The 122,868-nt window shown below is 37.5% G+C and overlaps 14 protein-coding genes and 1 non-coding gene across 19 annotated transcripts; 6 read left to right on the top strand and 9 right to left on the bottom strand.

Moving 5' to 3' along the window:
* Positions 1-2,785: 2,785 nt before the first annotated feature.
* On the bottom strand, positions 2,786-6,508 carry LOC103967379 (E3 ubiquitin-protein ligase MIEL1). Its single transcript, XM_009380629.3, has 12 exons — positions 6,347-6,508; positions 6,149-6,236; positions 5,921-5,977; positions 5,769-5,801; positions 5,602-5,679; positions 5,443-5,486; positions 5,302-5,342; positions 4,812-4,894; positions 4,637-4,728; positions 4,465-4,534; positions 3,634-3,672; positions 2,786-3,295 (listed from the first exon to the last, which is right to left on the bottom strand). Exons 1-12 carry the CDS (start codon positions 6,412-6,414, stop codon positions 3,170-3,172), a joined length of 819 nt encoding a protein of 272 aa, XP_009378904.1. The 5' UTR covers positions 6,415-6,508; the 3' UTR covers positions 2,786-3,169.
* A 494-nt stretch (positions 6,509-7,002) lies between these two features.
* On the bottom strand, positions 7,003-9,257 carry LOC103967381 (membrane-anchored ubiquitin-fold protein 3-like). The gene is made up of 5 exons (XM_048585793.1): positions 9,101-9,257; positions 8,599-8,743; positions 7,798-8,025; positions 7,471-7,644; positions 7,003-7,294 (listed from the first exon to the last, which is right to left on the bottom strand). Exons 3-5 carry the CDS (start codon positions 7,928-7,930, stop codon positions 7,239-7,241), a joined length of 363 nt encoding a protein of 120 aa, XP_048441750.1. The 5' UTR covers positions 7,931-8,025; positions 8,599-8,743; positions 9,101-9,257; the 3' UTR covers positions 7,003-7,238.
* Positions 9,258-14,661: 5,404 nt separating this feature from the next.
* Positions 14,662-15,446, bottom strand: LOC103967382 (monothiol glutaredoxin-S9). The gene has a single exon (XM_009380631.3). The coding sequence runs from the start codon at positions 15,191-15,193 to the stop codon at positions 14,897-14,899; it is 297 nt and encodes a 98-aa protein (XP_009378906.1). The 5' UTR covers positions 15,194-15,446; the 3' UTR covers positions 14,662-14,896.
* A 1,941-nt stretch (positions 15,447-17,387) lies between these two features.
* Positions 17,388-18,252, bottom strand: LOC125478069 (glutaredoxin-C11-like). The gene has a single exon (XM_048585825.1). It carries the CDS (start codon positions 18,100-18,102, stop codon positions 17,794-17,796), a length of 309 nt encoding a protein of 102 aa, XP_048441782.1. The 5' UTR covers positions 18,103-18,252; the 3' UTR covers positions 17,388-17,793.
* Positions 18,253-20,397: 2,145 nt separating this feature from the next.
* Positions 20,398-21,221, bottom strand: LOC103967384 (glutaredoxin-C11). The gene has a single exon (XM_009380633.3). The coding sequence runs from the start codon at positions 20,998-21,000 to the stop codon at positions 20,692-20,694; it is 309 nt and encodes a 102-aa protein (XP_009378908.1). The 5' UTR covers positions 21,001-21,221; the 3' UTR covers positions 20,398-20,691.
* A 5,133-nt stretch (positions 21,222-26,354) lies between these two features.
* LOC125467909 (OVARIAN TUMOR DOMAIN-containing deubiquitinating enzyme 5-like) lies at positions 26,355-28,437 on the top strand. 2 transcript variants are annotated; one of them, XM_048585867.1, is made up of 3 exons: positions 26,355-26,508; positions 26,921-27,022; positions 27,402-28,437. In XM_048585867.1, the coding sequence occupies exons 2-3, from the start codon at positions 26,931-26,933 to the stop codon at positions 28,267-28,269; spliced, it is 960 nt and encodes a 319-aa protein (XP_048441824.1). In that variant the 5' UTR covers positions 26,355-26,508; positions 26,921-26,930; the 3' UTR covers positions 28,270-28,437. The 2 variants fall into 2 exon arrangements, with proteins under 2 accessions (XP_048441824.1, XP_048441825.1); XM_048585868.1 differs by having other exon boundaries at positions 26,376-26,504.
* Positions 28,438-35,672: 7,235 nt separating this feature from the next.
* LOC125477936 (monothiol glutaredoxin-S6-like) lies at positions 35,673-36,227 on the top strand. The gene has a single exon (XM_048585454.1). The coding sequence runs from the start codon at positions 35,741-35,743 to the stop codon at positions 36,059-36,061; it is 321 nt and encodes a 106-aa protein (XP_048441411.1). The 5' UTR covers positions 35,673-35,740; the 3' UTR covers positions 36,062-36,227.
* Positions 36,228-42,672: 6,445 nt separating this feature from the next.
* On the top strand, positions 42,673-43,660 carry LOC103967388 (monothiol glutaredoxin-S6). Its single transcript, XM_009380639.3, has one exon. It carries the CDS (start codon positions 43,004-43,006, stop codon positions 43,325-43,327), a length of 324 nt encoding a protein of 107 aa, XP_009378914.1. The 5' UTR covers positions 42,673-43,003; the 3' UTR covers positions 43,328-43,660.
* Positions 43,661-45,659: 1,999 nt separating this feature from the next.
* TRNAR-ACG lies at positions 45,660-45,732 on the bottom strand. Its single transcript has one exon. It is a non-coding gene; the product is annotated as a tRNA-Arg (tRNA).
* Positions 45,733-46,151: 419 nt separating this feature from the next.
* On the bottom strand, positions 46,152-50,198 carry LOC103967390 (BTB/POZ domain-containing protein At1g03010). Of its 2 annotated transcripts, none has more exons than XM_009380641.3 (4): positions 49,718-50,198; positions 48,569-48,635; positions 47,223-48,422; positions 46,152-46,906 (listed from the first exon to the last, which is right to left on the bottom strand). In XM_009380641.3, the coding sequence occupies exons 1-4, from the start codon at positions 49,807-49,809 to the stop codon at positions 46,364-46,366; spliced, it is 1,902 nt and encodes a 633-aa protein (XP_009378916.1). In that variant the 5' UTR covers positions 49,810-50,198; the 3' UTR covers positions 46,152-46,363. The 2 variants fall into 2 exon arrangements, with proteins under 2 accessions (XP_009378916.1, XP_018507920.1); XM_018652404.2 differs by lacking the exon at positions 49,718-50,198 and adding an exon at positions 48,726-48,957.
* A 6,770-nt stretch (positions 50,199-56,968) lies between these two features.
* LOC108868722 (BTB/POZ domain-containing protein At1g03010-like) lies at positions 56,969-57,796 on the bottom strand. The gene is given in 2 exon segments (XM_048585894.1): positions 56,969-57,652; positions 57,655-57,796. Coding segments are annotated over 2 exon segments (570 nt in total). The 3' UTR covers positions 56,969-57,224.
* A 19,623-nt stretch (positions 57,797-77,419) lies between these two features.
* Positions 77,420-81,748, bottom strand: LOC103967392 (zinc finger CCCH domain-containing protein 32). Of its 2 annotated transcripts, none has more exons than XM_009380642.3 (7): positions 81,299-81,748; positions 81,006-81,148; positions 80,494-80,556; positions 80,213-80,332; positions 79,780-80,067; positions 79,386-79,703; positions 77,420-78,023 (listed from the first exon to the last, which is right to left on the bottom strand). In XM_009380642.3, exons 1-7 carry the CDS (start codon positions 81,714-81,716, stop codon positions 77,658-77,660), a joined length of 1,716 nt encoding a protein of 571 aa, XP_009378917.2. In that variant the 5' UTR covers positions 81,717-81,748; the 3' UTR covers positions 77,420-77,657. The 2 variants fall into 2 exon arrangements, with proteins under 2 accessions (XP_009378917.2, XP_048441668.1); XM_048585711.1 differs by having other exon boundaries at positions 81,006-81,218; positions 81,299-81,435.
* A 6,229-nt stretch (positions 81,749-87,977) lies between these two features.
* On the top strand, positions 87,978-92,154 carry LOC103967393 (peptide chain release factor APG3, chloroplastic). The gene is given in 16 exon segments (XM_009380643.3): positions 87,978-88,202; positions 88,383-88,439; positions 89,054-89,134; positions 89,254-89,311; positions 89,418-89,521; positions 89,657-89,708; positions 89,883-89,932; positions 90,263-90,328; positions 90,403-90,439; positions 90,442-90,566; positions 90,667-90,739; positions 90,851-90,983; positions 91,188-91,245; positions 91,421-91,468; positions 91,676-91,759; positions 91,863-92,154. Coding segments are annotated over 16 exon segments (1,248 nt in total). The 5' UTR covers positions 87,978-88,052; the 3' UTR covers positions 91,935-92,154.
* A 744-nt stretch (positions 92,155-92,898) lies between these two features.
* On the top strand, positions 92,899-97,963 carry LOC103967394 (spermatogenesis-associated protein 20). Its single transcript, XM_009380645.3, has 15 exons — positions 92,899-93,301; positions 93,394-93,466; positions 93,578-93,599; positions 93,689-93,767; positions 93,898-93,930; positions 94,360-94,508; positions 94,721-94,877; positions 95,127-95,367; positions 95,573-95,814; positions 95,966-96,229; positions 96,331-96,441; positions 96,640-96,864; positions 96,947-97,150; positions 97,243-97,419; positions 97,508-97,963. The coding sequence occupies exons 1-15, from the start codon at positions 92,975-92,977 to the stop codon at positions 97,715-97,717; spliced, it is 2,514 nt and encodes an 837-aa protein (XP_009378920.2). The 5' UTR covers positions 92,899-92,974; the 3' UTR covers positions 97,718-97,963.
* Positions 97,964-107,605: 9,642 nt separating this feature from the next.
* On the top strand, positions 107,606-117,615 carry LOC125478067 (peroxisome biogenesis protein 6-like). Of its 2 annotated transcripts, XR_007258891.1 has the most exons (6): positions 107,606-107,985; positions 110,077-110,259; positions 110,524-110,808; positions 110,956-111,028; positions 116,943-117,024; positions 117,149-117,615. XR_007258891.1 is itself a non-coding variant. In XM_048585823.1 (5 exons), the coding sequence occupies exons 1-4, from the start codon at positions 107,737-107,739 to the stop codon at positions 111,001-111,003; spliced, it is 765 nt and encodes a 254-aa protein (XP_048441780.1). In that variant the 5' UTR covers positions 107,606-107,736; the 3' UTR covers positions 111,004-111,028; positions 111,154-111,465. The 2 variants fall into 2 exon arrangements, 1 of the variants encoding a protein (XP_048441780.1); XM_048585823.1 differs by lacking the exons at positions 116,943-117,024; positions 117,149-117,615 and adding an exon at positions 111,154-111,465.
* Positions 117,616-122,868: the final 5,253 nt, after the last annotated feature.

The following is a 122,868-nucleotide window of genomic DNA, read 5'->3' as shown; positions in this document are numbered from 1 at the left end:
TTATTGTGAGAAGCACTAAAAGCACTTTTGAATCATTTTAAAAACACGGATTCAAAAGTAGTTCTCAAGGAAAGTGAGATTTTTAACCTTTGGGTTAGCAGTTGCAGTAATTATGACTGGTTTTTTGCTCAGAGAAAAGGTGGGATTTGGAAGTTGCTAGTTGATACTTGACAGCAGAGGATGAAGGTAAAGGTTAAACAGTTGGGGGTGACGTCTCTCCTATTTGTGTGGACTGTGAATAAAAGGGAATAAAATAAATAAAAAATCAGAAGAAGTTTCAAGTTTTGGGACCTTCGAGCTTCGATGTTTCATATGGCGGCTGACCTTCCATGTCGATGGAATTGGATTCATCCGGATTAGTTTTGTGGGCTTTTTAAGAATTTTCATATTTTGGCTATTTATTGTTTATCGTGTGATTAGAAATTATTTAATTTTTTATTTAAATTAAACATAAATAGTATTTGAAAAAAATTAATCACACAATATACAATAAACAATTAAAATATAAAAATCTCTAGGATCTCATAATGTGAATCCAGAGAAGATCCTTAGGTCGACGGTCTTTATTTTTGAAAAAGCTCCAAAAGAACTAATAAAAAATTGAACAAAATCATAAAGTAATGAGTGATATCTCTTTTTGAGGTTTGAGTTCTAGTCCAAGTAGTTTACGCAAATTTTTACTTTCATTCAGAATCTTTGCTTTGTCATACATCCGTCTTGAGTAATCCTTAAACTAAATTTATAAAATAAATTTACAAATTAAATTATGTATGATTTAATCAACTTTTATGTTATTTAATTTATAAAATTTAGTCTTCTTAACATTACTCATTAGTCTTATAGTTTTGTTGCTTTCAATTCAATTCGTCAAAGTTATTTTTTCTTAGTTTTGCACATTTTCTCATTTGAAAACTCAAATTGGAAGAAGTTTTGGCTTATTTGACGAAATAGAATGACAGTATTAACAAAATGAAATTACAATAGAATAAACTACAAAGGCAAAAGTGAACATTCGAATAAACTACAAAGATTCTTGGTGCAATTAACAAAGCATGCATATGAAGTAAACAAAATAAATGTGAATAACACCATTCTTTTTATAATCAATATGCACTCTGCGAAACGTTGTTAGAATAGTTTTTTATAAGGAAAACTAATGAAAAGTTAAAAAACTTTAGTTTTAATGAAAAATGACAAATAAATGTGTAGTGAATAGTGTCAGAGAAATGTAAAAATATAATTTTTCGTTAAAAGTAAATATACCAAAAATGTTTTGTTAAAACTCGTTTTTTTTTTTTTATTACCTAAACACATTTTTAGTAAAAAATAAATATGCCCTCAAGATAGTTCTCTCAAACTACAAGTTCGTGATGTAATCAATGATATCATGAATTGAAGATATGATCACAAGCCTCATCAATGGGGTCTACTTCATCAATTCATCAACAGCCTTCTTGTCTACGAAAGGGTCAACACATCATAAAGTTGAAGATGCACACAGACAATCCACAACGTCAATCACTCTATTCACTGCTTTGTCTCACCACTAAAGTTGGTCCAAATTCATTTTCTAGGGTGACCAATTCCAATTTGTGCACCAAAATTCATGTGAGAGGAGAGATGTCAATTTTCAGTACCTTGTGGCCCAAGTTTGGATCCTCTCCAGATCCCCTCCCTGCGGATCCCGGGGATCAAGACACAAGGACCGTTCATTAAAGATCGTGCGGTCATAATTAAATACTTTTTACGCAAAACGAAATTACTTTACTTTTAAAAATATAAAAAACATTAATTGTGGCCGCACGATCTTTGATGAACGATCCTTGTGCCTTGATCTCCGAGATTCCCAAAGAAGGGATCCAGAGAGGATCCAAATCCCAAGTTCTTAACCCTCAATCTTTTAAAAGACTCCGCCTCTATATCCTATGGCCCATTCTTTTTTCAAGGCTCTTGTCACGCTTGTCGACAACCCACCGAACTTAGTTGAATGATCATGGATATCTTGGATGCTGACTCTTTGAACTTTGGTAAATGTCCATGGATACCTTGGGTGCTGCCCTTTTGAAGATTAGAGTTGGCTCACATGCCCTCCAACTGACTTCATGCCTACCAAGACTCAATGAATGTCCACGGATACCTTGGATGCTGCCCCTTGCATACATTAACAGGTGTGCAATATGCCTTTCCAAATAACTTTAGGCCTACCAAGACTCAATGAAATAGCGATATGCATGCTATTTCTGGTATAAAAAAAAAAATTTGCGCGATGCGCACGCTATTCTTACCGAAACCCCTAATATTATTTCCTGGATCCGCCACTATTGCCGGTGGAAGAAAAAATCAAGTCATGCAGTCTCCCGCAGTCAATCCTTGGTTGATCTCCAAGTTCTGGATTCTGCCTGATCTGATAATAGAAGTACTTCTGCCATCTCAACATCAATTCGCATTTGATGGTTATTTTACTTGAACATTTTCATTACGCTTGTAGACAGACGGAAAGCAAGCAGAAAGGGATTGGTTTGGCTTGGCTGAATGCCCGCATTCCACTTCCAACACATAAACACCATGGCAACATCACCTTCGGTGCCTTCAGTCAAGTGCAAAGCAGCAGCTGAAACTACTCGGCATGCAAGAAAAGAAACTACTTCACAGGGCAAAGTCCGCAATTGTCCCTTCACTTAGGGCTGTGAATCAGGGCCTACCTGTTAAGAGAGAGGTCTGACTGCCACACCGCTGCGTAGTGTTTACCTTTACCAATCCATTCATGCAGTCAGCTAAAGAGAAATGTTACAATTTAGGTTGTTCGATTTGAAAAACTACCATTACAGCGTCTTATAATATAAGTAAGAAATAGCGTCTTATAATCATGAGGCAGGCATGACAAATTGCTCACTGGCAATTACCACAGAGATTTCACGAAAAAATAACTCCATTGAAGCTATTCAAGTTCTCCTATCGCTTCGATTACTCAATGATTTGATATTAATTGGATGAACCAACGGAACCTAGTCAATTACAGCAGCTGTAGATTCTTTCACGCACATGGTGTACACGCGGCAGAGGCACGATAGGACAATTCTGGTCCAAACCGATGAAAGCATAGCCAAAAGAGTCTAATCTGCACTGCATAGCCTTCGCATATTCATTAACCCTTCTAATCAACGGAATGTCATTGATGATTTGTAGGTCTATCTATTACTCTGGTGTTGTATGAATTGCAGTTGCCGCACTTGTGTCCAAATATGTGAAAGGGGGCTTTGCTAGTTGTGTTGCAGTCGTTGCAAAGAATTGATACCTGGCAAAAAGCATTACAAGCGCAACTTTTTACATTCCATTTTTTCCCGAAATGGTATAGTATATAGATACGCTTACACTTAGGTGAGGAAAAAGAATCACATAATAAATAGAAAAGCAATTGTAAGTTGACAATTTCTGTATGTGTCGGACTATGCTGATAAAATATTGCATCTAAAAATTCATTTCTTCTAGACCGAAAAACGATTTGTGTAAAAGCATGCAATGATCAAAGACCTCATCAATGAAAGCCAATTACAAGGCCTGTACATGCACAAGGTCTGTAAACTATGGCTAAGTTAACTGAAAGATGGACCAAAAACGGGTTAAAGCAACTACCTCATATTGGTATTCCTCAGGCATGGCAGTGGCTTCAATCTATCACCCAAAAGAAAAGAAAAGAACTTCAGAATCACAATGACGGTGTGTAAGATAGCAGGCGGCAGGCAGAAATGTATATATCAAAAGCCACTAAAACCAGATAGTTTTATGTACTAGATATCATGGTCTGTGACAACTGTGCTAACAAAAAACAACAAAACAAGATTGAGAGCACCTGATAACCAATAAAAGAAATCTACAATGGTATCGCCCTAACTTGGGAAGGGAGGGGGAAGAATTAAACAGAGGCTTATAAGGTGATGGAGGCACAAGTTATGCAAAGCCATACTTTTTATTATTTGAAAACAATCATCACTATCAAAGTGACTATAGCAACTTTCATGGATGGTTTTGCTTTCTAAATATCCAAAGAAACCGCCAGGGAAATGCATGCCGAGCATAGGAATACCTAAGTTCCACTATAAAACTTGGGGATAATCCATGAGAAACTAAAAGGTGCAAATCCGGAGCCTAATTAGAAACAAAAATAAAAATACTAAAAGCACGAAGGGGGCAGAAACAAAGCAGTGTAGGGAACAACTCCACTTGGAAATTCCTAATGTTTAGGGTGTCTAGAAGCAGGGGCAGGGCACAGTTCCAGTGGAGGACTCCCTTATGGGGGACATTACCTGCTTCTAATGGAAAAAAACACAGAATCACCCTAAAACAGCTCACGAAATTTTAAACATGAGTGGCAAACACCAAAATCAATTCTATGTTAACTAATAAACACAAACGTAAAGTAGACTACAAGGATTCAAGCGGAATCAACGGGAACAGAATACATACTTCTGCATCCAACAAGTTCCACGTATTACCCATGTCGAGCACTGCCTTGGAGCAAATGGGACAGCGATATCTGGAAGATAAATCCAAAACATAATATGAGCAAACAACTACTATTTGAGTTTAAATCATCAAATTTACAGAGTAAACTATCTCAGAATAAAATGTAGTTAACTGATTTTGGTTTTGCATCTCAATGAAGCAATCTGAATGCATTGTGTGTCCACACTTCATAATATTTGTGACTTTAACCGAGTCAAAAAGATACTGTCAGGATAGCAAGAAAGTTGTTAGAACAACAGCAGTGTTATTTTAATTTATTTTATCGAACTACTAAATTAATCGCAGACCTCATAGCAAACAGGGCAGTGATTCTTCATTGAGTCTTCTACACATAAGTGGTTATCACGCAGAGCCACTGCATAGCAAGAACCTGTTTTCATGCAAAATGATCAGAAAATGCAAATCAGACCTCATGTTGCACCCCTTGGCCCTTGCTACGGATCTGCTATCTCAACTGTGATTTTCCTACTACTGAAAGGAAGGGTTGTTCATTTTTTGGCCAACCCCTCACTACCGTGGTTTCAACTTTCTAGCCACAAGCTCTAATTCTCTGAGTTATATAGGCCCCACTCCATCTTCAACAAATATTTTCTTGGGAGTACCCTATAATCGAGGAATTTTTCCTCTCTCCAAGTTAAGACGTGAAACAACCTCTTCGTTGATAAGCATGGAGGTGCAAGCTCGGATGAGCATGATTGAAACAAAAATAACAGGCAATGAAAATATTAAATTTACAAAACCAAATAACAAAAACAGAAAAACAAGGTAAGTGCATACCACACTTCTGACAATGGAAGAAATTCTCGCTACCACCAACTCTGATAATCAAAAATCCAACGAAAGCAATGGTTCAGTTTGAAATAAGGGCAAGATTAGAAAAACAGAAATCAACAAAAGGTAGATGATCAGTTGCCTAACCTACAAATTCCGCACTCGTTGCAATGAAATTGTCCCTTGTGAGTCTGCATTATTGGCGAAACAGTATATCAGAAATTAAATGCTAAAACTTTTGAAACCTAAAGAGTGGAAATCCAATTTCAGACATTCTATCTAATTCAATGAAGCTAATTAGCCTACATCGTCATCGAAGAACTTGCAGATGTCGCAATAGTATTCCCCCATGTTGACACCGCAGTTGGAACAAAGCTGAGCAACCTGGATACAGATTACAATGAAAGCAAAATAAAGCTCACTTGAAAGGTCCAAAACCATTCAAATACACGATACAATAGCGAAAATCGAACCTGTTGCTCGGTGTTGCAGACTGAGCATACAACCTACAACATGAATTGCAAAACCCAATTAATAATTTCCATCAAAACCTACACTAATCAACACTATGATTAAACACAACACTGAAAGCATGGACAAATATATGCGGGGGCAAAGGGCATACCTGCTTGACATCGTGCCTGACAAGCTCATGGCGGTCTTTCGGGTTGCTTAGGGAGCTCTAATTACCATAAAACATACAAAATCAAATACAAAAGTTAAAAAATCCCAAATTACATATGAACACACACACACACACACACACACACACACATATACATACATACATACATACATACATACACACACACACACACACACACACACACATATATATATATATATATATTACCGCGGCTTCGTTGTGGCAGTGGCGGCAGGGGAAAATCTGGTCGCAGCAAGGGGCACGAATCTTGCATCGTCTCCGATAATGATCGCATCTATCAGAAACAAGAACGAACATTAACAGATTCAGCGGTTGGTGAGATAAAACCCGCGAAAACACGAAACCGAAAAAGGAGGATGCGTTTTGTGATATTATTAATATTACCCGTATTCCATCTTTCCGAAATCTTGGCGGGTAAGAGTGGGCGGCGCAGCCGAAGAGTCTTCCTCCATGGGTGGTTGCTGCGGCAGGAGAATGCCGGAGTTGTTGAATGGATTGGAGGTAAAGAGTGTTTGAGGAGACAAGGTAGCTGTCTCTACGGACTTTGTCAATCAAGTCTGAAGGAGAAGACGACGACGCCTAAATGATTGGGCCTTGGACCCATTCCTAATTCATGCAGGCCCAAAACTATTTTTTAACCGCTAAAAGATCCACGTTGGCTAGAGCGGATACAAGTTTCTTAAAATCCGAGGTTGAATTTCATTTTCGTGCTCTAAATTAGTTTAAAGTATAACACTGCTTGTACAGGAAAAAATTGGAAACATGAGGTAACGGTCGTTATGTTTACCATAAATAAAGGCCAGATAAGAGATATACAAAGAATTTCTCTACACCTTTATTTTCATCTTGTATGTTGTTGTACACTCTTTTCAAGTATTTTGGATTACGGATTGTAATGTGAAATCCATATACCTTTTTCAAGTATTTTGGATTACAGATTATGTATTGCCCAAAACTAATTTTTCAATACCCTTGAAATTGCTCATTTTGAGTAAGTAAACATGGTATTAGGATAAATCCCATACACGAGAACCTTTTAGTTGTACTTGAAACGAAACTAGCTGCATTATGACACGTGAAATAGTAACACATATGATGTGCTGACAAAAGAGCACTAAAACAACAAAGGCAACTTTAACCGCATGACTACATACTCGAATGAAAATTTTACATTGCACTTACATGAAATATGAAAGAAAAAATTACAAAAAAAATTGTGAAAATCAAACGCGATCCGTCCGCTGCAACCGAAGCTGCAGAGAGCCTGCTACCCAGATTAAAGGAGGGTGCAAGAGCATGAGTTCATCTTTTGCATATCTTTCTGGTTTTTACCTGCACAAAACTCATCCCATATAGACATTAGGCACTGAACATCCTCCATGAACATTTCATAGCTTACAAAACAAGATCGTTGTTCGAAGATTTCAAGATTTTTCGAACAAACACAAACGTCAATCTGCATTTGTGACGAAACAGCTTGATTAAAACGAGGATTTAAACAAGTTAACCTGTCTTTTTGTTTTTGGGTACAAGAGGCTGTACTACGGCATGCATGATCACAGCCTCACCGGTCTCATTGCCCGCGGTTATTCTGGAATCAGCAAGTGTCTTGCTATTCTCTAAAACTCTGCCACCATGTATGATTTTCACTTCGTCTACTGACTTCGGCGTCACTGTTTTTGCTGCAGTGATCGAAACATGTATACATACATTAAGTGCAGCTAAATTTTGTATGAATGTATCTATTTATCGCACGATCAGTTCATCAAATCTCGTTTTCAGCAAATCAAGTTCATCAAATTCCAATTTCATCGAGCAAAGAATAATCAAATTACCTTGAGGCCACTCAGCAAGTAGCCTTTTCTTAAGAGATGATACTGTCATAGATGGTGCATAACTATTGTGTCCTATATCTGTCCCGTCGTAAATCCGGAACTTGAGTGCTATATGCTCCCCTCTTTGCCCCATAGCATATGTTCCCCTTCTCCTTTCTTCTTCTCCAAACTCGAAATCCCAAACAGACAACCTCCTCTACTCGAAAATTTCAGACTCGCGCAGCCCACCTGAAAAAATAAACAGAGCATAAGAAACCCCCAAATTTGGGATATCAAATCTCGTTTCTCGAAAGTAATATTCAAGACTAGACTACACATGAAAGAGAGCTCCCCATAATCTTTAACAAACAACATTCAAGACTACTTGGTGCAAACAAAAATTCAGACTCCTCCTATTCCTTCATCAGGATTGTTTATACATTAAGCAATAAGCACTCACCATTGCTTTTCAACGATCCGAACAGTCAATCTTCCTAACTCAAGACTGAAGAATGCATAGTGTAAACGAAAATTCAGACTCCCCACAATTCCTTTTCCGAGGACTGTTTTCATGACATCCTACTCAACATTGTACTTCAACGATCTAAACAAGTTTATCTTTTCAACTCAAGACTCAAAGAATGTGTAGTGTACACGAAAATTCAGACTCCCCAATTCCTTAATTGGGACTATTTATGACCTATACGCACTTGGCATTGTGTTTCAACGATCCGCACAGTCTATATTTTCAATTCAAGACTCAACAATGCTCACAAGTCTAAGCGAAAATACAAAATTTTGCGGAGAAAACTCGATTCTTACCTCTGCGAATTCAGCAAATGACGATTGATTCTTTGAAAGAACTGGAAAAATCTGCACATCCGAATCAAGGGCTTGGGGACCAATCCAACCAAGTAAGAACCTCATATGACCCAAGTGCTTCAAGTACTCGATGGAATCGATATCTCTGCACACGATGAGATAATGCTGAATCTATTCATCTCATAAATATTCAAAAAAATCGAATTGCAAGTTCCGAAATGCAATCCGACTACCAAAAAATTAAAAAAATATATAAAATTCACAAGATGTGCGATCCGTGCCACGATCTTTTACCAAATAAATCCTAGCATGAAAATCTGCTTGATTAATTGCGTATCAAATTATATAAAATTTAAAAAAAAAATGCAAAATCTTGAGCCGTAAAAACAGAAATCTCAATTTCAGTGATTGTGGAACTTATCAGGCGTGAGATTAGATTTTTCACATTCGTAGGATCAAGATTGTTGCAATAATAGTAAATTAAAGATCCAAGAAATCTCACATTTTCCGTCGAAATCCTTCATTTTCTCGGCAACCAAACAGGCGGTAAGCGAATCGATTCTGGAATGAAAAGAAAGAAACTGTGACGATTTCTAGCAGTGATCTGCAGAGAGGAGGCTTATTTGTGACCGCCTCGAATGACTAATATACCCCTCATTTGGTGTTACGGATAGTGGCGTGTCGTGTTGTGATTGGTCAGGAGGAGGTTTGAGAAGCGGTCTAATATACGAGTTCGTTACTGTTAGTTACTTCAGAATAATTTTGCCGGGCAACGCTCGTGTGGGGTAGTGCTCAGGGTAGCTCATATGGACCGCACCAATATGATTTTACCAATTATTATGGGTATAAATTCATTATCAAAATCGTTATTATGTTAATTTTATTGTTGAGACAGGTGGGAGTATTTTTTTGTTGTTGAAAAAGATGCTTAGATAAAAGTACAGGAATAGAAAAACTCATCCAAAACTCAAACATGAATATCATAAACTAAAATTGAGTATTAATTAAAAGACACGTTGTCTGATTAAACACGAGATGCTAAACAAATGGCTTACAAAAACTAGTGCAAAATTAAAATACATAGACTTCCATAGAGAAAACGGCAAGTTGGAAGAAAACAGTGGTGATGTAGGCAAAACTTTGGCAAAGAAAACTACTTGAGATAGACAAAAAAAAGTGTCACACATGCTTAAAATTCAACAAATACCAAGCACTGCATAAAAGGTTTGGTTGAAGGTTTGGTTGAAGAAATATTTCTTCAATCAAACCCTTCTACCAGACCGGTAAAAAATATTTCTTCAATCAAAACTAATTGGAGATGGATGGAGAGATATCTAAATGTTTTTTAAGTAGCAAGATTTCCCTCTCTCCAACATCGAATACTCTTAACACGTCCTTTCTCATGCATGGCATCAATTTTTACGTGTGAGAACGTACGTGATCGTTGAACGTGATACATAAATAGCCTACTTTGATAGGATATTAAAATATGAATATTGGCTTGACCCCGTGTGCAAGTCATTAGGAAGATTTATATAGAACGAGTTCACCGTCACCGTGGTGACCCTTTCCAATAATATAAGGACATGTGTTATGTTACATGTGACATTGTATTATTGGATTGGTTCACGTACGTGCAACCCTTCCATGTAAAATGCAAGTCGCCCAAGTTTGATAGTTTCCTAGTTTTGTGTGTAGTTCGCTTCTTGTTCGCGCTTATAAAACCCTAATTTAGTAAACGCAACTGATTCGAAACCCTAATGAACCATAAACGCAACCAGTTTTGAATTGGATTCTGCAGGCCATGGGTGCAAACCCTAGATATAGTTGCATCACCAAAGTCCAGGTGAGGCAAGTGCATGCCTGCCCTAATTTCCCCTTGCTTCCAATTAAAAACGACAACACTGTTTTCTTTTGAATTTCCAGATTAAGATTGACGGTGATTGATCATCAAAAGCCAACAATGAATCTTTGTTCTACGGTGATTATCTGGGGCAGCTCACCACTCGGCACTCACTTAAATGATTTTCTCCTTTTCCCTCAACTAAACTGGTGTGCTTGTCTCACTCCATTGGGGAATCTTCAGAGTACTTAATTCCGGTACGATTTTTTGTTCAATCTCTTCATGTGCAATGATCCTAGGAGTTTAAATTATTAGAGATGTGTAGGGCTATAGGACCATTGCAACTGGAGTCTAACTTGCTAAATGACACTGAGAGGGGGACCATTTCACTTGAAAAATTAGGTGCTTGCAGCTGTCTTTGTATTTAGAATATATACACATTAAGCCTCATCCCCACCGCAGATATGCCATAGTGCATGTGAATCCTATAAACACTAATAAAAACTCTAAACCCTAGTATTATGTCAGGAAATCAAAACCTTGCATAATAGTTTTAATAAAATTTGATCTCTAGCTCCATCCACCTTCAACTGGTTCTGAGTCGCATGCTCACATTCTAATATGGTATACCAGAACATACTATCATGTCACACATGCTCTTTATCATCCGATTCCTTAGACCTCTCCATCCATCAATTAGTCTTGGGCTAGATGCTCCCAAATATCTTAATTATTCTCGTTTGACTATACAAAATACCATCATATTCTTCATAATTTCCTCTGCACCATCCAAGCTACCAGCCGAATGAGTGTTGGATAGTATTAGTTATAACTTATAAGTGTAAGTTGTACTACTAATTATCATATTTTCTCTACGAGAAAGATATGTCTGATACGGTGAATCCGAAAAGGAATATATATCGGAGATGCGAATGCTATTTGCTCCCGCACTAATAATAATGGAAACTGTAATTTCCATGACAAGAATGATAAGGTTGACACTGACAGCCAAACACAAGTATATCGTTGGAGGGAGAGGAGCAGGAAGAGAATAAAAGTAAAGAAATCGAAACGAAGTGGTAAGGCGAGAATGTAATGCCTTTCTTTGTCTGTCATAAAGTTGAAGAATCTATGCTTAGAAAAATAGACCTCTTCTTCTTTTCTTTATACCCTTCCCATATGACTATGAGGGAAGGCAAGATTGGATTGCAGTAGTCAGATTTTATTAATTTGTCTCCCTCTACAAGTTCTGAACTTTAGGCGATGTTCAGCAAGCTTAATTCATCTGCATTGTATCGATTTTTCAGTTACAAGCATCGATCTGTCCTTATAATGTTTAAACAATGTGTGTATCTGTTTCTAAAAAAAAAAGTGGGTATCTCTGTTTATTAATCACATGTTCAGAAAAATGAATCACATTTTACTTGTAACAAAATTGAAAAGGTAATTAAAAATCACAACTTTACCGTTTGAAAGCGAGTTAATTAATGTCCTGTAGATATTTTCAAAGAGAGAGAGAGGGTGAGCCTTGGCGCAAAGGAAAGGTTGCTCCTTTGTGACCGAAAGGTCATGGGTTCAAGTCGTGGAAACAACCTCTTTGCAAAGTAAGAGTAAGGCTGTGTACGATAAACGTTCCTCCATCCTCTCAAAGCAGGGAGCGTTGTTTGGCTTGGGTCGCCTTTTAGATATTTTTAGAGAATTTTCAGGGCTTTATACTTTAATTTGTTCATAGGATATTCTACATGTAGGTTGACTGGAGGAACAAAAAGGCAGAAGTAGTAGAAGAAGAAAGAATATTGGGTAAATTACATTTTACCCCCTCAGGTTTTGGTGCAATTGCAACCTCATACAACATTTTAAAAACATTTCAATCTCATACATTTATTATTATTTTCATTTCAATTTCATATATCCATTAGAAAATCTGTTAAGTTAACCGTTAAGTGATGATGTGGCAAATATGAGGTCGTCATTTATGTTGACGTGGCTGCCAAACATGTGTCATGTGACATAAACAATTAATAAAAAATTAAAATCTAATTTAAATATTAACATATTAAAATAATTAATTAAAAAATAAAAAAAAAATACAAATTCTTCATCTTGCCACTCGAGCCACCCCTTCACTTGTCACCAACCCCGTCCCTTATCACCACCCTCTTCCCCCATCACTTCCACACCAAGCTTTTCCCTCCAGCATCACCACCATCCCCCATCACCACCTTTTTTCCCATATCTTTTGCACCAAGCTTCTCCCTCCAACACCACCACCATCCCCTATCACCACCCCCTTCCCCCATTATTTTCGCACCAAGCCTCTCCCTACAGAACCTCTACCATCAATTTCCTCATTTGCAAAGCCCCAAGTGTCACATCCCAACCCGGGCTCCACCACATCCCAGGCTCGACTCCGCCGTAGCACAATATTGTCCACTTTGAGCCCCGACCATGCCATCACGGTTTTGTTTCTGGGAACTCATGAGCAACTTCCCAATGGGTCACCCATTCTGAGATTGCTCCAGCCCAATCTCATCTAACTTCAGAGTTCCAATGGAATTCGAAGACAATAAGCTCCCAAAAGGCCTCGTGCTATATGGAGGTAGGTATGTACATATAAGGCATAGAGGATCCACTCCTCTGGGCGATGTGGGATCTAACAATCCACCCCCCTTAGGGGCCCAACATCCTCGTCGGCACACTTCAGGTCAGGGATTAGCTCTGATGCTAAATTGTCACATCTCGACCCGGGCTCCACCACATCCCAAGCTCGACTCCGTCCTAGCACGATATTGTCCGCTTTGGGCCCCGCCCACGCCCTCACGGTTTTGTTTCTGGGAACTCACGAGCAAATTCCCAATGGGTCACCCATCCTGGGATTGCTTCAGCCCAATCTTGCTTAACTTCGGAGTTCCAATGGAATCCGAAGTCAGTGAACTCCCAAAAGGCCTCGCGCTATATAGAGGTAGCCATGTATATATAAGCATAGAGGATTCACTCCCCTGAGCTATGTGGGATCTAACACTGAGCAACCCAGAGACCCTTCAATTTTCCTCCACCTTTATCACTGCCTTAAACCCTTGCCTCAATTTCTTTTTCCAAGTGAAGCCCTTCACCCCCAGTCTCCTATGTCAATCAGCAACTCTCGCTCACTCTCTGCCCGTCCCTTCGTCGTTGTTCTCACATAAAACAACCACCTAAATGTCCCCACCTCTGCTAGACGACTCACTACCACCACTAACTCAACTCCAAATGACTCGCTCGACTGGGATGAGTTCAGCAACTCCGCTGCCACACAATTCGAGGATGAGCTCAACTCGAGCTCTTGGCGCCTAATCTTCGAACCCGCCCCCTTCAAGCCTGACCTGGCCATCAACCCTGACACTGCACCTATGGACGACGGCATTTTGGAGATCGAGGAGGAGCTCGACTCGAGCTCCGAGCACCTCTAAAGACGACTAGGGCCTGGAGGTTTCTCTGAGACCCATCATCCAATTAAATTACTTGGATTTGGGATCTAGGGTTTAATCGCAAATGGGGAATTTGAATCAAATTAGATGTGGAAATTAGGAATTTGGGATTTTTGGTTAGACAAGGAGGTGTGGAAGTGATGAGGGATGGGGGTGGTGACGGGAGAAGGGTGGCTTGGGTGGGCCAATGGGTGGTGGTGGGAGAAGGGGTGGCTCAGGTGGGGAAGATGAAGATTTATGATATTTTTTTTAATTAATTATTTTAATATGTTAATATTCAAATTAGATTTTAATTTTTTATTAATTATTCATGCCACGTGGCACATGTTTGGTAGCCACGTCAGCATAAATGAGAACCTCATATTTGCCACGTCATCACTTAACTGTTAACTTAACAAATTTTCTAACGGATGTATGAAATTGAAATGAAAATAATAATAAAAGTATGAGATTGAAATGTTTTAAAGATATTGTATGATGTTACAATTGCACCAAAACTTGAGGGGGTAAAATGTAATTTACCCAAGAATATTTCTTCCTCATGTTCAATAAACTTAGTTGGAGGTAATTCACTTAAATTTTGGTTTCAAGTTGTAGAAAGAGAGCTTTTCATTCTTTCTTTGTATTTTATTTCTGCAATCTGCATTACTGCAATATTCTAAGCATATAAAAAAATTAACATGAACTTATATATTCTATAAATTGCTCTAATGTACGGAGAAGAGGATACTCAAATAATGGTGCACCAAGACATATAGAAAAGCTACTTCATTAAAAATAGGAAACATGGTTTAGGTTACAAGCTATAGCTGATCAAATCTTATAGAATACAATACACATGAAACACTACATAAGTATTTTAAGGAGGAAAAACAAGAGCACTACATGGACTTTTTTTAATACAAAGCTCACTACAGTACTAATTTGAGCCAGTTTATTTTTATTTTCAACATGATATTTGAGTAGTTAACTAATTAAGACATGTCTGCTACTGGTAAGGCTTCAGCTTTGGGATCAGCTGGCCTTTTAGGTGGAGGGACATAACTTCGTTGGTCGATCCAATGAGATTTCCACCTATGAACACCGCGGGCACAGGCGCGGTACACCCCATCCTCGTAAGAGCCTTCTCCATTTCCCGGCCCTCGGGATCTTGGTCAATCTCATAAACCACAGGACTCACCCCAATTTCTTGGAATAGAATGTTGACTGCATAACACAGGCAACATGAGCTCTTGCTAAAAATCACCACACCCTTCTCTGATGCCAACCTCATTACTTTGTCCATCTTAGAAAACTCGTTTGATCAGGAATATCTTCCCAATATGGTAAACTTTTTCCTTGAATGGAAAAGTAAACCAAATATGGCAAAGTTTTACCTGAGAATACTTGTTAACTTAAGATTTGATCAAAACCATCGGATCGAATTCAGATTGAACTCGATCCAATGGTTGGATTGGGTTTTGGAATTAGATGAGAATTAGATAGGGTAGCTAGAGAGAGAAGGGTTGAAGGCTTAAGGTTGTTTGAATATTAATTTGAGCTCTCATACTGGACTATTTATAGAAGCAGCATAGGGTGTGGACTGCTTGCTTCCTTTCAACAACAAAAATATTCAAAAGAAGATGGTCTTTACTTAGATGCCCTAATAAAAAAAATCTACTTTTTTATGATAAAGACTAGCATGTTCTGTTAGATTGAACAAGTTGCAGATGCTTTTCCTGCATGCAATACATGATTAGCGACTGATTCGAGTAAAATGAAGAGTTGTGCGTTAGGTCTATTGGCGAGAGTAGTGTATATGTCCTATATGTCCTTTGCGCACGAATGAAATGAATTAATTAGTTTACTAGTTATAATTGAGTGGTTAAATTGATATATGACACACGTGGATGGCCTATGCACCATTTCTTTTCAGGTTGTGAAGATTTAACCCAAATAAATACTCACTACGTACTGTCTCAAGACACAATTAACAAAAGTAGAGAAATTTTCTATAAGGCAGCTGGTCTTTATACCAGATTCTCTCAATCACGTTCCCTTGAATCCCTGTGCAGATTTATGGGGAATGAGATCTATGGCTTTCGGTGCTGTGTGATTCTCTTCTGTTGCGCCCACCAACTTGCCCGATTCCTTTTCACACGTAGGGGCTCGCCGGGCACGTGTGAGCTGATACATTATTCATACACGTTCTGATGCTACTGATTTTCCAAACTTGCCATGATCCACACGTTTTAAGAAACATCCCCCCTTAGTAGAGATGATGAGGATTAATTCTTCTTCTTGGAGGAAAGCGTTAGAATATAATGTGAGGTCAGATTATATATCATCGAGTAAATTAATTGCTTATTCTGAAGGCCACAGTGGATAACTTTTTGTTCTATTGGATTTGGAGGAATACAAGGCAAAGAAAGCTTAGGGTATCTAATTATCATTGTCTTTCTTAGATCCTTTAGCGTCTCAAGAGATTTTGCTGTGTAACTGAGATGAGAGCTGTCGATACAAGAGGACATATACATCCTCGGTTGTATGGATGCATCTTGCGTAAAAGCGTCAAGCACATGGCGTACCGAAATTCAGTTGGCAGTTGTTAAAGCCAAGAGATATTGATACTCTAGTCTATGGCAGCGCCAGAATGCTGAGAACCAACCCTTTCATCTTTTGCTTCTTATAGACTAATATATATAGTGTTTCCTATATATATACATGCAAAGGCTTGGATTCTTATCTTATGGTTATTCCATATTAGTGACTCATATACAACGAATTAAAATAATAATGAAAACTATATCTGCATCATATATACATACACACACACACATACACACACATATATAGTGGGAAATGGATATATACGCCCTAAGCTAGTGGATAAGTTAATTGATATTGGGAAATTAACAATATGGATAATGCTAGAGAGACTAAAGCTATAGACAAAATTTGCAAACTAAATGATGTGTCATCCATAGGAATAAGCATGTTTATCAACGCTTAAGTCATAATTCAATCATCAACTTCCATGTCATTTAGTTTACAAAATTTTGTCTACAAATTTAGTCTTTCTAGCATTATTCTAACAATATTATTGATCAAATATATATTCAGAAACCTTGATGATAATAAAAAGTGATCTACTTTGTTAGACCTTATTCTATATTGCAATATATATAGCTTTGCATGGAACAATCTTTCTTGAACACTCACAAATAGATGAAAAACGCTCTGCAGTTTATAGTTTTATTGGACAACCCAACTTTTCATTCCCAACCTAAGTGGCATTCTCACTTCTACAAGATTTTTGTTATTTTTGGTTTTATGCAATGATGTCGGGTACATATCACTGGCCGCCCAAGTCAACAATAAAATTTGAAATAATAAGCATTTACCAATTAAAACTGCTATTGACACTCCAAAACAGAAATAATCATATTGCAATACGTCTTCTTAAAGAAGAAAATTAAGGCAAGAAGGGTGCATTATGACTATATATTTTGTAGTGCAAAAAGTGGTTCTCTTTCAAATTTTATATAAGTCAATGGTCGCAGTTCGATCCATTGCTGATTTGGCAGATAGGGAAATATAAAGCAGTACGCAATTACTTATAATAATAATTAGTAGAAGATGCTTATATAGAGAACACTTTCAGAACTCTCCAGGATACTTTTCATATGATCTGACTTCAATTCATATATACATATAGAAAGTAGCCAGGAAAGTTAAATTACATACAGAGTAGAAGAAAGAAAATTAAACCTCAATACTCATTTTCTTTAAGCATGGTGTTGCGATTCTTTTTACTGGATCTAATTAACAAAACATTATAGCATAGCAAGCTTAAGCTTCCAGTGTGATAATATGTAGCTACTAGCTAGCTGAAACCCTAGCTAGCTAGAACCAGATTGCTTGTGCATCCTTCAGCATTTTCTTTAGAGATCCATCCACATGGTAGGATATGATATCTTTCGACGAGCCAACATATTTCCCACCTATGAACACAGCAGGAAGAGCAGGATTGCATCCGAGGTTTCTCAATGCACACTCCATGTCCCTCCCATTGGCGCATCGGTCGAGCTCGTGAATCGCCGGACTTGCACCGAGCTCGTAGAAAAGCGTCTTTACGCTGTGGCATATACAGCAGGAGCTCTTTGTGAAGATCACAGCAGCCTTCTCTGAAGCCAACTCTCTCACATTCTCCATTACTAAAAACAAAAGCAGTTTTCTTAGAGAACAAGTAATGCAGTTGAGTTACTAGATATGATGAAAACCCTAAAGCAGATAGATAGTTAAGATCTGTGGAGCTTGGGGGTAGACTTTGAGGTTCAACGGCCTGGCTATTTATAAAGGATGTGGGGGAGGATTTGTTTAATCTAGAGGAAAGGAGAAACAATTTAAGAACCGGAAAAATGGATAAGAAAGAGAAAGCAGCTTTAAGATATTTGGATTGGATAAGAAAAATGCCCCTTTGTGATGATTTGCATGATGGTGACTCCATTATAATCATACCGATATTATCATCAGTTCTGTTTTTCACAGAATTTCTCGATGTCAAAATATATATTTAATATTATCAATTCTGACATGAGATTTTTGTATTCTTCAACCAAACTACTAGGTGCTATAAACAAATTGCATGTAGCATATATTTTATCACACAATAAATCATAATTCAGATCTCCTGGAATGTCGTACGATGGATAGGGTTTGACACTTTAAGTAAGAACCACAGACATATGTATAAATATTAAAGTTATTAACCCACAAACATACTTTCGGTCCTCGTTGATAGCATCAAGATATACCAATATATGTTAATATTAGCTTTTATATAATAAACATGGACTCTTTAGGGAAGAGGGGGACAACAAGAATGAACTTTATCAATAATCAAATACATTATATTCACTCATAAAGTACATGTTGAGAATGAATCTTACATTAATGGGAAGAGGAGCCTTGGATAGACTTATAATTAAATAACTACTCCGCCACATTGCCAATTGGTTTTATGATAAAACTCAACTTTCTTCAATCAAGCCGGAAAATTTATATAGTATTTATTGGATGCGTGCCTTGACATTGTACATTATGTTATACTTAAATAAAAGTAGGCATTGGCATTCATAGAGATCCATATTTTTATTCCCTTATTGGTAAGTAAGTACTCAATTATGATTTTTTTTCGTATGAAGGATAGGGATTAAAAACAATAGTCTATAACTCAAGTGGATAACCTGCATCTGAGTTATGTTCGACTCCCCTTGTTCCGATATTGTTTCACTGTATGCATCAATTTGCTAATTGTTCGGATTGCATCGCATGTTCTGTGCTTTGTTCTTTGTGAATATGGTAGCTAGTGTGATGTACGTGGCTGATGCGGGGAAAGATAGAGTTTATCCAATTGAATTCCACGTTGTTCATATGGTTTTGGGACTTACAATATTGTCGACTGAATAACTAATCTATGTATAGGACTGATCTTCAAAGATTATGATCTATATATTTTTGGTTTATACTAACTGATATGCGGTGGTGTTGTAATATATTCGTTTATATCTATAACTCAGTCAGGATAATGCTTGCATTTTTTTCTTTCGGTGATGAACTCATTTCCCACTTGCAAATAAAAGTATCTTTATCGTAAAAATTCATAATCGGAATCGTTCAATCTTAAATCTTCATTTGAAGATCATTCGTTTGACTCGATGATCGTTTAGTCATTAAAATGTATCAAATAAATCAACGGTTCATCATGAATATGCTACTTGGTACCTACACCATTTACTTATTTGATACATTTGAATGACTAAACGATTATCGATTCGAATGCTTTTTTGTATGGATGATTTTCAAATGAAGATTAAGAGATTGAATATTCTGATTAGGAAATTTTTACGTTGAAGATACATTATTTGCAATTTCATTCAATAACGCATGTGCATACATGCTATTTATCACGTTCTATAGTATCAGAAACTTGATATTTTATTATGAAAAACTATTATTCGTATGTTAATTGTTAATAAGCGTTCGACGTATACTTAAGTTTAGTATAGTTAACTCAAACAATGTGTTCTACGTATTACATTTAAGTTTGAATCTCTCTACTTCAATTCAATTTAGTGTAATCATCATTTTGTTTATAAAAATTATTAAAAAATAAAATAAAAAGGAATAACCTCTCTAGCCCTGCAAAAGTCATCCCAAAAATTCCAAACGAAAACAGAATTTTATTTCAACAGGGCTGACCTTTGGGAATATATATATGCATCTTCGTGATTGTTCAGCATGATCTTCTATATGCTGGAAATTTTAGAATAAGGCACATGTCTTCATATATTAATCCCACCCAATACAAGAATAAAGCCATCAATTCATGATGACGATGATGCACGCCATTAGCAATTCAGCATTGTCCCCATCAATCAACATACGTGATGATAACATTGATCAATAATTATTAGTATATAAAAAAAAGTTCAGGGTTCGATCCATTTTCTCCTCTGTAACAAAATAAAAATGAAAATAAATACTGTAGAAGAGATGTGTAGACGGCGAAATTTTCAGAACTCTCCGGGATCCTTTTCATATGATCTGACTTCATTTCATATATATAGAACGTAGCCAGGGAAGTTACATACAAAGTAAAAGAAAAAGGGAAACTTAAACCTCAATACTCATTTTCTTTAAGCAACGGCATTGGGATTCTTTTCTGCGTATACTACTAGACTAATTAACAGGTCATAGATTAATCTTTTTGTGTGATAATATAATTAAGCTACTAGCTAGCTAGAACCAGATGGCCTTTGCATCTTTGAGCATTTGTTTTAGAGATCCATCGACATGGTAGGATATGATATCTTTTGAGGAGCCAACATATTTTCCACCTATGAACACCGCAGGGAGAGCAGGATTGCAGCCGAGGTTCCTCAATGCCCACTCCATGTCCCTACCATTGGCGTATCGGTCGAGCTCATGAATAGCGGGGCTTGCGCCAAGCTCGTAGAAAAGCGTCTTCACGCTGTGGCATATGCAGCATGAGCTCTTTGTGAAGATCACAGCAGCCTTCTCTGAAGCCAACTGTTTCACAGTCTCCATTAGTACTAATAATTGGTTTCCTTAGAGAACAAGTAATGCAGGTGAGCTACTGGAAATGATGATAGCCCTAAAGAAGAAAGCTAAGTAAGAATTGTGAGGCTTGGGGATGGTGGACTTTGGGTTCATCTGCCTGGGTATTTATATGAATGTGGGGGAGGATTGTTTAATCTAGAAACAGTTGACCAGAAAATGGATAAGAAGGAGAAAGCACCTTTAAGATATTTGGATTGGATAAGAAAATGCCCCCTTTGATGATTTGCATGGTGACTTGTTAAGATTTTAGAAAGACGAAGTAGCAATTCACTTCTAATCATACTAATATTTTTCTTCATCTTACATCTTACGGCAATGCACGCAAATATAGGAATTTTATCACAAAAGCATCAGCTCATTAGACCCAATTTGTCAACTTTGCAACCCGAAATTCTTATATTCTTCAACCGACCCTACAATATGCTATAAAAAATTATATTGTATATAATATATATATATATATATAATCACACAGTAATTATAATTTAGAACTCCTAGAATGTCCGTACGATGAATAGGGTCTAAAAAACTTGCAATAAGAACCATAGACATATATATATATATATATATATGTATGTATATACATATATTAACCCACCAACACACTTTCGGTCCTGGTTGATAGCATCAGTGCATCAAGATACAGTACTGTAATATTAATAATAATATAAAGTATTTATATATGGTAGAAATTAACTCCTTAGAGAAAAGGGAGACAACAAGCATGAACTTTATCAATAATTAAACATGGATGAGGATCTTTTTTGGATTCTTTGTAGAAATTCGGAAATCAATCAATCATATATGTTTATTGTGTATTGTGCGGTCAGTTTTTGTTAAGTACTATTTATATTCAATTTAAAAAAAAAATTCAAAATAATTTCTAACTGCACAATGTATAATAAACGGACATGATTGATTGATCATCCGGATCCCCACAAAGAGAATCCGAAGAGGATCTTATTCCATTAAACACAACATATTCACCAAGTAGGGAACCCATCTTTTTTGCAAAGTCAGAGATCACTAGATAGGAATTTAGTCCATGTATAATGAGAGAATTTTACATATTTGATATATTTTCCCGGACACCTTGACACTGTATACGCGGCTAAATTCTTCAGCCAACGTGGCAATATGCCAATATGGCATGCATAACGATAACACCACTATCATAATAAACGAAAATGAAATCCATCATTTTTAATCCCTTATTGACTAAGGAATCCAACTCTTGATTTTCTTCATGTAGAATATATAGAGACATAAAACGATACTGATGAATATAAGAGAATTCTAACTACAGTGATTAACTTAATTTCTTTTTGCTAATCAGTAATTACCAAAGTAATGTGTTCGACTATGTTGAGAATAACTCTCACATAAATGAGATGACCTTACATGTACTTATAAGTTAGCTTACTTTCCATACTGTCAATTAGTTTTATGGTGGATACCTAACTTCTTCATAATTACAAAGCACGTAAAAAAACGTGTTGAGAATAAATCTCACATTAATAAGAATGAATATCCAACTCCTTCACCCCCTTTCCCATATCGCTCGACTGCATGCATGCATCTGTTTCGGTTCTTTTGTGATTATGGTAGTGTCCATGTACATGGCTGATGTGGAAGAAAAGAGTTTATCCAATAGAATTCCACTTTGTTCGAATGGTCCCTTCATGAAATTCAAGGAATATTTAGGGCTGGGGAGTTGTCGACTGAGTAACTAACTTACTTGACCGACTTTCAAAAATTATGATTTATGTTTAAGATTTATAACTGTTGTAGTGATATGCAAGCATTTCCCTATTTGTTAATGTTGAATTTTTATTCGTTTATATTCAATAATGTATGTACACATGTCATTTATCACGTCCAATAATACAAATAATATTAAAAAAAATTGTTATTAGCATTTCAAAAATCTCATTTGGCACTCCAAATTTTCTATAATTAAAAAGAAAAATACACTTGTGAGAAGTGTAGAATGAAATTTTGAAGTGTTGATTACAGTTTCCTAAAAAAAAGTGAAACTAAACTCCGAACCTCGATTTTGTTTTGATAGATTATTACTCCTCTGTTATGTGTTAGTAAGTCAACTGCCCTAGCACTGCAGTCTCATCCTAATGCCAAGAGAAAAAATCTTTCATTTGAGGGTTGAAATATGAGTTGAGATCCTCACCAAATCTCTGTGTTTAAAGACGACGGATTTGAAAATAAGAACCGTTAAAAAGATAGAAATTTGAACAGTTTTCAAGAATTAATTTTTGTGTGAAGTAAGCAAGTAGAATAAGCTAATAAAAACTAAATCCAAATTTTTGAATCTATCGACTTCAAATACAAAGATCTAAAGAGGATTTCAATTTCTCAAATATTACGTTGGGAATAGATGCATCTCCATGCTTGTTCTGCATTCGAAAGAACCCTGATATTAAAACCTGCGAATATGACACGTATCTCCTCGATCCATATGCATACAACAATAAAGATAAAAAAAATAAAGCCACATTCATGATCATGATTCATGATGCATGACATTAGCAATTCAGCATTGAACACAGACGAGGATCCTCTCTGATCCTTTTTGTGGGGATTTAATCAATCATGTCCGTTTATTGTACATCGTACGGTCAGTTTTTGTTAAGTAATATTTATATTCAATTTTAAATAAAAAATTTAAAATAATTTATAACCGCATGATGTACAATAAACGGATACAATTGATTGATCTTCCGAATTCCCACAAATAGAATCCTCAAGGGATCCTATTCCAATGTTAAACACAACATATTCAACAAGTAGGGAACCATCTTTTTTGCAATTATTTTGCAAAGTCAGAGATCACTAGATAGGAATTCAGGCCATATATAACTAGATAATTTTACATATTTAATATATTTTCCCGGACATCTTAACACTGTGTATGCTGCTAAATTCTTCAACGAACGTAGCAATATGCCAATATGGCATGCATAACAATAACACCACTATCATAGTAAATAAAAATGAAATTTACTATTTTTAATCCTTATTGACAAAGGAACCTAACTCTTGATTTTAAGAAACCCAACTCTTGATTTTCTTCCTGCAGAATATATAAAAAGGTAAAACAATACTGATGGATATAAGAGAATTCTAACTACAGTGATTAACTTAATTTTTTTTGTTAATCAGTAATTACCAAAGTAATGTGTTCGACTATGTTGAGAATGAATCTCACATATATGAGATGACCTTGCATATGCTTATAAGTTTAGCTACTTTTCATATTGTCAATTGGTTTTATGATAGATACCTAACTTCTTTATAGTTACAAAGTACGTAAAAAAACGTATTGAGAATAAATTCCACATTGATAAAAATGAATATCCAACTCCTTCACCCCTTTTCCCATATTGCTCGATTGCATGCATGCATCAGTTTCGGTTCTTTTGTGATTATGGTAGTGTCCATGTACGTGGCTGATGTGGAAGAAAAGAGTTTATCCAATAGAATTCCACTTTGTTCGAATGGTCCCTTCATGAAATTCAAGGAATATTTAGAGCTAGGGAGTTGTCGACTGAGAGACTAACTTACATGACCGACCTTCAAAAATTATGACTTAGGTTTAGGATTTATACCTGTTGTACTGATATGAAAGCATTTCCCTATTTATTAATCTTCAATTTTTATTCGTTTATATTCAATAATGCATTTATGCATGTATTTATCACGAATAAAATAATAAAAAAATTGTTATTAGAACTTTAAAATTTCATTTGGCATTCCAAATTTTTTATAATTAGAAGAAAAAAAATATACTTATGAGAAATGTAAAATGAAAATTTTAAAATGCTAATAACAGTTCCTAAAAAAAAGTAAAACTGAATTCCAAACCTCGATTTTGTTTTGATAGATATTATTCCTCTGTTACGTGTTAGTAAGTCAACTGCCCTAGCACTGCAGTCTCATTCCAATGCCAATAGAAAAAATCTTTCATTTGAGGGTTGAAATATGAGTTGAGATCCTCGTCAGATCTGTGTTTGAAATTGATTGATTAGGAAATTTGAACCGTTTAAAAGAGAAATATTTGAATAATTTAAGAATTTGATTTTGTATAAAGTAAACTAGTAGAATGAATAAATAGAAGTCACATCCAAATTTTTGAATCCATGGGTTTCAAACACAAAGTTGTATAGAGAATCTCAATTTCTAAAATATGACGTTGGGAATAGATGCATCTTCATGATTGTTCTGCATTGGAAAGAGCCCTGATATTAAAATCTGCGAATATGACACGTATCTCCTCCATATGCATCCAAGAATAAAGATTAAAAAAAAACCACATGCATGGTCATGCTTCATGATGCATGACATTAGCAATTCAGCATTGTCCTCATCAATCAACATGCACGATGGCACCACTGACAAAGGCATTTAAATTTGGAGGCAGATTCTCTGCCTTCCCATTTTTCATGTCCTCTTATTTTGTGTGGTCATGATTAAGTCCCGTCAATATATATTTTTTTATAGAGATAATAAGACAAAAATAAATAGTAATATAAATGTTCACGTGACTTAACCGTGACCACACAAATATGAGAGCACGAGAAGTGAAAGGGCAAAGAATCTACCTCCTTTAAATTTAGGATTCGATGGGGCTAGCATTGGTGGAGAAATTCTTGAGTTCGTGGTGAACACGTGATTGTTCGGTTGGCCCTTAGTGACAGATTCATTAGGGGCTAGCGTGGTCAGTTTGGCCTGAAAAATGATTGAGGAGTGCCTTAGACGACTTGTTGGTCGTCTAGGTAGTAATCGATTTGTGCACATAAGAATCTCGGTAGTGCCTTTGTTTGCGTTGATGTCGACATATATGGACATACTTTCTTGATCTATGTCGCTCAAGAGTTGTCTGCATCTATCAACAGCCATGCAACATGGCTCTGCAGACGATTATACCCACCAAGTGTTTGATAAAATATGAATATTGCTATTTTTAAGTATAATCGGACAAATGACGTGATCCATATATTGAACCCAAGAATAATAATGGACGCAACAACCCTGGTTGCCATCTTTTCATCTTGTTTACTTGTAAGTTTTATTGGGTACACATTGTATACTGTTTTTGGGCAACCCTCTCAACAACTAATAGATCATTCGAAGAACACGGGGACTAGTTGAAGTACGGATCCTCCCTTGGTGGAAGGTTTTGGATTTAGGTTGGTTGGGTTGGGCCGGCGATCGGATTCAAAATTTATAAAAGCAAGTAGTAAAGCCCATTTGACTGTATATGGAGAGGTGTATTAGGCCCAATAGCTTGTAGAGAGCTTATTCTATTTGAATAAGCAATCCCCAATTATCCGTGGCTCTCCTCAATTAGGGCTTTTGCGGATAGTAGAGTGAAATGAAGGGTTAGGGCTTTTGCCGTGACAAGCTTCAGAGGGCTTAGCTTGCGATCGCCGTCGACGGCAAAGGAGGACTCTCAGGCAGGTTGATTTCGTTCTACCCATCAGCTGAATAAAACTGGGAATTTGAAGTTCATAGTCCTAGCATAATATTCAAGCACCCAAACTGTTGATTCAAATTATCTGAAACAAAAAACAGAGTCTGAATGTTGGGTTTTTTTTTCAAAGAATGTTGAATTTCAAATCTTAATATTGGATTATCTCAATTGGGATTATTATGTTGTACTTTTGTTTATGGTAGAATTATTCATTGGACTTTAATGAAGATCCTTGTATAATTTGGTGTTATTTTTTGTGATTTGATTTGGTGTTGTATTGAATTATTTCTTAGTTTCTGCTTTGATTTTAGATGTTGGGTCAGGCTGGGATTTGGTAAAGATTCAAACATTGCGATTTTCGTGATGGATGATTTTATAATTTGTCGAAGTTGATTTCAGGGTTGTTTCAATGGAGGATGCACAAGAAGTATCTGATACAATGTCAGACAAAGCTTCTGAGAATACACAGGAAACTCGTGACGAAATGCTTTCTAGGCACAGGTGATTTTCTCATCAAGTCTGCGTTATCGGTTCTTCTGTTTTAGATTTTCTTATGATGTTGTATTTGGCTGGCGGTTCCATTGGTAAAGCAAGTGAGATTAGTTCTTAAATCTATACGGTACATTTGTAATCAAACACACTTGTGGTCGTCTAATATGCACACTTGTCTTCAAGATATTTGAATTGGTGCGGTGGTATTTGTTTCGATCATGACATGCATAAAGCGTTTTCATGCTCTCCCAGAAGTGGTTGAGAATAAGAATGTGGATTTGTTGTAGTTTCATTGAGGCTGGTGCCTTAAAACTGTTAGTCTACTTTGTTAACTTTCCCATAAATCATTCATGTCATTCCCCCATTGACGACATGTTTGTTTATACAGGAAAGAGATATCAAAACTTCAGGACAAGGAAACTGAAATGAAAAAGGCAGCTGCCAAAGGGAGCAAGGCTGAACAAAAAGCTAAGAAAAAGCAGGTGGAGGAAGAGATTACTCGGCTTTCTGCTAATCTTAAAGAAAAACATGCTGCAGAACTTGTTTCGTTAGGCTATAGTGCTAGTAATGGGAATGAGAAAAGTAAACTTGACACTTTAGTGAAGGCCATAGCTGGTGTTTCTGTCACCAGTCAACCTGAGCAGGCAAAGCCCAGCAAGAGTTCGAAGAGGCGAGAGAAGAGGGCTCAGCAAGATGCAGCCAGGGAGCAAAGAATTCAAGAAGAGCAGAGCAACTTAGTAAGTGATCGAATGATTGAGGGTGAAAAACTAGAGAAAAAGCTCGAACCCTTTGGCTTGACCATTAATGAAATAAAGCCTGATGGCCATTGCCTCTACCGAGCTATCCAGGATCAGCTGACCCACCTTTCCGGAGGTTCATCACCTTACACGTACCAACAGCTTCGAGAAATGGTAGCTGCTTATATGAGGAAGCATGCATCTGATTTTCTCCCTTTTTTCTTGTCGGAGAATCCAGCAGATGGAGATTCTGACGAGTCACTTGCAGAGAGGTTTGAGAACTACTGTAAAGAAGTGGAGTCAACTGCAGCATGGGGAGGACAGCTAGAGCTCGGTGCTTTAACTCACTGCCTTAAAAAGCCTATCAAGATATACTCAGGATCCTTCCCTGATGTGGAGATGGGGAAGGAGTACAAATCCGATAGCGGTACAGGTTCTTCCGATTCGAGTATTATGTTGTCATACCATAAGCATGCATTTGGGCTTGGTGAGCACTATAATTCCGTGGTTCGAATATGATCAAATTGCCGAGAACCCGGACACACACCCTTGGCTTGCTGATCTGGTTTGTAATTTGTGGTGTGGAAAAGCACGTTTTGCTCCTTCTTGTCCAGTTAGTTTTGTTTGTGAGATCGATTGGGATGTCTTGATCTAGATTTATTATTGAATAGTTTTGTTTGTGCGCTATTAGCATTCAGTCGCTTCTTCTCTTCAGTACGTCGAAAAGATTGAAAGACTTCTTTTGTAAGAAGCACTTTTTATTATAACCACAGGAAATCATCTCTAGTGTTACTCTATATAGAAATAGCCTTCATGTAAGCTTGAGCCCATCGTAAATAGAAATAAACTCCACATTTTAATAAAGTTACAATTTTCCTTAAAAAAAATAATAATAATAACGTTATTATTTAGGTCTCGTTTTAATAAACTTGCCTCGACGTTAGTAATAAATCAAAATTAATTGTCAACAAAGACCTTTAACATAACTCGTTTACGTATCTTCCAAGCCATTATATACTTGCACTTGCTATTTGAGACTAGGTGTTTCTACAATGGGATGGGCAAAATACTCATGGGTTTGAGTAACTGCGGTTACTCGTCTATTTAAAGTTTACGGTTACGGTTATAGGTAACCGTTTAGACGAACAAACGGTTATGGGTATAACCGTTTATCCGTGAAATTTCAATGGACGGTTATGGGTATTACCCACGGTTATAACAAGTATCTATCGGTTATGGATATTATCCGTGGTTATAACGAGTATCTATTTACCCATTTAATATATATATGTGTATATATATATATATATATGTACCCTCGGAAAGAAAATAGAAGATATTGTGTACCATTGCGATGCGACATTGACAATCATCAGGACCTTTCCTTTGTAGGTGCTAAGATCTCAGAAAGAAAATAGAAGATATTGTGTACCATTGCGATGCGACATTGACGATCAAGAAAGATATTGTGTACCACTGCGATGTGACGTTGACGATCAAGACCTTCCCCTTGCAGGTGCTAAGATATATATATATTAGAGAGGAGAAGGACTAAGGATCGCTTTTGTTTGCCTTTTTTTTTTTTTTTTTTTTTTCTTTTCGATAACTAAGTGTACAATGTAAATCTTCTGTGACCACTTACCTCTATTGGATTCATGCTAATTGGTGTCGGTGTTCCTAAATGGATACTAATTCAATTTATACATTTCTTTTGTAGGCCTCTTTTGGTGACAACGAGTCGATGAGACTTTGTGATTGAATGCTAAAACATTAATGTTCGAAAGTGTTTAGTTTTGGAATATTTTGGAGCTTGGAATCATCTAGTATTCAAGATAATGACGACTTTTTATTTTTAGAAGCTTTACTTTGTAGTCGTATGGATTATAATTAAAGACTTGCTTGGGTGTAGTAAAAAAATATTGTTCGTAAACTATTATTTCAATTATTGGAATTGTATGAGGACTTAAATGATTAAAATAGGGAAATGCATGCTAAAATGTACCTATAACGATATTTAATTGTCAGAAAAAGAAAATTATGACAAAATTTTCTTTTGTAATTTTCAAGTTGTTAAAAAAAAAACATGTAGACAGGTGAAAAAGGGGTAAATGGGTAAAAAAAGATAAACGGGTTAAAAAACGGCTAAATGGTTATGGTTAAATGGGTAAACAGTTATGGTTAAATGGATACACGGTTATGTGTATAATTAACCGTTTATAAACTGATATGGGTATGAATATAATCGTTTATGCAATTACCCAACGGGTAAACAGTTGTGCAGATATGAACATAAATGGTTATGGGTAAATAACCATGGTTACCCGTCCGCCATTACCTTTACCCATCCCTATTCTACATTCACACTTTGATTCGGGAGCTACATCGTGAATATTGTGCAAAGGGGAAAGGGTGGTTGAATGATGAAACTATACTCCAGTAACGCGAAGGTAGTAATGTCTTACGATCTGAATATCCCCGCAGAGACGTCGACAGCTGACCTTTGCAAATGGAGAGAGAATATAAGGGGGGGACCCTAATCTCCTAAAACCACTCATAAAGGAATCAAAATTAATTGTCAACAAAGACCTTTAACGTGACTCATTTACCTATCTTCCAAGCCACTATATACATGCACTTGCTATTTGAGACTAGGTGTTTCTTTTGTCCTATTGTTACCTCTCGAAAATTGACATGTTCCGTTATAAATGTAGCATTTTGTATTCATAGAACTTTCATTAAGTATAACTAAGTTAAGAAGTAAATTTTTTAAGTACACCTCTATTAAGTAATAACCTACTTATGTAGAACTCTTCATTAAAAATCTAAGTGCTTTCTAGAAAGCTCTTGAAAGTGCATCTTGAATGAACACATAGCAAGTGCTTCTTCAGATAACAATTCTATGACCCATTTATGTTTTAAAGTTTTTTTTCTCAAAAGTAGTTGGAAGTGTAATCTTTCGTCATAAAACCCTTTTATCTCTTAAGAAGCAATTCCAACATTTGTTTCTTTATACCAATAAGTTTGCTTGCAAGTACAGCCACATCAAGCTCAAAGTCTCCTTCCTCCTATTCTAAGCTAATAGTGAAAGAAGAAAACACACAATATTTCATAGGAAATAATTTTCACACATTATTTTCCCTTCCATGCATGTTTTCTTTATTTCTAACCTTCAAATAAATAAAAATTTTAATAAACATAAATAAATAAATGAATAAAAATGTGCAGAACGAGAAAAATAATGTCAAAGAAATTATTTCCCAATCTACATATAGCATATGCAAAGTTAAAGCCAATGACCGCCGCCGCCCCCACACGCCAACCCGCCACCCCCATTAAAAAAAAAAAAAAAAAAAAGACCTCCTTAAAAGTCCAAACCTTGATGCGAGAAGCCTTATATGGAAACATCATTCCTTTTTGGATTAGTAAATATCCTCTTTAAAGAAAGTAGATCGAGTTGCAATTTGCAAAGGCAGAATACTACTTTAAACAAGTAGCACTCTTTAATATTTCTTTACTCCTTCGGGGATGCTAAACTACCGGCACCCACATTTATTAAATGAGTAATAGGAAGATTAACTTTTTAAACTAAATTTTATAAATTTTAGGATATGGTTGTTAACGATTGAATTATTATTTAAGTTAATTAATGTGTTTATTTCATATTGGTAATACGTTATATAGTTTGCAATTTTGATCTAAAAAATTAATTTGTCTAGCATTACTCTTGTTAAATTATAGACATCCCCATGCAATGCATTCACTCCTTTTATTGTATAAAAACTCGAAATATCTATGTTTATATCATGACTTAACCAAGTGCTAAAGAATATTGTCTGCCCACTTGCATTTCCACATTTGATGACAGTATGAGCTGAGATCATTTTCGTGATGTGGGGAATATACACCAAATCCTTTTTTTGGGTTTTGTCAACCGTACCAAATCGGTGCAACTACTTGCAAAAACAATCCACTTATAGTGAGAGAGCTTTTGAGAAAGCAATCTCATTTGGAACCTCATGCATGCTAATCAAACGGTCCCAAGGAGATTGAAATCACATTTACATAATCGGCATGAGATTCCATTTGAACGAGCATTCCTACCAATACTCCATTTGGAGGGGTAGATCTTGTTGATTAACTTGGTTCAGCAGTCGTTCCAGGTCTAGCACTAACATCAGTAGCACTACTATGAGTTGATTAAGCGAATGTTGCACCAGTTGACCAGATCGAGATCAAAATCCATACCAACTTCTTCTGCATTGGATCTAACATGAGCATCTAAGGCAGCTTTAAGGTAGGTAAGGGAGAAAAAGGATCTCAAATACATGGATTTGACAAACTTGAATTCTATTAAATACATGTTTTGTTGTAAAGAATAAAATAAATAGACAGAAATGATGATTTAAAAAAATTTTAATCGTTAAATTGATAAAATCAAATAACAACAACTTAACGACATTATTGATTAAATATTAATAAGGGGCGTTTTTGTCACATCCCGGCCCGGATGGGATCACTTTCCGGACCTGACTCCACCGTAGCACGATATTGTTCGCTTTGGGCCCCCAGTATACCCTCGCGGTTTTGTTTCTGGGAACTCACACGAGAACTTCCTAGTGCGTCACCCATCATGGGAGTGCTCTCGCGCACTACTCGCTTAACTTCGGAGTTCTGATGAACTCCGAAACCAGTGAGCTCCCAAAAGGCCTCGTGCTAGGTAGGGATGAGAATATACATATAAGGATCACTCCCCTGGGTGATGTGTGATGTCATAATCCACCCCCCTTAGGGGCCCGACGTCCTCGTCGACACACACGTGGTCAGGATTAGGCTCTGATACCAAATTGTCACATCCCGACCCGGGTGGGACCACTTCCTGGGCCCGACTCCACCGTAGCACGATATTGTCCGCTTTGGGCCCCCAACACACCCTCACGGTTTTGTTTCTGAGAACTCATACAAGAACTTCCCAGTGGGTCACCCATCATGGAAGTGCTTTCACACGCTACTCGCTTAACTTCGGAGTTCTAATGCCAGTGAGCTCCCAAAAAGCCTCGTACTAGGTAGGGATGAGAATATACATATAAGGATCACTCCCCTGGGCGATGTGGGATGTCACAGTTTTGATATAAGCGCCTCGTTTTTTAATTTTTTAGACTAAACATACACTCATTTTGAAAATTTGATCAAGCATTTTCCTAAAATTTTGCTTATTAATTTCAGTTTTTCACATAAGTTTATTTTGTTTAGAATTTTAGTTTTTCACGACTTTTCCTAGACATTTCGTTTTCTTTTTTATTTTTTCTTTTCCTCTTATCCCTATATTTATGCATTTATTATCCATCTCTATGCATTTTTTTATTGATTTTTTTTTTTTTGTGAATATAGTAGAATATTTATGAAAAAAATTGTCAGATTTTATTATTTAGAAGACCCAACACATAATAAAGATTTGTTTGATTATATAGCTACATCTAGTTACCTATAATATGGACACATTTAGTTTTATAGTGGATTTGATTTTTTGTATTTCTCGGTACATTTGGAATGTAAATGTACCAAAAAGGTTATCAGATAGAGACATTTGGTTTTGTGGTACATTTGTGATTTTTTGTTCATTTGGTCTTTTGGTACATTTGGAATCTAAACGTACCAAAAGAGTTACCTGACAATGGGCACATTTGATTTATCTGTACATTTGAAATCTAAACGTACCAAAATGGTTACATTTAGTTTTATGGTACATTTGAATTTTTGGTACATTTGGTTTCTTGGTACATTTAAAATCTAAATGTACCAAAAGTCGATGCTTTTGTTCTCAAATGTACCATAAGTTTTAAGTATATTTTTTATATATCTATACGTGAAAAAATATATATTGAAGACTTTTTATTGAGACATTTTTAATAGAAAGAGAGGTTTTTTTTTTTAAATACTGATAATAAGATAATGAGGAATTAGTTAATTAATGTTTTGTTTTATTTTATTAAAAAAATGTCATTTAATGTATAGAAGGGGATTGACGAAATTAAATTCCTATATTGTAGGCAATTAGTTGCTAAGTTACCTTATGCCTCCATATAAATGCATTTAAATTAATGACATGGAAATTAAACAAATAGAAAATTCTTGAGGTGGCAATTGATCAAAGCACCTTAATTAAATCTTTAAAAGGGATGAATGTTTAATCTAACAGCTATAGAAAAGATGTAGGGCATCCTAATTTTCCCTATTAATAACATACTGACAAAATCTCTAAAAAAAAAAAAAAAAAAAAAAATTAGTAATTAAAATTTGTATTTTCATTATTCAGCCAATTTCCAAAAGAAATAAACCATTTAAATCTTTGATAGGCTAGCAAAGTTGGATATGAAATGAAATAAGAGTTATTTATTGGTTTGGAATTAATTCTTCTTTCTCTTCCTTCCTTCCTTATATTTTCATGCTGCGAAGGGCCCAAGGAGCAGATTAAGGCCTGGTTTGGTATTAAGGTGATTATGAAAAAAGTTGGTATAAAAAAAAGCTGGGAGTTGTTTTTGTGTTTGGTTAACATTCAGCTTCAATTTTTTTTTCACAGTTTTGGGTGAAAAAAAACCAAAAACAAGAAGCTGCAAAACCCAGCTTTGAAAAACTGGCTTTTTTTCACATCTGTTTTACATAAAAGTTTACCAAACACTATAATACTGTTTTTTTTTTCAAAGCACAGCAATACCAAACCAGCCCTAACTAATGAGTTGATAGGACTGGTTCTAAGGGAGTGCGGGTGGTGTCACGGCAAGTGGTAATCCTACTTTCCACGATCGATTTTGAGTGAATTATCTTATTTCTTTTCACATTTATTTATGACGAATTCCTTCTTTTGGTACTTTCAAGCGATATAATTCTAGAGTTTCAATTTATGTTTCGCACAGGACTTTCTCAGATCCAACCCCGCTAGTTGATCACCTTTATTCAAAATCTCATGTATCCAAAATTTTCCTTCTATTGACTTTATATACAAGCTTTTCGGTTCTTTTCGGTTCTCTTCATCAGTTGAATGGGACGCGAATCTTGCTATCCTACTCATTAGATAAACCCAACTTATTTCTCCACTTAACTAGATTCTTCCGAATAAGATCAACTATAGGCAATAACGGATAAATACCAAAATACCCTAATCTTATGATTTTCTTTCACTTAATTATTAATTGTTGATACGTGAATATTTACATTAAATTCATTAAAATTATAGAGAGATTTAAATTTGAGTGCAAAAGATAGAGCGATTGTCAAATTTGCTCACTTAATTATTAATTTAGTAATAAGTATATGCAAAAGATGATAATTCATGTCTATATATATATTGTTTTCTTGTTTGATAAGGGTAACTCAGAAATTTAATGCTGCCACAATTTGCATGCAATAAATATGTTATGCCACTTGTTCGTTCCATATCCTTCATATCGCGATACATACATGAACACATATATACTAAAATTTGAAATGACAAGTTTCGCCTCAACGTCCTTTTCCAGAATGCTGGTCTGGCACATGCATGAACAGATATATACCAATATCATTCATACATGTAAGCATGCCAAATAAAAGCAGTTGGGGTTATGCAATAAAATTAATCAACAATATAAAGAGTAACTCAACTTTGTTATAAAGCATACATAGTGTCCCTTAATTTTTTTTCGATCTGGAATTCACGCTCAATGGTCAATCATGTCCTACACAGAACCAGTGATCCTAGCTAGGGTAACCATCAAGTAACTGACCATGCATGCATAAGGGGTAATTTGGGAATCGGATTACAATATCAATTTATCCTACTATCCCTTGCTAACTTTAAGCTTTTATTCTGTGGATCAAACTAAAATATTGCAAATCCTACCATGCACATTGAATAAGTAACCAGTATAAATAGACCTATAATGCACCTCAAGTTACTCATCAAGAAAAAATTTGTACAATTTTAACACATACATACAGCAATTAATATCTAGCAATGGACACATTAGCGAGATTGGTGGATGAGAAGCCATTGGTGATCTTCAGCAAGAGTTCTTGTTGCATGAGTCACTCTACAAAGTCATTCCTACGTGGGTTTGGAGCAAACCCTACAATTTACGAGCTGGATCAAATGCCGAACGGGCAGCAGATCGAAAGAGCACTGCTGCAGCTCGGTTGTCGGCCAAGTGTACCTGCTGTGTTCATAGGGCAGCAGTTCGTCGGCGGTAATAATACAGTCATGGGTCTCCATGTACAGAATAAGCTTGTCCCTCTCCTCATGAGAGCCAAAGCTATTTGGATTTGGAACGAAAAGTAGTGTGTGTGTGTGTGTGTATAGATTTAGTATTCAGATATGTACTGAACCCTAAATTCTAAACCACCGGCCCTACGAAGGGGCCGGTTCGATCTTTTTGTACTTTGATCGAGGTATATGAGTACCAAATTGAGAACTTCGGTAACGACGTTTATGAATACTGTAATTGCATATACTTCTAGCTCTTTCTTTCCTTAATTTTCATTTTTGTCGGAGATTATTTATGTATTGTATTTGATACAGAATGCAGTGGGTTGAAGAATAACTCTCTATCTACCAGAGCAAACCACTTACAACATTACAAGCAACCCACCCACTTTTTATCTCAACCTTAATTAAGTTCGAGAAGGATACATTAATTAAGAGGCCCTTGGAATTTGTTTTCTGAACTATAGATTACGTACTGAAACCTTCTTATCAAATATAAATCTAGCTAATTAAGGGGAAAATCTGGATACACTTGTTAATTGATGATTTGGATTGCAACTCTTCTTACGTTTCCTTTACCAGTGAGCCACCGGCCCTTTGGTCTCAAGACAAAACTGCACATATAATAACGTGATAAATAATGGCAGTGAGAGAGTTATATGGTCCAACTTGCTGGTACGTTTGAGAAATTAGATTCTGTTGAGCTCTGAAGATTTTAAGCTACTTGCATGTAGCATGTGACAAAATTTGTATATTAGCTATAATAGAAGGGCTTTATGCAATGAAGATGTTATTGTGGCAGTATTATAAACATTGTCACCTATGTATTATTATTGGAGAAAGTTAAACTGTATGTCATGTGTATTTCGTATTTATTTGAAATGCCCCTATAATTATGACATTCTCATTATGTAGAAGAGCTTGAGAAGGATTTTATGGAATGGTCGAATGAGTGCACAACAACATATTGTAGTGTTTCAAAGCAATAATGCGATGCTATGTATATGTTTTTCTTCACATAAGAGCATCCCTAATGGGGGCTCTATCCTCCATGAGACTACCATATTTGAAGCCCTAGTGAGAAATTGCATCCCCGATGGATTGAAAAATAGGGCTACATCCATCACAAGGGCTAGCAACTTCATTTGTTGGATAGAAAAATATTAGGCTATCTAGCCTAAAAAATTAATGGGACCCACATCAAAAAGGTAGCCCAAACCATTTTTTTTGTTATTTTTAATTCAACTCAAAAAGGCTATATCTCTGCCATATCTTTTTGATACCATTGTCGGCTTGGGTCCTTAACAACTCTAAATCTTGCTTGTAGTATACCGAAAGCTCTTTCGACATCCTTTCGATATGCCTTATGCATATTGCAGAATAATTTTTTTATCCCTTGTTTGAGGATCTGTCATTGTTTGGACAATAGTCACCCACTTTGGATATATATCATTTGCAAGATAATATCCTTGTTAGTGTTCGATACCATTAAGGGAATATCGAACAAGTGGAGCACGTCTTTCATAAACATCATTAAAAAGATGTGGTTTGTAAAGTATATTAAGATCGTTACAGAAACCTAGGGGTCCAAAGAATGCATGACAGATCCATATATCATATGATGCAACCGCTTCGAGGACAATGGTTGGGTGTCCTTTGTATCTAGTATAAGCACCATGGTGTGCTATTGGACATTTGTTCCAATCCCAGTGCATGCAATCTAGGCTCCCAAGCATACCAAGAAACCCTCATTCCTTAGCTTTTCTCAAAAGTCTTTGCAAGTCACCCTTCATCGGTTTACAAAGATATTCTGGTCCATAGACAGCGTTGATGGCACGATAGAACTTCTTGCAAGAGTCTAAAGTTGTTGTCTCTGATACCTTTAAATATTCGTCAACGGAGTAGGCCACTGCTCCGTATGCAACCATTCAAAATGCTGTTGTTATCTTGACATATGGTGAGAATCCACGTTTTCTGGTTGCGTCGCATCTTTGAGTGAAATAATTGTCAAAATTGACGACTCCCTCCATGATCTTGTTGAATAACTCACGCCTCATGCGGAACCTGGCTTGGAAGAAGCATGGTGGTTACAATGGAGGGTTAGAGAAGTAATCATGCATAAGTCAAACATGACTCTCTTCCCAATCTCGATTAACTCTTTGTCGGCGTGACAAGGTGCTACCGTGTTTCGGCTCATTTTGCACTTGCGCAGCCTCTAAACGTCTTTGGAAGTGCTGATACATAGCCCCTGCCATTGCAAAAGTAGCATTATCCTCATCAGACGAGGAGTTATCATTCCATGGTTGGGCCATTATAATTTGGTGGTTTGAAGGTTTTTGAGAGTAAAGGGATTGGAAGCTTATGTATTATGATATTAGTGTGATATCATTTATAAAAAGTGAATGAGATTCGAGATGACGATCCAACGAGTTAGCTTGAGATGCGAAATCTGATCTAACGGTTAGTGGAAGATGAAATCTTATCTTATATGATTTCGGAGAATGCATGTGCCAATCATATAAATGAACCAACGGATGAGATTAAAATAAGATAAATCCAATCTAATGGTTGTGATGAAATGAAATCTTATCATTGATTTCGAAGAATGTGCCAATCAGAGAAATAAATTAATGGATGAGAATGAGATAAGATAATTTAATGCAGTGGTTGTCATGAAGTGAAATCTTATCTTATTTGATTTCATAGAACAAACTAACGGATGAGATTGAGATAAAAGAACCCAATCCGATGGTACACAAGTGATGAAATTTAACTTTGTTAGAATTGGAATTTTTTTAGGTTCAAAACTTCATTAAAAAAAATTAAGATAACATGTCTAAAAATCAATTTAAGAAAAATTAAGACTAAAATAAATTTAATGTGTAATCAAATTACCACATAAATAAATATATAGCCTTATATAGAGCCCGAAAGGTATATAAGTCCTCATTGTGAGAGATTCTTTTATAAAACCTCAAAGATTCCTTGAAATTTTAAAATGAGCTATATCCACAATTCTTCTAACTCTATAAGGCCATATAGAACCCCTCATTGGGATGCTTTAACATTGGCTTTTTACTCGAAGCACTACGGCAGGTGTATCCATTCCATGCAAATCTCTCCCGCGGAGTTGATGATCCAATGACATCATACTATGAATAATCACGTGTTGCATGAGAGGTCCCAGCTAGATGCTCACATATGTCCTGCAAAAATGACAAGAAACCGTGGAATAGGAAACCACGTGATGACAAGGAAAAGAAGAAAAGAACAACTTATCAGAGCTTTACACGTACAAAAAATGCCATATTGGGAATTTTCTGACGTCGATAAACTTCATTTTGTCTAGGGTTTTAGCTGTGCTGCAAACTAACGTACGCAGATTTCTATGTGGTAGATATTTTTAAACCAAAACAAGCAAACTCGATAATAACGTTTTGTGATGCCACGAACCGTCCTTGCGTTGCAAATATCTCTTATATATTCTTGTTAGGCATATGTTATCCACAAAAATACATTCCCCACTTATCCAGAAAAAAGTAAAAGTCAAAATTGACGTCCTACCAATTATTCTTATGCATGCAGACTATTGAAATAATAAAACCACGTATCTTGAATTTGAAAAATTAATGCAAACTATTGAGCTAGGTGCTTATATAGTTATTTTCCTCTGTCAAATTTTTGAATTGGTTTGCCACTTAGTACTATGGTATAATAGTATTTATCTTCACTTGTAAGTGAGAGATCTTAACTTTGATTTTCGCCAAAGACAAATTTGAATTACATTATTGCTAACCTATTGTGAGGCTTAGCCAACTTCTCTACCCTCTTAATGTAGATAATATCGTTTGTGCAACAAAAACAAAATCGGAATTGGCCTACGTAGTTATCCACTATTAAGGGAATATTTTTGTGCACCACCTTATTTATCACTATTAGATTAGTTTAAATTTCAAAATCTGTGTAGTGAATATATACACAAATCTCAAAACTTAAACTCATCTAACGGTGATGAATATGATGGTGAGCAATACCACCACTTAAGAGTTGTGAGCAAAAATGCAGCCCACCATTGATCAACATTTATGTTGTTTTAACTTAATTATATGCAATCCAATTGGTTACGAAATCATTACTGAGCTTCATTAGATTTCTAATGTGATACATATGCTTCAATATCTTGCATGCAAAAGCTTTCTAAAAATTTAAGAAAATTTGCGGGAACTTTTTCTAATAAGTTATAAATCAATGTAGATCGATGGGCATGCAACATAAACCTATAAGTATATACAAAAGTTGTCATTAGATTTAATTTTATCGAAAAAAATCACAATATTCAAGGATGAAATCAAAAGGATATTTACGAGATTTAAAGTAAGAATATATATGATTTGATTACTTATAGTCACTTTAAATTAATAAACTCAGGTATCAGGTTCATATATTATCAATATCATCCTGATTTTGTTAATAAAATGTATATCGTAGCTCCAGAGAAATCTAACTTTTTGAAAAATATTATCCGGATGGTCTGCTGATCAGTTGCATGAACATTATGCTCTTGAAACCCTAATCTCAGAATAAAAATCAGACAAAATCAGTTCTATGATCATCCGGAAAAGCTATATATACCTACGAATGCGACTGGCTTATATATATACATATATATATATATATATTTGTACTAACTAATAAGTGGCATTTGCAATAAGAACCGATCGTACGTGAAGGTTTTGTTTCTTTTTTTGACGTTAGTGTTTGCTACCTACCCACGTGAAAGTTCTTTATTCAAATCTTGATTTAGTTTCTTTTGATTGGACTACTCTGCAAAAGGTACGTTACAAAATTCTTAACGGGTAGCTTATATTACATCCTTAAGTTATGATTCTTTATCGACGAGATCATGACTCGAATTTGATTATTGGGGTTAAAGATCCTTGTTTGACAACAATGCTCACTACAAGAAAAATGGAAAATAACTACGAAGAAAGCGTGGTTGTTGCTGGAATAACTATTGCTAAAAGTGTGACAACAGTCGGAAAGTGTTATAGTATTGTTACAATTTATTACTTTTAGGCACGTTTTTGGACTTTTTATCACGCTTTTGGCAATAGCTACACTAACAACAACCATATTTGGTCATTCAGTTGTCAAAATGTGTGTGCATAAATAGCAAAATGAGCTATGGGGTTCCAATAATCTCTCATTGCAGCGTATCAGTTTAAACTTTTTATCTTTCTGAACATCTAATTATCCATTATAACGATGAGTTTTCTTTCTAAACATATTGGTTGTCAAGAAAATAGCAAGCTTTTAGTCATACTTGCTAACAGACCACATAAACATAATATTGGATTCCTAAATATATATAGCTCATGTTTTACATCGGGCTTCTTTTTTTTTTTTTTTTTTTTTTTTTTTTTGAGAAAGATGTTTAGCATCTCTTAAATTAATTTAAAAAAAGAAAAAAGAAAAACACAAGTTATGGTATCTTCTCCTTCTTGTACGGTAATCACGTGGATTTATTAAAAAGGAAGATTAGCCTTTATATTAAGCATATTTTGTCCCTCACAAAATCGCTTTTGGTGCTTCAACTGAAATGGATGGGAATCTTTTGCCCCTTCGGATAAACCCACTTCAGCTGTCTCCACCTCAGCAGAATATATGGCAGATGCTCCAAAACAGATAGAGTAGAAAGATGGTGTCCTTTATTTTGATATGGGTTGTGCTATCTACACATTTATTTTTATTTCTCACATATCATTCTTTTTTGGCTGTTAGATCGAATAATTTAAAGAAAATCAATGAAGAAAAATTAATAAGAGTGTAAAAAGTAAAAAAAAAGTGTGTAAATAACACTACTCTTTCAATACATGTCCAAAAGCCTTATTACCATAAATTCCACTATTTTCACCTACTGGTGAGTGTGAATATGCCAATGCCCTTTGGGTCTACAGTGACATCCTCCAATGAAACCCTATCTTTATTCAATCATATTAGAGCCCTTTGGGATGTCTTCTTCAAAAATCGCTTCTGCTTATAAGTGTTTTTGTTAGTAGTGTTTTTGTTAGAAGCGTTTTTATAACAAATCTGTTTGAGAAATTCATGTGCTTTCTAGATAAAAAAACACTTGAAAATACTTACGAAATAGCTATTGACAAAGAATCTATAAGAAATGCTTCTATGACCTAGAATAACTTCTAAATTAATCTGCAAACGTAGCCAGAATCACTTTTGGCTGTTAGAAAGCACATTAAGCCCTTGCAGATTGCTACTAAAGATAATTTTAACTATTTTTCTACAAATTTTTTTAGATATGTCTACAATAAATTGTTTCAACCGAGTCTCAGTGTCTTTGAGACAAAAATACCACCCGCTCTTCTTTCCAAATGAAAACAAATGCAACTGTAAAGAAATAATAAGACTTGAGATAATCGACTGAATGCTTTTGATTGATATCAAAGGTTACAATACAAGAGACCTAATTTAAGTAGGTATATTAATACAGTTCAATGTATAAGATACAATACATGTACTCAGTTCAATTTACAAGGATACAATACAGTAACTATTTTTAGAAGAATCTGCGGCCTAGCTAATTCTGAGTTTGTTCCTAGCACTCACAATTTTCTTTGCAAAAAGCCGCCAAAAATATTTTTCGCTATCTAAAAATGCTTTTAGCCATTTCAAAAACATTACCAAATTGTCTTTACGTTACACTGATGATTAGGCCATGAATATGCCTCTGTCGTACACATCTTTTGCAAGTTGTTATTCCACAAGGACATTTCCAAAGGACAACACTGGGCTTGAAGAAAGGCAAAAGGGGGTCTTTATCAACTAATTATTCTATCTGCCCCACGTGCAAAGCAACGCAATGCACTATAAAATAGACCACTCGAGTGTTCTAAGTTCCTCACAGCAAGAAGCTAGCAAGCTCGACTAGTTCACTTCAGTCTTCACAACCCCCACATTTCCCTACTCTTTTAATCGTTTGTTTCCGGGCTCTGACTCGCAATGGACACGATAACAAGCATGGTGGCCGAAAAGCCGGTGGTGATCTTCAGCAAGAGCACTTGTTGCATGAGCCACACCATCAAGACACTCATATCGAGCTACGGGGCAAACCCAACTGTGTATGAGCTAGATGAAATGACAAATGGGCAGGCTATTGAAAGGACACTAGTTCAGGAGCTGAGTTGCGAACCAAGTGTGCCAGCCGTTTTCATAGGGCAACAGTTTGTCGGCGGAGCTGACAAGGTCATGAGCCTCCAAGTCAGAAACCAGCTTGTCCCAATGCTCATAAGGTCCAATGCTATTTGGGTTTGGAATAGAACCTGAATGACATCCTCGTATATTTATAACATATATTATACTATAAAATCCAGACCTACACTACTTAACAAAGCTCAAATAACAGTTCTTCTATTCCCTCGTAGCATTTCTTGTTTCGGTTGGTATCATGAACGGGAGTCAGTACGAGGTCGATATATACTCTATAAAGCTAAGCTTTTTTCACCTTCTTTATCTTGTACTAGTACTACCCTTGATTTCCTCTTGTCGAAGAGGATGAACCTGTATGTTTTTAGTTCCTGTAATCTCCCTTAACTATATTATATGCATGTTTAATAAAAGCAGAGAGCACTCATATACTTAACTACGATAGTTCTACAACTGCTCAGCATATAGCGTCAACCGAGATTTACGAGCCACAAAAATATGAAAACTTACTGATGCTGAACTTACCTCATGCTCAAAGGAAATCCATCGAACAAGAAAATGGGACCTTAAGTTCTCTAATTCGTGGTTAGGATGCCACGAATAGGTCTTGCATTTTGCTTTACTTTATTCTGGTTCTGAAAAAACTATCCACTAAAGTTGACATTCGCCCACAAGCTGTAGCACATCTCTCAATTTCCTTCTTGTTCACAACATATGGATAGAAATTGATTTCCGTAAAATACCATGCAGACAATAAGAAAAAATACGATGAGCTTTAAATGGAACATAACTACAACCGACATATACAAATGCAGACTCTTATTACCTTATCAATGTCAACGTTACACAGTGAATCCATAATTTTACACCTGTGAAAGATGGGATATACGGATACTTCACTAACGGGTAATTATTTAAACTAAACCAAATAAAGCATTTCTATCTTCATCAAATAACATAACAAACAAAACTAGGAAAGAAATACATGCGCTGCACATTTGTGATAGGTTCTCACTTCTCGCAAAGAGCGAGAGGGTGAAGAAACTAAGAGAGCCTTTCTTCAAATTTGGTAAAAAGCTCTGCTGAGGAAGAGAGAAGTTTATGTATTAAAAAAAGTTTGATTGTTCGATAACCCACGAAAAATGGTTTGAGCAGATCCTTCACTTCTGAATATAAACTTTTAAGAATGGACTCATCTGCTCTAGGATTGCATTCCGTCTCCAGTTTTCCACTGCACTCTGAACTGTAGCATTTGCCTTGCGTATCTCTTCAGCAGAGAATTTGTGCTCTATGATTCCTAAAGGTCCAGGCTGCAGTACTTTCACCACAGTTTCCATCTCTCGCTCTAGCTTCCTATGCAACACGAAACATGATATAATCCCAATTAAATGCAAATGAAAATTAACATCATATACTAAGAAAAAACACGCAAAATATAATAAATATAGAAAGAAAGACGTCAAGCACACAACTGACATTCAGCAGAAACATCACTCCGTTCTCTCAGATACATAACTTTTAGGGCCATCAGAACTAGTTAATAGCAAGAATTCGATACACAGGGCATCAGAGAGACACATAAAATTCAGCCCCAACTATTACAAATGGCATAGAACACAGTTTTCGTTTAACTCATGACCCCAACATACAAAAAACCTACAATTAAAAACAATCCTGGAGGTTTTAACGAAACCCTTCAAAGTCCCCCATGTGCTTTCAAAGGGAGACAAAAGGGGGAAATGGCCTCCTTTCCACAGGGCAGCAAGCAATTTCAACTTGGGAACACGGCATGATCAGGGGCGGGCCAGCGGGTTAATCTTAGATTAATCAGTTCACCCACCTTACAAAACATGCTACCATTTCAAATACTGCAAATTTCTTTCTTTTATCATTCATATAAAGATCCCAGCTTGCAACTCTCACTGAGAATTTTACAGCAGAAAGTAAATTAATTTTACCAAACAACTATGGCTAATGCCAATACCCATGTGCCCTAAATCAATTTAATCAATCTGGGAAATAGATGAACCGAAACCAAACAGACGAGTTTAAACTCAAAGCTTTAAACTTTTAAGAAAATTAGGGCTAATTACACACAAATCAAACTACAGAAAACCCAAATCATCAATTACTAATTATCAGCAATCTTCACGGAATCATTTGAAAACCCTAAAACTGAAACGAAGAAACAAATGAAAAAATAAAATAAAATAAAATTTTCAATTAGTATTTTACGAGGAGGTACCTGAAGATTCTGGAGAAGGGCAACAACGACCTGCTCATATCTCTCGATCGATGATGCGCCGCCGTCTCTCTTTTGTTCTACAACGGTTGCACGCAGAGGGATCTTCTGCTCGAGATGCTGAAACGTCGTCGTTTTCCAGCTTCCCTCGAAAAGGCGCGAAGCGGCAACTAACGACAAAAAAAAAGGGAAATTGAAAAATAAAAGAATCGACTCTGCTGGGGATCGAACCCAGAATCTCTGGTTTCGTAGACCAGCGCCTTATCCATTGGGCCACAGAGTCGATTTGTTAATACCCCGCTCAGTATTTTATTTATAAAGAACTCTTAAGCATAAGTGTTACGTTTGAGTTGATGAGTAAGCCACTAAGCCCCAATTAAAATTCTCTACAGAATGTCATATATATCACATTGAGGTTGTTAAAAATATACTGATAACATTGGCACATGTTTTTATGGCGATCACGTTGACACATATCGTGATGGATCTTGGTAAAAAACAAGCTTCATTCGTTATTGAGCTCATTGCTCTTAATCTAGTTGAAACGACATCCTTTTGGTGTGTGCCTACCGCATTTAGATCTCTGACATCGAACATGACATAATCTTATCGTTTGTCTCAAACGTAGAAAGTTTTTAGGTATAGCTGTCACATAATCACGTGATGTTACTAATTCACATATTATAACATGAACGGAAAAGATTTCACCAAAAGTTCAAGGGAGCTGTGATTTCATGAATACAAGTTATACATATATATAACAAATAGAATCTCAAAGTACACTCAAAAAACTGTCAAACTTAGATTAGAATTTGGAAAAAGGCACCACACTAACTTAAAATGATACTAATACAACAATTATATATTCTATACACTCTCGTAACACTTGTGTACATATTCACACTCCTAGTTTGTCATGAAACCGAATGGCGCCTTCGCTTCTGGAACGGAAATCTTGACTCCGAATGCGCCTTCCCCCCTAAAGGCTTGATACTATTGATCTTGAACAATGCATTGAGCTTCCCCAACTTTTTGGTGAATGATTTGAACAGCTTGTTTGCAGGATGTGACTTCACAAGCTCTTGTTTCATAGAAACATGATCTTTTTCCAAGTCTGTCAGCCTCATTCGCATTCTCGCAACTTCAAGCTTCAGCTCTCGGTTCTCTCTTCTGACTGACGCATAGTTGTCCCTTGGCGAAATGGCTCCACTGCCTGCACCACTGCCTGATCGCTGAGGGAATTGTGTACCGTTTATTGCCCCGAAGAAGAATTGGTTGTGGCCACCGTTCATTGCATTTCTGAGCCTGATTTGCTCAAAGTAGAGCACTTGAACTGCCATCTGTACTGGTAGCCTTTCGTTCTGCGCTGCGTGACTGCAGGCTTCTTGGGATAGTTTCTGGCAGTCGATGGTTTTGCAGAGGCGGTAGCGTTCAGAGTCCTTGAGGTTAGGATGCACCTATAGACAGAAACACAATGCAGATTAGTATTGATCAACATCTTGAAAAGAAAAATGCATTCACAAAATTTAAAGGGAAATGATTCCCGCACTCCATTTTTGTCCCCTGCGCGCATCTCTCCTTTCCATTGGATTGACTAAGTATCAAGAGCATTGAAGAACAAAACAAAAGCAGGATTACAGAAGAAGAAAACAAGAGTGCGAAATCTTCTGTCATTGTAAGAAAAAGTTCAGATTTGCTTAGGACTTGCACACAGTGACAGAAAGAAAAGCGAGAGCGAGATATATACATAATGTGTGTGTGTGTATTACTCACTTTGAGGAAGATATCCACAGCTCGGTAGAGTCCATCACTTAATATTCGAGCATGGTCCGGAAGTAGCTCTGCTAGTGCTATGAACTTTGACGGAATCAAGTTCGAGTCGAGTGCTACTTCTGCAAGATAATTGTCTAGCAACTTTGATACCTTCAGGATTGAACTTTGTTTAGGAGATCCAGGGCTGTCGAAATCATAAACCATTTCGCTTTCGTCCCTCAAGTGATTATCTTCATCATCATCATCTTCATCCAAGTTCAAAAATATCGAAAAGATCCTCAATACAGCATCTGTATCATAGATTGTGCTGTGGTTGTTTCCATGTGAATTTGCCGGAATCAGGATGTCTTCGAGAATTGCCTGATCCAGCTGCAGACCAATCCGCCTTTCTAAATCGGATCTGCAAGAAGTAGACGCCGATGCTGCAATCGCAGTTTTCAACAAGCTCGAAAGAAACGCCATTGGAACTGCACTCTTCCTTGATTGTGTTGGAAGCAAACTAACTATAGCTTCAACAATGATCCTTTGTTTCTTTTGCAATTCTAAATCCAAGAGGCTTCCTTTCACCAATTGGTTATCTCGGACGACAAGTCCTTGAAGAGAATTATGAGCATAGTTAATTAAAATTTTGCTGATCATATCCTGTTTAAGACCCTTGGTTTTCACCGCGGATAGAACGCGTTGGAAGAAGTCGAGGCTAAGAACTGTGAGCGCTTTTCCCCACCAGTCTGCGGGCGTTTCAGGTTCCATATTTGGAGCTCCTTTTGCAGTGAAGTTGTGGTCAAGTTTCAATAAGCCAGAGGTGAGCTGCTCTTTGCATGCATTGTTTGCAATTGCGTTGATAAGCCTGCTTACAAGGTTGGTTTCTTCTGCTGCAGGCAAGAGGGTTTCACAGCGATGAAGAACTGATATTGACTTTGATATGTTTGGAAGCACCGTCTCCTTCAGACAAGCTTCAGTTCTCGTTTCCATATTTTTCTCAGCATACTCTTCCGTCATTTCCAGGAAGTGCGCTACGCAACGAAGCATGGCAACATTTGACTCTGTAATTTCAACATGAACTCCGTAACAGAACTTTGCAGCTAGCTCAAATCCCTCTGGTCCACCCGGAACAGAATTGAGAATTATGCGCGAAACTTTTGCATCTTTTGCTTCAAGCAACAATTTCCGAATCCTTCCACTCTTAGAAACTAGGGGGAACTGCAACACAGTCATCGTCACATCATTATTTCGACAAGTCTTCATTTAATCGTGACACAAAGTTATTTTATCTCAAGCTAATGAATAACTATCTTGTAACCGCAACAAATTGAACAATAGACTAGTTCTGAACCGGTTTCACTCACCTTGTGAAGTGCAAAGCTTGATGCTCCTATTTCCACAGTAAGATCGCTAGAAACATCAGATATTGGCCTGCGTAAAAGAATAAATTCATTGAAAAATGGAAACGAAGCAAGGCAAGAAAATCAGTATCTAGGTTACAATCAAGAACCAAATGCATACATTCTCATAGGTACCAACATATCAAAAACCCTGCAGGAACTTCTTCTATTTTTTTTCCATGGAAGTACACAACACACACATTCAAGTTCAATTGAAACATATGGACAGTGTGATTCTCCCTAGATATTAATGGTTCGCTACAGGCGGATGGCTCAATAATTGCGAAATGAGTGGTGGATTGGAGTTTGCACACGAAGAGTAATGTTAGATTATGGTAAAGGATAAGAAAGCTGATTAGCTAAGCTTGTTGAGTGGACTAATAATACCATATAACGGTGTAACAGTCAGGGGAAGGGTCTGTCATAAACAAGGAAGTGTCTGTCACAAACAAAAACAAGGAAGGGTCTGTCACAAACAAGGAACAATTTGTAATTTTGTACAACTGGTCCGTACATGTGTTCAGGGCCTACAGAGGGTAAATACACACAAATAATTGATCCTCAAAACATTAACTTGGGTTGGCAGTTGGCATTTCAAGAATGTTGACAGTGAAATATGGCTGCATCTGGAGGACAGCAATCAGCCGGGTGGTCCTCGTGCTACTGTTGTTTCGATTCCGTACTGTCGGGAAGAAGCTCACAGGATTTATTGTGTGACCATGAAATGTTATTATCTTAATTTCAGAAGGGGGTGCTCAGAAGCTCATAGACTGTTTGAAAAACCTAGGCTCTGTTTTGACACTCAAATCCCAAAAAAGATGAAAAAAAATGAACTCTATTTTCGTGTCCTTTTATGTTTCGGGTTGTATTACCATGCAACATAGAGTAACTAGTAAGTAGAGACTACCATGTGACTCAAAACTAGAGAAAATATGGCTAAAATTAAATGTAGGTAATCAATAAAAGAGATGGAGGAACGTAGAACTGGGTGTAATCAAGTTGGCTATTGCAATGTGTGCCCAAGTTCATTTCCCGCTCTCGCATTTTACTATTTTACATAAGATAAGATATCACTCGAATATAAAGAAAACAGAAGATGAGGGGGAACATTACCATTCAGTGGCATGCCTTATGCTAGAACTTGGACGAAACGACCGCTTCCCGGAAATGCTAGGCTTCAGTTCACCAATGGTGACGGCCCCCATCTTTCCTCAAAACACCTTATGATCAAAATCCTGCAGCTCCAATCCCACTACAAAATTTTCAAAAGCCTCAAACTTTCAACAATATAAGCACCTTTACTAAAAACCCGTCTCAGATTTCTCAATTATTCAAACACCTTATGTTCATAAATTCCCACTCAAAATATTGCACCTCCAAATCCCACTACAAAAAGTTCAAAAGCCTCAAACTTTCAGCAACATAAGCACTTTCCACTAAAACCCCATCTCAGATTTCTCAGTTTCCAGTTGCACATTGCAACATTTGTCTGAGAAATGGTTTGAGGAAAGAGAGAAAAAGAAAAATGCTGCTAAAGTGAGGAGAAAGTCACATGAAACCGTGCAAGAACAAAGGAGGGGACTTTGAAACAATTTAATTACTTTAATGAGTGTCTATGATGAGGTTTTTAATCTAAAAGTCAAGGAATTGCAGATGCAAAAGCACTTTTCGGTGAAAGGTAGTGTGAGGGAGTGAGCGAGTGAGTTGCTTTTACATGGTTAATGTTTGTGAGGAATTTTGCAGGATTTCTGCGAGGGCTGCAGTGCTTTTGGGGGTTGTAATCATGGCTAGTGAAAGCTACTCGCTTAAAACTTTTGCTTAAATTAAGTCGCTAATTATGTGTAAAGCTAATTAAAGTAGAAATTTAAAGGATGAGTGGGTTTACCTGATATAATTAGAACCACAATGCATCCACTTAAACTATATTCCATAGTCTTCTAGAACCAAACATGCATTTCCATCATATATTCCATAAGGGATGTATACCCGTGTTACATACTTTCAGCCACTACGATTTCGACATCTGAAGGTCTTGTACGGCTCAATTACAAGAAATTATTATGTGATACTGAAACATTGTACATCAAACTTACCAATTCAGTTATGGATTGGGGTGACCTATACCCAAGGTGTAGCAAGGAGCAGCAGTTAGTGAAAATCTTAAGAGAAGATGAGGGGAAACGTTGTGTGAACGGCACTTGCATATAGATTAGTGAAGAAAGTTGTGATTCCACCGTAAATCAATTGGCAATATAAGAAGTAGCTAAATTACTTATAAGTACACGCAAGGTCCCTTCTTTTCCAGATGCAGGATTCATACTCTCAACACACCCCCTCACGTGTGACAAATTTTCAAACCTAGGACGTGGAAACACAAATTGGGTGACGCGGAGCACGTGTAGCCATTGGGCTTTACACGAGGGACAACCTGCTCTGATTCCAAAAAGAAATTTGGTTCCACCATAAAACCAATTGGCAATAAGGGGAGTAGCTTAGTTACTTATAAGCACATGCAATGTCCATTCTTTCTCGATGTAGGATTCATACTCTCAACAATTAATCAATCTTGCGAGATAAGAGAAAAATTGCATGAATGTCAGTTTGCACATAGGTTAGTCAAGTCTAAGAAATGGAGGCAAGACATCTAGTATAGCCTCTTAATCGTCTCTCACACAAGCTTCGAAATGCTAACAGTTTGCCCTAAAGCATACGCCAGTGACCTATTCATATTAGAACACAAATAAACACCCAGATGATGTTTTTCTACAATAGGGGTGTGATGAGGTCATATTATACCATATATTTTACCCTAATCTTGGTTATAGTTTATTGGTTATTTTGATAGAATTTTGATACTTTATTATGCATTTTCAATTTAGGACATTAAACTTCCTCTTGAGCAAAAAGTGATCAAATGGATGAATTTTGGAGTGATTCCAATTGGAGGATCTTCGTGATGATTTTGTCAAAATTCCAGATTTTTCTATCAAACCGTTTGACCATGGCGAAGAAAAGAAGGCCCAACACGTAGCTTTCCCAAATTGACTTTTTGGATGTTTTGAGTATTTTGGAGGTCAAGATGGGTATATTTTAAGGAAGATTGGACGACTTAAGCTTTCAAAAGAGACTTTTGGGACCAAATCGGAGTTGATTTGGTCGGTCAAAAGTCTGATTTTCTGAGAAGTCAGAATTTCAGTTAAATAGGAAACTTTTTATCTCCTAGTTATCTTATTTTATTATATTTCCTAGTTTTTAGAAGACCTTTTCTAGGAAGGATTTTATTTTCTAGTGGTATAAATAAGGTTATTTAGCCATTAGGGTGAAAAACGCATCAATTTGGAGAATTTAGCTAGGCTTTGACGATTTGTATTTCAAGGTGTTTTCTATCATTTTTCTATTTCAATAAAATTCCTTTTGTTTAATGGTTATTCGTGACTAATTTTCGTTTTCTAGAGTGATGCCTTAAGCCTTAGCATGAATATGTAGTATTTATTTAATTGCTTATGATATTATACATGCATACTTTGAATTATTACTTTAATTTGAATTATTAATCATTGTGTTTAAACTGTCTTTGTGTCTTAATGATTTGTGACCATTATGATGTTTAGATAAGTAATCGATGTAATTCAGATGGAATACCACCGGAGAATTGAATATTGCTTCTTTTGTGATTGATAGTTGTAATTTCACCTATGGTGAATGCCACGTCTTAGAGGTTGCATGGTTTTTCAATAGATTTTTACAAAGTGTAATGAGTCATGCATGTTTGTATTTGATCTGAATGCCACAGACGGATTGCACGTTTGATAGACGTTATAACTTGAATGCCACAAGTAGAATATGCATTAGGAAAACCTAACTGTCAAAGTTGCATGTGTAATTCATAAGTAATTGGTAAAACTACATAGGATTGTTAAGGTGACGGTGGAACCCCAGTGTCCTTTTATCATTATTTTCCAAGATTGTTCCCTTTCAAATTGGTTTCTATAATTGTTTTAATTTAAAATTCGTTTTTAATATTCTAGGTTATAAAATCAACTTTTCGAAACTTTGTTTTGAATAGTTAATTAAGAATTAGTTTAAGTACAAACTATTCAATCAATCCTTATGGAGAACGACCTTACTTGAGCTGCTCTACTACGGTAACTTTGTACTCTTGCAAGTATTTTGAAGTGTTTTTATCCCTACTTTTTCAGGTGATAGAAATCATATCAAGCAATTAGGGGTGTTCACAGGTTTACACCCTAACATACCAGTCTCTTTTAACAAATCCAATAAATATTCCCGTTGAGATAAGAAAATACATTTGGAAGAGTGGGCAACCTCAACTCCAAGTAAGTACTTCAAATCTCCCAAGTTTTTCATCTCAAACTTTGATGCAAGATTCTCCCGCAATCTAATTATCTCATCTAAGTCATCCCCTGTAATAATCATGTCATCGACATAGATAAATAGTGTAGTTACTCTGTTTAATCTACGCTTCATAAATAATGTATGGTCTGAATGACTCTTATGATACCCATTTTTCTTCATTGCCTGAGTGAAACTGTCGAACCACGCACGAGGTGATTGCTTAAACCCATATAAAGACTTATGCAATCTACACACCCCAGTCTTCCTATTCGCATCATATCCGGGAGGAAAAAACATATATACTTCTTCTAGATTCCATCATGAAGGAAAGCATTCTTCACATCAAATTGTTTTAGTGCCAATCTATGTTTGCAGCTAAAGAGATTAAAATACATACCATATTCATCCTAGCTACTTGTGAAAAGGTTTCTTGGTAATCCACACTATACGTTTGAGTATAACCCTTCGTCACTAACCTTGCTTTGTACCTGTCACTTGATTTGCCAGCCCTGTATTTGATTATGAATATCCTAACTCCACCCCAACTAGTACCGATGCCTTTTGTGATAAAACCCCACACTTGACGGATTGTGTAGGTGGTAATTACTAAGTTGGGGACAATATCGGTGTTGTTGGAAGTGGCCTTTCACCCGTCTCTCTGATAATTCGACATGGTATTAGAGCTAGGGAGTGCACCCATATTGTACTGCCACGTGATGGGTGGGTCCCCTTGACCCCGCACAATGATGTTGGGTCCTTTGGCCCTGGCTCCAAATTGTTGCCGATATGTGGATCATTCACATGTTACCGACTAATTGAATCCCACGTGAGGAGGCATAATGAAAAATCCCACATTGGCAACATCATAGTCATGTTTTAATAACCCTAATTCTTTCCTAATAAAGAACTCCTACAATATCTCTAAGGATTCCTACAATATCTACTCTTAATGACCCGTTTTAACATAATTACCTCGGCAACACATGCTTGTATTAAATTTGGTTGTACATTTGTGGTACTCAGTGCTCTCAGTGTGACAATGTTGGACTCATGATGGCGTGGGATTGAGTCGATCAGGTGGCAATGATAACCTCATCAATTCTTTTTCTTTTTTGTTTGCTGGATAATCGGTTGGTGATGAACAACATTTTAATATTGGGGCAATGTGCAAACTTACGGCACAGTTACACTCTTGCTGTAGTATTTCATGTCAAAAACTCCTCATTACAGAATAAAAATTTACACATATTTTTATTTATTAATATGAAACGCTACGATAACAACATACTCGTGTAAAAAAAAATAATCGAGTAGGTTAACTTCTTTTTCTTTGTGAACAGTTGGCAGGTGGTCCAATCCATATGTTGCTTCAACAGTGTTACAGAGTAAGCTGGCAGGGCAAAGAGAAGATACTGGAGTGCCCTGCTCTGCTGGGTGCACTTATTGATTCCAGCCAAGTTCTTGCTTTAATTTGTTTTTCTTATTGGGCACAAACAATGTATCAAGTTATGGGTGACCAAGTGAAAGGAATAGTGAGATTCTTGCATACAACCGGTGAAATTCTTGCATACATTTAGAAATATATCGTCGATGAAAGTCAAAACTTTATCAAAATGCCACTTGTAGGTAAAATGGTAAAATGATAAAATGAAGGATTTTCCTTCACTGAAGTGAAAATTTTATATATAATGAAAGGTAACAGAAACTATTTATCAAAATTAAACCCAAACTTCATTAAGCTCGTAAGTCATAACATTTTCTTTTATTACAAGCGTTATTACTACTCTTATTCAATTACACTATATATAGATATACACACATACATACATATATATATATATATATAGGAATATATTAAAATATATATTTACTCAAAAAATTATAATTTTGCAGAATTCTGAAGCTGGACACTGTCACACTGCAGTCTACAGAGCTGCCTCATCAAATCAAATTTCATCATTTGGTAATAAGCTATTGCGTTGGGACTCATTCATTTTTTTTAATCTATTTTTCGAAATTTGTGAACCATGTAATTCAAAGAAATATATTTTAAATCAGATGGGAAAAAAAAAATTTGGAAAAATAAAATAAAGCAAGGACAGCATTGGCAAAAGGATGTCTGAGTCCTTCTGTGGTTACCCACGAGGGTGAAAAGGAGTTTGAATCAGTATTCATTAGTGCAGGTGATGAGTAGAAGTGTGTGGCAGTAATTATTTACAGTAAAAAAGAATTATAAACAAAATCTAAGCAAGCTTATTTTGGAATCGAGATCCTCTCCGGATCTCCAAGTTCCAAGCCAACGGATTAAAAAATTTTGGTCATTTAAGGAGGGAAGAAAGAGATATGGGCCCATGATTTGTGTGAGGTAGGACAGTGGGACAGATAAATAAGGTCGTAAAGCTTTACACGAATGATCTGATTTATGAGTCTGCCGGTTCCAAACACAATGATTTGAAGAGAATCTCAGTTCTTTATTTTAAACACATGCGAAAGCAAAGCATTGCAATGTAGTGATCCAACGTGTGGGTGGGTGGATCATAATGTAGCTCGGGTTAATAATCATTTTAATCCAAGTTAAAGTAAGAACGCACAGATGTTTAGGATAATATGTCAGAAAGAATTAAGTTACCTTCAGTGTTGGATTCTCTTCAATACAATGAAACAAATTTGAAAAGAAACCAACATAGAAGGTGATATGACCCATCATTATTTGCTACTTTTGCTTAAAGTGGTAAACCAGCTCAAGTTCTATAACCTGGGTTTTACTGTATTACTCTAATGTTAATTATGACATAGCTTGAAATATGTTCGAGTAAACTTTACAGTAAGGAAGGAGGGGAAGGAAAGCAAAAGGCGGAGGTAGCCGCGCGTGGGAACAAAGATTCTCTCCACTCTCTTTTTTTTTCTTCCTTTCGTTTCCTGCCGGCTCCTGTTTAAATGCTCAAGATTTTATTTTTGTAGAGAGAAAAAAAAAAGTAGAGAGAGAAACAAGAAAAACAATTTGTAAGAGGAGGAGAGAGGAGAGGAGAGGAGGGGAGGGAAGGGAGGAAAAAAAGGAGGGAAAATGATCCCCATCCCGTGCTTGGAGAGATTCAATGACTTACAACTTAGGCAGTGTTATTCACACTCTTTTTTATTGCTCGCACACCTTTGTTAATTTTGGAAATTGAGAGGGTGTGTAGAAAGTAAAAATTGGTGTGTAGATGGCACCACCCGACAACTTAATGTTGTGTCTTATCTTCTGACTTCGAGCATGGCCAACTCCCATAGTGTGACAAGGCCCGAGAACAAATTCATTGTTGTATGGCTGAACGATAATTACTAGTGGTTCCAGGCCACTGTAGCATGTGTATTGCCCAAGGCATAAAGGGGCAAGGGCGCATAATGACTTGACATCACCCTCACCTTCCTCCCGCTTACCACAATCTTCTATCTAGTAATTTCCGAGAATGCATCTTTCCAAAGAGTTGGGTCATTAGATAGTAGGATTGCTTATCTAAAAGCTCATAAGTCATAAGTACTTAATTGAAATTTGTATTGACAATCTATGTGTTTCATGGAAAACTCTTGAAAGTACTTTGAAGTTTTCCGCTAAACAAAGCACTTTTGGTTGTAAAAAACAATTAGTTTAAGACCAACTCCAACCCCTAGACTCAAACTCAAATATTTAGGTTCATTAAAAGACAAAATTTAATTTTAGGACCTAAAATGTATTAATTGTTATGAAATGGTTTTAATCCTAATTTTTTTTGGGTAAGGATATTTTTGTATCTTTGAATTACGTTATCTAAATTTACTTTTAGGGTAATGTTAGGAAGATTAAATTCGTAGACCAATCTTTGTAAACTAAATAACATGGAAGTTGATGATTGAATTATTACTTAAGTGTTGATTAACGTGCTTATTTTTTATTAGTAATACATTATTTAGTTTGCACATTTAGCCTATCTACATTACTCTTAATTTTTCAAAAGTTTTAATCTAAAGAAGATTTATATTCGGACAAAATTTCTAAAAACGAACGAATCACATCAATCAATCAAACTTCAATACATACACCAATCAAACTTCAATATACAAACTAGCCAACCAAACTTCAATACACACACCAACCAAACTTCAATATCCACCTATTAAAACTACCTAAACAATCACCAGACAACAATAAATTTTCATTTGAGAAATTGCAACACCAAGCCTCACGTAAAGCTTCATATTTTCTTCTTCCAATTTGGACCTCTTGCATTTTGTCCTGTAGACATCTTCAGATTTTGCTGATCATATATATCCTGTTTAACACCCTTGATAGAACGCGTTGTAAGAAGTTGAGGCTAAGAACTGTAAGCGCTTTTCCCCACCAGTCTGCGGGCGTTTCAGGTTCCATATTTGGAGCTCCTTTTGCAGTGAAGTTGTGGTCAAGTTTCAATAAGCCAGAGGTGAGCTGCTCTTTGCATGCAGTGTTTGCAATTGCGTTGATAAGCCTGATTACAAGGTTGGTTTCTTCTGCTGCAGGCAAGAGGGTTTCACAGCGATGAAGAACTGATATCGACTTTGATATGTTTGGAAGCACCGTCTCCTTCAGATAAGCTTCAGTTCTCGTTTCCATATTTTTCTCAGCATACTCTTCCGTCATTTCCAGGAAGTGCGCTACGCAACGAAGCATGGCAACATTTGACTCTGTAATTTCAACATGAACTTTGCAGCTAGCTCAAATCCCTCTGGTCCACCCGGAACAGAAGCAAGAATTATGCGCGAAACTTTTGCATCTTTTGCTTCAAGCAACAGTTTCCGAATCCTTCCACTCTTAGAAACTAGGGGGAGCTGCAACACAGTCATCGTCACATTACTAATTCGACAAGTCTTCGTTTAATCGTGACAGAAAGTTATTTTATCGCAAGCTAATGAATAACTATCTTGTAACCGCAACAAATTGAACAATAGACTAGTTCTGAACTGGTTTCACTCACCTTGTGAAGTGCAAGGCTTGATGCTCCTATTTCCACAGTAATATCGCTAGAACATCAGATATTGGCCTGCGTAATAGAATAAATTCATTGAAAAATGGAAACGAAGCAAGGCAAGAAAATCAGTATCTAGGTTACAATCAAGAACCAAATGCATACATTCTCATAGGTACCAACATATCAAAAACCCTGCCGGAACTTTTTCTTTTTGTTTCCGTGGAAGTACACAACACGCATGTTCTAGTTCAATTGAAACATATGGACAGCGTGATTCTCCCTAGATATTAATGGTTCGCTACAGGCGGATGGCTCAATAATTGCGAAATGAGTGGTGGATTGGAGTTTGCACACGAAGAGTAATGTTGGATTATGGTAAAGGATAAGAAAGCTGATTAGCTAAGCTTGTTGAGTGGACTAGGGCTGGTTTGGTATTGATATGCTTTGGAAAAAAAACTGTTTTTGTTGTGCTGTGAGAATAAACAGTTATGAAATAAAGCAGTAAAGTGTTTGGTAAACTTTTTTGTAAAAGTGTTTTTGAAAAAAAAAAAAAAAAAAAGCAGTATTATAGTGTTCGATAAACTTTTATGTAAAACAGATGTGAAAAAAAACTGGGTTTTGCAGCTTTGTGTTTTTGGCTTTTTTTCACCTAAAATAGTGAAAAAAAGCTGAAGCTGAATGTTTACCAAACATAAAAAAAGCTCACAGCTTTTTCTTATAGCCACTTTTTTTCAGAATCACCTCAGTACCAAACTAAAGCTAATCATATCACATAACGATGTAACAGTCACGCTAAATAAAGCGAGAAGGGTCTGTCACAAACAAGGAACAATTTGTAATTCCGTACATGTGTTCAGGGCCTACAGAGGGTAAATACACACAAATAATTGATCCTCAAAACATTAACTTGGGTTGGCAGTTGGCATTTCAAGAATGTTGACAGTAAAATATGGCTGCATCTGGAAAGCAATCAGCGAGGTGGTCCTCGTGCTATTGTTGTTTCGATTCCGTATTGTCGGGAAGAAGCTCACAGGATTTTTGTGTGACCATGAAATGTTACCATCTTCCTTAAATTCAGGGGAGCCTCAGAAGCTCATAGACTGTTTGAAAAACACAGGCTCTGTTTTGACACTCAAATCCCAAAAAGATGCAAAAAAATGAACACTTTTTTCGTGTCCTTTCGTGTTTCGGGTTATATTGCGTTACCCGTATCTGTGTAACATAGAGTTACTAGTAAGTAGAGACTACCATGTGACTCAAAGCTAAAGAAAATAAGGCTAAAAGTAAAAAACTAGCGAATTAAATGTAGGTAATCAATCAAAAGCAATAAGAGATGGGAGGAATGTAGAACTGGGTGTAACCAAGTTGGCTATTGCAATGTGTACCCAAGTTCAATTCCCTCTCACGCATTTTACTATTTTACATTAGATTAGATTATTGCTCGAATATAAAGAAAACAGAAGATGAGGGGGAACGTTACCATTCAGTGGCATGCCTTATGCTGGAACTCGGACGAAATGACCGCTTCCCGGAAATGCTAGGCTTCAGTTCACCAATGGTGACGGCCCCCATCTTTCCTCGAACACTTTATGATCAAAATCCTGCAGCTCCAATCCCACTACAAAATTTTCAAAAGCCTCAAACTTTCAACAATATAAGCACTTTTACTAAAAAGCTGTCTCAGATTTCTCAATTTTTCAAACACCTTATGCTCATAAATTCCCACTCAAAATCCTGCACCTCCAAATCCCACTACAAAAAGTTCAAAAGCCTCAAACTTTCAGCAACATAAGCACTTTCCACTAAAACCCCATCTCAGATTTCTCAGTTTCCTGTTGCACATTGCAACATTTGTCTGAGAAATGGTTTGAGGAAAGAGAGAAAAAGAAAAATGCTGCTAAAGTGAGGAGAAAGTCACATGAAACCGTGCAAGAACAAAGGAGGGGACTTTGAAACAATTTAATTACTTTAATGAGTGTCTATGATGAGGTTTTTAATCTAAAAGTCAAGGAATTGCAGCTGCAAAAGCACTTTTCGGTGAAAGGTAGTGAGAGGGAGTGAGTGAGTGAGTTGCTTTTACATGGTTAATGTTGGTGAGGGAATTTTGCAGGATTTCTGAGAGGGCTGCAGTGCTTTTGGGGGTTGTAATCATGGCTAGTGAAAGCCATTCGCTTAAAGCTTTTGCTTAAATTAAGTCGCTAATTATGTGTAAAGCTAATTAAAGTAGAAATTTAAAGGATGAGTGGGTACCTGATATAATTAGAACCACAATGCATCCACTTAAACTATATTCCTTAGTCTTCTAGAACCAAACATGCATTTCCATCATATATTCCATAAGAGATGTATACCCGTGTTACATACTTTCAGCCACTACGGTTTCGACATCTGGAGGCCTTGTACGGCTCAATGACGAGAAATTATTATGTGATACTGAAATATTGTACATCAAACCTACCAATTCAGGTATGAATTGCCGGGTATACCCAATGTGTAGCAAGGAGTGGCAGTTAGTGAAAATCTTAAGAGAAGATGAGGGGAAAGGTTGTGTGAACAGGCACTTGCACATAGATTAGTGAAGAAAGTTATGATTCCACCATAAATCAATTGGCAATATAAGAAGTAGCTCAATTACTTATAAGCACATGCAAGGTCCCCACTTTTCCGGATGCGGGATTTATACTCTCTCAACGCACCCCCTCCCGTGTGACAAATTTTCAAACCTAGGACGTAGAAACACAAATTAGGTGACTCAGAGCACGTGTGGCCCTTGGACTTTACACGAGGGACAACCTGCTCTGATTCCATAAAGAAATTTGATTCCACCATAAAATCAATTGGCAATATGAGGAGTAGCCCAGTTACTTATAAGCACATGCAATATCCTTTCTTTCCCGATATAGGATTCATACTCTCAACAATTAATCAATCATGAGAGACAAGAGAAACATTTTGTGAATATCAGTTTGCACATAGGTTAGTCAATCTAAGAAACAGAGGCAATACATCTAGTATAGCCTCTTAATCGGCTCTCACACAAGCTTCAAAATGCTAACAGTTTGCCCTAAACATATGCGAGTCACCTATTCATATTATAACACGGATAAACACCCAGATGATGTTTTCTACAATAGGGGTGTCCACAGGTTTACACCCTAGCATACCAGTTTCTTTTAACAAATCCAATAAATATTTTCCGTTGAGATGAGAAATACATTTGGACGAGCTAGCAACCTCAACTCCAAGGAAGTACTTCAAATCTCCCAAGTTTTTCATCTCAAACTCTAATGCAAGATTCTCCTGCAATCTAATTATCTCATCTAAGTCATCCCCTATAATAATCATGTCATCTATATAGATAATCAGTGCAATTACTCTATTTAATCTATGCTTCATAAATAATGTATAGTCTGAATGACTCTAATGATACCCATTTTTCTTCATTGTCTGAGTGAACCTATCGAACCATGCACAAGGTGATTGCTTAAGCCCATATAGAGACTTACGCAATATACACACCCCAGTCTTCCCATTCACATCATATCCGGGAGGAAAACCAATACATACTTCTTCTTCTTCTAGATTCCACCATGAAGGAAAGCATTCTTCACATCAAATTGTTTTAGTGGCCAATCCATATTTGCAGGTAAAGAGATTAAAACACGTACATTATTCATCCTAGCTACTGGTGAAAAGTTTTCTTGGTAATCCACACCATACGTTTAAGTATAACCCTTCGCCACCAACCTTGTTTTGTATCTGTCACTTGATCTGCCAGGCCTGTATTTGATTATGAATATCCTAACCTCACTCCAACTAATACCGAGACCTTTTATTATCGAACTCCACATTTGACGGATTGTGCAAGTGGTAATTATCAAGTTGTGAACAATATTGGTGTTGTTGGAAGTGGGCCTTTCACCCGTCTCTCTGATAATTCGACACAGTATCAGAGTCAGGGAGCAGACTCGTATTGTACTACCACGTGATGGGTGGGTCCCCTTGACCATGTGCAATGATGTTGGGTCCTTTGGTCCCACGTGTAGGATGAGTCTCCTTGGCTCCACATGGTTGCCAATGTGTGGATCTCTCACATGTGACCCACTAATTGGATCCCACGTGAGGAGGTGTGTTGAAAAATCCCACATCAGCAACATCATAATCTTGTTTTACAAGGAAGGCTATAACACAATATAATTCTTTCCTAATAAAGAACTCCTACAATATCTCTAAGGATTCCTATCTACTCTTAATGACTCGTTTTAACATAATTACCTTGGCTACACATGCTTGTATTAAATTTGGTTGTACATTTGTGGTACTCAGTGCTCTCAGTGTGACAATGTTGGACTCATGATGGCGTGGGATTGAGTCGATCAGGTGGCAATGATAACCTCATCAATTCTTTTTCTTTTTTGTTTGCTGGATGATCGATTGGTGATGAACAACATTTTAATATTGGGGCAATGTGCAAACTTACGGCACAGGTACACTCTTGCCTGTAGTATTTCGTGTCAAAAACTCCACGTTACAGGATAAAAACTTACACATATTTTTATTTTATTAATATAAAACTTACGATAACAGTATATTTGTGTAAAAAAAAATAATCGAGTAGGTTGACTTCTTTTTCTTTGTGAACTGGCAGGTGGTCCAATCCACATGTTGCTTCAACACTGTTACAGAGTAAGCTGGCAGGGCAAAGCGAAGAAATTGGAGTGCCCTGCTCTTCTGGGTGCACTTATTGATTCCAGCCAAGTTCTTGCTTTAATTTGTTTTTCTTATTGGGCACAGACAATGTATCAAATTATGAGTGACCAAGTGAAAGCAACAGTGAGATTCTTGCATACAACCGGTGAAATTCTTGCATGCATTTAGAAATATATCATCGATGAAAGTCAAAACTTTATCAAAATGCCACTTGTAGGTAAAATGATAAAATAGAGATAAAATGAAGATGGAGTGAAAATTTTATGGGTAATCTCAATTTAATACCCTCAAGTTTTGTGGTTTTCAACATTTGGTACATCAAGTTTTTTTCGTCTCAGAGTCATATGTAAATTTTGGGACAGTCTCATATATCTGTTAGTCAAACTGTTAAGTCTTCCGTTAACTGATAACGTGGCACCCATTAACTGATAACATGACACCCACATAGACAATGACTAGGCATCACGTGTCAATATAAGGACCACGTGAATATTAAAAAAATTAAAAAAAATTAAAAAATTAAAAAAAAAAAAATTTCTGGTCGTTCAACCCCTCACTCCTTCTCCTTCGCAACCCCCACCACACATCCATCACCACACCCTCCACCCCAGCGCTCTTCAGTGCCTGCAGACTTGAGTTCATCGCCTTCTTTCGATTCACCGAGTTGTGCATCGTTATGCTGTCCAACGGCATCATCACGTAAACCAGCACTTCCCGTCCCCTTATCGTGCATACCCCTCACCTAGTGCTCCAGCACCGACGATTCTACCTTCGTCGCGAACGCCTTGCCCCCCTTGGACAGATCCGGCCAGCTAGACTCGAGAACTAGCGATCTACACGGACTCAACGGCGGCGACAGCCCGTCAAACACTTCCGGCTTCTGAATTTTGCAAGTCAAACCCGCCACCGGAGACTTCCACATTGGCGGCACACTGACCGATTCTACGGATGATGAGCTAGCTTCAATTGTCCTAATCGGAGTCTCGGAGAGCGCGCTGATCTGGTGCGTCATGCTCAACGCCATTTTCTTTGTAGCCAAATAGAAATTAAGCCCAAAGGTGAGAAAAAAATAAAATTGAATTCAAAAGTTCAAATTTTTTGCAAGGAGTTTATGAATTTTTCGCCGCTGCCTTTTCCTTTTAGAGATTCAGATTCTCTTTCCAGTCAATGAGCTTTTCTGAATTTTGAAATTTCAGATCATTGTTTTTGGGATTTGAAAATTTTGTGTGGGAAAAAGAGATTCAGATTCTCTAGTTTGCAACGGAGCTTTCTGGGTTTCTTGATAGTAGTAAATGGGCTTCCCAACAATAAATCTTTGTGGATTGCAGAGGAGAGAATGGAGGGAGAATGAGGGGAATGGGTGGGTGTGCGGGTGTACGGAGGAGGGTGTGCAGAGGAGAGAAGGGAGGGAGAGGGTCAGGGGTTGAGGTAGGGTGCCCAAAAACTTTTTTTATTTTTTATTTTTTATTTTTTTAAATTGAGTGGGTCGGGAGTTGAGGGAGGGGGAGGGTTGGCTTTGCACATATGGGTGGAGGCCGAGAAACGAGGGAGAATGGAGGGAGGGTCAGGGTTGAGGAAGAACAACCTCTTTTTTTTTTTTTTTTTTTTTGGGAGTTTTAACGAAAAGTCTACAGTACTGTTCATTTTAACGAAAAATCACATTTTTACACTAAAAAGTCAATTCTGGTATTATTCACTTTATCCTTTATTTTGTCTTTATTATTAAAACTCAAAGTTTTCAAGCTCTTTTCATTAGTTTTTCATTTTTTTTTCTTTATTGTTTTTTGTAATTTTGTAAAATTTACACTTTAGGTATGACTCTAGGACGAAAAAAACTTGATGTACTAAATGTTGAAAAATTATAATTTTGCAGAATTCTGAAGCTGCACACTGTCACGCTGCAGTCTACAGAGCTGCCTCATCAAATCAAATTTCATCATTTGGTAATAAGCTATTGCGTTGGGACTCATTCATTTTTTTAATCTACTTTTCGAAATTTGTGAACCATGTAATTCAAAGAAATATATTTTAAATCAGATGGGAAAAAAAAATTTAAAAAAAAAATCAAAAAAGTAAGGACAGCATTGGCAAAAGGATGTCTGAGTCCTTCTGTGGTGGTGAGTAGAAGTGTGTGGGCGTAATTATTTACAGTAAAAAAGAATATAAACAAAATCTAAGTACGCTTATATTGGATTCGACTTCCTCTCCGGATCTTCAAGTTTCGAGCCAGCGGACTAAAAAATTTTGGCCGTTTAAGGAGGGAAGAAAGAGATGTGGGCCCGTGATTTGTGTGAGATAGGGTAGTGGGACAGACAAATAAGGTCGTAAAGTTTTATATGAGTGGTCCAATCTATAAGTCTACCGATTCCAAACACAGTGATTTGGAGAGAATCTCAATTCTTTATTTTAAACACATGCAAAAAGCAAATCATTGCAATGTAGTGATCCAACATGTGGGTGGGTGGATCATAATGCAGCTCGGGTTAATAATCATTTTAATCCAAGTTAAAGTAAGAATGCACAGGCATTTAGGATAATGTGTCAGAAAGAATTAAGTTACGGTCATTGTTCGATTCTCTTCAATACAATGAAACAAATTTGAAAAGAAACCAACATAGAAAGTGATATGACCCATCATTATTTGCTACTTTTGCTTAAAGTGGTAAACCAGTTCAAGTTCTTTAACCTGGGTTTTACAGTGTTACTCTAATGTTAATTATGACATAGCTTGAAATATGTTCGAGTAAACTTTACAGTAAGGAATAAGGGGAAGGAAAGCAAAAGACAGAGGTAGCCGCGCATGGGAACAAAGATTCTCTCCACTCTCTTTTTTTTCTTCCCTTCGTTTCCTGCCACTCCTATTTAAATGCTCAAGATTTCATCTTTGTAGAGAGAAACAAAAAAAAAAAGTAGAGAGAGAAACAAGAAAAACAATTTGTGAGAGGAAGGGAGGGAAGGGAGGAAAAAAGGGAGGGAAAATGATCCCCATCCCGTGCTTGGAGAGATTTGATGACTTACAACTTAGGTAGTGTTATTCACACTCTTTTTTATCGCTCGTATACCCTTGTTACTTTTGAAAATTGAGAGGGTATGTAGAAAGTAAAAATTGGTGTGTAGATAGCACCACCCGACAACTTAATGTTGTGTCTTCTCTTCTCTTCTCTTCTGACTTCGAGCATGGCCAACTCCCATAGCGTGACAAGGCCCGAGACAAATTCATTGTTGTATGGCTAAACGATAATTACTAGCGGTTCCGGCCACTGTAGCATGTGTATTGCCCAAGGCATAAAGGGGCAAGGGTGCATAATGACTTGACATCACCCTCACCTTCCTCCCGCTTACCACAATCTTCTATCTAGTAATTTCCGACAATGCATCGTTCCAAAGAGTTGGGTCATTCGGTAGTAGGATTGCTTATCTAAAAGCTCATAACTCATAAGTACTTAACTGAAATTTTTATTGACAATCTATGTGTTTCGTGGAAAGCACTTGAAAGTACTTTGGAGTTTTCCACTAAACAAAGCACTTTTGGTTGTAAAAAAAAAACAATTAGTTTAAGACCAATTTCAACCCTTAGACTCAAACTCAAATATTTAGGTTCATTAAAAGAAAATTTTAATTTCAGGGCCTAAAATGTATTAATTGTTATGAAATGGTTTTAAATTTACTTTTGGGTAAGGATATTTTTGTATCTTTGAATTACGTTATCTAAATTTACTTATAAACTAAATTCATAGACCAATCTTTGTAAACTAAACGACATGAAAGTTGATGATTGGATTATTACTTAAGTGTTGATTAACGTGCTTATTTTTTATTGGTAATACATTATTTAGTTTGCATATTTAATCTACCTACATTACTCTTAATTTTACAAAAGTTTTAATCTAAAGAAGATTTGTATTCCAACAAAATTTCTGAAAACGAACAAATCACATCAACCAACCAAACTTCAATATCCACCAGTTAAAACTACCTAAACAATCACCAGACAACAATAAATTTTCATTTGAGAAATTGCAACACCAAGCCTCACGTAAAGCTTCATTTTTTTTTCTTCCAATTTGGACCTCTTGCATTTTGTCCTATAGACATCTTCAAAAAAAAGGGGAGAAGGAAGGACATGAAAATTGTATGAGGAAGAAATTGATTTTGACTCGATGAGTGAACAAATGAATGAATATTTATAGAGTTTGGAATAATTATTAAAGTGGATTAGTTTTAAAAACTTTATTTTCTATTTTAATCGTTTGATTTAAATTTTGACCGTTGAATTTCTTTTTACCTTTGGATTTGACAAATAAATATGTACTATTAGATCAATTTTAAAAGATTGCACAAAACAAAGGAGTTAGACGTGGACCATAGATAACCAATGGTCCAAAAATCAAAAGACCCGAATGTAAACCCAAGGCTACCATTGGACAGTTGGGTCCCTATCACACGGGGCCCAACTGTCAGTCAGACAGTCACTCAATTTTATATTCAACAACATAAAAAAAAAAATAGAACCCACTCAAGATTTGGGATCAGCCAAATTTGAACCCAAATTTTTGTTTTGATTTGTGTCCAAACCCAAATATTATAAGTTTGGAATCCAAATTTTTTGGGTTTAGGACTTAGCTTTGGGTCACATGTTTTTCGATTGGGGTGTGCTATCCACACATCCCTTGTTACTTCTCACACACCCTTTGTAAATTTCTGTCCGTTGATCTTCTTCAATTCATTCGATCCGACGGCCGAAAATTAAAAGGATGTGTGGATATCACATCCCTTTCGATTTACACTCAAATATTTGTGTTTGGCTCCAAATTGAGTTGGTCGAACTCATCAAGTTCCGAAGAAAAACCCAAGGTAGCCCTTAATCTTTCGCCATTCATCGAAAATTCGAGTCCAAACGATTGATCATATGTGCAAAAGTGCCTTCTACACCTATCATCTCACAAAAGGGAGCAATGCACACACCTTCCAGGTTGCAGTAAGAACTTAGGTCAACCAACGGCACTAAAAATTGAAATTTTGGAAAAAGCAAAACTACGTGACAAAATTCTCACCTCATCAAACCAAATTATGAAATAAGATCCACTACACATCTCTGTGTTCAGAGCCCGTAAACTGAGAGATTTGGACCATTCAAGAGAGAGAATAAGATGCAAGCCGTTCAAGTTATTAGGTTTTTGTGAAGTGGGTCATTAAAATATAGGGATTATAAATTAAAATTGAATGGTTCGAATCTCTTAATCCACAAACATCGGACACAAAGATCACGAATGGATCTCAATCCCCAAATTATAGTTGTTGGTTGGTTCTTGCTACTTTTGTGTTCCCATGCCACGTGGGATTTGGTTATAGTTAATTGAGTTAATCTCAGTTTACTACCCTGAAATTTCTTGATTTTCAACCTTTAATACATGAAGTTTATTTTAGTCCAAGTCTGGTACCTAAAATCATAATTCTGGAACACTTTTATACATCCGTTAAGTTTTCCGTTAGAACCTCTATTAACTGATGAAGTGGCACCTACGTAGACAATGATTGGGCGCCACGTGTCAATATAGGCCGAGGTGGATATTAAAATTTTTAATATAAAATTAAAAAAAAAAAATATATATATATATATATCTATATATATATCTTTTCTAGGCATCCTACCTCACCCTTCCCGACCGCCTCCCTCATTCTCCCTCCCTTCTCTTCCTTGCAGCCACCTCCCCGCACACCCACCCATCTACCCCACTCCCTCCCTTCTCTCCTCCGCACCCACCCAACCTTTATACGGTACCCAACCCGCACCCTCTTCACCCAATTCCTCCCATCAGATCGTCGCCGTATTCGAAACTCCCAAACCCATCGCCGTCACCATGGCCTCCAAGATTAAGACCGTTCAGCGATCGAGACTGCAATTTGCTATCTTCGAAATGCCGATCCGCTACTGGCTCCGTTGATCCACCGCCACCCGTGGCCAACCTTCGATAATGTCAACCCATCTGTGCGGCGGCGAGGCATGCGTCATGCCCAGATAGGTGGAAGAGGAGTGGGGCAAATGGGTGGGTGCAGTGGAGAGAATGGAGGGAGAAGGAGAGGAGAGGGTCCAAGGGGTGTAGGATGCCCAGAAAAGAAAGAAGAAAACTTTAATTTTTAAAATTTTAAAATTTTTTAATATCCACATAGGCTCTGACATGTGATACTCAATTATTGTCCACGTAGATGCCACGTCATCAGTTAACGGAGATATGACGAAAAATTTAACGGACGTATGAAAATATCCCAAAATTATGACTTTAGGTATCAGACTGAGACAAAAAAAACTTCAAATACAAAATGTTGAAAACCAAGAAACTTTAGGTAGTCAACTGAGATTTTAATTTATATCACAGTTATCGCCACATTTTAATTCTACTAAAATTGGAAACAAAAGCGGCCCAAAGAAGGCCGAACGACAAGGCTGGTCAAAATGTGCTTTTTTTTTTAAAGAAAATGATCTTCGCTGGATCCTTTTCTTTGGGATCCGGGGAATCTCATAATCATGATCGTTCATCGTACATCGTGCGGTCAATTTTCATTAGGTACTATTTATATTAAATTTAAAATTTAAAATTTAAAATGATTTCTGACGCGCACGATATACGATGAACATACATGATTACGGGATCCTCCGAATCCCCAGGAAAAGGATCCTCACCGGATCCTTTTCGTTTTTTTTAATACACGGACATATATTAAAAAGAATATTTAAAGAAGGCTGGAACCAAGTCGAAGCTAGGAGGCTAGGCCCTTATGCCCCATATTATATTACTTGAAGAAAAACATACAACGGGGGGATATAGTACTTAAACCCGTCGATCAAAAGCAAAATCATATACAACCACTCCAACTAGTCAACATGGCCATCACATATTGAATTCAAAAAGTTGACGCCTCATTCACTGCATGAAAATAACAAGATTACTACTACTAAAATCTCATAACATTGAGTAAAAAGAATCATCTGAAAAGAACATATGCATTAATTCTATTAGAGAAGCCATACTTTGAAGAAGATAAGGAATACCTGATCAACATATATGTTTACTATTCTAAGTGCAGATTTAGAGTGATATGCAATATCAGAAAAGAGCGGCAGATACAACCAGTTCTGCTATATCCGGCTGGGTGAGAGCAGCCAAAGCCATGAATGTTCCCTAATAAGTAATAACATGCAAGGGAAGGAGATGTGAAGTAGATGAAGAGGTGTAAAACCTGTGAATGTCCAACAACAAAGACCTTTGAGCTTGTTGTCGGATACATGCAGCGCTTCATTTCTGTCTCTTCTGATAAAGATGTGTGGCCATGACTCTATCGTGTTCCACGCACATTCCCTACGCATACATCGAAACCTTCATCTGCAAGGACAAATCCCAGGGATTCTTCTCGAGAATTTAAGAACCATGCATCACCTGGTTAAGATCAAGAAAAGCCAGTAACCAAGTTCAATTGAGTTTGAAGCACATTAGAGCCTAATTTAAAATGTATCCTATGGATGTTCATCGCTTTACTCAATAGTTAGTTTCAAGAAAAGAAATTTCAAAAAAACCTGAAAACTTAAGATCAGGGAGCACCATAGAGTGAGCTATACATTCAAATTTGTTAGTGTTTGAGCTACTTTTGAGCTAAATTTCTTTATGTATTTGTAATCAATTCAACAAGTAATTGAAAATGAATTTTTAAGATTGAATATCAGAGATGAACTTTAGAGGGAGAGAGAGAATGAGTACATTGCTCCTCGAATCTACGTTGGATTCGATCCACAAAAGTCGGATACACGGTGGGTTTATAGCCGTTGCAAAACCACACAAGCAACGTTACTATGATCACGTGCAGCTCACATTTTTTCATTTAACTACTATCAAACTAGACACGTGGCACGATACACACCATTGAGATGTTATAATCTTGTCCGTTCATTACAAGTATTTAAATTCAACTATTCTAACACTTAGAACATTTCGACCTTCTTATTCTTCTTCATTTCTTCAGCAACAATGCATCTGTGATCCAGCTTCCATGTTTATCAACCAACACTCCCTTCTAAGCTAGAAGCTGGTTTAAGTCCAAGCTTCTCTTTGAGTGAGCAAAATCGATCATTTGGCAAAGCCTTGGTGAAAATATCAGCAAGTTGATCTTCTGATTTACAATAGATTAGATTGATGATGTTTGACTACAAGGCTTCTCGAATGTAATAATATCTTCTTCCAATGTGTTTAGTTCTTTGATGACACAGGATTTCTTGTCATAGCAATGGCAGAAGTATTATCACAATAAAGATGAGTAGCTTATGTTTGTTCTTCCCTAAAATCTTAAAGTACAAACCTCAACCAAACAGCTTGTGTGGTTGCTTTAGTAGCATTCATGTACTCAGCTTTAGCTGTTGACAAGACAACACTATGTTGTTTAACTGAGGCCCAAGAGAAAACCCCACTTCCAAATGATAATGCATAACCAAATGTGCTTTTCATATCAGTTTCATCCCCACTCCAATCACTGTCACAATAACCTATGAGAATTGATTCTTTGCCTTTCTCATATTCAATCCCATAGTCTAATGTGCCTTGTATATATCTGAGAACCCTTTTTGCTGCTCCCAAATGCTTCTTTAATGGTCCATGCATAAATCTAGCAAGTAGGCTAGCTGTAAACATAATGTCTGGCTTAGTTGCAGTCAAGTACAAAAGGCTCACAACCAATTGCCTATATGCATTCTCATATGTTTTCTCATATTCATCATCTTTCTTGAGCTTGTCACTCACAACCAATGGAGTGCTAATAGGCTTGCAGTCCTTCAATCCAAATTTCCGTAGCAAACTAATTGCATATTTTCTCTAATTAATGAAGATCCCAAATTCATATTGTAGTATTCACATGCCAAGAAAACGATATAACGGTCCTAAATCTGTTATTTCATATTTGTTCATTATGTCAAATTTGAACTCTTCTAATAACTTAGTGCTGCTACCAGTGTAGATAATATTATCTACATAGATAGAGACAATAATGCTTTCACTTTCTCCCATTGACTTAATGTACAAGGTTGCCTCACTTGGACTTCTGGTGAATCCACAGTTGTGTAAATGAGTATCAATTTCTTCATACTATGTCATTAGGGCTTGTTTTAACCCATACAAAGCCTTCTTCAACTTGTAAACCTAGTCTTCTGCACCTTGCATAATAAATCCCTTTGGTTGATCAATGTAAACTTCCTCTTGTAATACACCATTAAGGAAAGCTAATTTCACATCAAGTTGAAATAGCTTCCACTTTTTTGAGCTGCTACTGCAATGAGTGTCCTGATTGTATCTAATCTTGCAACAAGAGCAAAAGTTTCATTGAAATCAATACCAGGCTTCTATGTATATCCCTTGGCAACAAGTCTTGCCTTATGCTTCTAAATTGTTCCATCCAGATTCAATTTAGTCTTGTATATTCACTTCACTCTAACAATAGGTTTGCATGATGGTCTATTAACCAATTCTCGGGTCTTGTTCTTCTCAATCATATCAATTTCTGCATTCATAGCCTTCTTCCAAGTTGTATCAGTGACTGCATCAGTGAAGCATTCTAGTTCAATCATGCTAACATTGCATCTAGCATATATTTCATTTAGTGACTTTTCTTTAACTGGTGTGGTTTTAGCCGGACTGGACTCACCACTCTCAGTTTGAGTATTAGTGACCTTTTGAGTTACACAATCACTCCCTTTTAGTTGAATTTCTTCTCTCAGTAGTAATGGATCAATCTCAGGTAAATTCAAATTAGCATGAAATGATAGTTTCTTACCACTTTCTGCATTCCAACTCCTAGTACCCTTCTCATCAAATACAACAGTTCTCGACAGAAATATCTTTTTGTTACTCAAGTTGTAAATCATGTATCCCATCTCCATATTTCCATACCTAACAAAGATACCTTTCATAGAGGATTCATCAAGTTTCTGTCTTAATTGTCCAGGTATGTGACCATAACAGATACATCTAAACACTTTTAAGTGTTGAATACCAGGTTTTCTTCCATTGAAAGCTTCAAATGGAGTTTTGTGTTCCACAACCTTTGTTGGACATCTGTTGAGTAAATACACTGCTGTGTTAACAGCTTCTCCCCATAACTCATAGGGTAAATGCTTGTCATGAAGCACACTCTTAGCCATTTCAACAATGGTTATGTTCTTCCTCTCAGCAACACCATTTTGTTGTGGGGAATATGCCACAATCAACTGTCCCTCAAGCCCTAAATCTTCACAGAATTGAATAAACTCATGAGAGTTGTACTTTCCACCTCTGTCACTTCTTAATTTTAGAATTTTGTAGCCACTCTGCAATTCAACAATGGCTTTGAATTTCTTGAACACTTCGAAAACTTCTGATTTGTGATTTAGGAGATAAACCTAAAACATTCTCGTGGCATCACCAATGAATGTCAAGAAATATATGTTCCCTCCAAATGTTGTGACTTGCATTAATCCACACACATCTGAGTGAACAAGTTCCAGAGGCTTGCTTGCTCTCCAAGTCAACTCATTACTGAATGCATCTCTGTGTTGTTTTTCAGCAATACACCTTTCACAGACACCAGTTGATTTATTGAGCTTGGGAAGACCCAACACCATTTCTTTATCAGATAATAATTGCAAGTTGTTAAAATTCAAATGCCCCAGCCTTTTGTGCCATTCCCAAGCATCACCCTCAATACTACCTTTTAGTGCAGAACCATTCATATCCTTCATAAGTAATGGAAATCACCTAGTGCCAGTCATCTGTACAGTAACAACATGACTCTCGAAGCTTCTATCTTTAAAGATTACAACCTGGTCATCTCCAAATAATAAGAAATAACCATGCTGCATCATTTACCCTGCACTTAGGAGATTGTCATCAAGTCCTGGCACTAACATTACTTCTTTAATATGTCTGGTACCTCTTTTGGTTTCAATCACCAACGTTCTTTTTGCACTAGCTTAAACAATCTGTCCATTCCCCATTTTGATTCTTGTTGAAACACTTCTATTCAAATTAATCAACATAGACTTATGTGAAGTCATATGATTGTTACATCCACTGTCAATATACCAAACATGCTCACTTTTGACAATTGCAGCAGAATTACAAGCAAAGAACATAGAGGTTTCCTCCTCCATTTGTTGTGCCACTTGAACCTGTTGAACTGGTTTACTTCTGCAATCTCTGGCAAAGTGATTAAATCAGCCACAATTGTGACACTTTGGCTTTCCCTTAAACATGCATTCACCATAGTGTACAATTCCCGCATATTTTACATGCCTCTCGTGTGTTCTCCTTGTTAGTACTGGTTTGGTACTGAGGTGCTTTTATAAAAAAAAATGGGTATAAAAAAAAGCTGAACTCAAAAATGTGTTTGGTAAACACTTAAAAACAACTTATTTTCACAGTTTTGGGTGAAAAAAAGCTGAAAACGTGAAGCAGCAAAAATGAGTTTATTCTCACAATACAGCAGAAACAGTTACCAGCCCTTAAACCAAGGTTTGGTAGCATATTGAGGCCTATCATTAGCCTTAAAATCACCCTTCTTATCCCTAAATTTGAAAGGCTTCTTCCCCTTGTACCCAGTGTTATGTGATCCACTTTTGTTTTGAATACTATGACTGCTAAATGCCTTATCACTCACTTTCTCATCTTCAGTATGCATTTTCAACCTCTGCTCAAATCCTTTCGGAGTTGCAACAACCTCATTTAGATCAATCTCATCCAATTTCTTAGTTCCCTCAATGACAGACACAATGTTATAATATGCAGGAGTTAGACTAATTAACATTTTCTTAACTAGTCTCTTATTTGGCAAAGCTTCACCAAACATCTTCATCTTATTCACAAGAGCAAATAATCTAACTAGATAATCAGAAAGATATTCACTATTTTTCATTCTAGCATATTCAAAACCTTTGCAAATACCTTGTAATTTCACAGCCATAACTTGAGCATCACCTTTAAATTCCTGCTTGAGAACATCCCAAGCATCTTTTGCAGTTTCTTGATTTGCGATCCTAGGAAAGATCTCATCACTCACAGCACCTTGTATCAATCCCAACGCCTTTGCATCTTTGGAGATGAGATCCTGAGCAGTAAGAATTTGCTTCTCATCCGTCTTCTTCCTTTCCTTCGACAATGTGCTTCAACAAAGCTCCATAGATTGTGAGACTTAAATATAATCTTCATTCTTATACACCAAAATTCATAGTTGATACCAGTGAATACTGGTGCACGAAGATCGGTGCTAGATCCAACCATATTTGTGCGTCTGAGTTCTTCGTTGAAAACCCAGATGAACACTCACAGATTCACTCCCTGATTCAAATCCAACCTGGCTCTAAGGCTATGTTAATGTTTGAGCTACTTTTGAACTTAATTTCTCTATGTTTGTGTAATCAATTCAACAAGTAATTGAAAATGAATTTTTAAGATTGAATATCAGAGATGAACTTTAGAGAGAGAGAGAGAGAGAGAGAAGGAGTACATTGCTCCTCGAATCTACGTTGGATTCGATCCACAAAAGTCAGATACACGGTGGGGTTTATAGTCGTTGCAAACCCACATAAGCAACGTGACTATGATCACATGCAGCTCACATGTTTTCATTAACTACTATCAAACAAAACACGTGGCAAGATACACACCATTGAGATGCTATAATCATGTCCGTTCATTACAAGTATTTAAATTCAACTATTCTAAGACTTAGAACATTTCGACCTTCTTCTTCTTCTTCCTTTCTTCAGCAGCAATCCATCTGTGATCCAGCTTCCATGCTTATCAACCAACAAAATTCTGAAATAAACAACTTAGTGGTACGTTGAAAAAAAATAGGAAGGAGCTATAAAAGTAAGGCTTTTCACTAATCAGGCGTCGAGAGATTCAATATTTTACTCACAGATCAGTTTATGAGGAAACACTCCCCACCAAAGCAATCTCATTAGTCCTCCACATCTCAAACCAAACAGAAATTGCACTAACAAATAAACACGACTTCTACTAGTCCTTCACATTTCAAACCCAGTAAGTAGCCATCTTTCGTCTGAATCTGGAAAACAAGAAGCGGTGAAATTTAATAATTTGGGTATCTCAAAGTTACTCACTTTAATCACAAATTTAACAATTGAACATAATGGGCAATTTTGCGTGAAATATTAGTATACTACTTACTGTGTGCTCGGAGTAAGAATACCCAGAAGGCTCAATGAGCTGTGCACAGAGGGACTGCAGCGGTGAACGACAGCAACCGATTCTGTAAAACTCAGTCGAGTTTTGGGCGATTTCTGCTGTGATTTCGAAGGTTACGAGGCCGATAAGGAAAGCTGCGACGGAAGGGCACTGATCTGGAAGAAAGGCTATGGTTGCCCCTGTCGCGATTCACAAAGGAAGAAGGCCAAGTGTATTTTTGTTGTTACAAGGTCTAGGGCTCTCATGCTTCCATGCAACAGTGAGACATTTGATCCGCTGTTGAAGCTCAACCACAAGAAATTTTTCAGTGTGACGGGCACACGGAGAGGTACATCACGTGTTACTATAGAAATTGTGGAATATGTATTTAAAAAGTTAATAACTTAAAAACTAAAATTTCTCACCACTTATATAAAAACATGTGGTGTACCACTCGTGTTCTCGTTACATTGAAAATTTTCTGCTCAACAACGAACATTGTGTATAAAATATGCCACCATCCAACTACACAGTTCAAAACTGAATTTCGAGCTCTTTCAAGTGAGATATTAATGGAAGAAACGAGGTACAAAACAAGCACACTAAGTAACAATGCAAGCAAACCAACAAAGAAAGATATGAAGAGGGACCTGCATGGACGGCTACTTCCTTACTGTCAGTTAGTTTTATGGTGGAAACTCAAACCCGTTTTTCGTTTATCTCATCCGCAGAAATGAGGCACATGGATAAGCAAAAGCTGCATGGTTATTGGCTTCCTTCATCCCATCTGTTTCTTCTTCTGGCAGTGATGCCAAATTAGAGCAACATTGAATTGCAAGGTGCTGCAGTGCAGTGACGTGAGATTGCTTATTTCTTCGGGTAGTGCTACCAAATTTGGGCAAAATTCAAACGTAAGCGATTGGAGTGATGTGAGGTTGACGATCCCTTGTGGCAGTAACGTCAGTTGAGAGCAATCTCCAATTGTAAGCTTCTGAAGTGATGTGAGATTGGCGATCCCTTGTGTGTCATTGACGTCAAATTGGAGCATTTCCTAAGTATAAGCTCGCGAAAGGATGCGAGGTTGCCCATCCCTTGATATGGCAGTGATGCCAAATTTGGGCAATCTTCAATGGAAAGCACATTTGGATACAGAGGCATGGAAGTTAGATTAGGACACTGAATGATGGTCGAACAAGAAAGACGGACAAGAAGGCAATGGGAACGACATATTTTCCGTTGATGAAGTAGAAGAAGAAGCGCTGAGCTTCAGTATTAAACTCGTCCAGCACGTCATCTGCTTCATAAACTGCATCTTCTATGCTTTCGAGCCACACTTCGACTTCATTGTTGCTGGCTTGCTTTTGCTCGACGTCAACAACGGCTTGGAATCCGGCAACTGTCTCCTTGAGCTTCTGGAGCTCATCTTTGACGCCCCAAATCAATCCAATCTCTTGGAAAGCAAGGGTGCCTAGCCTCTCAATGATCCCTCTTGCAATGTTGAAGAGAACACCGGTGGTTAGACGAACACTAAAAAAATTTACCTTCTACGATACATTTGTAATCACTTGAAAGAGATGAAATGAAGATACGGGAAATTTCAATACTGCAGCTTTATTTGGAATTTGTATTGGATTGCTGTGATATCGAATCGACACAAGCATCAACAGTGTGTGTGCCTTTCCTACTACTCTGTGGGATAAACAGATTTGGTTCATGGACCGAAATATGACGCCCTTTGCACAATTGACTCGTTACACATTTACTGACGACATCTATATGAACAGCGCTCCTGGAGATGATGAACGAGCGGCTTTGGGTGTTACTTTAAATTGATCGACGAAACTCGCCACCTGGTCTCGCCCTTCTGCTATTGCTTAAAGGAGATGAAGTCTGACTGGACAGTTGCACATCAGATAGTGAAACAGAACCGCTCTGTGAAAAAATCAATCCACCTGAACTACTTGAGGTGTTCCCGGAAGAAGAAGGTAAATCGGGCCGGAGATTCGATGATGAGGATGATGGAGCCAGGGTGGCCAGCAGAGACCCAACCGGATATTGAACAACAGGCATATCAACGAGAGATGAAGCTGAGAGGTTGTACCTCATGGTCTGCACTGGATGGTCAAATTTGCATGTAGATCCAAACATGCACTGACCATTTTTCAGGTAGAATCTACACGGTGGCTCTCCCTGTCCAAACAAAAGCACGTTAATTTTCTCCATAGAATGACATCGTTTAACAAATTAATGAAATATACGCAATTCACCACATATATGGTATAATGCTCATAATAATCAACGCGGGCACAAAAAGGCACGAGATCTAACATTAAAAAATCTAAAAACGTCTGTTGCTTCACGATAATACTTTTGTTACAAAGCAGCTAACCAAATTTAAATAATAAAACAAAAAATGTGAAGAAGAAGACTGAACCAGCAAGACCAGATAAAGAAAAGCAACCCTACATTAGAGGGGAAAGACATCTCAAAGAACAAGGGCAATAGCAATTCTATCAACGATGAACAAACTGATAAAAAGTAACCGTAATATAGAGAAAGCAAAAATATAAAACTTAAAGTGAGCACTGAGAATGATGCAAGTGCTGAAGCACAAAACTCAAGCTAAGATACGTATATATCATTGCAAGGGCATACACAGCATAGATTATTTTGTTTCAGGACTGCAGCAAAGGTTTTCCAGTCAAGGAACCTTCTGTCATCTTGCTCCTTTATTCTAAAGGACCTTTTGGATAGATAACTATTTCATAAGGTTTTTCAGCAACCAGAGGCAAATTTGCTTTTCGAGTTACAACTTATAATGTGTTGCCGTGTCATCTGATTCCTATATTGAGCACATTACACATAAACATTATTCCTACATTAACCATACAACTACTTATGCTCATTGACACATCTTCTAAACTGGGGCCCACCGTACAACCCTAAATTATTTGGGGGCATGAAACGCTAGCAAATCTGGATAGGTAACTTTGGGTTTCAAACCTGAGACCACACAGGACAAACCCATGTGCCTCAGCCACCCTACTGAGCCCCTGTTGGTTGATGCTCATTAAATATCAAAATGCCTCCTTAAATTACATCAATCACCAATCAGGTTTGTACAACACTGAGCATTAACTTCTTCAGAACTCAATGGCAAAGATTCTTGTACAATATATAACCTTAATAAAAGAAGACTGCTAACGAGACCAAGGTAAACGAACATACCTACCTATACTGCAGAACAATCAAAATGAAAAACAAGTTTACTCAACCTATAAACATAGCATGACAGCCTTTTCTTTGCCACCTAATTTGTATTTCATTTGGTTGTACAAAGGAGGTCAACCAGGTATGCCCTTAGATATGATAGTAGGATCCCACAATCCCCTTTTGGAAAAAGATTACTGTTTAATCGAGTAAAAGAAAAACAACTCTTGGGTCTACCAAATTGGATAACCAAGTGATGAACTCGATAACTTCTAACAGCGGAATTTAAAAAAAAAAAAAATTAAAAATTCATCAAAAATAATATAAAACAACTTTGCATACCGGACGGAGTGGGAGACCAATCGGACTAAGGAGACAAGTTATTCCCGGTACAGTTCGATCCCGAGGATGATGATACCTACAAGATGGTCCATATTTACAGTCCCCAGTTTTCAGATAGTACTGGCATTCAAGTTCGCCAGGCCTCTCTGGGAAAACTTGTTCACTCGGGTTGCTGCTAGAAGGACCAACAGAAGAGGGTATGGAGGTATAAGGGCTTGCAAGTCCGTGTGTTGGAGAAGATAGCTGTGTTACTCCGTATAAAGAAGTTGCTCCAACTGTGGGTTGAGCTCCAGGAGATGGTACAGGACTAAGAGGTGCCTGCACCAAGTCATAACATATTACTATTAGTAATGAACTTCAATCATATATCAACCTGAATATGTCTTTATCATACCGAATACGGACTCCAACCCTGAATCGGAACAACTCCAGGAGGAATCAAGACAGGACCGTAAGTCCCTTGCACATATGATCCAGTTAATAGTGGAGGCCTAGCCACCCTCAAACTGGTGGATGCCCCCCCATACTGTTCTGCCAAAGGAACAGGAGACTGCACCGACGGATAAAATTGGGGTGCAGAAGCCGGTATTGTTGTTCCAGCAGGGTGTGGATGATGGAATTTACAGGTTATGCCAAATTTGCATTGCCCCGTTTTCAAATAGTAGGAGCATTCATTCTCGCCCTGTTATAGAAAAATATATAATTAAAAAAAAAAAACAAAAACAACAACTGTGAGCCACTTGCTCCACAAATTTCACAAAAGTCTACACACACCCATACGTGGATGAGAGGGAAACAGAGAGACAGAGTCAGAGAGGAAATCAAACCGGTCGTAATGGGTATCCATAAATATTTAGGGGAGCTCGGTTTAAGGATCCAGCTCCATGTTTTGGATGGTGGTACTTGCAGGACGCACCAAATTTACAGGTCCCAGTCTTTAAATAATACTGCACAATAGACAAACATATGCCACAATCACATATGAAGTTCAAAGCTCAAACAAATAAATGGACAACATAACAAAGTTGCCAAAAAGTTTCCAGATCTACATTGTCATTATCAGGCAGGAAATTCACATTTTACAACAGATCAGAAAACAACTGCATACCTGACATACAGGTTCCCCCACTCTCTCTGGGTAATCCCCTGTAGCTCTTACAGTTGCCACAACCTACGTGCAGCATCAAACCGAAATCATAAACAAAAGATAACAAAATTCACAAGCAAAGACGATTTCAGTTACCAATAAAAACCAAGCAGTTGTAACTAAGACGACATTTCCCACTGCACCGAGCCCAAAACACAGATATTAGGCCTAACATTTTCATCAAATATAGACTAGTTTAACTATGTCGAATAAATTCCAGAAAAAGTTCCCAATTCTTTTCCCCAGCTTTCTCAGCAAACAAACAATCATCTAGTTTCACGTAAAGGGACAAAAAACTACCTGCAACAAAACACTCAAACTTATAAAAATTCAAAACAACCTATTTATCCTGTTGCAGTCACCTATCACTGAAAGCTTGAGTACTAGTTTACATATCAAAACCCGCAATTAAGCAGTATCGAAAAAGCTCATTAGCTGATTGCAAAGCAAGCTTACAACGAACAAGGACTTACCGCAGCACGATCTCGAGGATGGCTGTACCGGCACCGACCACCGTATCCACAGAACCCAGTTCGCATGTAGTAGACACAGTTGGGCACGCCGAGTCTCTCCGGGTACGATTCGCTGCTCGTCAGCCCCAATTGCCACATTTGCTCTACAATTCACCCCCAAACCAGAACAAAACCCCAATCACAACCCCACATTACCAAACCAAAAAAAAAACCCTAGAAACCCCAGATAACGAAATAGCCCAAATCGAGCTCAAACGAAGCGAGATTAAAACGCCGAGCAAGTAAAGGAGTACCTTCGAGGCCGGTCTCTCCGGCTGCGGGGCTCCATTCCTGGTTCGACCCGTTTCTGGCGGGGCTTCGTCCGTACAACTCCATCACAAAAACGGCGGCGTGTTGGGTTTGCTGTACACCTGCAGCAACTATGAGGAGCAGAGTAAGGGGGAAAGGGAGAGCTGTACAGGATTCCCACCACCCTTCTAGAGAGGCCTTGAAGGATCGGAGAAGCTCGATCGAGCGGAAGAGAGTGTGTGAGAAAGAGGAGAGAGAGAGAGGAACGGAGACCGGTTGCTTCACAGTGATGGAGAAGCTTAATTGCTGTCCTCTCTTATTTCCCGTCTTAAAGAGAACGTATTCGTACTGTCTGCTGGTATCGGCCTTTTTGGCTTCACACTCACTGAAAGTTTGAAACACTCTTTCTTTCTCTCTCCTCATTTTCTCTCTCGTGCCTTTTGGTTCATTTATGGAAAAATCTTGGTTCTGTTTGGGGAAGGACCACAAATATGGAGAGATGGATTAAAGCACTTTCACTGCGTAAAGGCTGCCCTTAGCAATAGGTAATTTAATCTCCTCCGGTGAATAATTACTGTAACAGTAATTGTCTTTTACATTTTCATTTTTAAACTGAATAATCATGTTAATAGGTAATAAAATATTAATACTTTTTATGTTCTAAAATAATAAAAAATATTTTATTTTTAATTTCGAATATGATTTTTAATTGATCTCGTCACGTCTATACGTCATCATCTAAAAGCACAATTTTCATGGGTAGATTTTGATAAGATTTTTAACCAATTATGTCGTGTGACATGTCCTTCCATGTTTAGAATTGTTGAAAATATTGAAATGTGATGTAAGGTGGAAGAAAATGATAAGGTATTTATAGAAAAAAAAAATTATAATTTTTTAATAACTTAATTAAGCTAAACCATCGGATTACAAAAAAAATTGAAATCCAACAGTTCAGATTGTGACACGTGTCCCCCCAAAACATTTCTATTTTTTTCTTTTTTTTAATTTTTATAACAGAAAAATCTGGACCATTGATCTGGAAATCAAATTGTCTAGATTCAACTGCTACTTAGTGGGCTACAACGCGGGTCCCACCACCTGAAATCTTGTCGATAAAACGTCCCCCACACGAGCGTGTTATGCACGCACTTGACGCAAAAAAAAAATTTATAACATGGTTGACGTTAGCCTTACATCACTCCCCCTCATAAGCTCAGGCTTTGGACTTGTGCCTAAGCTCTCCCACGGGCTCCCCCTCAGCACCATTGCCCGAATGGGCTGGCACCACTTTGGGAGAGGATTGGATTGCAAATGGAGTCTGTCCATAGGGCAAAAGAGCACGTTGGAAGTGCTTTTAGAACACGAAACTTCGAAGACATGAATAAATGTTATTAACTAATTGAGTTGTAGTTTATAAGTTACTTACTGAAAAAAAAGATTTATACATAATATTTTATTATTATATCGGAATGCTAAAATAATATTTTTAGTGGTGCATGTAAGTCACTTCATCAGATTTAAAGTTGAGTCTCTTGATTATAGTATAATTCAAGTATTGGTAAGATTAATGGTAATTATATCCATTTTGAAGAGAGATGTCTCAAATTTCTTTATACTTTCATTGACGACAAGTTTTATGTCTGATTATGACGGACATATCATATAACTTAGTTGATTCTCATTCTCATATTGTTATATCGACCAATAATAGAGATGGCATGCAGATAGTCGATAAAGCGAAGATACATTTATTACTATTAAATGAGTGGACACATCATGCAGTCAGACGAAGCTTACCTAAACTTTCATCCTTTGTTTAAACTCTTATAATCTCATTGATAACAAGTTTTACATATGATTTATGACTAGCGTATCTTGTAATTTAATTGAATTTGATCCTCATATTGCTATATCAAAATATTAATACGACCAATAATAGAGATGACATGCATATAGCCAACAAAGTGACGATACATTTGTTACTGTTAAATGAGTGGATATATCATGCGGTCAGACAGACTAATCCAAAATTTTCTATTTCACTAGCCACATGGACAAGGTTTCTTTCCGTACCGGACAAAATAAAGGGCACATGGAAAGAGAAAGTTTCGTTTGGGAACAACCGACGATGGACTTCGGAAATTACGAAGCAACCCTGGAGTTTGGAGTAGGCTTCTGATTGGCTTGTTCTTTATGTTCGGAGCCGCACACAAAGGACGCCACTGTGCAATGTACGGCGTGTGGTCAGGCGGTTTATATTTTAAACGTTTGCTACCAAAAATTAAAGGGCAAATTGGTGTTAGAAATGTAGCTTAAAAATTAAAATGTCGAGATGGTTAATGACTCGATCGTCGATCAATCATGGCTAATTTATCGGGGACGTTGATAAACAATAAGATAATTTACATTAAATTAATATACATTACGAAAGAGATCAACTCGAACTAGAGTGCAAAGAGAAAAGCACATTTTTATAATCAACTCAATTAAGCCTGAGCGTGCATGCAATGCACATGTTGATTGAACGATGAAGGACATGTACAATTTAGGCCAGAACGTGCAAGGTCGGCCCTGAGAATTTAGGGGCCTGTGCAAGATTTAGATGGAGACCCTTTATCTTTTTTAATACTATATTTTCTTTGTTATTTTTTTTTCAATTTATATCCATAAAATTAAAATACTAAAAATTAGAGCACCACTTTGAGTGGACAAGAGTGTTTCCAATCTTGAAAGGTCTTTAGTTCAAAATACGTTGTATGGCTTTTTGTCTAAAACTTATCAACTTTTTAAGTTAATAAATTTGCAAAACTTAAAAATAGCAAAATAGTTTCACAAGGACTTGAATCGGGGATCCAGTGACACCTTTTGCACACCTTCAGAACCGACTTTGAAAAATGTGGAGAAAATTTGAATAAGGGCTGGGTGGTGGTAGGTAGGTAGTGGACAGGCGGTTCAATTGTTTTTTTTTATTTTTTTTTAATTAAGTTAAAACCTTGCGTGTTACAATGATCAAACTATTTGTTAACAAAAATGAAGATAATTTGGTCGCATTAAAATAGAAAATCTTTTAATTGTGCTTATAAGCTGTGGTACAAATGTCGGCACCAATTTTATTTCACCATATTATTTTTGCATTCATGTTATAATTTGTTTGTTGATATAAATGAAGTTGAACTAATTCTTTAATTAAATAAGGCATGGTCCCATCATTGATAGATAAATATAATTAGTGCTTTAGTGAACCTTACCATATTTGTTCATGCCTTTATAGTGATAGCAATCATCACCCACTTTTGCTGCTAACTAGCTGCTTACAAGGAAACTATGTAAGTTCCCTATATGTTTGTCAATTAAAATGTATTCAAATGGCTGGTTCAGTTGGTAAGATCTTTATTTTGTGTGTCGCCCCATCAAGGTTGGAGTTCCGTTGCCAGCAGTTCTCGTTAATGCGCGATCTGTAAATTTCAAAGTAAATTCATACTGATGACAACTGGAATTTAGATGTTATGCGTATGTTCTTCCAGGTCAAGGTTGTGAGTGTGACATCCAGTCCCGGAAATATTAAAACGTACATGTGAATTGTCAACTTTGCCCCTAGTTTGTTTTTTTGACGTAAGTGGTTGTTTTGTGTGTTGTGGCATGCGTTGGACCACACCCACACCTGCACACACACTGTCTCACTCTCCCTCTTCCTCTGTCACTTTCCCTGTCTGTCTCTCTCTCCCCCGAGTCCTCTATTCTTCTTCTTCTTCCTGCAACGTACGGACACACACACAACTAAACCAAATCATCACAGATCGAAGAAACTAAGGCCATATTCGAGCTCGTGAAGCTCGTAGGAGTACAGCTGTACCATTTCCAGGTGAGAAACCAGTCGTTTTCACGTCGATTTCTTAAGCTCCGATTTGAGTACTGTTCATGCAAATTTAACCTAGCTAGTTTTTGGGATTTTGAAGCTTATAGTTGTGTTTGTGAGGTTCCCAGGAGCTTGGGAGTGCTTCGTTGGACAAATTTGGACGTCGAGAAAGCTTGGTTCGAAGTTGGCCGGTTTTTGAGTTTGAAGACAGGTATGATCGCGTGGTTTTTAGCCTTTAAAAGTAGTCTATCGTGATTCTCCTAGGTCTAAGCTTCATTTTGGTTCAAGAATCATGAAAATTGGTTGAAAAACGAAGGAGAATAGTGAGTTTGAAGTTTTCTCAGTTTTCCGGTGACCAGAGTCCGGCGAGGGTAGGCCGGAGAAGAAACAGGAATATTCCGTTAAATTTTAACGGAATATTCCTAACGGCAGTAACGGTATCCGGTTAGGTATAACGGAATATTCCGGGGTTTTAATGGAATATTCCTGACAGCGTCAATTGACACCGTCAGTGTGCATGGCACGTGGCCGCGCGTGGGGGCGCGTAGGTCCGTGCCTATTTTGGCGCGTGGGGGCGCGTGAGAGGTCCAAAAATTATTTTAAAAATATGGTTGTGATCCTGAGGTTGTGTAGAGCACGTTGGTATATTCATTTGTCCATTTTGAGCAATGTATGAGAAGTTATTTTGAACGGAAGGTTATGTGCTTTAAAGTTAACGTTTTTATAGTTAATTCGCATATAGGTGACACGTATCCCGAGGACGAGCGTGCACACTCGAGGCAGGGGGGCTACGACCCTTCCACATACCAGTGAGTGGGCTTTTGGTTTTCCGTATATACCTATATACATATAATTCCCAGAAATTAGTATAAATGTTTATTCGTTATATGCCATTCCTTTTATGTTATTGGTCGTTATGCATGATTAGTGGCATATAAGTTAATTTATATATTCATTCACATGTCATATATATACATGTTGGTGCTGTGGAGGCATAGGTAAGTGCCAGGTAAGCGTTGTTTAACATTTGCTTTAAATAGTGATTAGAAGTGCTTAGAGAGCTCATAACCTGCACCCCCGGTGTTAGTGCTCCCGCCCAGAGTAGGGCACAATCCTTCACGTGTTGTTCACCTCACGCACCACACGCTCAGCTTGGATCCAAGTTAGGTACACAGTCTTGTCGTACAGACCACTATAGGTGGTTCCGACTCGTAGGTGACCCGCGATTATTCGCACAGCCTTCACGTGATCGTAGCACTAGAGCGTTTATATGTATTACACCCAGGCTTGTCGTACAGACCACTATAGGTGGTTCCGACTCGTGGGCAGGTTTGGTTGTTGAGATTGAGATTTGAGCTCTAGATTCAGCCGTACAGGTCACTTTAGGTGACTCCGGCTGCCAGTGATAAGTTATTGACACAGTTTATACCTGAGCACTTGCATATTATTTGAGGCTTAAGCATGACGGCATACCTTTGAGCATGATGGCATACCTTGAGCATTTTTGGCATATTTATACCTACGTATATATGTTTATTTTCTGGGAAGTATACAGGTTTTACGGCGAGGGGTTAGAATGTATTTTATGAAATGGTTTTCAAAGAATTTGTTTTTGCCCACTCACGCTATTGTTTTGCGCCCCTCCAGGTTCTAGTAGCTTAGCGGGTTCGGTGGTTTTCCCAGAGGACGTCCCGGCATTTCTGACAGACACTCACCGATGTAGGGTCACCTTCGGGTGCACTATTGTTGTATCTTTTCTTTGGACTGCTGTAGTCTTTAGGCTCTGAATTCAGCGACTCACCTACGCTAGCACTTATCTTATCACTTTATGTTTGCTAGTTTTTAAATTATTCGTGCTTTTATATTATTTCCTTTAGCTTCCGCACTGTGCACATGGCTACGTCACTTCCACGTGACGGCTAGCATGCCCTGGCCTCGGTCGGGGTGTGTCAGTGAGTATACCCTCACGTTGGTGATGAGAATAACCAATCTTGCCATAAACTTTTTGTTCACGGAAAAAAAAAAGTATTCAAGTGTAAGTTGTGGATGGAAACAAAGAGGAAGATAACAGGGAATTCATTTCTCAATCTAATTGTATTTTTATTCCTTCTAGCTAGGTAGGTGGTGAATGGATTACATTTGCCTTAGGTGGTGAATGGATTACATTTGCCTTGTTAACTAACATTGTGTACAGGGGGTGTTATTGTGAATATCACGTTGAAAAACAAGAAAAAAAAAAACAGAATAAACTCAGAAATTGAAAAACAAAGTAATTAACATGAACATTACCAAGAGTTAACGTGGTTCGGTTATTTGTACCTACGTTTACGGGATAGCAACATCAATCTCTCACTATATCAATAACGAGTACAACAGATAATCTTGATAAGCCTCTAGATTAAGACTTGACAAACAACCTGAAAGAACAATAACAAGAAATACACTCTTGTCTCTTTTCTTTTATTTCGCACACACTTTGCTCAAATTTTAAGTTTTAATCCAAGAAGTAAAGATAGTCTAATGCCAAAAATATTATGAACGTAAGTGTCTTATACAAAAGTTACTTGCATTGCATTTGCAACCTTTGTTATTCCTGTTGATCAAAATAAAAAAGAAAAACTAACGAAAAGTCCTAAAAAACTTTAGTTTTAATCAAAATGACAAAATAAAGGTGTAAGTGAATAGTATAAAAAATGATTATTCAAGGTAAAAATATCGTAAACGTTAAAAGTAAACAGAGAGTGTTCCATTAAGATTTCGAAGGAAAAAAAAAGCTTGGGTTATTCCAGTTGTGGTATACGATATCTAAGTTCCCAAACAGGACCCGTAAGCGGGACCTTATCTCTTCCGAACGCCACATATCCATTTAGGTGCGTTTTTCCTTCCGACCTGCAACTTCCATGGCCGCAATGAGTGGCCTCGCTACGAGCTCCACTCCTTCTCGGTTACTCGCATTTCCAATACGACGCCGTTTCCGGGACCACTCGTCTTCGCGCTCCGTGGTCATCAGCAAACCTCCTTCCAGAGCTCCCAGACTCATTTGCATGGCGGTTCGTACATCCACCCCAAAAAATTATAACAATTCCGAATTCGGAGCATTGAAATTGGAAGTTTACAGCTTTCGAAATTGGGTTTTTGTTATTTTTTGAAGGAAAAACTTTTCCCCAGAAACAAACAGTTGTTATGGGATGGGATTCTCATTTTCTGATGTTGTTTTTGTGGAATTGCAGGAGCCTTATTTGATTACAAAGCTGGATTCTGCAGAGAAGACGTGGAAGGATTTATCGGTACGCTTCATACTCTGATTGAATGTTTGGGTTGATGATTTTAATTTTCCCACCCTGTGTGTGTATGTGATGTGAGGTTTTGAGGATTAGTACTCTGCTTCTGTGTAGTATAATGGTCTAGGGTTTTAGGGTTTAGGGTTTTTTATGGCAGAGAATTTGAATGATTTGGGAAAATTGGGAATATAGAATTTTGGTGATTGAAATTTTGATGGTTGTGATTACAATTGAAGACCCCATTGCAGAGATTATTTTCAGATACAACTTTGGACTTGCATATACTCTTATCCGAATTCGAAATTATTTTTAATTCTACAAGAAAACAGATTGAAATTTACCAAAGTAATCCTACAAATTTTTTATTCAATAGGCAAAAACTCCGGACTTTCTCTCGAATGATTTGAATCTAATATCTAGTTATGATTTTGGTATTTCTGGGTCATGTGATTACGAAAGATTTTCAAAGACCAGCGTAAATTGGGTTAAATTGTTTTTCATGCCTATCTAGTTGTCTACCTATCCAGAGTATAGATTCTTGTACTGTGCTGTTGCGTGGTTAGTTATTGTTGTTGTTTCTCTGGATTTGAGTATGCTCATGAAGAAGGGGAACTTTGTAGGTCAAGCTGGCTGATCCAGATGTCGTGTCAAATCCCAGTGAATACCAGAAGCTTGCGCAGTCTGTGGCAGAGCTTGATGAGGTGCTGCAGTTTATCTTTGCTACTTATCGTGCCAGGTTTTAGTTGTGTGTTCTGCACTTCTGCTTGAATTTCATTTCAGATTTAACTGACAATATTTTGCCTTTGTTTTCAATGGACAGGTTGTGACAATCTATAGGGATTTCAAAGACTGCGAGAAGCAGTTAGAAGAGACTAAAGGTTTATGTAACTATATGCCTGTGTAAAACAATCCTTTCGGAAAAATTGGAGGTATTTACTAACATTCATTTTGATATTTTACCCCTCTTTATAATCGATAATTCAGCTTTAGCAAAAGAAGCTGGCAATGATGAGGATATGGCAGAGATGATATCTTTTGAACTTGAATCTTTATCCAATCAAATCAAAGAACTTGAAGCGAAGCTCAAGGTATTATTACATGCACAATGGATCAATTTGGCATTCTTAACTACTTTAACCAAATATTGTTGTTTCTATTTTCTAATGTTTTCCTTTCCATAGTTCGAATATCAATTGGGATAATGTTTCATTTTATATTAACAGATGCTACTCCTTCCTAGTGACCCTCTTGATGCAAGAAATATAATGCTTGAAGGTAATCTCATAGTTTCCCTTGAAATAAACTGTTCTATTGATTGCTTGAGAACCACATATGATGTTTAACCACGTAAAATGCTCTCTTGAGTCTCTCTTTTTTAGGAACGTCATATGTCCAAACCAGATTTGACTGAAGCTGTACCTCATACATATGTATTCTCTTTTTCTGCAGTAAGGGCTGGTACTGGTGGTGATGAAGCTGGAATTTGGGCAGGTGATCTTGTAGGTATATGTTTCTTTTGTCGTTTAAAATCTATAGGATACGTGACCATTATTTTTTATTTGCATAAATAGAAAAGTTCGTAAAATAAAGAAAAACTCATACTATTATTCATGGGGTAGGTTAAATAGTGCATAGCGTAAACTTCAAAAGTCTTTGTTATTGATGTGCTTGTGTACTCTTTCTTCTCCTTTATGTTTTATTTTTCAATGATAGGCCTCATTGGCAAAACCAACTATTCTTGTGTTATGAAATCCTTCTTCTGAAGTTGCTTCCAAGCATATCTTAATGCTTCTGCATTTTCTTTTGCTTTTCTATTTTTTCGTACCAAGGTCCGTATGTATGAGAAGTACAGTGAGAGGAATAATTGGAGGTTCAGCACAGTCTCAAGCTCAGAGGTATGCTTCACTGACATTTTTAGCTGTATATCCTGTTTCCGTTGACATACTGACAGAGCTCTTGCATTATTTAGGCTGAAAGAGGAGGATACAAGGCCTATGTGATGGAAGTCAAGGAAAACGTGTATACAGCAAATTAAAATATGAATCTGGTGTTCATCGGGTTCAACGTGTTCCTCATACAGAAACACAGGGTCGCGTGCATACTTCCACTGCAACTGTTGCGATCATGCCAGAGGTAGCTTATATTTTACTTGTCACTGTAATCTTTTATGTACTTCATGATCAAACATTTCTGATTCATTGACTTATTGTGTTTGTTCTGTGCCTTACTATAGGCGGATGAAGTTGAGGTGGTTATCGACCCAAAAGATATTGAACTGACAACAGCAAGGTCTGGGGGAGCCGGAGGTATTTATCTGCAAAGAATATTATTTTCTTAATTAACACTATTTTGCATGTCTCACTCTTCAGAACAGGATTTCCTATGTGAGTTAAGTCTAATGCATGATTATCGTGCAGGGCAAAATGTGAACAAGGTGGAGACAGCTGTTGATCTCGTCCATAAACCAACGGGCATCCGCATCTTTTGTAGTGAAGAAAGGTCTCAACTTCAGAACAAGCATCGTGCTTTTCAGTTGCTGCGAGCAAAATTGTGAGTACTGATTTCACTGTTTTAAATTCTGATATTCTTATTTTGTTAGGCACATTAACTGTTCCCTTTTATGAAACATTTTCGATTTTCCATAATATTTTCGACCTAGCTTGACATATGCATGTAATCAACGCTATTCACACATAATACCTCTTGTTTGCACACTTTTTCTTTGGTCCATGATGATCAATGGCATTGTTACAGGTATAAGATAAAATTGAGAGAGCAGCAGGAGTTGATTAGGAATCAGCGGAAATCGCAGGTATCTTTTAGCTTAGAGAATAGTAACAAGGCACGTGAGATTGCAACATCTCTGTTTTAAACTTTTGCCATCACATATGTGCAGTTCTTTGATATTAGGCTATGCAATGGGAACGCTAGATTATGGTTTTAGGCCCAGGACTAAACCATGTGACATTTGTATTCTTAAAATGCAGGTTGGTACTGGTTCTCGTGCAGAAAAGATTCGGACATACAACTTTAAGGTATTGGTAATGAGTGATTTATTGAACTATTCAATTCAAAAGCGATACCTATTAGGTGTAGAGGTCCTGATACGTATATAAAGCTACAAGAATTTATGCGAACCAGTAACCAACGTGAGACTTGTGTTCAACATTTTTGTCTCTGAGATTTCTTCCATTCGATTGGTTATGTTTCAGGAAGTTCACTTCTCTTGTTTATTGAATTAGGACAATAGAGTGACTGACCATCGGTTAAAGACAAACTATGAGCTCACCTCTTTTCTTGGTGGCGATATAGATAACGCAATTCAGGTATTTTTCCACAGACATGTCCTCCCTTTCTCTTAATAAATATTTGTCAAAAGAATACGCCAATACGAATGCCTTGCAATTGATATTCCTACTCTTCTTGCAGGCTTGTGCTTCCTTAGAACAGCAAGAACTCCTGGAAGAACTCGCTGAATCTGTAGGAGCTCCGGCTGGCTAATTTCTGCCTTGTTTTATGGCAATTTTGTTCGAAGATTTACGGAGCCGGATCAGGTGGTAAGGAAACCTTTGCTGGAACAAATTGTTCAAAACGGGGCAATCTTTTCGTATGTTATATGTAGAGACGCAATCACAGGCACATGAGTTTTTTGTTAAATTTGTTCTCGACAGGTTAAATAGCCGAGTTATGTAATTTTTGTATACATGTAAAGTTGAGAGAATCGTGCAGCAAAAGATGCCATAAACACCTCCATATTTTAACTTTTCACATTTAACAACAAAAATGCCAGCAAAGGCGAAAGTAAATGTGAAGGTTGTATGGAATTCAAGGTGGGGAAGAGATCCTCTCCGGATCTCTCCCACCAAATCCTAGGGATCAGGAGATCCGGACCCTTGAAATTTGATCAAATGGTTACAAACAAGGGGCCTCAGCTCCTCTAAAAGTTATAATAATTGTAGCCGTTGATTCAAATTTTGAGAGTCCGGATCTCCAAATTCCTAGGATTTGGTGGAAGAGATCCGGAGAGGATCTGCATGTACGCTACCTTATTGAACTTGAGTGCAAATATGTGGACGCATTGTCCTATCGAACACAGGTGCCTGTTAGGCTAACTGCTTTATCGTACTCAAGTACAAATAAATAGGCGAACAAATTGCTTTATCGAACTCGAGTACAAATAAATAGGCGAACAAACTGCTTTATCGAACTTGAAGTACAAATAAATAGGCGATGAAACAGTCTTATCGAACTCAAGGACAAATAAAATGTAAGTAAATTCTGAAAAAATTGCGTGTTTCTTGTAAGATGTGCCTTTTTAATATGCACTTCAAAACCTACTAAAAACATTTTCGGTTATTTTAAAACATTTTCGATAATTTTAAAAGCACCTACAATTAAAATACCACAAACGAAGGGCAGTAGATAGCCCTGCTGCTGAAAGCTCAAAACTGGGCCACCTGTTTATACACCGTCAACCTCCAGCCGTCAAACAAGCCCAAGCTCCACATGGCTCCTCCTGCCTCTTCACCCCCTCTCCACACATGGCACCAACTTCTGCACTCTTCTCTTCTTCTCTCTCTCACTCCTCTCTCCTTCTCCACAATTCTATGCTCAAACGCCTCTCTCTCCGCCGCTTCCTCTCTCATCCAACCAAACAGCTCTCCTCTCCTCCATCACCACCGCCCCAATCTCCCGCCACTCACTTTCCCGCCCTTTCCTCACTGATTCCCCGCCGACCCTTCTCCACCTCCAAGCTCCTCGCCATGGCCGATCACACTTCGAGCAACCTGGCTGCCCCGTCTCACAAGCACTCCAATCGCCTCGCCGCCGAGCACAGCCCCTACCTTCTGCAACACGCCCACAACCCGGTAAGTCTGAATTTCCGAACTGGGTTTTCTGTTCTTTGTTATTTGGATTGCTCTGCGAACTAAAAGATTGAAACTTGACTGCGTTTTACCAGGTGGATTGGTATCCGTGGGGAGAAGAAGCTTTCGCCGAAGCTCGAAAGAGGGACGTTCCCATCTTCCTATCAAGTAATTTTCTTCTACCCATGTTTTGTTTTCTCTTTGCAAGTATCGGAATTTGGCAGTCAGCTGATATGTGATTCATTTGATCGTTGCAACTACGTTGGTTTTGTATGCAAGTCGGATACAGCACGTGTCATTGGTGAGATTTCTTGTTCGATTTTTCGGAAGGTTTAATTTTAATATTCTTGTGAATGAGGACTAATTAGTTTGTGTTGGACTGTGAATAAGGTGTCATGTTATGGAGGTCGAGTCTTTCGAGGATGAAGGCGTTGCGAAATTGCTGAACGATTGGTTTGTTAGTATCAAGGTGAGTCAAATTTGTTTGCTCATTTCCAGGTTGAGTAATTACATAAATTTTATGAGAGAACTTTCTTGTTTTCTGCTTTTTTGAAGTATTTTCGCTGTGTTCCATTTTTTCTAACATTTCATTACCGCAGGTGGATCGGGAGGAAAGACCAGATGTTGATAAGGTGAGCCTTACATTGTAACACACCTGTGAAGTTACTGAAGCTTTATAATATGTGTCTGGAATGCTTTTTTACTTTCGCACGTCAGTGCGTCTCAAGTTATTCTATTTTCAACTACATTAGAGGTTGCTACTGGCTTGAGGTTGAGTATCTTAATGTGCTTCTGAATTCTATATATATTTACAGGGGAAGGGTACGTTTTCTTAGGGCGGATAACATTCAGGCTAGACTTTGTTATAGTTCGAGATCTTTCCTAGCCCAAATCTAAAGAAAAAAGGAAATATATTTGAATTCTGAATCCAGTGCTCACATTTTCAGCCCAAATGGTTCTATTTTGCAAGGATGTACTTTAAGAAAATAATAATAACAATTTTCCACTGGTTATTTTGGCATCATGATGTGCTGATGATTTTTTTTTTTTCACTTTTACAGGTATACATGACCTATGTACAGGCTATGTATGGTGGTGGAGGTTGGCCACTGAGTGTCTTCCTTTCACCTGATTTGAAACCTTTGATGGGTGGAACTTACTTTCCCCCAGACGATAAGTTTGGAAGACCAGGATTTAAGACTATACTTAGGTGAGGAGACGGTGATCTCTGAGACATTAACTTATCACCATCCCCCTTCGGCCTTTTCACCCCGTCTATTCCAATGATTCTCTTGGTTGGAGAAAACACTTGAAGTTACAAGTGCTTGTTGAGCTGGACACTGCACATTACCTGAACGCTTATTGGTATTTTTTATTTTGGCTTCCCTTGCTCATTTATTGTGTATGCCTTTTTTGTTTCAGAAAGGTGAAAGATGCTTGGGATAGCAAGAGGGATGTGCTTGTTAAAAGTGGAGCATTTGCGATTGAACAGCTGTCAGAAGCATTGTCGTCAAGTGCGAGTTCTAATAAATTGCCAGATGGGCTTCCACAAATTGCATTGCGTCTATGTGCTGAGCAAGTAGGTGTCTTTACAGTTTACATTAAGAACTTTTTTGTGTTTATGAGTTTTGGATTTAAAAGTATACCATCTGCTGAAAACTTGGCCTCCCTTCCCTTTTTTATTTTGTGCAAGGGTATTTCAGAAAAGAAGAACAAGTTCATTACATATCTGTGCACAAATAGATATGACCGATTTTGATTAAACTTATCAGAAGGCAGCACAATATTTCCTTCTTTTTCCTCATCCTCCTGTTTAATCTGTTTATAGCTTTCCGGAAGCTATGATGAAAAGTATGGTGGGTTTGGATCCGCCCCAAAGTTTCCTAGACCAGTTGAGGTTCAGCTCATGCTTTATTACTCAAAGAAGTTGGAGGAAACTGGGAAGTTGGGTGAGGCAAATAAAAATCTGAAAATGGTTTTCTTCACCTTGCAATGCATGGCAAAAGGGGGCGTCCACGATCACATTGGAGGTGGCTTCCACAGATATAGCGTGGATGAGTGCTGGCATGGTCAGTTTTTCTTAATAAATCATTTCCATTGATATTCATGTATCTTAACTGTTATGGCATGCTCAGATACTGAACTATTTGTTCAATCAAATGCCTGTCTCATACCGTTCTTTATAGTCACCATGCTTTGCCCCCAACTCCTCTGTTCTTTCTATATATTGATTATTTCTGCAACAGATTGTTGAACCAGTTCTGTTTATTGTAGTCCCGCACTTTGAGAAGATGTTATATGATCAAGGGCAGATTGCCAATGTCTATTTAGATGCTTTTTCTATTACCAAAGATGTCTTTTATTCATGTGTTGCACGGGATGTTCTTGATTATCTGAGGAGAGAAATGATTGGACCGGAAGGCGAAATCTATTCAGCAGAAGATGCTGACAGTGCTGAATCTGAAGGTGCTTCAAGAAAAAAGGAAGGAGCCTTCTATGTTTGGACTAAAAAAGAGGTCTCTCACTCATTGTCTCAGCCTTAAGTTTACTCTTTAGATTTGTTGATTCTAACTTATGATTTCATATAAGATATCCGACACCATTTTTGTATTCATTGATTGCAATATTCTTTTTCCCTCCAAAAGTTAACGTTTTGTTTCTATTTAGGTTGAAGATATACTTGGAGAGGATGCTACTCTTTTTAAGAACCATTATTATATAAAACCTTCGGGAAACTGTGACCTTTCTAGAATGAGTGATCCTCACAATGAATTCAAGGGAACGAATGTGCTGATTGAGAGAAAAAGCCCTTCTGAATTGGCACCAAAATTTGCCATGCCTGTTGAGAAATACCTTGATATTCTGGGCCAGAGCAGGAAAAAGCTTTTTGAAGCACGATCTACTCGACCAAGACCACATTTAGATGATAAGGTGTTCGCTCTTAACCCAATGCATAAAATTGCGGTAGAACCCACCTAATAAGTTTTGGCGTATATTTTTTAGCACAAATTGATAGATCAGGTGCCTTGTAGGTAATTGTGTCATGGAATGGACTGGCTATCTCAGCTTTTGCAAGGGCTTCTAAAATTCTCAAGAATGAACCCGATGGGATCAAATTTAACTTTCCCGTGGTCGGCTCTGATGTAAGTTTATACCATCTTTGAGTTCATCTGTGGGTACCAGTAGCTTAGAATTTGTGAAATTTTTTATTTATTTATTTTTCCGTAGCTTATATTTTACTGATAATTTATCCATCTATTTATTTGTACAATTTATCAATTTTGTTCTCCTTACTCACATTTTACTGACTATTATGTTTTATTACATTCCCAAAATATCAGCCAAAGGAGTACATGCAGGTTGCAGAGAGGGCTGCAACTTTTATCAGGAGAAAGCTTTACGACGAGCAAACTCATCGACTACAGCACAGCTTTAGGAATGGTCCATCTAAAGCACCTGGATTTTTAGATGATTATGCTTTTCTCATATCGGGGTTGTTGGATCTTTATGAATTTGGTGGTCAAACTACCTGGCTAATTTGGGCAACTGAACTGCAGGACACCCAGGCAAGAAATGATATATGGAATTTTGACGTTTAGTAGCTATTCTCTTCTGTGTATTGATGCTAGTTTACTGGCGATTTTCCAGGATGAATTATTTCTTGATAGAGAGGGAGGCGGCTATTTTAATACACCAGGGGAAGACCCCAATATTCTACTTCGTGTGAAGGAAGATCACGATGGGGCTGAGCCATCTGGAAACTCGGTTTCTGCGATCAATCTTGTAAGATTGGCATCCATGATAGCTGGAAACAAGTCTGATCATTACAGGAGGGATGCCGATCATGTTCTTGTACGAGTTGCTTAACCCAAAATGTGCTTTTACATCTTATCTGGGGAGTGTGTCTCAACTACTGCTAATTTTCTTGTTCTCTTTTTCAACAGGCTGTTTTCGAGACAAGATTAAAAGACATGGCGATGGCAGTACCTTTGATGTGTTGTGCAGCAGACATGCTCACTGTTCCTTCCCGAAAGCAAGTTGTCTTGGTTGGCCAGAAGCATTCTGTAGAGTTTGAAAACATGCTTGCCGCCACGCATGCATCATACGACACAAACAAAACAGTGAGTTTGGGGTTTTTATTTCGAGTTCACAGCTTCGTCATTTCCTTCCGCTTTGTACCCAAGTCTTATGTGATATCCGAAATGGCAGGTTATTCACGTCGATCCAGCAAATTCAGAAGAAATGCAATTTTGGGAAAGCAACAATAGCAACATTGCTCTGATGGCAAAGGATCATTTTGCTGCGGACAAAGTGGTCGCTCTTGTCTGCCAAAACTTCACTTGCAGTGCTCCTGTGACGGACCCCGGATCCCTCGAGGCGTTGCTCTCCAGAAGATCATCCCCCTCCCCTTCTGCGTGACTGTAAACGGAGTACAATTTCAACGGAGGAAACTATGTATTAAGTACAACATTCGTCCCGTTTGCGACGGTGCAGGGTAGAGCATGCAGCAGAGACATGGAGTCGTACGTGCTGGAGACGAATAGGTATTTATGGTCTGGAAAATATGTTGTGCAACAAGCAAAGTACATAGAATATTATGTCGGGTGTGTTCGATATGACGATAGTGTGTTACGAATAAAAGTTTTGGGGAAATAGTTGTGCTGATTTGTGTTCTACAATATATACATTGCTTCTTGTTTTTTTCATGAAACAAAAATCTCTTCCTCAATCAAAAGACGGTGAAAATACTAAATTAATTCCGTGAACGAAATTAAAGGAAAATAACCAAATTAAAATTTATGGGCACTATAGAATAGATATTCATGGATAGACGAATATTCTTTCGATTCTTAGTTTGGGGGCTGAAAAAGCTCGTCAATCCAAATGAATCATTCTTCTGGTTTCTATTTGCCTCCCGCCTCGAAACTGACGCACAGCACAGCGCCCATTCGCTTCGCGCGCGGGAAGGCAGCGAAGTTCAGTTGATGGTATGGCGGTGGAGTGGAGCAGCCGCGGCACGAAGTTCCTTACCTTAATTGGATCTTGCTGGTGCCACCTAAACGGTGGGTAGGATTAAACAATAATTTTACAGATTTTTTTATCCATGCGACTCGGGTTCAGATTCTCTTATTTTAAATTATTGTAATAGTTTCAAATCATATTCTTAGTAATAATAAATTTAAAATTAAAAAAAAAACTTTTATTGGAGAAAATAACAACAAAAAACATCAACATCTCTCCATCCATTTCAAATCCAAAACAATGACACCCTTCAACTCTCTCACCAAAATCGCCGCCGTCCAAAGATTTGCAGTACAAAATCTATCCTTCCGCCGATGAAGCGCCACCACAATCTCCTCCACGATCCTACCCTTCCGAAAATAAGCTTGAAAAATCAGATTACCCATCTTACAAGTTTCTTAAAACCCTTTTGATTTCTGATCAGAGAGTTATTAGTATTCTGAAGCACAAGCAGTGGATCTTCCTCGAAAATCTGTCTAAAAATGTGGTGCCAAATATCGATATTTTGAGATATATTGGGATGCCGGAGTCCTCCATTGCTCTGTTGCTTGCGCATTACCCCAACATTTTGATAAAAAAAAGCAAGAATCGTTCAGTGGGATTGTTGCTGAGGTGAAAGATTTCGGATTCGAGCCCGCGATTTGTGCCGGAGGCGCGGATGAGGTCCGGTAAAAAGTCGATCTTGGAACCCAAGAGGCCTACAGGAAATGTGGTTGGTCGGAGGATGAGATCCTCTCTGCTTTCAAGTCCAATCCCTTGTGCATGACGAAATCGGAGAAGAAGATAACGGAGACGATTGAGTTTTTGGTGAACAAGATGGGGTGGTCCTCGGCCGCCATTACGAAATGCGCGACGGTTATGTGACTGAGTTTGGAGCGTTCGGTTTTCAAAGTGCTGGCCGGGAAGGGGTTGGTAAAAGAGAATTTGAGCTTGGTGGGTGTGATTTTTCCGGCGGAGAAGCGGTTCTTGGAGAGGTTTGTGGGTAGATATGTTGAGCAAGTGCCTCAGTTGTTGCGTGTGTACCAAGGAAAAGTGGACTTCCAAGATTTATTGATTTGTTGATTTTTATTGAAATTTGTATCATGATTCAATGATGTATGAAGAAAACAAAATTAATTTTGGTGGTTTTCTTCAATTTCAACTTTATCTTTTTGGTTTTAAATTTTGTCAATTTGATCATTGTGTTTTGTGTTGTAAGGATAATTTGGAAATCGCTTAAATTAGTTAATTGAAATTCACTAAAGCAATTTGTTTATATGATAGATTAATTATCGCCACTTGAATCATGTTATAGATAGTGAGTTTGATACTTAATTTTGGATTTGTTTGAAAGAGCTTTAAAAATGACTGAGCCGAACAGAAAAGGCCTATTGAACCCAAACTCAACCATCTCTAGCCACCAAGCACGAGCCATAGGTTGTGCGACTCAACTACTGTTCCAAGTTCCACCTTAATGTCTATGCTTAGTCGATGTGGGACTTATTTTTTAGAACAAGAAGGATATAAGTACTTCTTCTATTATTGGTGTTGGTGAATCACACAATGATTGTCAGGAGGAGATTGAAATGCCTCTATGAGTTCTTCCGACCCTCAGAATAAGGGACTATCATAGTAAACTCACCAACTAGTCTCCTTTTCAAAAAAGAAAAAGCACTCCTAAAACTTGGGTTCATAAACATAATAGTGCAAACTGTTTGAAGGCTATACACGCTTGCTCTGAAGCGATCCAACTCTCCCGAGCGGAGATACAAGCCAACTGCCGTTCCGAATTCCAACTTATTACCACCGCATTGGGTCACAAGCTCACGTTACTAAGCTCAGCGAACCAACTTCTAACAATTTTATATATCAAGTATGCAACTTATATAAGTTTCGTCGACGTGGGACACATGGTCATAATTACGAACTCATACATGCTTGTAAATGAGTATAAAAAAATTGTAAAATATTCAGTTTAAATAGTAAGCCACAATTTTAATGTGTTCTAAACGGAAACTAGTCGTACTTATGGTTGCACCTCTTTTCTTAGGCCGCCTTGACAACTTCCACATCCCACCTTTATTGCCTCTTCATTGGATTGTAAGCTTGCGTTACTAAGCTCGGCAATCTAACCCCCATAAATCTGGCTATATAAAACATGAAGCTTGTACATGCTTTTCCGATGTGGTTACACACACATTCTACTCTAGCCATATATATGCATCTACGCTAACTATAAATGCATCTATTCTCATTCCCGCTTCAGCATCAGCAGACGGAGTTAAAGTAGTAATCAAATTTTAAACGGACCATCAGTTCAAATGGTTAAGAGCGTTTATTCATGTACCGAGATTATGTATTTGAAACTCCCTTCACAGTATCACTTATATAAAAGAAAAAGTGTAACATATCAAATATCTAGCATCTTGCTTCTTCCAAATTCAGTTACGTCACACTCTTTTGCAAAGCAAACTGACACTTGCCTTGACCAACTCGCCAATTCCGTAAGGGAAGTGATTTTTACACTCTTTTTAACTTCTTACACACTACTTTTTATTTATGATAATTTTGAATAAATCAAATAAAATCAATGGTCAAAATAAAACATAGATATGTTAGAGTTTAAAAAAATGTGTGTTTGTTATAAAAGGGTTAAAGTTTGAGAGATAACCTTTTAAGTGGTAGGTGCAAGGTAGATGTAAAATGCCACAAAAAACTATAGCACAGACAGATAATAAAAGGCAGAGGAATATATGATGTTATTGATATTTCTCTCTTGTTTTTCTTCTTCATCTATATTCTGTTACATGCGGAGTGCTCTATTTATAGAGCAACTCGAACTGATGCAGTTAATGCATCTTGAAATTTAAAACGTCCATCTGACACTTTCATTCAGCATGGGCATTGAAAACTTTGCCCATGCAGATGACTTTAGTTTTGTGGGCATTCATTGCCAAAGACATTGAGACTGTGTCTGAGACTTTTCAACATAACAGATATTGAGACTGTGTCTGAGACTTTTCAACACTCCCCCTTGGATGCCCACATATCAACATGAGTTGCCTCGTTAAAACCTTGCTTGGAAAAACCCAGTGGGAAAAAAAAACCATAGCGAAGGAAAAAGAGTACAACTTTTCCTGGATCGTTGATATAGTGTCAAGTATGCTTATGTTGCTTCGTTAAAACCTTGATAGGAAAAACCCAGTGGGAAAAATCCTAATCGAAAAAAAAAGAGTACAACAAGCATGTATCATGGATACTCCCCCTGATATGTTTCTCCTCCTGATTCCACATTCTCCAAATTTAGCTGTTTGGTAAGTCGACGTAATCCGATGTCTTGCACTAACTTCTGAAATGTGCACTTTGGTAGAGATTTGGTGAACAAGTCTGCCAGATTTTCATTTGAACGGATTTGTCTGACTTCAATAACTTTAGCCTTCTGAAGCTCATGAGCACTGAAAAACTTTGGAGATATGTGTTTAGTCTTATCGCCCTTGATGAATCCTTCCTTCATTTGGGCAACACAGGCTGCATTATCTTCATGGATGACAGTTGGATTGTCTGTCTTCGAAGTTAGACCACATGAATTCCGGATATGATGGATCATTGATCTTAACCAAGAACATTCACCACTTGCTTCATGTAAAGCAAGTATTTCTGAATGATTTGAAGATGTAGCAACTAATGTTTGCTTGGTTGAGCGCCATGAGATTGCTGTATCTCCATTCTTAAACACATATCCAGTTTGTGAGCGGGCTTTATGCGGATCATAGAGGAAGCCAGCATCTGCATATCCAACAAGGACCTGGTCATCTGTGGAGTTCTTTGAGTAGAAGAGACCCATGTCTGTTGTCCCACGAAGGTATCGCAATACATCTTTGATACCCTTCCAATGGCGAATTGTTGGAGCAGAGCTATACCTTGCTAACAAATTAACTGAAAAAGCTATTTCTGGTCTAGTACATTGTGCTAAATACAACAAAGCACCTACTGCACTTAGATATGGTACTTCTGGACCAAGGACCAGCTCATCATCTTCTTTTGGACGAAATGGATCTTTCTTAATGTCCAAAGAACGAACGACCATTGGCGTGCTTAGTGGATAAGCCTTGTCCATACCAAATCGCTTCAGAATTTTTTCAATGTAAGCTGATTGGTGGACCAAAATTCCATTAGCACAATGCTCGATCTGCAGGCCGAGACAATATTTTGTTTTTCCAAGGTCTTTCATTTCAAATTCGCTTTTCAGATATTCAGCAGTTTTATTGAGCTATTCAGGAGTCCCAACTAGATTCATATCATCAACATATACAGCCACTATAGCGAATCCAGAATTGGATTTCTTAATGAACACACAAGGACAAATAACATTGTTGATATACCCTTCTTTGATCAAATACTCACTGAGACGATTATACCACATTCGTCCAGATTGTTTCAGACCATACAATGATCGCCTTAATTTGATCGAGAGCATACCTCGTGGTTTATTACTTGTTTCAGGCAACTTAAGTCCTTCTGGGACTTTCATATAGATGTCAGTATCTAATTCTCCATATAGATACGCAGTGATGACATCCATAAGTCGCATGTCAAGTCTTTCTGAAATCACTAAACTTATTAAGTAACGGAACGTAATTGCGTCCATTACAGGAGAGTATGTCTCCTCATAATCAATTCCAGGTCTTTGAGAAAAACCTTGTGCAACGAGTCGTGCTTTGTATCTTGCGATCTCGTTTTTCTCATTGCGTTTCCTTGTGAATACCCATTTGTAACCCACGGGGTTTACGCTAGGCGGGGTTTGGACTACTGGTCCAAAAACATTCCGCTTTTCCAAGGAATTTAATTCTGCCTGGATTGCATCTTTCCACTTAGGCCAATCCTGTCTCTGTTTGCATTCATCAACAGAGCAGGGCTCAATATCATCACTTAAGATGATTTCAGTGGCTACTGCAAATGCAAACATATCATCAATGATTATTTCATTCCGATCCCACAATTCATTTGTACATTCATAATTTATGGAGATTTCTTTGCTTTCATGTATTTCTGTCTCTTCAGGGACAGATGTCTCATCAAGGACATTTTCTTTTTCTGGAAGTCCAGAATTATGAATTGTGGATGTATCATTCATTTTCTCTTCCTGAATGACTTCATTTGGATTCAGTTGTGCCCTCGACTTTCTCTTTCGAGGAGCTGAATCTTTTGAACCTGGGGGTCTACCACGCTTCAGGCGTGCACCAGATGAATCATTTGCTGCCACTTTATTTTGTCCAACAGGGACATCAATTATTGCAGGTGCATTTGCAGCTGGTATATTTGATTTTGTCACTTTCATAGCATCATTAAATGCATCTGGCATTTGATTGGCAATGCTTTGAAGATGAACGATCCTTCTCACTTCATTTTCACATTGAATGTTGCGAGGATCAAAATGAGACAAGGTGGGAACAACCCATGTCAGCTCTTTCCGTTCTTCTGGAACGGTCTTTTCTCCCCCTAACAACGGGAAAATTGTCTCATTAAAGTGACAATCAGCAAAACGAGCTGTAAACATATCACCTGTCAAGGGTTCCAAATATCTAATGATAGATGGTGAATCAAAACCCACGTAAATTCCCAGTCTACGCTGAGGTCCCATTTTAGTGCGTTGCGGCGGTGCAATAGGCACATAAACAGCATAACCAAAAACTCGTAAATGGGAAATGTTTGGCTGATGTCCAAACACGAGTTGTACTGAAGAGTATTGATGGTTGGCTATAGGTCTCAATCGAACCAATGATGCAGCATGTAAGATGGCATGTCCCCATGCAGAGACTGGCAATTTGGTTTTCATGAGCAGAGTGCGAGCTATTAACTGAAGCCGCTTGATCAATGTTTCTGCTAAACCATTTTGAGTATGGACATGAGGAACAGGGTGTTCAACATCAATGCCCAATGTCATGCAATAATCATCAAAGGTTTGAGACGTAAATTCACCAGCATTATCAAGTTAGATTGACTTAATGGGATAATCTGGGAACTGTGCTCGTAACTTAATTATTTGAGCAAGAAGTCTCGCAAAGGCTACATTCCGAGTAGACAAGAGACAAACATGTGACCATCGGGTAGATGCATCAACCAAAACCATAAAATATCGAAATGGTCCACATGATGGTTGAATAGGCCCACAAATATCCCCTTGAATTCTTTGCAGAAATGATGGGGATTCAGCATCAACCTTTAATTGTGATGGTCTAATTACCAACTTCCCTTGAGAACAAGCTTTGCAAGGGTTATCATTTGAGGCAGCAATGTGTCTGCTCACTAATGGATGTCCATTAGAGTTGGTAATGATCCTACGCATCATGGTAGATCCTGGATGACCCAGACGGTCATGCCAAAACATGTAAACCTTTGAATCAATGAACTTCTGGTTCATGACAGTATGTGATTCAATTGTCCTTATGTATGTATAATATAATCCACTCGACATACCACGCAACTTCTCCAATATACGCTTCTGGGTATCATTGGAGGTAATGCATAGATACTCCACATTTTTCTGCACTTTTTGTTTCAATGTGGTATCCATTTAGACGTATGTCTTTGAAACTCAACAAATTTCGAGTAGATCGAGTAGCATACAATGCATTACGTATGGACAATATTGTTCCATTTGGTAACATAATCTGGGCTTGCCCTGAACCTTGAATTACATCTGAAGGTCCTGATATTGTTGTTACCCCTACTCTTGTAGGTATTAAGCTTGAGAAATACTTTCGATCACGAAGTATTGTATGTGTGGTTGCACTGTCTGCAAGACAAATATCTCCGCCATTTCTCATGTTCTGAGAATAACCACAGTTTTTATCCATGCTCTCTGAGTAAGAGAATCAGAATTAAAAGCAAGTTATAACAAGAAAATTTACATGCCACTTTTTTTATTTAATCTAAAATACTACAAGTTCAGCATAATAAAAGTACATTAATGATTCAATCGGACCGATATACTTCATTTCCCCTTTCTACAATATAGTCTGAAACATCTAGATGAGTTGTGTTCAACTGCCCTGATAAGTCAAACACTGGATCAGGTATATCCATTGGTCTAGCCTTGTCGAGAAAGTTAGTCTCGACACCCTTCTCCTTGAGGGAGGCTTGATACAGATCCACTAGATGTTTTGGGGTACGACAAGTACTCGCCCAATGCCCATTGCCACCACACCTATGGCAGGCTCCTTCAGAGTTTCTAGGAGCATTGTTCATATGAGCTTTGCCTTTGTGGCGATTCACATTTTTGAAGCTCGGGCCTGAATTATTCCTGGGAACCTGGTTATGAAACTGAACTCCATGATTCTTGCCCTTCCTATTCCATCGACCTCGCTTGTGACCACGTCCTCGTTTATGATTATCACCACCAGAGGATGTGGCATTCACTCCGAGGGAAGCAGCATTCACTTCTGGGAATGGTGCAGATCCAGTAGGTCAGGAATGATGGTTTTTCATCAGGAGCTCATCATTCTGTTCAGCTACTAAGAGCACAGATATCAGCTGGTTGTACTCAGTGTAGCCTCGCTCTCTATACTGCTGCTGCAGGAGCACGTTGGAGGCATGAAATGTGCTGAGAGTCTTTTCCAGCATATGCTCCTCAGTAATAATATCCCCACAGAGCTTCATCTGAGAGGTAATTCTGAACAATGCAGAATTGTATTCTGCCACTGACTTGAAGTCTTGAATCCTCAGATGAGTCCACTCATAGCGGGCCCTTGGAAGAATCACCGTTGTCTGGTGATTGTATCTGCTTCTCAAGGCATTCTAGAGAGCTAACGGATCTTCAACCGTTAAGTACTCGCTCTTTAGCGCCTCATCAAGATGGCGGCGAATGAAAATCATGGCCTTTGCCCGATCTTGAGAGGATGAGTTGCTCTCTTCCCTGATGGTATCTCCAAGATTCCCTGCTTCCAGATGGATCTTGGTATCCAGTACCCAAGTCAGGTAATTCTTCCCGGTAATATCCAGGGCAGCAAATTCAAGCTTCGTCAAGTTCGCCATTTTCTTTTCTGAAAGAAAATGAGATGTGTAAGAACTTGCAATAATATGTATTCCTGGAGGAATATGATGTTAGAACTTCTGGTTCTTACAAATTTTTCATTTTGATCTTCAGGCCAAAATGATAAGCACTCGAAACTTCTGGCTCGAGATTTTCAGAGTGAATGAGGAGGGCGATTGTACCGCACCATTCTCATTGAAATAATGTAATATAGAATGGGCGATTATTCCGCATCACTCAAGTAACAGGAAATTTAAATATGCAGAGCAGCGTGGGCGATTATACAGCACCACATAAAAATTGCAATGAAATTAAACAGCAGGTAAATTCAAATATGCAGGGTAGGGTGTGCGATTATACCGCTCCACCTAAAAATTGCAGTAAAATTAAATCTGCAGTCCAAGATAGGCGATGATACCGCACCGTCTTGGATCGCAGTAAGATTAAATTTGCAGTTCAAGATGGGCGATTGTATCGCACCATCTTGGATTGCAGTAGAATTAACACAAATAAATACTAGGTTAGTAATCAATCTCTACACCAAACAAGTAATCAAAGATGTATGTAATCGTTAGTTGGAGAACTATGAGCAAGCATGGAGCAAACAACTCGTTGCGAGGGTACACGGCGCAGTTGAGGCAGAGGAAGAAGATGAACAGTAAAAACCTTAAAGGAAACATTTTTTTTCTTTCGTTCGTTCGGCGAAGAGAGATGAGAGAATAAATATATTTAGAGACTCGTGCTGATAACGTGTTATAAAAGGGTTAAAGTTTGAGAGATAACCTTTTAAGTGGTAGGTGCAAGGTAGATGTAAAATGCCACAAAAAACTATAGCATAGACAGATAATAAAAGGCAGAGGAATATATGATGTTATTGATATTTCTCTCTTGTTTTTCTTCTTCATCTATATTCTGTTACATGCGGAGTGCTCTATTTATAGAGCAACTCGAACTGATGCAGTTAATGCATCTTGAAATTTAAAACGTCCATCTGACACTTTCATTCAGCATGGGCATTGAAAACTTTGCCCATGCAGATGACTTTAGTTTTGTGGGCATTCATTGCCAAAGACATTGAGACTGTGTCTGAGACTTTTCAACATAACAGATATTGAGACTGTGTCTGAGACTTTTCAACAGTGTTTATTATTTCCTAATCCGTAAACCGAAATCGCGTTTTGAAAATTTGGTACAAGCCCAATTAGCAACAAAGCCCATTCAAATTCCAATTCAAAAAAAAAAAGAAACAGCTGACGTTAAAACGGTTATACTACTGCGTCACCGAACGCAGACGCAGAGCAGAAGCGGCTGAAGAGCTTCATCGATTTCGCGCTATTTCTGTATATAATTATATACAGTCTGCACCTGGAATGTATCTATATGTGTATCTATAGGCTCCATTCCAATGGTGGAGAGGAGGAGGAGGAACCCACTGGTGCTAACTTCCACCAAAAATCTCATCAATTCCGTACTGAGTGAAGGCCACCGCGTCGACGGCAGCGGCTATGGTGACGCGGCGACGAGCTTTCAGTTGCCGCGGGGGATTCTCCGGCTGTCCAAGGACAGCCCGAAATTGGCCTCTCTCGACGACTCTGCTTTGGTCGGGCTTTCCACTCCTGCCCTCAAACGGCTCTCCATCACCGCCTGCTCGCTGGTAATTATTTCAATGTTGATTTATATAAATTTTGCTGCTTTCTGTTTGGCTGGCGAGAAAATTGATGAAAGGACAAGAATTTACACTTGAATCCGAGCTCAAATTGCACAGCTGAAGATTGAAGTTATCGAAATTTTGATTTTCGAATGAATTATAATAGAAATTTATTGATTTTGAATACATAATGTGATTTTATAGAATGTTGAATCCAATTAAATTGCACAGATAAAACTAAAGTTATCGAACTTCGATTTTGGAAAGAATTGAAATTCATAGTTAGATTTTTCCGGTTTAAGATTATACTAGAAATTTCTTTTGAGCTAGTAATTTATAGCAGTATTCCTTGTTGTTTTCTGGTTTGGCTGGCTTTTGAATACACAAGGTGATTGTGAAAAATGTGGAGACAAACATACAAAGAACAGCTCAGGCCATTGTTCTGGATCCTCCGAACAACTGTGACTTCGCTGCAAAGATTGAACAATCCTTGTCCGAGTTTTCTCACGCAATGCTTGTTTTGCCTTGTTGTGCATTTCCTGAAAATGATCGAATGTCGTTGAAGCGGGAAGTTGCCTATATATCACCGCTATTAGCATTTAACCTTGACTTGCACACATTGTGCTTCAAATCACTCGTTCATAGAGGGGAAGAGATTCTGGCATCTTATTTTGGAGAGAAAGTGGATGATGAAGTGAGTGGGAAGGACGTTGAGGCTTCTGTAGTTGGACTACAGTTGGAGCCTCAGGCTCAGTTGCCGAGATATACTTCACATTTGAGAGCTGCTTTCGTGAAGATACCGTAATGTGGAACACTTTACTCTATTAAAGGCAATTCATTCGTTGAATACAAAGACCGTCAAGAACTGATAGATTTGGCACTACATAACTACTTTGGAGTTGATAGGTATCTAACAAAATAAAACACTGCTCGTTCTTTTTGGTTCTGGAGAATGGTTGCCGCCTCTCCCAGGACCAAAATGATTAACCTTGTCTAATGGCTCTACATCCATCTCCAAATGTCCTAGTGAGTTTACCAACCTCACAAGAACAACCCAAATTCCTAACTTAATTCAAGAGCAATATCTTAGGAGTATCTTGACCGTATTCTCGGAGTATCTGAGAAGTATCCTAAAGTCAACAATACTCCAAATGGAGTATCCAATACGTATCGGACTGTATCATGGGGGTACAGGTATCTGATACTAACCGTTGTCGGTGCAACTGCGACATAGGTTAAGATATATTTTTCATGTGCACAAGTGTGTAGTGTTATTGAGTACTGATTCACTTGCTGCAGGATGTGGTAAGAGAACAGTTGTTAGATACATTGCTCGTCGATTGGGCCTGCATGTAGTTGAATATAGCTGTCACAATCTAATGGCATCATCTGAAAAAAGGATGTCTGTTTCACTAGCTCAAACCTTGAATACCGCTCAAAGGTGAGGTAGCAAAGTGTTTAGATCTCGGAATATTTGCCAGTTACTTAGCTTTAGTACTGTCACATATACTTGACAAGGCAGGCAGTCATATCCATTCTTTTTAAATGTCTATGTTACCAGTGTTATTGTTAATTGCTGTCTCACTAAAACTTTTATGAGAAACCAGTCCATGCTATTCTTTCCTTGTTTGTCAGCACTGTATCAATGTTATTGTAGATTATTTCCTTCTTTATATTGTTGTACCCTCTTTTTTTCCCCCACTTATGCCAATTACGCTATCAGATACTCGCCAGCAATACTTATCCTCCGGCATTTTGATGTTTTCTGGAATTTGGGCTCTCAAGAAGGTTCGCCAAGTGATCAAGTTGGAATAACTTCTGAAATGGCTTCACTTATCAAGGATTTCACTGAGCCAATTTCTGATGATGGAGACATGGATTCCGAAGGAAAACATAATGGTGATATTGTAAGATGCAAATGTTGTAGTTCCACTTATCTTGGTTTAGGGATACTTATAGAAACCTAGTAATATTGATTACACGAATGATCAGTAGTTGAAGAATGAACATGTAGTACTCTTTACATATTTATTTTGTGTGCGTGTCCATTGATCGATTTTAATCTTAGTAACCTAAATCATACTGGGGCATGTGCAGGATGCAGGGAAGATAGGAAGGCGTCGGGTGCTGTTAATTGCAGCTGCTGACAGTTCCAAAGGTCTACCACCAACTATTAGAAGCTGCTTTAGCCATGAAATAAGTATGGGTCCTTTGACTGAAGAACAAGGGGTGAAAATGGTGTCACAGTCTTTGCAGAAGGCTTCTGAACTCTTTTCTAACGTATGTGAGCAAATGTGTTGTTTATGTACCTTTCGTGTGTGGTTTTGTTTATAGAAACATAACTAACCATAAGCTATTCCTGAAAACTTAAGCCACTAGGATGTGGCTGAACAAGTATTTTGTATCTTATAACTATGATTTAATCTTGGTTTTGTGGAAGTTGTTATAATATCTGCTACATAAGGATACCCCACATGGTATTCGTTTTAATTTTTTTCCTGATCATAACTGGTGACTTTGATGGATCGGATTGTTGTTTTGCAGACTGGTTCAGAGGAGTTTATAAAGGATATAGTGAAGCAGACATCTGGTTTCATGCCTAGAGATATTTGTGCCTTGATTGCTGATGCTGGTGCTAAGTTGATTTCCAGAGGCAATGTTCCGATGAACACTGTTAAGTCGGAGGAATCAGATGGATCTCTCAGATCTTATGTGGAATCTGATAGTAAGTCCTCTGAAGTTGCACCTCAGTTTCTGGGGAAAGAAAACTTGACAAAGGCATTGGAGCGTTCAAAGAAAAGGAAAGCATCAGCCCTAGGTACACCAAAGGTAATTTAGCGACAAGACTAACTTCGGTTCAGTATTTTATCCTTTCTTAGAGTTTTCTCCTTTATGTGGGAGGTAATAAAGAGCTTTACTGCTAGAATCAGCAAGCAGTGAAGTAGTAATCTCATAGAAAATTTTCGATTGATCCAGCACTTCTACGGTCTGGACGATTTGATAAACTGCTTTATGTTGGAGTAAACTCTGAAGCATCTTACAGAGAACGGTTAGTATTCTCACAATTTCGGTTTCATAATGCGTACTTCGTTTAAGAGAATAATCAAATTACGGATGTCAAATGTGTGCTGAAGCTTTTTTTTTCTTCACATTTTTTAATGCCATCTCTTCTAGGGTCCTCAAAGCACTTACCCGAAAGTTTAAGTTACATAAAGATGTACCACTTTACTCAATAGCCAAGAGATGTGCCCCGAACTTCACTGGTGCAGATATGTATGCCTTGTGTACAGACGCTTGGTTTAATGCAGCAAAGCGCAGGGTTAGTCTAGTCAAGTCAGCACCAAACACTGGATATTTAGTTCTGATAAACTAAAATTCTTGCTACATGTTAATGTGTTAGACAAATAAGGAATATGGTTGGAGTCCTTGTGTAATTGTATATAATATTATTCACTAGCCGTCCTACAGCCGTCCTACCTTGTCCTACCTACACACTAGCCATCCTACAGCCGTCAAGTCGTCCTACAGCCGTCCTACCTTGTCCTACCTACACACTAGCCGTCCTACAGCCGTCCTACCTTGTCCTACCTACACACTAGGACGGCTACCTTGTCCTACCTACACACTTGTATCATGTATATATATCCTTGTAATCTTGTAGAGAAAGATAATGAGAAAAAAAACATTCTCTTCCATTTGCATTCTCTTCCATTTTTTTCCACATTCACGTATCAATAACAAATATATTTTTTAGCCTACATACCTTTTTCTACATGGTATACAGAGCAGGTTTATAACCCTAGCACTAATTTTTTTTTCGGCAGCTTTCTCTGCCGTTCCCATGGCTGACTCTTCTTCTTCCGATGGTGTTTTTTCCCTTCATCATTCCGACCACCCGAATCTTGTCCTTGTATCCAAGAAGTTGAATGGTGATAACTACACATCCTGGGCCCGTGGCATGCAGCTTTCCTTGAGTGCCAAGAATAAACTTGGTTTCATCACTGGCGATATCCAAGAACCTTCTTCCTCCTCCGACCCTGATGCTCACGCGGCTTGGCGTCGTTGCAATGACATGATTCTCTCTTGGCTTCTGCATTCCTTGGAACCTGACCTTCAAGAATCTGTGCTTTTTTCCACCTCTGTCCAAGCTGTATGGGATGATCTTCGCGAACGCTTCTCTCAGAGTAATGCTCCACGCATCTTCCAACTCAACCGGGAACTTGCTACAATTTCTCAAGGTTCTTCTTCTATCTCCGCCTATTTTACTCGCCTGAAAGCTCTCTGGGATGAGCTTGCTTCTTATAATGATGGCTGCACGTGCTCTTGCAACGCCAAGCATGACCGTCAACAACTCATGCAATTTTTAATGGGCCTCAACGAATCCTTTGCTGCTGTTCGTGACCAGATTCTTTTAATGAATCCCCTCCCCACTGTTCGTCAGGCCTGTTCCTCGGTGTCTCAAGCTGAAAAACAACGCTCCCTGAGCGTCCTCCGCTCTGTCGATCAACCTGCTGCCATGGCTGTTCGTGGCCCGTCCCGTCCCTCCTCTGCTCGTCCTCCCCTCCACTGCACCTACTGCAATTTTGATTATCATACCCGAGACACCTGCCATAAACTTCATGGCTATCCCGTTGGCCATCCCCTCCATGGCCAACCGTGGCGACCACCGCGCCGTGCCACTGCTTCCAGTTCTTCCCGCAGCCATGCACCTTCCAGTCCTCCCCGGCATCCACGATTTTCTGCTTCTCGGCCCCATAATTTCACCCAGGCCCATCACGTGCAAGGCACCCAGGCCCCCGCCTCCTCTTCTACTCCAGCGACCCACCAAGTGCACGGGGCCCAGCCCACTTTGCATGACTTGCAACTTACCATGCCTGACCTCTCTGCCGAGCAGCACTCCCGTGTTCTAGCTACTCTACGTGACACCACCACCTCTCCTCAGGCCAATGTTGTGCTCACTACTGATTTTGCCCAAGGTTTGTTACCTGTCACCTCTCGTCATGGTCAATGGATTCTTGACAATGGTGCTACGGATCATATTACTTCTTCCGCCTCATGTTTGGTTAATCGTTCTCCTTCACATTTGCCGCCTGTTTCTTTGCCTAGTGGTGCTTCCGCTCCCATTACTTTTACCGGCATTCTTCCTTTAAATTCATCAGTTACTTTGAAGGATGTTTTATGTGTCCCTAATTTCCGAGTGGACCTTTTATCGGTTGGTAAACTTACAGATGGATTATCGTGTTCCATAACCTTCTTTCCTTCTTGGTGTGTTTTGCAGGACTTGGTTTCAAAGGCGATGATTGGTGTGGGTGAGCGACGTGGCGATCTGTATTACCTTGTGGCCCTTACCTCTTCTCTCCCCACCCATCAACCTCTCTGCAACATCATTACCATCCCCTCCTCCCTCTGGCATAGGCGTCTTGGTCACCCCTCCTCCACTCGTTTGCAAGCTTTAGCATCTAGCTCTCTTAATTGTCCTTTTGATTCTAGTCACATTTGTGATGTTTGTCCGTTGGCAAAACAAACTCGTCAACCTTTTCTTTTGAGTTCAATTTCATCAACTTTCCCTTTTGCTTTAATTCATTGTGATATTTGGGGCCCGAATCGTCAATCTTCTCTTTCTGGTGCTCATTATTTCTTAACCATTGTGGATGATTTTTCTCGTTTTACGTGGGTCTTCCTCATGAAACATAAATCCGACACTCAACAATTAATTAAGGATTTTTTTGCTTATGTCACTACCCAATTCCGCACTACCATCCAATGCATTCGTACTGACAATGGTGGTGAATTTTTATCTCTTCGTAGTTTTTTCTCTGATCATGGGGTGCTTTTACAAACTTCTTGTGTTTATACCCCCCAACAAAATGGCGTTGTTGAAAGAAAATATCGTCATCTTCTTGAAACCGCTCGCGCCCTTTGTTTTCAATCCTATCTTCCTATCAAGTTTTGGGGGGAATGTGTTATTACCGCTACTTATCTCATCAATCGTCTCCCTACCCGTCTTCTCCATCATAAATCCCCATTTGAGGTTCTCTTTTCGCAAACCCCATCTTATGACCACTTCCGCGTCTTTGGTTGTCTGGCATATGCCACCTCTGTCACTCCCACCACCAAATTTTCCCCTCGGGCTCATCGTTGCATTTTTCTCGGTTATCCTCATGGACAAAAGGCCTATACCCTTTACGATCTTGACAATCACCGCATTTTCACTAGTCGAGACGTCATCTTTCACGAAACTACTTTCCCTTATGCCGTTTCTCACCCTCCTATCCCATCCTCTTCGCCTACCCTACCCATCCCACCCCCTCTGGACTTTACATATAACCCACCCCTTCCTGCCCCGACGCCTCACCCTCCTCCACCTTCATCCCCTTCCACGCCTCCCACAGATTCCCTTGTTGCCCCATTACCCGTTCCTCCCCATGCCCCTTTACCCACGGACATCCCTACCCCCCCACTACCTACCAATCCTCCCCTTCCCCGCACCTCTTCCCGTGCCCATAAACCTCCATCCTATTTAAAAGACTACGTTTGCTCGCAGGTGATTCTGCCATCCCACCCATCTTCGACTTCGCAACCCGGTTCTACACAAGGTACGCGATATCCACTTTGTAATTTTCTCTCTTATCACCGTTACTCTCCCAGGCATTTTTCTTACATTAACTCTGTCGGACTGTAGAGCCTTCCTCCTTTGCCGAGGCTGCCACTGACCCCAATTGGCAACGTGCTATGACTGAGGAGCTTCAAGCTTTACATGCTAATGGTACTTGGACTTTAACTTCCTTGCCCCCTGGCAAAATTCCCATTGGTTGTAAGTGGGTGTACAAACTCAAGCACAATTCCGACGGCTCTATTGACCGCTACAAAGCTCGTTTGGTTGCTAAAGGCTTCACTCAGGCTGAAGGTATTGATTATCATGACACTTTTTCTCCTACTGCTAAGATGATTACGGTGCGTTGTCTTCTTGCTCTTGCTGCTAGTCAGTCTTGGTCTCTTCATCAGCTTGATGTTAATAATGCTTTCTTACATGGTGACTTACATGAAGAAATCTATATGTCTCATCTTCCTGGTCTTCGGCGACAGGGGGAGAATCTTGTGTGTCGCCTTCATAAGTCACTTTATGGTCTTAAGCAGGCTTCTCGCCAATGGTTTGCCAAATTCACTAGTGCCATCATTTCTGCCGGTTTTCAACAATCCAAAGCTGACTATTCATTGTTCACTAAAAAGTCTGGTATTTCTTTCATAGCTTTGCTCATTTATGTGGATGATATTGTGATTACAGGCAATGATGCTAGTGCCATTAATTCTCTGAAGTCTTTTCTCCGTGATCATTTTCGGATAAAAGACCTTGGTGATTTAAAATATTTTTTGGATATTGAGGTTTCTCGTTCCAAACAAGGGATTTATATTTCTCAACGCAAGTATGCATTAGAGATTCTCAAGGACTATGGTTTTTTGGGAGCACGACCCATTGCTTTTCCTATGGATGACACAAAATTATCTGATAAAGGAGAACTTCTCAAGGATCCTGAAAAGTATCGACGATTAGTAGGTCGGTTAATATATCTCACTATCACTCGGCCGGATATCACCTATTCTATGCATGTTCTAAGCCGTTTTATGCACGAGCCAAGGATATCTCATATGGATGCTGCGCTTCGTATTGTTCGTTATTTGAAGGCTACTCCAGGTCAAGGTTTATTATTTCGTTCTGACAACCAGACCAAGTTAACTGCGTTTTGTGATTCTGATTGGGCAGGTTGCCCTATCACTCGCCGTTCGACTACTGGGTATTGTGTATTCTTGGACGGTTCTTTGATTTCTTGGCGGACGAAACGATAGAAAACCGTTTCGCTCTCTTCAGCAGAGGCGGAATATAGGGCCATGGCAGGTGCTTGTTGCGAGATAGTTTGGCTTCGTTTTTTGTTGAAGGATTTGAACATTCCTTTGGATGGTCCTTCCATTTTATTTTGTGATAATCAAGCAGCGTTACATATAGCTGCCAATCCTGTTTTTCATGAACGAACTCGTCACATTGAGATGGATTGTCACTTTATACGAGATAAGATTATAGATGGCACAATAGAGACCAAGCATGTGGGTACGGCACAACAGTTGACAGACTTGTTTACCAAACCTCTTGGGAAAGAAAAGTTTTCGGGTATGTTACGCAAGTTGGGAGTTCTTGACATTCACTCTCCAACTTGAGGGGGAGTGTTAGACAAATAAGGAATATGGTTGGAGTCCTTGTGTAATTGTATATAATATTATTCACTAGCCGTCCTACAGCCGTCCTACCTTGTCCTACCTACACACTAGCCGTCCTACAGCCGTCAAGTCGTCCTACAGCCGTCCTACCTTGTCCTACCTACAGCCGTCCTACCTTGTCTTACCTACACACTAGCCGTCCTACAGCCGTCAAGTCGTCCTACAGCCGTCCTACCTTGTCCTACCTACACACTAGGACGGCTACCTTGTCCTACCTACACACTTGTATCATGTATATATATCCTTGTAATCTTGTAGAGAAAGATAATGAGAAAAAAAGCATTCTCTTCCATTTGCATTCTCTTCCATTTTTTTCCACATTCACGTATCAATAACAAATATATTTTTTAGCCTACATATCTTTTTCTACATAATGCTATCTGATGTTTGGGGTGTTAAATGGTAATTAAGAGCGCAAGTGCGTTTATGCTTTATTTCCGTTATATTTGGAATCCACCCAAAAACCAGTTAACAGACGAGTTGAGAGACCCAGGATTTCATACACTAAGATATAAAAGCTTCGAGTGCTCGATGTAGGACCTTGTGTTGTCAAAAACATTTTGGACATTTTTTATCGACACTCGATATAGGTATAAACTTTTATGACAATAAACTTAGCTAGATAAAGGAATGCTCATGTATTGATGGTATTTCATGCTCTCTTTCTGGTGCTGACATTATGTTTCGTGTAGGCTTTTGAGTTCGGATTCAGATTCTTCTTGCACAGATGACCAGTCGGACTCGGTTATTGTTGAATATGATGATTTTATCAAGGTATGGCAATTGCTCTTCACTGTGATTGAGGGAAATGTGAATAGTTCTGTGTTTTACTAAACAAAGTGCTGCTCTAAAGCTCGTTTCTGAATCATTGCCTGACCGCCTTCTCCTACTGCCTTAGGTCTCACCGGAGCTTTCTCCGTCCCTCTCCATGGCTGAGCTCAGGAAGTACGAGTTGTTGCGTGATCAGTTCGAATGAGCTCCCAAGTGAGTTCCCATCAGGTTAAAATGATTTGTGGGGAATTTAGATTTTTAATCTCTTGCTATATAATCAAATGTATATGATATCAGTGTGTACATACAGGAAATGAACCACTGCATGTACCATTAATTAAAAAAATATGTAGAAACTGGACTGAGAGATTTTTCAGTGTGCCGGAAATACGGTTTGGTAGACTAGATATCATAATACAAGTGGTTGATACTTGAAAATAAAAATTTTCAACCACTTATATTATGACACTTAATGCATTGTGCTGTATTCTCGCACATTGAAAAATTTTCACCTGGACCAAATTGGTCACCTTTAGGACTACTTTCTTCATTGGATCATGTAATTTTGTAGAGAGATTTTAGGTTCAACTCATATATGACAAGTTCGATATCTAATTATAATTGGTAAGTTTTGTGTCTTACTTAGGTCTCTGCTCCACAATATTGTTGTATTGAAGAAAAGAAAACAAAACAGGAGTCTATCCTAAATTAATCCAGACGAAGAGAAAAGGATTCGAGTATACTGGCTAGCCAACTTGGTTAACCTCAGGTCGTCTTCAAGCATAAGATATTATAAGGTCTACATAAAATGAGGTTGATTTGGACATACAAATTGAAGTAGAGAAAAAACTAGGTTGATTAAGAAGGGATTCAAGCTACTAGTACTACAGTCTAGTGATATTTTTCTTCACTTGTAAGTGAGAGGTTTTAGATTTGACTCTCGCCAAAGCGAATTTGAACCACATTATTACTAGTCCATTATAAGGCTAAGCCCACTCATTCCTTTTAATGTACATAATATCATTTGTTAAAAAAAAAATGCATTCAAACTATAAACTTCTATTCTTTTGTATTATAGCAAATGACAGGTTGCTATTATATCATGTGACCATGTTTTAATACCATATCATAACTTTTCGATGATGAGTACAAAACAGTCGTTTTTTACATTTGTAATACTAAAATGCTTTTTTTTATTTATTTATGCTGCTGTTTGGTGTTTGGATGGTCAAATTAAAGAGCACAAATCCAAGCATATTCTTTCATAATTAGCAAGGAGTATATTCCAAAAACCTTGTTCTACCAACTATACAAAGAAAGAGAAAGACATGCTTCTCATTAGCAGGAGGCTTGACAATTTCCTGCACAACCTACAAGTTAACATGTTAACGAATCGGGTTATTATCAGGTCACTCGTGAGATAACGAGTATAACACGTAAATAATACAAACATAACTTGTTTGTTAGGTCTAAAGATTAGGCATAGTAATTTCTTGCATGACTCATTAATCGACATGAAACAACACGATCTATTAATGAGTCTGGTCTTTATCTCATTACCTGTTAAAAATAATATGGATATGTACGGCTTGAAGGGCCCCTAAAAATTGTCCTGGAGCTCAAGTCTTTATTCTCACAAATATTCTGTTACTGTGACGAAAATATCTGCAAAATCACATGCCCTTACTGCTTACTGATTTCCGTTTGGATTTTCTGTTAATTAGGAGTTTTCTTTTGGCTGATATTTGTTTCGAACTGGATTATTATCATTAAACTCCACTACTTTACGTTACGTAAGATTATCCAACTCTTTACATGCAACTAGTTGCAAATGACAATTTGATACATCTTCATAAACAACATGATAGAATCATAAAAAGAATAACTTGTATGCACATCAATCAAACTACAGCTTCTTCAAAAGTATTTTTGCTTAGAAGCACTTTATTAAAATCACATTGAAATTTTTAATAAAAATGTAAGTGTTTTTTTGAATTTAGAAGCACTTCTAGCTTCTTTTTCTTCTTTTTTTTTTATTTTTTTTTTATTTTTTTATGCCAAACACGATGATGAGTTTTTGGTGATCTGAAACTGAAAGTGCAATCATCGGGTAATTGGATAAGTCGAACCAAAATTCTCTAGGAAGAAAAAGAACGCCTGCTGCTTTAGTGTGGGCCCTTCACGCCTGCTGCCCTCCTGTATTTCGTGACTTTCATTCTTCACAGTGGAGTTTTTGAATCCGAATCTTCGCTGGATTTCATTTGTGAGTATTTCGGAAATTTATGTATTATATTCGTTCATCGTATATTATGTGATCAGAAATGATTTTAAATATTTTTATTAAAAATTAAATACAAACAGTAGTTGACAAAAAAATAACCGTACGATATATGATGAACATATATGATTTATGGATCTCCAAGATTCTCATAAAAAGAATCCGAAAAGGATACTGTTGGAGAGTTTTCTACCTTGGGTTTTAGATATGAGTAATTAATTTATTATTATTATAATAATTCTCATTTTATTACTTTTAAGTATCGTGAATTCGCACTTTGTTACTTTTAATTTTTCTCGTCTCATTTTTATACCTAAATTTTAATTTTCTGACACTTTAATATTTCTGTTAAGTTTTCTGTCAAATTTTTGGTTAAGTGATAACGTGTCATAATTTGCTGTGAATGAAAAATTCTCTTGTAAATTCAAGTTATCATGTCTAGTGCTAATTCTTGGCACAAAAGAAACAAGTTTTCTATCAAAAGTCTCTCTTATATAAGGTGGTACAAGATGGGGGTATAATAATGTGCTAAGAATAGCGTTATTATTTAAATATTGTTTAATAATAATAAAATAATATTTATTGAGTGAAAGACTTTTAAAAAACAATTCTATTTACTGTGACGTTTCACGTCATTAATATAAACTCATACAAAAAACGATTTACACATAGTTTTGTTTTAATAGTTCAGGAACTTATGAAAGCGGTGAACACGTTTCATCTAAATCTTTCTCGCAGCTAGAAGTGCTTTTGCGAAAAAATGATAATTGATATATATTGTATGGGGCTTTCCCTATAGCAATGAGGTTAACTAATTAAAATAATGGCTTTTTATATATATAAAATTTAAAAACTTCACTTTAAAAGCAAGCACTATGCATAAGTATGAATTAAAAAAAAAACTTGCGTTTGTGATAACGAAATTAACAAGAAGACCATAAGATGGTATTTTGTGGATAATTTATGTAAATGCTCCCAACCCATTATGTGGGTCCTTTCATATTTGTGGCATGGTTTTATATTATATATGTAAATGCATCATGACTCTAAATTTGCTAATGGTATTGGAATTTTTTTTTCTTCTAATGTAACGATATATTTACATTAAGAAGGAGAGAGAAATATCTTTTAATGTCATTCTAACTTCATATCCCCATTGGTTTTTCTTTTTCACAATTTAATTTAATTACTTGTTGCAAGCTTATGCAAAGCCAACTTTTATGAATAATTGTAGGTGTTTTAATTTTTTAGGAACAATAGCATGTGGGGAATATCATATTAAAGGTTATCTTAAGAATAGTAGCATTTTAATTTTTTTTTTTTTAGTACATCGATATTTTTTTACACTAAGGGAATGAGAGTTCGGCTAAGCCACACAATGGGCAGCCTAATTTGGTATCGAGTTCGCCATCTACGAGATTCGAACCTAAGACCTCTCACTTTTAAGTGAAAAAGAATACTACCAGATCGGAGTACCGAATGACAATAGCATTATAATTTTTAACATTTTATGGTTGATGAGATTATAATGTGAGTTGAAAAATAGGACACTGAGATGGGATCTAGCAACTCTCTAACTTTTTTTTTGCACTAATTATATTTACAAATTACGTGTTTCTACCCTTCACTTATGTTTAGAAACTAATAATAAGTTTTAATTGCTACTTAATATTACAATCTAGTGGTATTCATCTTCCTTTGTAAATGAGAGGTCTTAGGTTTTATTTTTACTAAAAACAAATTTGAACCACATTATTGCTAGCTCGTTGTGAAACTAAACCTACTCTCTCTTCTTAGTGTATTGTATCGATTGTTCAAATATTTTTTTTTTAATTGGGTGCATATTAAAATGATTGATCGACTAGCATATCATATGATGAACAAATTTCAATCTAATGTAATATCCTCATAACTCAAATTTCCATTTTGTCCCTGAAAATTTCAATAATCTTGTAATAATTTCAACCAACGGTTATTATACAAAACCCATAAACAATATTGTAGTAACTGACAATTTGTCACACATGAGTGGCCTTAGTTATTGTTTTCAATAACTAAATTGAAATTAAAAAAAAAATAAATAAAAACTCCACACATGACAACCACATTCAGGGAGGGACATTTTTGTCCCAACACATATTTTAAGCATAAAATGGTCAACCAATTGATGTTTGTTGTTTTCACCAAACCGTGCCCCTCTCTCCTTATTTATTTATTTTTATATTTTTTGAAACACTACGGTAATTAAAAGCTTGTTTAAAATTATTTTAAAAATTATTAAAAACACTTTTAGAAACAAATGTTTAGATTTTAGGTACTCTTCAGAATTTACTTAGCATATTTATTAAAAATTGGTTCTAAAAATATTTTTTTTTTGAAGGACTTCTAGACGAGCCTTAAATAATTAATATTTTTATTTAAATTCCAATTTGTATTTTCTTATTTTGTTTCTTTTGCTTTTTTAAAATAATTTCTTTTTGTACCTCTTTTAAGTCGTTTTTTTTTTACCTTCCAACCGTTTTACAGTATGGAAAATACCTGTTGGGGATAGATATAAAAAGAACATGCTGGAGTCGCCAGGTGACAAGTGGCTCAAAGCTAGAGAGTTTTCCCCCACGCGCCTTCGAATAGTCTTGAGACACACCTTCCAAGTGTGCATATGATAAAGTTGCTGAATAACACTATGTTTGGATGAGGGAAATAAACTTGGAATTTGGATAAAAGTCAGAATTTATAAATAGACATGCATCAATTCCCTTGTTTGGATTCTTAAACATAGAAATTTAGAATTTCTGCATGGAAAAAAAAACTTGGAATTTGAGACCTCTAATTCACAAGTTTAAATTCTATGTAAATAGGTGTCATTTCCCAATTTCTATGATTGAGAGTTTAAAAATAACAAATTTGGTATTTAATTCCATTGTTCTCTTAGGGTTAACCAAACAAGAAAATTCACAAATTCTAGAAAATAAAATCCCGTCATTTCAATTTCCGTCATTTTAAAATTCCTTAGTAATCTTAAATTTCTTCATCCAAGCATAGTATAACAGAATTTTAGGACGGCGGAAAAATATTAGCAAGTCGAAATTACAGTATTGCAACATAACACGTTAGAGAGTTGAATATAATAATTTGTTTATACATAATTTTAATATATAATTTAACAACACAATATGTCTTATAGTTTAAAAAAGATCATCAAATCAATTGTTAAAATTACAATTTGTCGACATAATTTGCCAACTAGTTGTTCGTAATATTCTATTATTTAGTATTACATGCCAAATTTTCACATATAGTTTACCTAATTAATGTCCCAATTACAAGATTTTAGTTGATAAATTAATAATCTAAATTTACAAAAGAGATTCTACTATAAATGATCAGTGTTTACAGTTTGACAAAAAAAAAAAAAAAAAGTAATTTTTACGAGATTTTACTAATAAAATAATAAAAACTTATAATATGTTTTCCTTTAATTAAAAAGTGAATATACTCTTCTCGAAACGCTATCTACAAATTTATCTAATTAACAATCTTGCTGAGGTACTATTTTAGACAATATAATA

The sequence above is a fragment of a genome, unplaced genomic scaffold (assembly GCF_019419815.1).
Source record: "Pyrus x bretschneideri cultivar Hongxiangsu unplaced genomic scaffold, Pyrus_bretschneideri_v1 Contig23, whole genome shotgun sequence".
Classification (NCBI taxonomy): domain Eukaryota; kingdom Viridiplantae; phylum Streptophyta; class Magnoliopsida; order Rosales; family Rosaceae; genus Pyrus; species Pyrus x bretschneideri.
Note: the sequence above shows the minus strand (reverse complement) of the source record. Positions and strands in the feature narration are given on the sequence as shown.

Coding starts and splice junctions, on each gene's coding strand:
- LOC103967379 (XM_009380629.3), bottom strand. CDS start 6,414: ATGGAGGAAGACTCTTCGGCTGCGCCGCCCACTCTTACCCGCCAAGAT. Junction 5,343..5,442: donor AACGAGTGCGGAATTTGTAG/GTTAGGCAACTG, acceptor TTTGATTATCAG/AGTTGGTGGTAGCGAGAATT. Junction 3,296..3,633: donor CTGAGGAATACCAATATGAG/GTAGTTGCTTTA, acceptor GCTTTTTGCCAG/GTATCAATTCTTTGCAACGA.
- LOC103967381 (XM_048585793.1), bottom strand. CDS start 7,930: ATGGGGCAAAGAGGGGAGCATATAGCACTCAAGTTCCGGATTTACGAC. Junction 7,645..7,797: donor ACTTGCTGAGTGGCCTCAAG/GTAATTTGATTA, acceptor CGATCACTGCAG/CAAAAACAGTGACGCCGAAG. Junction 7,295..7,470: donor ACCCAAAAACAAAAAGACAG/GTTAACTTGTTT, acceptor AGTTTTGTGCAG/GTAAAAACCAGAAAGATATG.
- LOC103967382 (XM_009380631.3), bottom strand. CDS start 15,193: ATGGACAAAGTAATGAGGTTGGCATCAGAGAAGGGTGTGGTGATTTTT.
- LOC125478069 (XM_048585825.1), bottom strand. CDS start 18,102: ATGGAGAATGTGAGAGAGTTGGCTTCAGAGAAGGCTGCTGTGATCTTC.
- LOC103967384 (XM_009380633.3), bottom strand. CDS start 21,000: ATGGAGACTGTGAAACAGTTGGCTTCAGAGAAGGCTGCTGTGATCTTC.
- LOC125467909 (XM_048585867.1), top strand. CDS start 26,931: ATGGAGGATGCACAAGAAGTATCTGATACAATGTCAGACAAAGCTTCT. Junction 27,023..27,401: donor GAAATGCTTTCTAGGCACAG/GTGATTTTCTCA, acceptor TTGTTTATACAG/GAAAGAGATATCAAAACTTC.
- LOC125477936 (XM_048585454.1), top strand. CDS start 35,741: ATGGACACATTAGCGAGATTGGTGGATGAGAAGCCATTGGTGATCTTC.
- LOC103967388 (XM_009380639.3), top strand. CDS start 43,004: ATGGACACGATAACAAGCATGGTGGCCGAAAAGCCGGTGGTGATCTTC.
- LOC103967390 (XM_009380641.3), bottom strand. CDS start 49,809: ATGGGGGCCGTCACCATTGGTGAACTGAAGCCTAGCATTTCCGGGAAG. Junction 48,423..48,568: donor CAAGCTTTGCACTTCACAAG/GTGAGTGAAACC, acceptor ACTGTGTTGCAG/TTCCCCCTAGTTTCTAAGAG. Junction 46,907..47,222: donor CTGTGGATATCTTCCTCAAA/GTGAGTAATACA, acceptor TTCTGTCTATAG/GTGCATCCTAACCTCAAGGA.
- LOC103967392 (XM_009380642.3), bottom strand. CDS start 81,716: ATGAGGAGAGAGAAAGAAAGAGTGTTTCAAACTTTCAGTGAGTGTGAA. Junction 81,149..81,298: donor CGGAGAGACCGGCCTCGAAG/GTACTCCTTTAC, acceptor GGTGAATTGTAG/AGCAAATGTGGCAATTGGGG. Junction 80,333..80,493: donor TGGGGGAACCTGTATGTCAG/GTATGCAGTTGT, acceptor TCTATTGTGCAG/TATTATTTAAAGACTGGGAC.
- LOC103967394 (XM_009380645.3), top strand. CDS start 92,975: ATGGCACCAACTTCTGCACTCTTCTCTTCTTCTCTCTCTCACTCCTCT. Junction 93,302..93,393: donor TGCAACACGCCCACAACCCG/GTAAGTCTGAAT, acceptor GCGTTTTACCAG/GTGGATTGGTATCCGTGGGG. Junction 95,815..95,965: donor ATGTTTGGACTAAAAAAGAG/GTCTCTCACTCA, acceptor GTTTCTATTTAG/GTTGAAGATATACTTGGAGA.
- LOC125478067 (XM_048585823.1), top strand. CDS start 107,737: ATGGTGGAGAGGAGGAGGAGGAACCCACTGGTGCTAACTTCCACCAAA. Junction 110,260..110,523: donor CTTCTGAACTCTTTTCTAAC/GTATGTGAGCAA, acceptor GTTGTTTTGCAG/ACTGGTTCAGAGGAGTTTAT. Junction 110,809..110,955: donor CAGCCCTAGGTACACCAAAG/GTAATTTAGCGA, acceptor CGATTGATCCAG/CACTTCTACGGTCTGGACGA.